This window comes from Panthera tigris, chromosome A1, assembly GCF_018350195.1.
Source record: "Panthera tigris isolate Pti1 chromosome A1, P.tigris_Pti1_mat1.1, whole genome shotgun sequence".
Taxonomy (NCBI): Eukaryota; Metazoa; Chordata; class Mammalia; order Carnivora; family Felidae; genus Panthera; species Panthera tigris.
In genome coordinates, this window is record NC_056660.1 from 195,199,293 (window position 1) to 195,316,936 (window position 117,644).

A 117,644-nucleotide genomic window follows, 5' to 3' on the forward strand; every position below is an offset into this window, starting at 1 on the left:
CTTTTTTTTTTTTTTTTTAACGTTTTATTTATTTTTGAGACAGAGAGAGACAGAGCATGAACGGGGCAGGGGCAGAGAGAGAGGGAGACACAGAATCAGAAGCAGGCTCCAGGCTCTGAGCCATCAGCCCAGAGCCCGACGCGGGGCTCGAACTCACAGACCGCGAGATCGTGACCTGAGCTGAAATTGGATGCCCAACCGACTGAGCCACTCTACAATCATGGTTCTTGAGGGGAGCACGTGAGGCAATAAACCCTGGATGGATCTTAGCACCTGCTGATGGAACACCACCTTCCTACCCAGAATCTGCCTTCAGACCCACTCCTCAAACCACAAACCCAGGGGCCTCACCGGGATCTCCCCACCCTGTGGAGGGCCCAGGCCCAGGTCACACCTCTGCCTGTGGCTCTGGCCAGAATATCCCAAGAGCCTTGGGCAGGTGGGACATTTTCCTCTTTGGAGCTTAAAGCTCTTTTTTGGCAGCTGCGTGCCTCACCCAGCAGGACAGGGTGGGTGAGGACCACCATCCCCAATTCTGAACAGAGTCAAGGCCCAGGGAGACGCGGCCACTGGCCAAAGGTCAACAGCAGAACCAAAGCCACCTGAGCCCAGCTGCTGAGGAAAAGGAGACAGAGGCTCAACATCTGGGCGGCTGCCCCCTGGCCCACTGCCGGTCTTCCCTGCCCCCATCCCAGCTCCGCAAAGGCCAGGAACATCTGGCTGCTGGCCTCATTCCAGGAGGGGTGAGTGGCGGCTGAGGGGCCTCCTTCCGCCAGGCCCTGCTGCTGTGGTGCAAGGCACATCAATCAAGGCTGCAGGGCTGGCTGGTGCTAGGAGGGAAGCCGATTCCTTCCCCACCCCCTCCCCAGACATTCCTGCGTAATGGAATCTCCTTTCCTGTCTATTTATTACCAACCCACAGAGCTCCGCCAAGCTCAGTCTGCAGATTCAAACCCCACTGGCCCTGACTTTTCCTGGGGGAAGGGGTTCCCCAGGGGCTACCTGGGAGGAGCACCAGACCCTAACCCTCACTGGTATGTCCCACCCTGTTCTTCCCGCCCTGCCCGTGAATTTGCTCAAGGGGCCAGATCTGAGCTAAGCAATTCACACATTTTATGTGTCCTGACCGGGGAGACAAGCACTTTCTCACCATCTTCATGTTAACAAATGAAAAAACTCAGGCTCAGAGAAGTTAACTCACTTGCTCAGAATGACACAGCAAGTCAAGAGTCTGCCTGATCTCCAAACCCAAGCTCATTCCTTGCTTTTCTTGCTGAAAATACTGTTCTTTCTCCATTGAATGGTCTTGGCTGCCTTGTTGAAAATCGGTTGACCACAGAGATGTGGATTTAATTCTGGACTCTCAGTTCTATTCCATTGATCTAAATGGCTAGCCCTATGCTGGTACCATATTGTCTTGCTTAGTGTTGCTCTGCAGTGAGTTTTGAAATTGGGAAATGTGAATCCTCCTGCTTTATTCTCCTTTTTCAGGATCATTCTGGCTATTCTGGATCCCTTGAAATTCCATATGAGCTCTGGAATTAGCTTATCCATCTGTGCAAAGAAGTCAGCTGGGGTTTTGACGGAGATTGTATGGACTCTGTAGATCAGTTTGGAGAGTATTGCCATCTTAGTAATATTAGTGGAATCTTCCAATTTATGAGTATCTGATATTTTTCCATTTATTTAGAGCTTCTTCAGTCTCTTCCAACAATGTTTTCTACTTTTCAGAGACAACTTTTGCACTTAATTTTGATAAATTGATTTGTATGCATTTTGTTCTTTTTGAAACGACTGTGAAAGAATTGTTTTCTTAATTTCAGTTTTGGATTGCTCGTTGCAAACGTACCGAAGCACAACAGATTCTTGCATATTGCTGTTGTATACTGCAACCTTGATGAACTCATTTATTAGGTCTAATAGTTCGTTAATGAGTTCCTTAGGGTTTTCCATGTACAGGATCATGTCACCTGTAAATAAAGATTAGTTTTACTTCCCTCTGTCCAATCCAGATCTCTTTTTAATTTTTTTTTCCCTCTTGCTTTGTAATTCTGACTACAATCTCCATTACAATGTTGAGGGAAGAAGCCAGAGCAGACACCCTTGTCTTGGTCCTTCTCTTCTTCCTGTCGTACATCTCATCTCGCCCCTTCCTTTCCCCTGCTTCCTTTTCTTCACCTTCTAACCCAAACAGTGGGTGAGGGTAGGGGCTATCAGGAGAGAATACACACACACACACACACACACACACACACACACACACAAGGTAAGTGGCAAGAATCCCATGAGAAAGAAGAAAATCAATATATTGGACAACTGAAAGCTCAAGGAGGAATACATCAGGAACCCCACTATATAACAGAGGGAATTGAAGCTCAGAAAAAAGATGAAACAACTAACATTTATTATATACCTACTATGTTCCAGATACCCAGAGTACACAGATGAATCAGACAATGAAGGCTCAAAGCTGGAATTCAACCTGAGATCAAAATTCAAGGAGACACACACTTATCTTATAATGAGGAAAAACATAAAAGGACCTATTTACTGTCACAGGAAAACCTCTTTCAGTTTCTAGAAAGTAGCAGGCTAAGAGCTGTCACAAGAGCAGCGGGATAAAGACTCTGATTCCGGTTGGGCCCCTGCTCCTTTGCTACGGCACTAGGATCTTGGGTGCACAATGAGCATCCCTGTGGCTTAGTTTACCCTTCTGTAGAATGGGGAGAATTCTGGTAGCTACTTCAGAGGGCTGTTGTGAGGATTAAAGTAGTTAATATGTGAAGTGTTTAGTAGAGGCATGTAATGAAGCTATGTGACTGGTTGCTCTTCTGTGTGTTTGACACCCACTGATACCAGCCTAGTTGTGTGGGAAGCTGGGTGGGGGGGGGGGTGGGCGATGAGGCTGCCCATGCTGGGGTCTTGGGAATGGACTTGTCCTTGGTGCTTGGATCCCTTTGAGTCATGGAAGAAACTGACATGACTTCTGTTCCATGGTGTTTGCCAAGGGCTTACTTATGTCCAGGCCCACTGCTGGGGACTTCTCAAAGATGACAATAATGGTTATTATTTTTATTGTAGCTTACTATATGTATCAATCAGGGCTCAGCCAGAGAACCACAACCAGTAGAAGGAACACACTAAGACATTTATTGCAAGCAATTGGCTTATACAATGGTAGGGGCTGGTTAGCAAGTTGGAAATCTGTATGGGATGGCTAACTTTATGTCAATTTATCTGGGCCCTGGAGTGCCTAGCTACCTGGCTAAACATTATTCTGGGAACTTCCCTGAGGATGTTTTTGAATGAGATTAACATTTGTATCCGTAGACTGAGTAAAGCAGATTCCCCTCCCTAATGCGGGTGGGTCTCATCTAAGCAGTTGAAGGTCTTGAAGAACAAAAAGGCAGACCATCCTAGATGTAAGGGAGAATTCTTTCTGCCTGAATGCCTTTGAGCTGAGACATTGGCTTCTTCCTGCCATTGGACTTGAACTGAAACATTAGCTGTCCTGGACCTCAGGCCTTGGAACTACACCATCAGCTTGCCACCACACCACATACATACATAATCAATAGAATGTGTGTATACATACACATAAATACATTCCCTTGGTTCTGTTTTTCTGGAGAACCCTACCTCATACAGCTGTCAGGCCCAGGTGGAATCTCTTCTTCAGGGACACATAGGCTCTGCTCTGAAGGTCTTCTGCCTGATTCAGTTAAGGCCCATCCAGATTATCTAGGATAATCTCCCTCACCAAACGTCAACCGGTCATGGACTACAGTTACACCTATAAGATACCTTCCCAGCAACAGCTAGGTTCGTGCCTGATTGGATAGCTGGGCATGGTAGCCTGGCCAAGCTGGCATACTAAATGGACCAACACAGCATGGGCCAAATGGGATGCCAAGCCCATGGCCACATGTCAGCTAATTGGTTTCTCTAACAGTCCCATGAGGAAGATTTTTTTTTTTAACTTTTTTTCTAGAAGAAAGTGACTGGCCCGAGGTCACACCGTGGTGAGGGAAGGAGCTGACGTTTGAACCCAGGTTGCCCCCCCACCCCGCCACATGCTGTTCACCACCCCCGGGTCCTGCATCCCTACCCCATCCTCCTCAGCCCTCACGCAGCCAGCCCCCTGTGGTAGATTCTCCCCTCTGCTTTAGAAGCAGGTGGAGGCTCACAGAGGGCCGGTGGGCGTCCCGGTCGCTCAGCCAGGAAGTGGAGAGCTGTTTCACATCCGCTCAGATTCCCCTCCTCACAACAGCCATCTTCTCGCCTCCCCTTACCTCAGCTGTCCGTCCCCAAAGGAAACCGCGGACCCTCTTTTCCTTTTTAATTTTATTGATTTATTTTTTATGTTTACTTATTTTTGAGAGAGACAGAGCGCAAGCGGGGGAGGGGCAGAGAGAGAGGGAGACACAGAATCGGAAGCAGGCTCCAGGCTCTGAGCTGTCAGCACAGAGCCCGACGTGGGGCTCGAACTCACGGACCGTGAGATCATGACCTGAGCTGAAGTCGGACGCTTACCCGACTGAGCCACCTGGGAGCCCCAAAACGCTGACCTTCTGCACCTGAACGCCCTGTGTCTCATGGACACCCTCTTCCTCCTGGCTTCAGCATTGTGCTGTGTAAGGAGGGGCAGGGCTCTTTTGGATTGGACATTGGAGGGCCTGCATGCCTTGGAGCACAGGGTGGGGCCCAGGGATGCCTGTCTCCAGGGAGCTCCTATTCTGGGGCTAGTCCCACCCTTGAGGATGTCCCAGGGCCATCCTGTGGGAGACACCCAGCCAGGACCACAGGCCCTCAAAGTATCTCTGTCACCAGCCTCAGGCTGGACAAGGCCTGAGTTGCCCAGTAGAACGTGCTTTCCTCGGGAAACCAGAGCGTCTTCTGAGACAGCAGGCCCCCGAAGGGTCCTGGCTTAGCCAAGACTGTGGTCAGTGCTGGCCATAGTCTGGCCTGCACACCCCTTCCTGTGGGGGCCTCAGTGCCAGGGAGGCGGCCCTGCGAACAATGCCCTGCTCTGTTCCTGGCGTGGGAGGGGATGGTTAGTTTAGCCGCACCTCACCCCAGCGGGGGATCCAATGCTCCCCTGCTCACCTCCACTAACTGGAGCCTTCAGGCCCCAGAGGAAACCCAGACACCCCACACTTAGCACCCTCCCAACTCCCAGACAGGCCACGACTCAGAGGTCAGGAGTTAGAGCCAAAATGCCTTTAGGGGTCCTAGGTCCCACCATCTAGGGATGGCATCTCAGCAGAGCCAGCCATGGCCACCCAAAACCCCACCCCAACCAGTGTGGCTCCATCTTTTCTCAGACCCTTTGATCAGGCCTCAGGCCTCATCTGGTGAATGAGAAGGGCTCAGAGAGGCTACGCAGCTGCCTCTGCAGCTAGGAAGCAGCAGAAATGGAACTCAGACCCAGGTCTGTGAGTCTCTAGAGCCTGTGGTCTTACTCACTGCACCAAACTGTCCTTTAGAAATCCTGAAGTGACCATGAGTCCCAGGGCGCAGGGTACCCTGCACAGACCTCAGCAGGCGGACACACACATGCACATACACACACGCACACACACACGCACACCTTCCTTAGCGCCCAACCCTGCCAAAGAGAGTCTTGGAAAGCCTCGGGGCCCGGTCCCCCACCGCTCACACGGAGGGGGCCTCTGAGCCTCCCAAGTCCCCAGTCTGGGTCCAGGAGTCAGGGTCCCCTTGGTGGCTACACAGGTGGAGGAGGAGGCCAGTCCTGCCCTGGAGCTCCCCTCAGCCCTGCAGGCCTGCAGGTCAGCTGGACCTCCTCCCCCAATCCTCCCAGGGCCCACAGGCCCCAGGCCAGGCTTGGCTTCCGGAGCTGCCGCCACCTTGGCCGGCTACACCACACGTGGTTTCAATCAACAGCCTGCGGGATGAATGGTGCCTTGTGAGAGCTCCACGGGGCTCACCTCGCACACAACAGCCAGGTGGGGCACCCTCGGGGAGGCAGGAGTGCAAGGGGACGTCAGGTGGGGGACGAGCCGGGGGTGCAGGACAGCACAGAGGGAGGAGCCAGGACCTGGTGGTCAGACGGGGTGAGGTCCCAGCCCGGCCACCCACAACTTGCCAGACATCTCTAGGCCTCGGCTCAGGTCTCCGGGTAAAGGGGAGCAACGAGCCCCATCAGGGGGTTGTGAGCGTTCAGGGAGATGATGCCCAGCACGCCGTGAGGGGCTGGCACACAGTAGGCGCTCTGTACCTGGCGTCCCACCTGTCAGGGAACCGGGAGCAGGAGGCTCACAAACTCGATTTAATGGGGAAGGGAGAGGAGGCGACTTCTTTTGTGAAGGGGGGAGGCTGCCATCAGCTGCTTCCGCCAGCCGCCTCCACACGGCCAAGGGGCCTCCCACAGGGAGCTCTAGAAGCAGGCCCCAGGTCCGTGAAGGGGGGAGATGCCGCACCCCAGCCCTGTTGGAGAGGAGAGCTTGCGGGTAGCCGGCACAAGTCATAAGTAATGTTTACTGAGTACTGAGTGGAGGCTGCCCTCCGTGCCTCCTTCTGTGGATGTTTCCATTTTACACACAATAAAACTATGACTCAGAAGGGGAAGGTGACCAGGCTACAGCCACACAGCTGGCGAGACGCAGAGCTGGGATGTGAGACCGTGCGATGGGTGGCTGGCACGGGGCACCCCCCCACCCACCACCAACGGAGATGAGAGCTCATTTTCTGAGGGTCTCTCGTGGACAGGGTGGGTGGGGGCCAGGCTTCCTGGCATCCCCGCTCAGCCTCTTTTCCCATCCACAGAGCTTCCAGTGACCCAGTCTGGGGTGTGCAACGACCCACGTCTTCTGCCCTGCCTCCCGCCCACCACCAGGCAGAGTCTGGTGCAGAGTGGAGGCCTCTGGGCATCTGAGAATAGAGAGGTGGGAGGGAGCAGGGGCAAAAAAACCTCATCATGTTTCTTTACGCTGAACCGGTATGCGGGTCCTGTCAGCACTGGGATAACAGGCAGACCCCTTACTCCATGGACAAGGCCCCGTGGACCTCACAAAAGCCTCAAGCTTCATCACCCCTCCTTCCTCACCACCCCGCCGCCTCCACTCTCCAGGCTAAGACCCTTCGGATGCTGGCAGCCCGTGGCTATCCAGCCCTCTCCTCCAGGCTTTGCCCAGGATTTCACCTGCCTGGAACCCTCTCCTGCCCGACCCTGGCTAGCCAGTCCCCCAAATCCCAGCCAACCGAGCACTCTGTGCACGAGGATGCCCGATCTGCCACACCGGGCTCCAGGGCATCCCCTCAGGTGTTTCTGGGAGCAGAGCCCTGGGTCCTTGTGGACCTCCTGTGGGATTGGCCCCAAATTCAGAATCTAATCTAGATCTGCAGGGGAAGGAAATGAATCCCCTCTGTTGGAGATGGGATGCCACCTTTTCAGACTGGTTTTCTCTTATCCTTTTCTTTTATTTATTATTTTGAGAGAGAGTCAGGGAGAGAGAGAGTACATGCGCAAGTTGGGGAGGGGCAGAGAGAGAGGGAGGGAGAGAGAGAGACTCCCAAGCAGGCTCTGCAGGGCTGAGCCCGATGCAGGGCTGGAACCCACAAACTGCGAGATCATGACCTGACTTGAGCCAAAGTCAGATGCTCAACCCACTGAGCCACCCAGGCGCCCCTCTTACTCCTTTTCTGACTCAGCTATCTATGGAGTCAAGCGGGCTGCCCTCCTGTGGAGACAAGGGGGTCATTCGCTGAGCAGTTCATCTCTAGCTCTCAGCCCTTTAGTGGTTCCCTGCGCTCCACTGAGAAACCATTTCTGGAGCACAGTTTAAAGAGCAAGACTTGCCTGCTGCTTTCTGTATAGACAGAATATCCATCTCAAATAGCACCAGCTCAGCCAGGAGCTGGGTGTACACAGCTCACCGGGTGCCCCCTGGCCACCCTGACGCCCTTGCCCTTTGGTGTGATGAGTCAGTAACTGCCGTTAGAGAAAGCAGCCTTGTAGAAATAACTATGGACAGTCTTCAAGGGTTAAGCCGCATAAATATTCAGCGTGGCTTTGTTTATGATACTAAAAATCTAACACAGTGCACATGTTCAACCATCAAATAAAGTATGGTACATTCACAAACTGAACCCCATAAGGAGGAATTTTTAATGACACCAGAAGATCGTCATAATTTATCACCAAGAGAAACAACAGCAGATTATGAAACATTAATGTGGGAAGAGGGAAACCAGCCTCTGGGCAGATATGTAAAAGCAGCGGGGGAGGGGGGGGCACCTGGGTGGCTCAGTTGGGTGAGCATCCGACTCTTGATTTCGGCTCAGGTCACAATCTCAGGGTTTGTGAGTTCGAGCTCCGCATTGGGCTCTGCACTGGCAGTGTGGAGCCTCCTTGGGATTCTCTGTCTCCCGCTCTCTCTGCCCCTCCTCCACTCGCTCACTCTCTCTCAAAAATAAGTAAGTAAACATTAAAAAAAGAAGAAGTAGGGTTGTAGGGTAGGAGTATAGACTTGGAAGCTAGAAAGCCTGGGTCCAAGGGCAGACTTGGCCACACTAGAGCCAGGAGACAATGGACAAGTCTCCAAACCTAAAAGCTAGACTTACATCATCTATCAAATAGGAAGGACTCTGGTCCTGTGACATCTCAGGCACTTAGCACAGTGAGACTAGCACAGACCAAGCATCCAATAAACATTGCAGCTTTTATGATTGTATACACCAAAATGTAGGCAGTACTTGCTGTGTGGAGTGATTTCAATTGTCTTAGGATTGGCTGATTTGTATTTTTAAAACTTTCTGAAACAAATGTGAATTCCTTGTATTAATTTCAAAAACAGAAACAAGCACGACCCACACAAGGAAGCAGCTGGTTTCCCACCAGCGTGTTGCTGAGGACGTCACTCCCGTCACTCCCGATGAGGCACCGATGAGATTTTCTGGGAGAAACTGATCTGCTTTTTGTGTCAGGTTTCCCTGAACACCCCGGCTGCCTGGAGGCTTCGAGCCACAGCGGGGTGCCTAACCTCAATGTCCAGTGAGGGGGGGGATCATTGAAATCCACTACGACCCAGTGGTACAGCGTGTGGAGGACAATGTGTGAAGGAGTCCCACCAAAGAGTTAGAAGTGTGACCCCAGCGACCAGACCGAGAGGACACATGCTTCAGATTCTGTTTACTTCCCTGGTGCTTGCAATTCTTTCAAACAATCTCGTATCACAATAAAAAATGGAAATGACATGATTGGCTACAGTAGAGAAACGTTTAATAACACGTAAAAATGTGGACAACTTGTTACGGTTAAGAAGAGGTTTGAGAAACAGAATGTCAGTGTTTTCTCATTTCTACAAAAACGACTTTACACGTCCGACAGAAGGGCAAAGTCCTGAAACGTGAACTGTGGTTTTCCCGAGTGGTGGGACACATTTTCATTTTCTCATTTGTCTGTATGTTTTCAATTTTCCACAATTGACATCTATAACTTTAGTGATTTAAAAAAAAAAAAAGGGGGGTACTTTCTTAAAAGGAAAGATTTGGCCCAAGATTTGGCCCGAATTTGTAGCCTTTGTCTTGCCTCCACTTTCTCCCCTCCCCCACAGGCCTGTTTTCTCACCTGATTTTAATTGGCGCCATCGTGCTGTCCTTTCCGTGTCCCTGAAAAAGGCCCGAAATCCTTGTGGGAGCAAGGCGAGGCAGAAGCCAGGGCCCAGGTCCAGCCCGCTGCTCCCCATCAGTGGTCCCCCGGCACCCCACGCCGCCTCCTGGAGTACTGTTCTAATTAGCGGGGACGCTAAGCAGACCCAAAGGCGGAACTATAAACACCAGAGGCAAAGACCCATAAACAGCTGGGTAACTGACTCCAGCTTGTGCAGATGGGCCTGGCCCTCCTTCACACTAACGGCTGGGTGGGGGCTGGGCTAGCCATTGAGGACGTGCCTCCGCCTCCCCTCCTTAGACCACAAGCTGCTATGAGCCAGGCAGTTAGAATATTGGTGCATCAGTCTTAGGTGAGCTTATATCCACATGGGCAGGGAGTTTGAGGACCAAGGATCTTCAAGGTCCCCTGAGCCCCATTACCTGCCCCGGGGCCTCAACTTACCTATCTGTAAAATGGGGAAGAGAGGAACTAAGAGACTAAATGGGCCTTCTTAGCTCTACCACATCATACCTAAATGTATATACTGGAACTAAATGCCTATGATATACCTAACTGTAATATAATAAAAATATATACCATGTGATAATATAAACATATGCTACAATAAAATTATCTGCACTGTAACCTAAACATCATATTATATATTATTGCATCATACGCTTCAATCTTGTATTTCTGTTTTTTTTAATGACCATCTACAGATATCTGTGATCAGAGAGTACAGAGAGGCAAGCCAGGAAGACTTCCTGTATGAAGTGAGATTTAAGGGCTATGGATTTGACAGGCAGGAAAAACAAGCCTCCAAAAAAGTCATAATGGAGGGTAAGGGAGAGTCTTGAAAGAGAAGAGATTTACGGTACTATTTGCGACATCATCTGGGGCAGGGATGGATCCATGCCTATCTCCTACCCTAGAAGCACACAGCCTGGGGCTGTAGAGAGCAGGCAGAAAATACGCTGGATGGAAATGACCAAGACTTGCTGGTTGTGAGAAATAAGCCCACCGCCCCAATCAATGGGGGGACATGGAGCCTCGGAGCACAGTGAAGCGAGGCTTTAATGAACGTTCCTTTAAGAGTGGGTGTCTGACGAAGAAGCACACTCCGCGTTACAGCAGGCAATTTATCTCCTAGCGTGCAAGTCCCTCCCCTGATTCCTCATTGGCTGAGCACTACAGAGGTTACAGCCTTACCGGAAGTGGCTTATGCCCATGTAAGGCAACAAGTAGTCTGATTGGAACAAATGAACATTCCTTGAGGTGATGCGAAGACTTCAGTTCTTTGGTGCATGCTCATTGCAAAGCCTGCAAAAAATAACCCCTCGAAATGGAGAGGGGAAGAAGAACCAGGAAATGAAGTGTCTAAGGCTTTGGGACTCCATTGTGTGTGTGTGTGTGTATGTGTGTGTGTGTGTGTGTGTGTGTGTGATCGGCTGCGGGCGGGGGTGGGGGGGGCGTTCGTACATATTTCCAATAGGTTGTAAACCTATTGGTAATCAGCACAGTTTTTATTTGGTATTTCTGAAAATGAATCATCTCACTTCTCACACCGGCCTCTGATGACACAACAGAACCCCAGGGGAACTTGGTAGAGCACAGATTCCTGGCCCCTTCCCAGAGTTCCTGAATCAGAATCTGGAGCAGCAGGGCCAGGTGTTTGAATTTCAGGAACCGCTCGGTTGATGCTGAGGCAGGAAGTGTCCCTGTCTGGCACAGGTGGATGTTTGGGAACCCACGGTCCAGAGTTCCTAGTGGCTGGGGACCGAATGTGGGGTAGAGGTAGATTCTACCCTGCTCCGTGCCTAAGCTTGCACAATAGAGCCCCGTGGGCTTCAGGCTGTGGGGCCTCACAGACCAACGACTCCAGCTGTGTGATCCTGGCAGAGCTACTTAACCTTTCTGAACCTCAGATTCCTCATCTATATAATGGGGATGATGCTAATACTTACCTCCGAGGGCTGTTGCGAGGGTTAAAAGAGGTAGTCCTTAACAAGCAGAGGGCCTGCCTGACACACTGAGAAATGCTTTGTAGTATTCACATAATTTATTGATGTTATTATTTATAATATTATTACCCCACCTCCATTAACCACCAGCCCAGCCTTCGGTGGAGACATTCCCACACTCTAGCTGTGAGAAGCTGGGGAGAGACTGCCCCTAGGTGGACACAGTCTAGACTGCACCGGATAAACCACCCACTAGAGGGTGAGTCAAACTACGAACTCCATTTCTCCCCCCTTATCTGTAAATACTTCGGCGCGAACTTCTTGAGAAAAATTACAGACTCTTAACAATAATTAAAATTAGGAAATTTAATACTGATACAATACTACTATCCAATCCACACAGTCCATGTTCACGTTTTGCCACTTGTCCCTACAGGGTCCTTTATAGCTAATTGTTTTCCTGGTCTGGGGCCCCTCCAGGGTCACCCATGACATGCGATTGCCAGGTGTCTTTAGTTTCCTTCAATTCTGAACCATTTCTCAACCTTTATCTTTCACGACCACGACATTTTTAGAGGTCAGGCCAGTTATTTTGCAAATCTTCTCTCAACAGAGATGTATCTGCTGGCTAGATCCGTGTTATGCTTTTGTCAGAAATCTCACAGGTGTTCAGCTGCCTCCGTCTCATACCGTGTCGGGTTGTCCAGGACTGCTGATGTGGGCTCTAACCCCCCCATATGTTAGCATGTGGGCGCTGGGCTCCGAGGGCCAGAGACTGTCGGCAAGTCTCACAGCTGGTCAGGATCCTCCGCTCAGGATCTTGACGGGTGTTCAGGATAGCTGTGGCAAAGCGAGAACTTCCCCCCACTGCCTGGGGCTCTGATGGGGGCCGAACGGCGAACTGCTGGGTCAAGGCCAGCTGCGTGGCCTTCATGGCATCATCCTTACAAGCCCCCTTTCTATGAGCCCATTTTCATTCCAAAAATGATACACAAATATCCTATCTTTTTATTTTTAATTTATTTATTTTGAGAGAGCAAAAGAGCGTGTGCACACGGAAAGGAAGAGAGAGGGAGAGAGAGAGAATCCCAAGCAGGCTCTGCACTGTCAACGCAGAGCCTGACGCAGGGCTTCAACTCACAACCCGTGAGATCATGGCCTGAGCCAAAGTCAGACGCTTAACTGACTGAGGCACCCAGGTGTCCCTTCTATGTTTTTAAAAAAGTGTTGAAGCCAAAGCTAAAGTTCCCTTTGAACCCTCCCCCTCTTCCCAGTGTCTTCTCCCTCCTCCAGAAGTAGCCAGTTCCCAGTTTGATGTGGGAGCTATGTATCTACAGTCCCAGGAAAAATATACACTGTAGCATTCTTTCCAAAAATGGTCACACTATAGGTCAATCTCATAGAAATTTTCCTGGCAGGACTTGAAGACGGAGCTAATTATTTTCAACTGCATCATCACCTTCCAGCCTGTGGCGATACTAGGCTACTTAGCTGATCCCCTGTGGATGGACACCTAGGTTGTTTCCAGTATTTTACGATTATGAAACACACTGCTCTATGCACATGACCCAGGGCTTCACTGAGGGAAATGCTTACTTTGGGGAGCCTAGACTGTATCAGATTCCCTGGACTCCTCCTCAATTAGGGGAGGAGAGTCTAATATGCCTTTATTCACCCAACCTATTGGAAATGCAGAATCTTGAGGGGTGCCTGGGTGGCTCCATTGGCTGAGTGTCCAACTCATGATTTCGGCTCAGGTCATGATCCCAGGGTCATGGGATCGAGCCCTGCATTGGGCTCCGTGCTGAGCATGGAGCCTGCTTAAGATTCTCTCTCTCTCCCTCTCTCTCTCTCTTTCTCTCTCTCCCTCTGCCCCTCTCCCTAACTCATGCTCTCTCTCCATATATATAAAATGAAAAAAATAAATAATAAAGAAAGAAATGCAGCATCTTGGGACCTCTGAGAGCAGCTGGGCTGGATTTTCACAATGTGTTTCAAGGAGTTTTAGGGTTCCAACATAGTATGGGGGACAGAGAGGAGGAATTAGCTGGTTAGAGTCTGGACCCTGACCCCACTCCAACCGGAGCACCCCTGCCTTTACCTGGTTTCCAATTTTCTCTTTTAAAAATTAGTATTAGCTATTTTAAAATTCAAAAACTTCTGATGCAGCCTGACCCCCTTAACTGGCACAGGGCTCCTTTCTGTAGCACACTTTCTGGAACTGCTCCCATTAGTGCGGCCTCCAGCCACAAACTGTTGGTGACACCACACGACCTGTACTGAGCTCCCAGCTGACAAACTTCAAGGGTCCCTGCAGGTGCTGCCCTCGTGCCCGGAGGCTGGCATTTTGTTATGTTCCCAGCTGTGCCCTCGTTCGCCCCTCGACAGCCATCCACGTGCCGGTGGACCTTCTCTGGCTCGCACTCAGTGGCCTGGTTCGGTGTTCCCGAATCTTCCTGTGTATCAGGGGGTTAAAACGCACTTCGCGGGGTCCCACTCCCAAAGGTTCTGAAAGAGTGGATTTTGGGGTGCCCGGGAATTTAAAGCTTCGCAGGGGGATCTGAGGGAGCAGGTCCAGAGCCCTGTGTTGTAGACGGTGGGCCGGGGCCTCTGTCAAGCTTGGCCCTCAATCAGGCTGGGAGGGCTAGACAGTCACGTGTTTTAACCACAGTTTGGTTGCTCAGACAGTGGGACTCTCCAAATTAATTAGAATCCACAGGACTCATCGATCAAAGCCAGGGTTTCCCAAAACGGGGTGCCTCAGGGTGCTGGAGGTTACAATGCAGATGGCTGGGCCCCACTCCACATCTGCCAGAGATGTGCCACTTCTCGGGAAGTGTGGCCTGGGGATCTGCATTTTAAGCCGGTTCTCCAGGAACAGCCAGTGAGCCCAACTTCCTCCATGTCCCTCAGAGACGAGGGAAACAGCATCAAAGAGTAAAATGCCTTCTCCCCCATCACCATCCACAGGGTGGCCACACTGGCTGTGGTGCAGACCCCCTGGATCTCCACCCCTCCCCTGCAGGCCTTTCAAAAAGTTCAGAGAGACAAGACAGACATGACCAGTGCATACAAATAGAACCCCACTTTATTAGCAGTTAGTTCGAGATTGTACATTAATGGAGGAAGGTTCCCACTTTTAACACAACCCAAAACGGCTGGTTCGAGAGCCCTGATCGGGTGAGCTGGGTAGCATCCCCTCTCCCCCCTCTCCCCACCCCACACAAGGGAAGGAAACCTCTGTCTGCTCCCCTAGTGTGCCCCCCACCCTCTCCAGTCAGCCCTCTCCTCTCCCCAGGAAATGACATGAATTTCATGCACAAATTACAAAAGGAGCCCTCTTGCTTATAATAAAAGCTAGCACAGTCATAGAAAACCCTCTCCTCCTTCATTCTCCTCAAGGGCCAGAGAGAGGAAGGAAAGAGGGAGGGATGAACTCATTAGGATAAAACACAGCCAGAGTCTCCCCAGGCCCTTGACGATGACCCTTCACAAAGCCCATGCCCGTCCCCTGTGGGAACTAAAAACATCTCTGGCTGTCGGAGCTGGCAAGGGCAAGCCCTGGGGGGGCAGCCAGCCCGGGGCTGCAAACCAGGCACCCGGCATTGCCTTGAGGGCAGGGGCCTGGGCCCTCCACCCTCACTTCACCTAGAGCAGACCCGCTTCCTTCTTTGACATTTGAAAACCCCTGCTTTAGCCCCATCTGCTCATGCTACAAGTGGGGAAATTGAGGCCCTGGGAGGAAAACTGTCACGCAGCTACTAAATGTACCCAGTTGGGACGAAATTTCACATCTCCTGCCTCCAGCCCAGTGCTCTTCTCCTCACACCACAGCTTGGGGGAGGCAGTTCCCCAGCTAGGCCCTTCCCTGGTGCATCCCAGGGGCCTGGCTCTGCTCCAGTGCACACAGACCATGGGCCTCTGGGAAGTAAAAACCAAGAGGCCACAAAACAGAGAAAGAGGGAGACAGAGAGAGAGAGAGAGAGAGAGAGAGAGAGATTCTATTTGGTGCCGTGTGGTCCATCGCCAGGATCAGAGCAGGTAGCACAGGGTTTTCTGAGCCAGAGGCATCTCCTTCCCAGAGGGCCCAGCCTCCTCCCCCCGGGGGGCACCCAGGGCCAGCTGCAATGGCCACCCCCTTGCCCTCCCCTGAGCTCCTGGAACCCCATCTAGCCCTTCTGCCGGTTTGGCACTTGGTACAGGTGACGGCAGAGGGGCATCTCAGGCCGGGATGAAGTTGTCGAGTCAGCACAAAAGGCAAAAATCCATACGGCCTGAATTCCCCTTGACAAGACAGGGGCTGGAGGAACATATTCTATGACACCATGAAGAAATGATCCAGCATGTGGGACTCGGACAGGACAGCAGGCCTGCTCTCCTCAGAAATAACGTCATTTAAAAAAATCAAAGTGAGCAGAGAGAGAATTTTTCAACATTTCAAGAGACTGAGCGACAACCACAGTTATAAGGTACCATATATGCACCTTGACAGGATCCTGATTCCCAAACCAGGTATGAGTTACCTGGGGGACAAGTGAATATAGACTGAACAGCGGATGTTCTTAGGAAATCACTGCGGTCTTGGGTGTGCTACAGGCCAATTATGGAGGACAACGTCCTAACTCTTAGGGGACCCAGGCGGAAGCGTTTTGGTAAAGTCTCATGATATTTGCAGCAACTTACTTTTAAACTAATTCAGAAAAAAAATGTACACGCACAGAGAGAGAGAGAGAGAGAGAGAGAGAGAGAGAGAGAGAGAAAGAGAACAAACGCGACAACGTGTTCATTTGAAATCTAGATGGAGGGTACTGGGTGTTCAAAATAAAATAATTGGCAAAACATGTTTTCACTTGCTCCTTTACCAACAAACCCATGGGGGACCCCTCCCCACTGAGACCACCAATCTCTGGGGGGTCAGCCTAGTTTTCCTCCACTGGGAACAGACCACTGCTCCCTCATCTGGGCCCCGGAGGCGCTGGCCCTCCGACGCACAGGCTTGGAAGAGGCCCATCTTGAAACTTCAGGCTCACCCTCCGAGCACAAGACGCCTGCACTACGGGCGGCTCTAGAACCCCAGGTGACTCGGGCAGCTGCAGGTGACCATGACACCTGTTCCCTCCCCCAGCAAAGTCTCGTGGAAAAGATGGCAGAATGGATGGTGGAGTCAGCTACATGACTTAAGCTATTTCTCTTTCTCCCTCTCTCTCTATTTTTTGGCCAAACACAGTGAATTATCGAACATTAAAGATGCTGCGATGCTGACCCATTTGCACCTCTCGTGTGGAGGATCTGTGTGCTCAGTAGCTGAGAGCCCCGAGAGGGATTTATCTGTCCCCCTCCCCAATATCCACAGGTCCTGGCAGTGGGTCCACAAGAAAGATTCATCAGTGGGAAAGGAAGTCGCAGTGACCAGACAGACCTAGAACATGGGGCAGGTCAAGTCCCTAGCCTCCCAGAAGGGCCTGGACAAAATGCTCCAATATTTGCTCTGCTCCCACAGGGTCCCACAGGGTCTCAAAACTGCCCGCTCCTTCCTGGAGCCAGAGGCGGAGAGAAATGGAGCTGCCTGCCCTCCAGGCCTTCTGAGCTCCCGGAGGTGGGAGCAGGCATCCAGACACAGAGGGTACATTTCAACAGGTGGGAGCTGCGAACTCTTCACAGGCCACGGAGCTCGAAGTTGGGGGACGACGCTGGGATGTGCACTACGGAAGACCCCGTCCTGCGAGTCTGGGCCGTGGCACCAGCAAGCGTTCACAGGCGTACAAGCAGGCACGCCACCCTGTCCTCAGACACTCTGTTCCTCATCCCCGGCGGGGTCGACACTGCCCGGGGTTCCCAGGCTCAAAGGCCCCGAGGAGAAGCATGATGGGAAGGCTTCTCTCGCAGGACAGCGGACCCACACGCAGCTGTTCTGCTGAGTATCCACCCAGGGAAGAACTTGAAAAGAGGGGACGGGTTCAGAGCTCAGCCAGACGCGGCCCCCCGCACACTGGTGAAAGACCTCTTAGGGAGAGCAAGGCAGGACTGCAAATGCAGATCAGGAACTGAGAAGGCTCAAAGGCACCCTGGCTGGGAAGGAGTGGTTTGTCCCCTATCCTGGAATGACCACGGGTGTGACTGAGGGAGGGACAGGAACCTGGCACAGAGTAGGGTCCCAAGGATGGGCTCAGAGGCAGTGTGGCATTGGAAGAAGAGCACTGGACCCAGAATCAGGAGCCTCAGATTCAGTTCTCAGCTCCGCGTGCACCCAGTTCTGAGACATCGGCCAAGGAGGCTGCCTCCCCTTTCTGGACCTGTTTCCATACCCGTCAAAGGACCCTTCCAGCCCCAAGATGCTAGAGTCTTCCGAACAGGACAAGGCGCTCCAGAAAGGGATTCCTGGAGGTGGGCTGGAAGCTAACCTGGCAGTGGGAGGGGCTGGGGACAGGTGCCCAGCCTTCGTCACTTCACATTGTTAAAGAAGGGGGTAGGAGCAGACCCTAACCAGAAAACAGCCCCGAGATCCCATGGTCTGGGGTGGGGGGAGGGGGGCCTGGAGACAGTTCAGTGGGTCCCAGCGGGCAGTCCGGCTCCCAGGGCAGCTCCCAACCTAGCACCATATGAGGGGGAGGGGACAGGCTGGCCTTCGGCCCCCCAGCCTCCCGCCCCAGCCCTGCTGTTGCCTTTGGCCAGAATTCCTCCAGGGTCACTGCACTTCACGAAGCCAGGTTTCCTGGAGGGAGTAGGTCTCTCCTGTTCGTCTCACCACCTCAGTTCACCCGCGGTAGCCCCAGGACAACCGCGACACTTGGGGAAGGAACAGAGACCTCTCCAAGGGACACCTCCAAACTGTCTCCTGGAGGCCCGGACATATGAAGACACACGCCCTCCTCCATCCTACCATCCCATTCTCTAGCACTGAGATGTGACACTGGGGCTTGCCACCATTTTGTATGACTGAATTAAAAATAAACCCAACCAAAAAAAATAGAATATATATATATACACATTATATATATATATATATATATATATATAACACAGTGCGACCCCAGCACCCAGGGTATAAACTCTGGCACCAAGAAAAAACAAAATATTAAAATACTTTAGCTTCTTAGTATTTGGGAGGGGGTTAAGGGGGTCTCTAGGAGCCCTTGGCCACAGGTAGCTGGGGCAAAGCCATGGACAGCAGTCTCACCCACTCTGCCCAGTGTCTGCCAGGGGCCAAGGTTGGGTGGGCGTGGGGACAGCATATGTACATTGGGACATGTATACTGGCAGACTCCTGAACCGCCTCAGTCTTTTACCACAGAAAACACCACACGTCATATCCCAGGATGAGGAACAGGGGTAGGGAGGCCTGGGTCTCTGGGTCCAAATGGCATGGCGGTGCCCCGGGGTCCTGAAGAAGGCCCCAAGGACTGGGTGGATACTGTAGGAATCAGCGATTCTTTACCCAAAAGGGAAGGTGAGATGTGAAAGTATTAACCAGAATGTGTGCGGAGGTCCGGAGTTCTCTTGAGGTGGCCACCCCCACATCCAGCCTAGTGACTCTGGGTCCCCCGCTGACCCCTCTGAAGTGCCTGGCTCAAAACAGTCAGGGAAGCATCCAGTCTCTCTCCCTGGTTTGGCAAAAGGCCCAGCTGGGCTCTTCTCCCTATTGTCTGGAGGACGGGGAAAATAGGGCAGCTAATACTGAGGGGATACCCTGCCCGGGGCAGGGAGTGATGGGATGACGGGGAGGGTGTGGTTGGTAGAACACAGTGAGGGACAGAAAAGAGTCTCACGGACTCCCTCCTACCAGGAAGTGGCCTCCCCCCAACAGGAAGTGGCCTCCCCATGGAAGGCTGTGAACGGAACGGACCCCTGGTGGCTAAGGAGGTCCTGTAGGCCACAGACCCGGCACTGGATGCTCTGAAGTGCCTGCGGACCTGCCTGGGCTCTTCTCCTGGCCCCGCCTGGGCCTCAGCTGAGTATTGCTCATAAGTGCTTGGCCAGCCCAGGCCCAGCTCCCCACTCTGCAGGTCAGTCTGGCTCAGCATGCGGCAGGCCGTCCAGGCCATCGCAAACGTTCAGTCTGGCTGAGGTGGCCGTGGCTACCTGGTGTTCTGGAGGTCCTCCCGCAGCCAGGTGGGCAGTGTCTGGCCCATCTTGTACAGCAGCTTAGAAAGCTCGATGTTGTGGTCCCGATAATAGTCCTTCAGGAAGGCGCGGGACTGGAACGGGAAGGAGAGTTCAGATCTCAGTGACGCGCTGATTCAAGAGGGATCCCTCCCCACCACTCTGTCCGCGTCCACCCATACACCTTTCATTCACAGTCTTTCTGAAAATGGTAGCTTCCAAGAGAAAACTCATAGGGCAGGGCGCCAAAATACAATTACACAAGGTAAAAGTTCTCGTGATAGGGAGAAAAGAGAGAATTAATTAAAACCAGGGCAACTGAGAGTCACAGCGTGCAACCTCTCCCCTGCATCCTTTGGACACGCCATTCTCTCCTGCAAGAATAGGGATTCCTCTATGCCCAGGTCCGGTGTCACCCCCGTCCTCACAGGCCCAACCCTAGAGCCCCTCCCCACCCTTACCCCTCCCCCCGCCCCATCAGTTTCCAGTGGCATCTCCGTGTTCTGAATTCCCACAGTACTTGTGTGCAGCTCCCCTGCTGCGTGAAGCACTTGCTGGCCTGCATCTTATTGGTCTGTGTGACTAGTCTCCCTCCTAGACTAGGAATTCCTTGAAGGCAAAGCACATGTCTGAATCATCCTCAAAGCCCACAGCACTCAGCCCTTGGCAGAAGGTAATAAATACTCACTTGACTAAGCCATTCCTGACCCACCATGTCCTAGCTTCTATTTCCTCCTTTTAAGAACACCATCCAAGGGGCGCCTGTGGGGCTCAGTCGGTTAAGCATCTGATTCTTCATTTGGGCTCAGGTTATGATCTCACGATTTGTGGGACTGAGCCCCACGTCGAGCCCTAGGCTGACAGTGCGGAGCCTGCTTGGGACGCTTTCTCTCCTCTCTCTCTGGCCCTCTCCCCGCTCTCTCTCTCAAAATAAATAAATAAGAGAACACCATCCAAGAAATGCCAAGGCCATTAAGGCGCTGAGCACATGGCTGAGCGCCTGGGTGGCTCAGTCGGTTGAGCATCCGACTTTGGCTCAGGTCGTGATCTCACAGTTCATGAGGTCAAGTCCTGCATTGGGCTCTGTGCTGACAGCTCAGAGCCTGGAGCCTGCTTTGGATTCTGTCTCCCTCTCTCTCTCTGTCCCTCCCCCACTCACACTCTGTCTCCCTCTCTAAAAACAAAGTAATAAACATTAAAAATAAAAAAAAGGTGCTGAGTGCATGGTAAAGGGAAGAGGGGATCCCCGCCAGCCAGGGACCCCCTCCAGTTACCCAGCTGCCACAGGCAGTGCATCCACTTACATCCAGGTCCATCTCTGGGTATTTCCGGCCTTTGCTTTTGCCCAGACACTTGGTTTTTCCTCCTTCGAGCAGCTGGCACCAAAATCCTTTCTTTGGATCAAACCTGTGGAGTTGGGGAAAGCCTATGGATGGGAGCTGGCCCAGCCCATCCCCCTCCCACCTTAAGGCAACGTTCACAGACCCCAGGAAGGGCAAAGCCTAGACCATGAAACCCACTACCCCAAGCACACTCTGGAACCCACAGAGAGATGTGTGGGGCTGGTGTTTGGATCCGCTGGCCTGAGTTTTGCCCTTGGGCTACACTCAACGCCCTGCCCCTTCTTCCTAGCAGAAGGCAGCTCGCATGTTCTGAGCCTTCTCTTGTCCTGGTGGAGCAGCGTGAGTCCGTCCCTTCAGCGACCCATAACAGAATCCCAGAGGATCCTGGGAAATCTTTTCTGAGCATTCTCCTACTCAGGGCTGAGCAACTTCACCCAAGAACCCAACAGGGAAAAAAAGCTTCGTGGGGGATTTTTGTTGTACTTAAGCATGCTCATCACTGAGAAGTTCTGGCTTTTGGACTAAATTTCAGAAATGGCAAAGCAAGACTGCCTTCAGGATTCGAAGTCATGCTGGGCCTTCGAAGCCTTTTGTGGGGGAGAGATGAGATCTGAAGCTGTCAAGGGGAGGGGAGGAGGCATGCTGGCATCAGAATTCAACCCCAGATCAGGAACCATTCGGAGCTTCTTGGGCATGAGAAGAGCCAGGAAACAGAATTCACATTTGGCGAGGGAGACAGCGGTTTCTGGATGGGTCACAGGGTAGGCATAAAGGAGGAAGACGATGATGGAGAGGATTTCTGAGCATCAGTACGTGCCAGGCACTGAGCTATGAGTTCCACACGCATGCTTCGTTCAATACAGTGACCCTTGGGTGGCAGGAATTATCACCTTTGTCTTCAATTTACAGATGAGGAGAGTGAGGTTTGAAGGAGCGAAGACACTTGCCCGAGGTCATACAGCTAAAGAAGCAACAGGTCTGGGATCCTAACCCAGGCATCTCTGATGCCATAGCCCTCCCTTAGCTGCTGTTCCTGTCTGCCTTAAGGTGACCTTCTTTACCTTCAACTTCCAAGAGAGTGAAAAGGAACATTCTTACCGCATGACCTTCCCAGAAAGGTAGCCAGGGAAGGTGACTTTATTCCTCCCTCTCTTGAGACCCGCCCCCCCCCACCTCCATCCAGCCGCATGAGTCATTGTCTGGGACATAGCACTAGGAGACACAACTCCCTAGCCCTGAGCTCCTGCAACACAGGCTAGCACCTACTCAATCTGGGGAGGGCATTCTCAGTGCACTTGTGCCAGGTTCTGAGTGAGTGGGATTATGACCCATCACCAATTCTTATAGTTTCCTTTTCCTGAAATTATAACTAAGTCAAAATCTAATGCTAAGAAACCCTTATGGGGAACTGGGGCTGCTTAATGGTAGTCTAACTTACTTCAGTAAAAGATTCTGAAAATGTTCAGCACAGACTGAAAAGAAAACCCCAGGGTTGGGACTGACCAGAGTAGAACATATTCATCACCTCCTTTTTTTTTTTTTTTTTTGAGTTGATACCTTTATTAATATGACCCAGGTCATATTAATATTAGCTTTTCTGCTAGACAGCTATCAGGGATATGCATGCTTCCTAACACTTGCTAACTCTAACTAATCTGTGTCTCTTCCATAATCATTCAAGCCTTTGGCTTTTTGGTCCAGGTGTCTGCTCAGAAAATCACCCTATCGAAAAGCCAAGGCAACACTCACGCCAAGGTTTTGTGGTAGTCAATAGTGTTGGTCACCCCAAGGAACTTTTGCACTGTGTCCATCACTTTGGCGGGTTCTGTTCGCAACAGTTTGCCATCCAAGACCAGAATCTGGAAGAAAGAGAAAAAAGAGAAGGATGATATGGGTGTGTGTTTACTCTAGTGGCAAATAGGTTCCCCATCTTCTGGTCAGCAGCCACAGTCACAAATTGGGGACTCTGCACTCTATAGCCTCTACCTTATCTTCCACTTCTGAATGGCAGGTGTCCCCACGCCTCAGTCTTCTACAGTCCAGCTCTCTGCCAGCTTCCCTGGACCAATGTCATCTTCTCCTAGAGATGAAGCTATCACCCAAGCACAGCTTGCCTCTCACAACCCTACCACGCACCTCTCTGCCTCTCATTCTCTTGCATAAACCCTCCAAGGGTTTCCCTAAAATGCCTGTGATCTGACCCTGCCTACCTTTCCAACCAGGCTCTCACTACGTCACCATATCCTTCCCCTCCTCCGAGGAAGGTAGCCCTACCTCAGGGCTTTCAGAGTCCCCTCAGGGACATAGAACCCATTGTAATGGGACAAGGGCTCAGGGGATTCTCACACATCAGCCTTGGGATAATAAAAATGAAACCTTGGAAGACCCCGAAGGTCTAGCTCGCCAATGAGGGCATATCTGGCCCTGAGACTGACACGAGATTTGAGGCTCTCTGCCAGCTGCCACAAGCCAGTACTGTGAGCGCCCTCCCAAGGGTCAGGGACAGGCAGCTACCTGGTTGGCGTGAAAGGCGCTGAGCCAGCGCTCAATGTGGGTGGCGTACCAGCCGGGGACCAGGCAGCGGTTCTGGAGGGCACGCAGCTTCACGGACGCGTCAGGCCCAGCCGTGATCACCTCGTGAAAGGTGTACTTCAGGGCCACTGGGTCATCATGGGCTCGCTGGTGCTGTGTGCAAGGGGAGAGGGTCAGAATGTCACATGAAGGCCACAAAGGAAGAGGCTTTCTTGGGGCGGCAGCCGTGGAGTGGCCAGAACACTCTGGACTAGAACCAGCAGCCATGGGTTCAAGTTCTGGCTCTGCCTCTCACTGCTCTTTGACTTGGGGAAGACATGGCCCTTGGAGCCCTAGCTTTCCCATCTTTGCAAGACGGGAGTTGGACTAGATCAGAGTTTCCAAATGTTGGTCTTCTGCTCACCACCTCTCGGATTTCTGCCATATCCACAAACCGCCTGCGTGTGCCAATGTCAATATACTTTTGATTTACATCGACTCATCTTTCTTATGCACATAAATCTATTTCAATATAAAACTCTCTACTGCCTCCATAAATAGACAACCAGAATCAGTTGTCACATAAAGAAGGTAATCATTCATAAAAGCAATAAAAATAAAGCAGCGTTCTCAAATGCCAGCCAGATACAAATGTCTGCTACAGGCCCTGGGCCCGAAGCTTGTGTTCTCTTTGTTGAAAACAGAGCTTAGCAGTGTGAGAAAGGACTGAAGAGACATTTACCCCAAACTGAGAATGTCTCCTTTATAGAAATCAGACGGTTTTAGGAACTGAATATGTGTGTCCCCTCCCCCGAATTCATGTGTTGAAGCTCTACCCCGTAAATGTTAGTATTTGGAGGTGGGAACTTTGGGAGGTAATTAGGGTTAGATGAGGTCATGAGAGTGGGGCCACTATGATGGGATTAGTGCCCTTATAAGAAGTCACACCAAAGAACACTCCCTCTGTCCTTTCTCTCTCTCTCTCTCTCTCTCTCTCTCTCTCTCTCTCTCCCCCTCCCTCCCTCTCTCTCCTCCCCCCGCCCCCACCTCTGCCCTGTGGGGACACAGTCAGAAGGTGGCTATCTGAAAGCAGGAAGAGCGCTCTCACCAGGGACTGAATCCGCCAGCCTCCACAACTGTAAGAAATACATTTCTGTTGTTTAAGCCCCCCAATCCATGATATTGTGTTGTGGCTGCCCGAGCAGACTAAGACAGGACTGGGAAAGAATCAAAACGGGGAAAATGCCATGTTTGAACCACCTAAAACAATGTCCTGGGCCCTCAGCATCCAGAGATCAGGAACCTGCCCACTAGGGGTAACTCTCATGAGCCCCCACACCCACACTGAGACTCATATACATCTCAGGGTGGGGAGTGAGAGAAGGGGGCCCTGTGGGACCAGAGAGCACGTAGGGTCTATACCTGCTGGCTCCGTGGACACACCAAAGCCCCAGAGAGGAAGTGGCTGGCCATTTGAAGAACCCAGACAGACAGGCTCAGAGGGTGGCAGGGAAGTTCCCAAAGTGGCCAGGCCTGAGGAAGCCATCCAGGACCAGCTGGTGGACCAGCTACCCACCCCCCATACCCTGGCACTGGATCACAATCCAAGGAAGATTGGCAGGCAGGGGAGGAAACCCTCAAAAGGCTCAGGTCTAAGCTTTCCTGTCAGCCTAGTGGAATGGTGCTCGAAAAAATTAAGTTAGGTCATTGAAGTTAAAGAAAGTTCTAGTTCTTACATAGTCAAGTAGGAGGTAGGAGTCATACCCTCTCTGGCACAGACAACAGTCCGGGTGAATTCCTTACCTGATCTGGTGTTTGCAGCTTCTGCCATGAATGGGGAGTCCTATGCCTTATCCTTCTCTGAATTCCCCCCCACCCCCTCCAGTGCCCAGTGAGGAGGCCAATTAGTATGGTCACTGCTCAGCAAACCTCCATTTCATTAGGGTGGAACCAGCCTCCACGTCTTATTGGTCAGAATCAGAGGCAGGAGCCGCGATGAAGCTGGGAGGGTGGCCAGGTCACTGCCAGCTGGGATGCATCGTGGATTTCTGCCTGTCTCCTCTACTAGGCTGGAGGCACTGTGGAGGAGGGGCTCCATTCTTACCCACCACCCTGTTCCTAGCTTGGGCCTGACACATAGTAGGTGCTTACTAAATGTTTGTTGAATGAGTGAGTGAGTAGCTGCGTGGTGGACAGAGCCCTGTGCCCCCACCCAGGGCTCCGCCCCAGCCCCAGCTCACCTGGTACCAGGAATAGGCCCGGTCTGCTGGGTTGATGAGGATGGTCAGGACCTTGGCCTTGGGCAACAGAGCGGCTGCCCGCCGGGGCGCCACTTCCGAATCAAAGTAGTTGGCGCTTTTCTCAAAGTAGAAGTCGGAGGTGGTGTTGGAGGGGATGGGGAAGAACTCCATGTACCTGCAGGAAGCCCAGACAGAAGAGCTCACAGGCAAGACTCATGAGGGGGGCATGAGAGAGTGAGGTGAGGGTCACTGGGGGTAGAACTTCGAAAAGCAAGGAGAGCGCAGTGATCCCACGGACTCGCTTCTGGTAGGGATTCTGCAAACACGGCCACTCGGCAGTCTCCCATTTTCGAATCCACTCCTTTCCAGGGGGGACCTTGGAGTCAGGAGGATATGAAGACTTACGGAAGGGATATGGCTTGTAAGGCATGGGATGGGGGTCACGTCTTTGAACCTAAACAAGATGCTCCCAGTTAAACTGACAGGGCCTTAACTCCCATTGCCTTGAGGGGGAGAGCTGGGACACCTCCAACCCCAGAAAGGGCCAGCATAGACTGGAGGAGCACCCAGAGTACAGGGTTTCTTTCCTGACCTAGAACGGCACTTTCTAGGCTGTCACTGTGGACCAGGAGACAAAGAAAGGGGGAGTGTGTCACCTCCTGCCAGCCACACCCTTCCCCGGCCTCACATAGGTCAGCCTCATGGCTTTCCAGATAAACCTCCCGTATCTCACCCAGAGTAATGTCCATGCCAGTCCTTTGGGACCAGCTCTGAGTTGAGGACATCTTGGAAAACTAAACCAACACTCCAGACCCTCCCAGGGGCATCTACTCAGGCAAAATAGATGTACAAACACAGGGGTGCCTGGGTGGCTCAGTTGGTTAAGCATCTAACTCTTGATTTGAGCTCAGGTCATGATCTTGCGGTGAGAGCCAGCCCCACATTGGGCTCTGTGCTGACAGCAGGGGGACTGCTTGGGATTCTCTCTTTCCCTCTCTCTCTGCCCTCCCCTCACCCCCGCTCGAGCACACTCTTAGTCTCTAAATAAATAAATAAATAAACAAATAAATAAATAAACATAAAAAAAAAAAAAAGAAGTACAACTTCAGGGGTTCATGGGAGCCAAAGCCCAAAGACCCACCTTAGGTGAGATTATAGGATCCCTCCTGTATCCTGTGAGACAGGGTTTCTCCAGGGAGGTCTCAGGGACGCCTTTATCAGAACCACCTGGGAGCCTGTGAGATTCCTGCACCCCACCCCATACCTACCGACAAAATCAAAATCTTGGGAATGGGGCCGAGGAATAGCTAGCTCCCTCCTATTTCTGAATTTTCTTATTTATTTCTTTTTCTTGTTTGTTTTTTTTTTTTTTTGAAAATTCCAGTTCATTAATATACAGTGTTATATTAGTCTCAGGTGTATCTCTGAATTTTCTTTATGAAACAGCATCTGTACACCCACCATTGTCTGTAACACCGAAATGGAGAAAGCTCTGAAAACAGAGCCTTCCCACCCCCCGCCGACATTTGTAGCAAAGCCATTTGGCAGCAAAACCTGACTTATTAGTAAATATTCACAGAGTTTGCTATAGACACATTAACTGATGTATGTGCTATTGGGGTGCTTGCTAATGGGGTGCCATCCCAGACCTGCTGACAGCGTTGCTGAATATATGGTGTCACACCATATTACCTCCCTAAAATCCGAAGAAAGGTGATTTCCAGTGGCTACAACGGGTTTTAGACAAGAGACAGTAGACACATTAGAGATTAGAGGTAGGCACGTAGGTAGGCAGAGAGAGAGAGATGATAGACAAAAGAAAGAGAGAAAAATACAAAAAAAAAAACCCCAAACAATGCCCATAATCTCTCTGCCCAGGTAAACCACTGATGTTAACATAATAAACAAGAGTAATGATACACATATAGGGTAAGAAAAGGCAAATAGTGGAGAAAGATACACACTGAAAGACTCAGAGTGTAAGACTCTCCCCACGTAGGCTCCACACCCCGCGGTAACCTAGGCTCCACACCCCGCGGTAACCTCGGGTGACGGGTTCTGGAGGGAAGCTGCAATTTCAACCACCACCTCTCCAGGCAACCCCCCAAGGGCTAGCAAGCCCCTCTGAAGGGCTCACAAGAACACCGCCCGGCTCCACTGTCAGAGAAACACAGTTGAGAAGGGCCAGCTCTCAGGTCAGAACACTTGGATTTTAGCCCCTGCTCTGTCCTCAACTCTTGGGACCTTGGACAAGTCCCTATCGGTCCAATGGGACGCAGGATGTTTGTCGGCAAGCAAGGGCGGGGTTGGCTCGGACTTCCAGCAGTCTCTGACCCCAGGCGATAATGTAAAGGGGCAAAGGGCTTCCTCATCAAACGTCCCAGCTGGTGACAAGGCGCCAACATCATGATCCAAGGGTCACTGAGCTTTGTCCCTGTTTACAGGAACTTTGGCTGTGGGTGAGTAAGTGCCAGCTGCTTCCTGCTGTGACCAGAGCAGACCTCCTCCTGGGTAGTCTCCGTGACTGCCTTCCCATCCAGCTCTGGAGAGAAAGGGCCACTCACCAGTCGATGCCTTTGTGATAGTTGTGGCCATTAAAAAACTGGATCTCCTCAAAGGTTTCTGAGCTGGGGTAGTTGCTGCTGAGGTCTGGGTGCATGCCCAGGAACAGGTAGAGGGCTGTGGTGCCTGCAGGGATAGAAGGCAGCTGAGACCAGGGCCCAGCCCCCAAACACAAGGAAGGAGCCTGGGATCCTAGGTTCTGAATCCAGCTCTCCGTGCCTCACTGGGAGATCCCGGGAAAGTCCCTTTCCTTCTCTGGGCTTAATTTCTTCATCTATATGATCAAAGGATTTTATGAAACCCAGGATGGCAAATACAAGGCATGCATGTGGGTATCCCAACTCCTGCATCCACTGTAGACATCAGTAATCCATCACGGCCTTCTAAACACTAAACAGGAACTTGGCCTCAGAATCCTTCCAACCCCTGTACTCCAGCAGCCATGCCCAATCCATTAGTGTCTTCCCATAATCCCAGAACTAGATGGTTTCCAGTTCTGGGCTCTATCCTCTGACACTCGGGAGGAGCGCAGAGTAAAGGGAGCTCCAGACCCTGCAATGTGTTGATGTGAAGAAGTTCTTGAAGGGCTAAGAAATTTGGCTCAAATGCCTTTTCTTCTGGGTGCCCTTCCCTCACTCATACTCTCTTGCCCACTTGACTGTACAGGACCTACTCCCTCCTTCAGAGAACTCATTCCTTTCCTGTGTGTGAGTCTATATGGTTTATACACTAGGAGGAGACATCTTGAAAGAGAAGGAGACTATAGGGTTTAGTTTAGTTAAGAGTAGAAGCTTCAGGGGTCATAGAGATAAGGATTCAAGACTTGAATCGGTCATTTCCTAAGTGAATGTGTCGGGGGAGGGGGGGTCACTTAGCTTCCCTGAGCCTCAGGTGTTTTGATCTATAACATGGGAGGGCCTATTCATGCCTCAGAGTGTGTTTGTTGGCAAAGACTTAGCAACCATACACTGCTTCTCCCTCTTGCGCCTCTGGCAGACATGACTAATTGATTCCAGTCCTCTTTGTACTGAACCGGTTTTTCCTGCCATTGCTCAAATTTGCAGAACAGCTGATCTGGGCTTCTCTGCCTAGACTCAGAGGCTCCGAGGAAGACGCAGAGAGAGCTCCCTGAGGCGGTGGTTCGGGACAGGTAGGAAAATTCCACGCCCATCCTCCACCCCCTCCCCACTTCCATACTGACAGGCAGTTCGTGTTCATCCCAACTTCACTCCCACTTCCTGGGAAAGAGGGGGAAGATGACTTGGGAGTGGACTCAGGGCACGGCGGTCCCCCAAAATCTGTGGCTGAGATAGCAGGCAGTGGGGGACACCGGCCAAGAGGAGAGAAACTTGCCTGTTTTCTGGGGGCCAATGATGAGGAGCTTTGGGAAGCGGTCACATGTCTTCTCCTTGGACCAGATGTCTTTGTGGCGTTTATCCTCACAGGGGTCCTAAAAAAACAGTGGAAGGAATGTTAGGGGGGCTCCAAACCCAATGAATGGACTCTCCTTGCACATGGATATGTGGCTGTCACAGTGCTGCCAGGTAGAGTAACTACACGTGTCCTTGTCACATCCCCAGCTCAGGACACTGAGCTGCGAGCAGGCAGGGACCACTTCCGGTTAGCCCTAGTTCAGCCCAGTGCAGGGCACGTAGCAGGAGCTCATGAGCACTTATTGAATTTAACTGGATGAGCTGTGTCTGAACCAGGGGTCAGCAAACTTTTTCTACAGAGTTTAGTAAATCTATTGGTAAGTGGTTAGTAACTATTTTAACCTTGAGTACTATCTGGTCTCTGTCACAACTACTCAACTCTGTTGCTGCAGCATGAAAGCAGCCATAGGCAGTACTTACGAGAATGGGTGTAGATGGATTTCAATAAAACTTTATTTACAAAAACAGACTTCAGGCCAGATTTGGCCCATGAGTCATGGTTTGTTGACCTCTGGTCTGAACTATGAGACCGCCATCAATTCCAGCTTAGCTTCTGTGTCTGGATTTTCACAACCCCCAGCGGCCTACGTCCCCAAGAGCTGCCCCCCCAAAACCTTCCCATCAGTCCCCTTTCCTGTGGTACAGAGCCTATGAGCATGAGAAGGGGCATAAAGGACTATCTAAGAGTCTAAGCAGGACACGGGGCACCTGCTTGCCTCATTTGATAGAGCATGTGACTCTTGATCTCAGGGTTTTGAGTTTAAGCCCCATATTGGGTGTGGAGATTACTTAAAAGTAAAATGTTAAAAAAAAAAAAAAAAAAGGGGGCACCTGGGTGGCTCAGTCGGTTAAGCAGCTGACTTCGGCTCAGGTTATGATCTCGCGGTCCGTGAGTTCAAGCCCCGGTTCGGGCTCTGTGCTGACAGCTCAGAGCCTGGAGCCTATTTCAGATTCTGTGTCTCCCTCTCTCTGACCCTCCCCTGTTCATGCTCTACCTCTCCCTGTCTCAAAAATAAATAAAACGTTTAAAAAAAAAAATTAAAAAAAAAAAACAAAAAAAAAACCTTAACTAGGTCAGGCAGTTGCTTTGACCCCCACTTGATCTACACTGTGTTCCTTTACAGTTTTGTAATGCTTTTTCAGAAGGTGTGCATGAGTGTGCATGCATGTGGGTCTGTGTGCGAGGTGTGTACACGCGTGTGCGTGAGAGCAAGCAAGTGTGCCCGTGCTGGTGAGCAAGTGTGCGCCTGAGTTGGCACTTGAGAGAGAGTACGAGGGTGTGGGGGCCAAGCCCGTGTCTGGAGTGCGTGCCTGTGAGTGGCGGGCATTCCGTCTCTGCGACAGGACACCTGGGCCAACACCCCACCCACCTGCCAGAGCGGGTCCTTCTCCTCGGAGAAGATCTGGAAGTACTTCTGTGCCAGCTGCACGGGGGGCAGCGTCTGCAGCCGGAGGTTGGTCCAGGAGTGCAGGAAGCGCACCAGGTGCTTGAAGGTGTACAGGCCCAGGCGGTCATTGCCATAGTTGGACAGGTGCGTCATGAAAATGCTGATCTGCTCCAGGGGAGGGGAGGTGGGAGGCGGGGCTGGTCAGCACCTGAGGCACCTCCACCCCACTTCTGACTCTTCCCGTCTTGCTGCGGCTCGCAGACCGAAGCTGCGACCAGTCCGAGGTGTACTGGCGCCATTAAGAAACTCGCCGTGTGACCTTGGCTGAGGCACAACCAGGTGAATCCAGGTCTGACTGACCACCAACTTCTATAACCCTGAAACGGGAAGCTGACCTACTGCGCAGTCACTGGGTGTTCTTTTATATTTTTTTGTGGAGTGTTCATGGAAAACAAGGAGTACTCAGTTACCCCGTAAAGCCGAATACAACTACCACTTAACATCTACTGAACAGTATTAAAGCACGGATGGTTATTTCCATTTTATAGGTAAGGAAAGAGAGGGCCAGAAAGTTCAGGTGAACAGTTCAAAATATATGTATCATATTTTACGTATGTATTTTACGTGTGTATTACACACATACGTAGTTTGTAAATTCATGATTGACTATGTATATTAATATACAACATTCGTGTATTTATACATACAAAGACTGGAAGGAGAACGTAGACAAAAATTCTAACACTACTGCCTCGAAGCACAAGATTATGAAAGGGAAAAAAAAAAAAAAAGACAACTCGGATTGCCTTCCCAAGGTCATGCAGCAGAGCAGGGACAGAGCCAGGGCCGCAGAGTGGGTTTCCCGACTCCTGACCCTCATACCTGCTTCCACCCCCTCCTCTCGAGGCCCAGGAAAGCCAGCCTCGGTGGCAGACACGCCATCCGGCAGCCGCTCCCCTCACCACCAGCCAAGGGCTACGGAGCACTCACAGGATTGAGGAGCACGGTGAGAAAGAGCTCGCCCCCGTTGATGATCTTGTCCAGCTCGCTGGAGCCACCAGGGTACTCATTGTAGAAGATGGTGTGCGTGAAGAGGCCGCAGGTCTGCCGCGGGAGGACCTGGGATGGGGAAGGGGAGAGCTATGGCATCTCCAGGCACGGATGGCAGAGGACCCTTCCTCAGGAGAACGGCCAGGTGTCTCCTCGTAAAAGGCAGCCTCTTGTGTGACCACACAGCCCCCACTCTTGGGGGTCTTCTCCCCCAAAGGCCACGGGCCTGTGCCATTTTACACACTTCATGCTATTCTCCGTTAACAAAATGAGCAGACCCAAAAGTAACGGAGACAGGCGAGTGAGAACGTCTGTCCAGAGAGGGTCCCCTTCCGGTCACACCTGCAACCCCCTCAAGAGCACTAGAACCTGCCTGGGAGTGCGCCCAGCCCCGCACTGGTTTCACTGCCGAGTCTCTGTCTCCTCTCATGAAACTGGACTCCAAGAGAGGAGGAAACTCGCCTGTCAGGTGGTCACCACCTCATCCCCAGAGAAAATATGAATGCCTGGTATCCAGAGGTCAGTGGATGGATGGATGGATGGATGGATGGATGGATGGATGGATAAACGGACGGACAGATGGAAGCATGAATCTGGCCTTCCCACATATGCCCCATTTGGACTGTTGACAATTCAGCTTTCCAGCGTCTAGGGCCAAAAACCCCGGAGTCATCCTTGACGCATCTCTCCCTCCCACATCTTACATCCAACCCATTAGCAGATCCTGTTGCTCTGACTTTCCAAATAAGTCCAGAATCTGATTGCATCCTGACTTTGCACCCTGGTCCGAGCCACCACTATCTCATCTGGAAGACTGCAGTGGTCCCCAAGTGTCTCCCTGCTTTCCACTTTGTCCCCTGAAGTCTCTGAAACTCACAGGGACCAGAACAATGGAAATCTTTTTAAAACAGGAGTCTGATCATAACAGCGCCCCATGCAAACCTTCCCATCTCAGAAAAAAAGCTAATGTCTATCCAATGGCCTTATGTGACCCTACACAATCGGGCCCATCACCTCTCCGACCTTATCTCCCCCTCACTTGCTCCCCTCCAGCCATACTGGCCTCCTAGTTGGTCCTCAAATACACCCAGCACAAGCCACCCCAGGGCCTTTGCACGTTTTTCTCTCCCTTGAATGCTTTTCTTCATATGGCAGCATGGCTCACTCCTAGGAGGGCCCTCCCTAGTCACTTTATTTCAATTAGCTTCTCCTCTCCTCTGGCACTCCCTATCTCTCTTCCCTGCTTGACTCTTCTCCATGGCCCCATCACCATCTGACCATACATTACCCATGTTACACACTTATGAGCACACTGTCTACCTCCTGCCACTAGAATGTCAGGTCTACAAGGGCAGGGACTTTTGTTGGCTTTGTACACTTCTGCATCCCCAGTGCCTAGAAAAGGGACAGAGACAGAAGAGTTCATGAAAAATGTTTAAATGAGCAAACGAATGAGGGGCGCCTGGGTGGCTCAGTCGGTTAAGCGTCTGACTTCAGCTCAGGTCATGATCTCGCGGTCTGTGAGTTCGAACCCCGCGTCGGGCTCTGTGCTGACAGCTCGGAGCCCGGAGCCTGCTTCAGATTCTGTGTCTCCCTCTCTCTCTGACCCTCCCCGTTCATGCTATGTCTCTCTCTGTCTCAAGAATAAACAAACATTTAAAAAAATTTTTTTAAAAAATGAGCAAACGAATGAGAGAGGCCTGTTCCCAGTCCTTACCAGAGGTCCTTTTTAAAAATGTTCATCCCCTGATCCCCTATCACAAAAGCTAAGAAGGAGCTCACGAAAGGCCAGACTGGCAGCCTACCTTCCCTGGGATCGAGAGCCTTGGCTACCAGAGGGGGCAGCAGAACCTGGCCTGAAACCCCTAACCAGCGCACCGAAGCCACGCTTCCCCAGACAACGCGTGTGCACCTGCCCCACGGGCCGCCGGGGGCCCACTCACCATGATGCCGTTGTGGATGAAGCCACGGCGGTAGCGGGCCGGCTTCAGGTGGGGGTACTCCTCCGTGCTGGTCACGCGGATACTCCACACCTGCTTCCAGGCCTCGTACAGCTGCACGTGCACAGGGTACACACCCGAGTGGTGGGGCGCCACGGCATAGCCCATGTCCGTGGGGATGCCATGCTCCTGGGGGGAGGAGGGCCAAGGCAGGGTGAGCATGGGGTTCCTTCCCCACTGGGTCTTATTTTCCCTTTCTAGAATGGGAGAGAGCAATCAGAGGCTAGAACGGCAGGGTAGTGGGTCCAAGCCTTTCAAGTACAGATGGGAAAGCTGAGGCTCAGGGAGGAAAGGGATGTGCCCAGAGTCTCAGAGTGAAGGACTGACCAAGCTGGGACCCTTAACTCTCAGCCCAGAGTTCTTGCCCTCCAGCTCCCAGGAGTGAGGAGCAAGGCCAAATGCATTTCCTGCCAGTCTTGGCCTCTGACTGGCTGGTGGGCCCAGGCTAAGCCCGTACCTGGGCCTTGTTCCCTCTTCCCTGAGCACCAGCTCCAGCTTTCCTGAGCCTTCCACTCTGGCCTGAAGAGCTTGGGCTCAGGAAACAAACAGGCCTGGGTTCAAGTCCTGATGGGACCTCCTCCTAGCTGGTATGTGGCCTCCCTGAGCATCGGTTTCTAATCTAAAAGTGAGAATATCAAGAACCACCTCTTGGGGTCTCTGTGAGGCTTCAGAAAGACAGTGGCTATAAAGATACTAATAAAATGCTGTCAGACGGAACTGTGCAAGCAGTGAGAGGCCAGCAGTCCAGACCCCCAGCCCAGCCCCTAGCCCACCCAGCTCCGCCCTGTAGGGAATCTTACTCACGACAGCGAACTTCTTGTTCAGGGCCATCTGCTCGGCCAGCACCGACTGGTTGTGGAAAAGGTGGGGCTGCATGTGACTCCACATGTGGGGGAACCACCAGAACTCCTTCACATACGACAGCAGCAAATCGTCCCCAGCGTCCTCGGCATCAGTACCTAGAGTCAGAGCACAGGCAGCTCGGCCCGGCCCACCCCCATGAGGTTCTCCAGCCCGAGCTGGTGCACGCAGATGGGCGTACGCAGTCCAAGCCCACCCAAGAGGGCTGCTTGGGAGAGTTACCTGAGCTACAGCATGGGAGCAGACAGAGCCCCAGTCCAGGGCCCTGCATTCTAGAGTGTAGACTTCACTCAGTGCATGACTTTGGCCAAGTCCTTCTCCTCTCGGCGCCCTTGGGCCCCATGTGTGCAATCCATGGTTCACAGGCAATGATCATGATGGTTTCTCCTAGCTCTGACATGCCTGCTCTGATCCTGTTTTCCTAGTGGGCCATTTGGCATTTGCCTTTTACTTAATGATCGGAGCTCTTTAAACATGTACAGGATGTCTAATCCCACCTCATGCATATTGCTACGACTACCTCTGATATGTTGAGGGCTGAGAATACGAAAAATGCATACAGACAACCCTATTTGGTTTTGGGACCCTGTTGCACACTCCCCCTGCCCCCTGCCCCCCAGAACTGTGGAGTATTAGGGTTTTTCCTAGAATTCAAGAGAGACTGTCCACATTGCTTCTGCCCAAGCAGAAGGCAGCTATAGAAAATATGTACTGCAGAAGACATCTCAGGGGTCTTTCTCTCTTGCCCAGCCCAGAAGGTCAGCGTTTGAGGAACTGGGGGAAGCCCAAAAGAAGAGGGAAGGCATGAATCAGGCAACCTACACCCTCAACCTCAACACTTAAGACTTGAAAATAAAATGCCAAAGGCCATCTTTGGGGTGGGCACAATTATAGGACATTCTCACTTTGTGTACTACATATTTCTGTAATGTTCTTAAAATTCAACCAATTACTTTTTTAAGCAGCCATAGGACAAATAATTTTAAAAGACGGAGGTAAGGGGGAGAGAAGAGGGAGAAGATGTCCCCAAAAGACTGCACAGCCTGAGGGGCAGGGAGGGATGAGTGGGGGCTATTGTATTATTGTTGCCCCCAAATGCCCTCTGCCTGGGGCTGTGACTGCTCTGTGGGCTGCTGGATGGGGGTGGGGGGCACAGGGGTCAAATGTGGCCCCAATGTGGGCATGCCAGCCACCTGCTGCACTCCAAGGACATAGATACTGAGGGCCCCTGGAAGTTGCTTGTGGGGGCAGAGCCAGGCCCACTTACCTGTGTGGAAGAATTTCCCTGAGTAGCCCAGGTTGAAGGTGAAGTTTGGGATGTGCGTGCGTAGTTCATTCTGCGTATCAAACAGGGCCTAGGACAGGCAGGGGAGGAAGGAGCAGGTGAGGGGCAAGCCAGGAGTTCTCTCTTCTTCCCCCTGATAGCCCAGAAAGATCCTGCTGTTGCAGGACCGGATGCAAAATTTGGAGGGCCCAGCAAAAAAAAAAAAATCAAAATGTGGGATTCTTGCTCCAAAATTATTTAAAATATCCAGAAGGCAATAGCAGAGCATTGACCTTGTACAGGCCCCTTCTGAGTGTGGGGTCCCACAGCCACAAAGCCAGCCCTGTGCCGGGCCACCGGGCTGCTGGCGAGAGAAGACGTGACTCTAGCCTGGCTCTGTTCTGTGTCCTTGAGAAAACTGTGTAACTGCTCCAGGCCTCAGTTTCCCCCAGTGTGAAATGGAGACAATAATATCTTCCTGATGGGGCTCTTGGGATGACTAAGTGACGTACTGCGTGTAAAACTGCTAGACGTTCTGGTAAGTAACGTAAAGTAGTGGCATCGCCGGGTCTGTGGTCACTGCCACCGTGAGCCTCCTATTTTTGCCTGTCAAACGTGGAGGATTTCTCTCAGTAAATGCAAGGCTGATGTCACAGCATCATGACTTTTCCAAAGATGTACTGTGTACCCAGCAATGCCATGTCCCCATGCATGGCACACCCCACACTTGGCAAGTCAATGAAGGGAAGCTGACGCTGGGGAACAAACACACGCTTGTACTCTGGAGTCAGGACTCCGAAGGTCCCCACCCTGCACAATGCACAAGGCTGTTAAGAAACCCACAAGTGCCTGCTGTCAGGATACTTTGCAAACTGGAAGTCCTGGCCCTTCGGGGGCCACCATTGGCATCCTCCAAGGCCATGCACTACCTGATGGATGTGCCCGCTCTTGCTGTGCGGCCTTGGGCAAGTGACTTCACCTCTCTGAGCCTTAGTGCCCTCCTCTGTAAAATGCGACTTACAATAATACCCACGTCACAGGGCTGCTATGAGGATCAGAGGAGGCAATACACAGAGAGAGCTAAGCACAGAGCTTGGCACTTGCCAAACCCTGAATAAGCAGCTGCTGTTGGTATCATTTAAATTGCACTGCACAGCCAGTACAAGTTCATGAGGCGACATTCATGTCTCTAAAAGAAAGGCTTAGTTGTAGCCTGTGCTTGGGATTAAGGGACCGGGGAGGGAGAAAACCTCTGCCTTTTCAGACTCACAAGGATGTTTAAGGCAAATGGGACCCTGGCTGGCGAAGCACTTTGCAGTCCACACTGAGCCGAGCCCACAGAAGAGGGTGTCTCTCTTAGTATTCTTCAACAGAAATAGCTCCAAACTGCTATCATCCCTCTCACTGTAAAAATGGGGAAAGTGAGAACCAAGTAGGGCCACTCAGGGCTCATGGGTGACACAGCGAGCCTGGTAGCCTGGTATCCTCAAGGGATCAACCCTGAACCAGTCCCAGGAACTCCCCTGGACAGGCAGCCAAGACTATGGTTATACCAGGAGAGAGTAGAAGGGCATCCTAAGTAGAAAACCACACGATCTACTCTGTTGGAAGTGGGTTATGGCATCGCATGAAACCTCAGAGCTGGAAGGCTCAACAGGAATCATCTTAACACTTTCTTTCAACAGGACCGCCCTTGAAGAAGTGATATCTCAGAAGCAAATGTGCAAAGCAGATCAAAGACTGCCCTGTCCCACGAGATGGGAGCCAGAAAGGCTCTGAGAGCCTGGCCTGTCTGCACATGCCCCTCCGTGAACCCCCCGGGGGTGCCAGGAAACAGCCTGACAACCTCCCATCCACCCCTCTTATCAGTTCACCACCGGGGCCCAGATGCCAGTCAGGGCTGCCCAGGTGTGCCAGTCAATTTAGGGTCAAATTGATCTTGATTCCCCAGACAGCACCAGCTCCCCAACACCATTCGCTGGGTTCTTCTCCTCTGGAGGTGTAAGGAAGAGAAGAGCGTTTGCCTCTGACCCAGGCAGGAGGACCAATGCTCCCTCGGCCTTCCCCCCAGGCCCCTGATCGACCCCAGCGGTGACTGCAGGATGACAGGGAACACAGCGCCCACATGCGGACTCATGTGGAAGGAAAGCACTCCTCTGAGCAGTGTCTTTTGCAGTCCTAACATCAAAGGGAAGTCTGGGTTTGGTGCTAATCTCGTAAAGGAGGACCGGGTCAGCAGGCAGCAGTATCTCGGTAGAATTTAATCCCCTGGTTTTGTTTTCCTTGGCTCTACTGTTGTGCTTGCCCTCTATTTATGGCAACCGGCACTGATTTCCCCATTTACACTAGGGATCGTTTCCTTTGCAAAGAACTCTGAGTAAAATAGAGAGTGGATGGAAACTGCATTTTAAAGCTAGCTTAATGGTCTTGATTTGGAGGCTTCTCTTTAGTAGTGATGCATGTGTGTAAAATTTCATGGCTTGCAAAATGCTTTTACATACAGTTTTGTTTGGTAAACACTTTTTGAAATAAACACATGCATTCCACTATTTATACAGACCTCAGTTAAACTATGCCTTGTGTATGATTCAAGCTCTAATTCTTGTTTGAAAAGTTTCATGGAAGCTCTCGTACTGACATCAACATTTCTGAGAGTGAAAAATCAGGTCTGGATTCAAAGGCAGAGAAGCAACCCTGCCCAGCTCCCAGCCCAGTGCTTCAGTGACCGGGTCTCTCCCTCCACAGGCGCATTTCTGAGTTCCACACCCCAGATGCAAAATTCCTCTCTGCCCCATGCTTCGATATAATTTTCAGGGACACTTTCGTCCAGTAAAACAATTAATAAAACCAGCTGGCCGAGGGAGGGGGATCAACAGCACTGGGGGGAGACAGAGACGGCGACATCATGCTGGGGCATCCCAAGGTCTGAAGGCGGCGAGGCCCTGCCCTACGTGTCTGGCACCCCCGGGCATACCTTCACGTCCTCCACCTTCATGCGTGTGCCCTCCTTGCCCACAAAGATGTCGTCGATGTCCACCAGGATGTAGCGGTCCAGAGGCAGGGAGAGGCGCTTGCCGGTGAGGAAGGCCACGGCGTCGACAAAGACGAGCTTGTGCAGCCAGAAGTTGAGGTTGTTGCCAAACAGCACACGCTGGATGCCGTCATGGAGGCCCAGGTCCTGGACCACGGTGGCATGCAGAGCGGCGTGCAGGCCGGCGTCCGCGCCCAGGTGCGGGATGGACTCGGAGGAGCGCGTCTTGGCCAGCAGCACAGGCTCGTAGGTGGAGTGGTTGGACTGGAACACGGTCCAGTCCTCGCCGGGCAGCACGCCCTTCTCCACCTCGCTGGGCCGTGTCACATAGAGCAGCGGGGACTTGGGGTTGATGCTGCAGTCCTTCAGGCCCAGGTTGGAGTGCAGGAACAGGGGGAAACCTTTGAGCTGCGCACTCAGCAGGCTGTTCTCGTTGGCCTGTGGGGGGGGCGGGGGGGGGGCAGGGGGAGAGAGGGGGAGCAGAGCCGTCAGATCCAGAAGCCCCAAGGGCCTGCGGGATCTCAGGCGGGGACAGATAACAGTAGCGTCAACAGTATTCTCTAACATCCATGGAGGCCTTAGCCTATCCCTGGCCCTGTGCTAACCGAGCTATGCAAACCCAGCCCCACCCATCACGATAATATACTGGCTAACACGCAGGATGTGCTCACCAAAGCCAGGAATCCAGTTCATGCACTTGGTAGGCAGGTGCTATTAATCCTCATAGTGACCCCACGACGGAGGGGTCGCTGTCGTTTGCATCTTACAGATGAGGAGACTAAGGTCCAGAGGGTCTATGTAACTTGGGCAAAATCACACAGAGAGAAGTCTAGCAGTCGAGAGCCCAGACTCTGCCACCAGACGGCCTGGCCGCGGGCAAGTTAGGTAACCTCTTTGTGCCTCCGTGTCCTCTGCTGTGAAGTGTGGCCAGCAGCGGTGAGTACCTCATGGAGTGGTCGAGGATGATTCTGGCAAAGTGCTCGGGACGGGGCCAGCAGCATCACCAATTGCTCACTCAGTCCTCATACCAGCCTCGGGAGGCTTTATTATCCCACTTCATGGGTGGGGACACTGAGGCTTCGAGGGGGTGCTGCCCTCAGTCACACAGGGGCAGGAGTTGTCACAATGACCCAGCCAGATGATCTGCCCCTGGAGCCCACACACAACTGGCCACCAGGTTCCTCTGCCTGGGGTTTCCAAACTGGCTTGTGCCACACAATCCTTCACTCAGGAGAAATCTTGGATTGCCAATGTAGACGAGACCAAAGAGGAGGCGTCTGCTGGGGGTGCAGGCGCAAAGACACTCTGCCCCATAGCGTTCCCAACCCTCCGTATGCACCTAGCACCCGAGGCCCCCCCTTCACAGGAGTCCAGCTTCTTTTCCCAGGGCCTGGTGCTGCCCAGCTGCCTGGGATCTGCAGACAGTACCCACGGCACCCCCTCTCCTCTTCCCAAGACTCACACGCCATCCCTCCCCTTTCCAGCCACCTGCTTCTGCACATGGTACAGTTCGTTCTTGTCCCTGTGCCAGTTCCATTCGGTATTCTTGGCCAGACGAACTCCTGTTCATCCTTCAAAACCCAGTGCAAATGCCCTCTTTGCACTGGCCTCCCTGGAACCAGGTTAGAGCCTCATCTGCAGCACTTTCACCTTGGCTGTTGCATTATCTGTTTAGGGTCTCTGTCTCACCAGCCTGCCCTCTCAAAGGCAGGAGCTACATTACTTCCACCTTTGGATCCCTGGTGCCCAAAACAAGGCTTAATACCCAGTGAGAGCAAACACGTGCTTGAGGAGTTAATTGGGTTTTTAAAAAGAATAAAAAGGAGGGGCGCCTGGGTGGCTCAGCTGGTTAGGTGTACAGCTCTTGATTTTGGCTCAGGTCTTGACCTCACGGTTCGTGAGTTCGAGGCCCGTGCCAGGCTCTGTGCCGACAGTGTGCAGCCTGCTTGAGATTCTCCCTCTTTCTCTGCCCCTCCGCTGCTCTCACTCTGTCTCTCTGAAAATAAACTTTAATAAACGAGTAAATAGAATAAAAAGGAACAGACAGATCCCTAGTACCTGGCACATGACAGTTTTTCAGTGTGGGTTTCATTTGTTCATTCCATAACTGTTCAGTGTGCCAGGCACTATGTTAAGTGAGGGATACAGTGAGGAAAAACAGGCATGGCTCTTCGCCCTCACGAACCTTCAGGTCAAGCAGGGAAGAGAGACAGCAACCAAAATCGCAGAAGTAAGGATAAAGCTTCAGTGTGGCACATCCTACATAGAAGTTCATAGTTCTGGAAGAGTCCGTAACTGGCCACAGTCAGCTGGCTCAAGGAAGACTTCCCAGAGAAGGGACTTTTGAACCGAGGTTTAAAGAATGAGTAACTTTGGGGCACCTGGGTGGCTCAGTCGATTAAGCGGCCGACTTTAGCTCAGGTCATGATCTCTCAGTCCGTGAGTTCGAGCCCTGCGTCGGGCTCTGTGCTGACAGCTCAGAGCCTGGAGCCTGTTTCAGATCCTGTGTCTCCCTCTCTCTGACCCTCCCCTGTTCATGCTCTGTCTCTCCCTGTCTCAAAAATAAATAAAACATTAAAAAAAAAAATTAAAAAAAAAAAAAAAGAATGAGTAAGTATCAACCAGCGGGAAAACTGGGGCTACATTCAAAGAACAGCAAGTGCAAAGGCCCTGAGGAAGGAGAGGACTCAAGGAAGAGCAAGAGGCCAGCAGGGTGATCAAGAGGGAGAGGAGGCAATGAGACAGGAAGGTTAGCTGGGGCCAGATCTGAGGACCCAGGAGGCTGGAAGCGGCAGCGGAAGCCATCAAAGACTCTATCAAAGGGTTTCGAACAGAGGGATGACAGGTTTCAATTTGCATTTTAAAAAGATCCATCTGGCTGCTGTGTGGAGAATGAGTGGGGTGGGTGGGGCAAAGCAAAGGGGCACCAAACGAGGCTAGAGAGGAAGGTAGAGCCATAGGGAAGACCACCCAGGAGCGCTGGCCAGGGGAGCACTGTACAGGGATATTCAGCTGAGGACTGAGCCCGTGCCCCAGGTGGAGCTGCCTCTCCCCTGAGGGTTTCTTTTGCTAATATCCACCATGCAGAAGTGCTTTTTTCTAATTCCCACAAAGGCTCTGCAAGGTTCTGGCCTTGAAAAATGCGATAAAGGACCTGCATTCAATTCTCCACATACCAGGAGTACCTGCCCACACCCTGTCCTGAGCCAACCTGGAGTGCTGAGACCCAACGCAGAGTCCCATCCTGATAGGCCACTCCGCCCAGCCCCAGGTCCCCAGGACCCCTGAGCCAGCACTGGCCAAACTACTTGGGCCATGTGGGAGCAAAGGCAGTGGGGCCCGGTGACATTTCAGGCGCTATCCGTCACCTGCTGTGGCCTGGGAGGCCACACTGGACCACAGGCACTGGGGGATCCCATTTCAAAGCCCCGTTCCTGAGCTGATAGCCAGGCGCTGGCAGCTCAGCCAGCTGCCCAGCTGGGAGACATCGAGGAAGCGAGAAAGCCAAGTTGCTGATCGTCCACCCCAGTGGGCAATGAAAGGAATGGAGAGCGAGCCTCGGCATCACAGGGACTGGCCCATACTGTAGGCCTCCGCCCACCAGAGGGGAACCCCTCTTGTTCCTCAGCACTGAGGACCCGCTCAGGAGACACCAAATCCTCCAGTGGAGTCATCCAGGTAGAGGGAGGAAGGGCCCTGACCTGGGAGTCAGACTCTGATGGTAACTAGCTGGATAACTTTGGGACGCCCAAGGTTCCCGAGGTACCACTTCTGCACGTCTCCGGTCCTCACATCTGTCGGTCTGTTTGCTCTGACATACTCACCTGTGGCTGGGTGGGAAGGCATGAGTGTGGTTGTCAATCTTGGCCCTGACTTACTTCGCTCTGTTACTTCAGGCAGGCATTTCACCTGCTGAGCCTGTTTCTTACCTGAAAATGAAGTGCCTCCTTCACAGGGTGGTTGTGAGAATTGCACACGGTATAGCCGGCAAAGCAATGGGGTCAGTGTGGCACATAGTAGGTGTGCGATAAAAGAGGCTGGGTAGCCCTTGTCAATCCTCTGCCGGGATGTGGTCAGCCCCAGGGCCCCTGGAGTCATGAGGTTGAGCTATGACAATGGCAGGAACCAGGGCTCCCATCCTCAAGGATCTCCTAGGAGCACAAGTCAGAGCCACAAGACAGACAAAGGTGCCCACCAGCTGTGCTTGTTGAACAAGGAGATGACAAGGCACAGCAGCTGCCACTTACTGGGTGGCAGACGGTGCCACCCGCTGTCATCTTCGACATGGCCCAGTGACGCGGGTGCCGTGATAGGTCCCGCTTTACAGACGGCTTGAATATCCTGCCTGAGGTCGCTCTGCTTAAAAGTGACAGAAAGATTTGAAGCAGGGTCTGGACTTTCCAGCTCCTACTCTTACACGGACCTGGGAATCCAGCACCAGTGGGAATTAGAAAGGGGGAGTCTCCAGACCGCGGGTCCACAAACCCTCTGGGTTTGCAAACCCAATGCAAACCCACTTGTACTGTGGAAAGAGCCAAAAGATGGAACCTGACCACCAGAGGGCTCCATTTGAGCAGAAAGTCCCAGGCCTCTACCTGAGACCAAGCAGGGGTCTTGTCTTACACAACATGGTAGGAAGAACATGAAGACTGGACTTTCCAGTGACCCCACAGTAAGAATGTGGGCGTGTCCCTGCTCCCCGGGGCCTCATGTTCACCTTCTGTGCAGCAAAGAACTGGGGTTAGACAGCATCCAAGCACTGGCACACCAACTGTGCTCACTGCCTGGTCCCCAGAGACTGTGGGAGTTCTGTGCACTGATGTAATTTCTACTACATAAATGGCATTTGGGGCCCTGGACCCATCACAGTGTGGTTAAGACTAAAGCCTCTACAGTCAGACTGCCTGGGCTCAAATCCTCGATCTGTACTTATTAGAGAGATGAGGGTAGTCACATTTCTTCACCCCTCTTTGCCTCAGTTGCCTTTTCTCTTAAATCAGGATGCTATCCACCCGCCTTAGAGGATCGTTTGATGAGTGTTATATGAGTTCATTCACATAAAGCACATGGACAGGGCATGGTTCTGGGTGAGCACTCAATAAATGTCAGCCATCGAGATGTTTTCCAGCCCTGGGGCTCTGAATCAAACTTAATGAAGTTCATGGCAGGGAATGGAAGAGTCCAGGGGAAAAGAAAAATCAGACAATGAAGGGAGCCTGAGGTTATGCCACTGTAAAGCCATAAACCAGGCCAGCGTTTCCTAGAGGCTGCTCTTTGAAATAAAGGGCTTTGTGATCAAGCCAGCTGGGGAACAAATCTCACCAGGTTGTTCTACTGCAGGACTTCTAAGGGCCTTCAATTTCTTGGCCCACAAAACCTTTTTTAGTGGCAGAGCATCCTGCTGCATTAGTGCATGAAAGGACACACCGGGGGAACCCCTCCCCTGGGTCAGGCTCCTCCCTACCCCGAGCACAGGGCCCAGTGCACATGGGTGGCCACGAGTGCCTGGGGACATATGGGCACCCGTCAGCGGCTATGGGCCATTTCTGACCCACTCCTGCTCCTCTCCCAGCTCACACCAAGCAAGAACCTGCTTCAGGACCTGTCACCTCTGTCTGGAAGGCCCTCTGCACAGAGAGCTATGTGGCTCCTTGCCTCACTTCCTTCCAGTACTTCGTCAAAGACAACCTTCTTGGCCATTCCATCCAAAACAGCATCAACTGCCCATACCCCTCACCCCCTATGCCCTTTCCTGGCTTTATTCCTTCCTGTACTTGTCACCACCTGCCACTTGTTTACTTGTTCGTTGTCTGCCACCCACCCCACCCCACTGCACTGAAATGTCAGCTCAGTGACAGCAATGAGGGACTCTGCACACTCTGATCACCATTATGTCCCCAGTGCCTAGCAAAGGATCTGGACACACAGTGAGTGCTTTGTAAAAATTTCCTGACTAAAGAGATAAATGTCCCCACGTACCTCCCTAGGGTCCCTACCACCCATCTTGAAGAGGAGAGTTCTCTAGCCAGAGCCCCTAGATCCCCCCATCCAGCTGTTCCCAACTTCCTCCTCCCCACAGACAGCTTCTCCATGGCACATTCAGCAAGGACTCTGATCCCAGCAGTCATTCTCGGTGCCCCGCAGAGCCCAGAGTGGTGCACCTGCCCACTGGGATTTCTTTCTCCTCTTTCCCCCAATGCAAAATGGCCCTGTTCCGGAGGCGCATAAAATGCCACAGCCCACCACAGGCAAGAGGAAAGAGTACAGGATCCAGAGCCCAGAGTGTCTAAGACTGCATTCAAATCCTGGCTCTTCCACTTATAGGTTACCTAGCCTCAGACACATAATCCTCCTGAGCCTCGGTTTGCCCATCTGCAAAGTGAGGACATACCCCATGCCTTGGAAGGACTGCCATGACGTTCAAAGGACCTAGTCTCTCCTACCTCACACCCATTCCCGAGGCTTCCTTTAAGCAAGTGCCTACTGTGTGCCAGGTCCCCGTGCGAGTCAGGCAATCCCCCTGCCATGTGCTCCTAATAAAAGCTAATACTTAAAAAGCATTTATTAGACACCAGGTACTATGTGCTCCAAGTGCTTTACATGTACTCACCCACTTACCCTTCGTGACCATCCTAGGAGGTAGGGGCTACCATTATACCCGTTTTACAGATAGGAAAAGTCAGACACTCAGCTATGGAGCATAGAAATGGGATTCAAACTCAGCCAGCGCTGCTAATGCTTGGGGACCCCAGCCCCTGCGTACCTTGAAGAAGCCGATGATGCCCACACCGTAGGCCACACAGTACTTGTCCAGCAGCTCCCGGTTCCAGGCGTCCAGGTTGACGTACTTGAGGATGTTCTCATAAATGATGAGGGCGAAGCGGCCGCGGCCCTTGTCGGTGAGCGTGGGCATATCACCCTTGCCCGGTGCGATCTCCGTGCGGTACTTGAAGCGGCTGGACTCCAGGATGGCCACGACCTCCTGGCCCAGCTGGGAGTAGAGGCTCTCCACAAACACCAGCACCAGTGGGTCCGTGCGGGAGGGGGCGGCCGCCTGTATGGGCTTGAGTGGCAGCAGGCGGCTGGGGGCCACAGGGGGCGGGTCCCCACAGTCAGGCTCAGGGGCGTCTGCCGAGGGCTCCAGGCCCCGCTTCCAGCCATACAGGTAGTAGGCTGAGACAAAAACGCTGAACAGGCAGAAGATGAACAGCAGGAAAAGGACAGCCTGCGGGGACACGTGCCGACACAGCCTGCGGAGGCGCGCCAGGGCGGGCATCCTGGCCCCCAGACCTCGGCCTCCGGAGGCCCCTCTGCCCCGGCCACCCCCAGGCCCCACGCAGGAGGAGAGAGCAGAGTCGTCCACTGACCAACAAATTCACAGTCACTTAGCAAGCGCAGCCCTCAGTGGGCAGCAGGAGTGGGGGATCCGGGCCCCCGGCCCTTCCTCCCAGCCAGGGGCACAGTCCGCAGGCTGGTTGCGCTCCTTCCTTCCTCCGCGCGCCTTTATGTCACCATGGCAAACCCCCACGTGGTCCTGTGCACAGCAGAAGTGCCCCCAGGGCGTCAGGGCCTCCTGGGGGGGCTGGGCAGCTGGCCGAAGGACGCAGGGCAGGCCCGGGGGTGCCACATGCCGCTCGCTCAGTGGGGCCCACGCGGCCAAGGCTGTGGAGAGGAGAGGAGAGCCAGAGGTGAGAAGGCCGAGTGTGGGCTTTGGGCGTCCGCTGACTGTGGACACACAGGACCTGACCTAGGTAGGTCCAACTCAAGTGCTGCTGCCTAACCCGGCTCTATGATTTCACACAAGCTCTCTCTCGGCCTCAGTTTTCCTCTTTGTGAAACAGGGTTGACAATAGTACCTGCCTCACAAGAGGCTCAGGGATTAGGTCCCTAATCCTAATGTGCATAATGCACATAAATCACTCAGAGCAATACCAAGCATATGGTGTCCACAAGGGCGGTTGCTATTTATTAGAATTGCACGAGCCCAACACTAGAGCTAGCAAACTCCAGATGCAGGAAGCACAGAGTGAAACAAACATGTGCAAGGCCTGGGAGCCAGAGGTGGGGTTCTGAATCATGGCTGAACACCGCATCATCACCCACACAGTGCTTCCCCACCCATTTCTCTGTCTGAATGGGCCTAGCAGCCTTATCAGGCAGCCAGAACTTGGGGTTCCTGGGTCCCCCTCAGCCCCATCCCCCGCCCAGAGCCTCCACCTGTATTAATCTCACTGCAGAGTAAATGAAGACCACACACCCACACCCGGTACACTAAGGCCCCAATTTCCTCATCCTAAACAGCAGCCCCTATACCACGGCCTTCCAGGCTCCCTTAAACATAGTGGAAGCAGCTACTGAAAGCTAGGAGGAGAGAGATGGGGATGGGACAGAGACAGAAGGTGTGAGGGTCTCAGCGGACACAGCCAGGGAGTGAATGTAAGCCTTAGACCTGCCCTAAGGGGTGAAGATCTTAAAAATCCCTCCCAGGCCCAAGACTACACGGTGCCCTGAGGGTGGGTCCAGCATACCAGAGACCAGACAACTGCACCTCTAGGAACTTATCCTAGAGGTTGTAATTTCAGAAGTGTGTAATGATTTCCCCACAAGAAGACAAATCCCAGTGCTATTTACAATAGCAAATGTCCAACAATAGGGGATTGCCCTTAGCAATTACAGTGCAAGCATTAGATAGAAGCCCAGGCAGCCACTTACAACATTTACAATATGTGGAAGAAAGACATTTACTGACGTAGAAATATAGTTACCACATATGTTGTTAAAGCAGAAAACACTTGTAAAACACTATGCATGGTCTTATTTCTGTTGAAAATTGTTATGCATAAGCCAGAAACTGGTACTAAATCCATACAAACAAACAAAAAGCCAAAATGTTAACAAGGATTATCTCTGAATGATTTTTATTTTCTTCTCTGTTTCCTAATTTTTTTTATAATAATCACTTACTATTTTTGTGAAAATAAGAAAACAAATGGTTTTATTTTTAAAAAAATTTTTAATGTTTATTTTTGAGAGAGAGACAGAGACAGAGAGACAGAGAGACAGAGCATGAGCGGGGATGGGGCAGAGAGAGAGGGAGACACAGAATCTGAAGCAGGCTCCAGGCTCTGAGCTGGCAGCACAGATCCCGAAGCAGGGCTCACACTCGCAAACCGTGAGATCATGACCTGAGTCAAAGTTGGACATTTAACCAACTGAGCCACACAGGTGCCCCAGAAAACAAATGTTTTTAAAATATGTGCTCAGGGGCGCCTGGGTGGTCGGTTGAGTGATGGACTCTTGATTTTGGCTCAGGTCATGATCCCAGGGTTGTGGAGTCGAGTGCCATGTGGGGCTGCATGCTGCTTGAGATTCTTTCTCCCTCTCCCTCTGCCCCTCCCCCCTCTCACACACTCATAAATAAATAAATAAATAAATAAATAAATAAATAAATAAAGTGATCATAAGCAAGAGGCAGGACTATGAAATGAGGACATGTCTAGGCCACCAGTGTTGCTCCCAGTTCTGCCAATCACATGCTGTGTGACCCAGAGTATACCCTAACCCCTCTCTGGGCTTCCTGCCTGTTAGAGAGGAGCTTGGGCCAGACGTTCTCTGGGGGCTCTTCCACCTCTGATATTCATTCTTTAATTCAGTCCCAGTCCCTACTATATGTCAGCACCACGGGGAACCCAAGGCAGCCAAGAAAATAGGTTCCTACAATGCAGGGGGACGAGGGTAATAGTGGGGGAAGGGTGTTTGAGAGAACTCAGGGACACCTAACGCCCCTTGAAGCAGAGGGGGAGGATCAAGGAAGGCTTCCTGGAAGAAGTGGTTCCTGAACTGACCAGAAGAACAAGTTCAGTTGACCAGGGGTAGGAATGGGGAGAAACACATGCCTCCACTTGGAGATAAGGGACTGTGCAAAGCTTTCCAGGGACTCCTTGCAATTCCAGCTGAGAGCAGGGCAAGAAGGAACAGGTCTCCTGGGCGGAGGCTGGAGGGCTGGGGTGACAGTCATATTTATTTCCAGGTTGCAACTGCGTCCCTTTTCCCACTGATAAGGGCAGCTCTCTGCCCTGTGGCCACAGCTAGCCCCACCTCTTGGCTTGGGGCCAGCACAGTGGGTGGGGAGGTACAGCTGCCTGGATGATGCCCTGCCTGCCTGCCACGCCTGGGGACACCTGCCCACTCCAGCCACCCAACCACACTTCCCCTGCAGGCCTAGGTGCTGTGGTCAATGGCCCTTGGTCTATTGCGTTAACAGACTTTCAGCGTACATGTTAACGATGCAAGCAACAGTCTCAGGCATCTAGGGGTCAAAGACCCCTGTAGGAATCTGACAACATTTTCCCATAAAAAATATGCATAGCTGCTGAAAAATCTTGTAACAGTTTCAAGGAGTCCAGACCCCATGTCCCCAAACCTGTCCCTGGACCTGAAGTCCTATGTTAAGAAAGCCTCATGGTTACACGCAGACTGGAGCTTCATTCACACCCAAGCTCAGTCGCCCAGCAGCTGTGTGATCTCAGGCAAGTTATTTAGCTTCTCCGTGCCCCCACTTTCCTAATCTGTAAAACAGCAAAGTTTAACACGCTCTCATGGTTGTGAAAATTACAGAAATCGATACACTGAAAGCACAGAGACCACGCCTGGCACACGGCACTGAATAAGGGTCAGCCGCTCTTACCAATCACTCCAGTTGCTTCCTCAATGTAGGCACAGTGTGGGTATAACTGAGCCCACAAAGCCTGAACAAGCCAGCTCCAATGCTCTCTCTCCAGTCTCTGACAGCCAGTCCTCGGAATCCCAAACCCCCATTTTCAGAGGCCCTGGCTTTTCCCTCGAGCCAGATGGATGAGCAGGGGCCAGATGGTCAGAGGCCAGGAGGCCAGAGAGAAGGCATGGCAAAGCCCAGGCCCAGGAGAGGGCAAAGAGAGAAAGAGAGGGGGCCAACCAGCCCCTGTCCCCAGAGAGGCCAAATACTCTGGGGTGGGGGTGGGCAGAGGGCTAGATGCTTCATGAGCCAAGTGCCAGCCACCACCATACTGGCGAGAGGGGCCTCCAGCACTGTCCCCCACTGCAACCTTCTCAAAGGCCTGGCACCAGCCATTCAAAACCTTCCACACCCACCTGCATTCCAGAGCCCCTGTGGCTCAAGGGATGGAGAACTAGGGGGCTTCTAATCCCCTTGGAGCCACCAAGTCCTTCAGGACAGCTGGGGGCTGAGGCCTCAATGCTCCCCCTGCTGCCCAGGGCCTGCTTGGGTCTTGCGGACATCACCAGCAGTTTTCCTAAACTCCAGCCTCGCCCAACCAGTCACCAATCTTGGTCATGCATCTAGGCCTTTGCTAATGAAGTTCCCATTGCTGGAATGCCTCCCCCTCCCCCTTGGGACACTTACTCATCCTTCAAGACCCCGGTTCCAATGTCATCACTTCTCTTAAGTCATCCCTATCCACCACCCCCTTTCCTGCTCCCAAGCCCCATTCCTCAGACTTTCACGGGCCCCATCCCCCTCCATAGTGCCGTACAGGAAAACCAGGACCCTCGGGCCAAGACAGGATGCAAATGTGCATTCTTTGGCTTGCACAGCTTTTTACTTAAATTTGAGATCAGTTATCAACATTTTAACATCACGAGACTTCACATAAAAGTTAGGACTTCTAACTTCTCTTTAAAAAGAACATGTCCAGGGGCACCTAGATGGCTCAGTCAGTTAAGTGTCCAACTTCGGCTCAGACAGGTCAGAGCCTGGAACCTGCTTCGGATTCTGTCTCCCTCCCTCTCTGCCCCTCTCCCACCTGTTCTCTCTCTCTCTCTCTCTCTCTCTCTCTCTCTCTCTCTCAAAAGTAAATAAATAAACTTAAAAAAAAAAGGGGGGGCATGTTCAGGGGACCTGGGTGGCTGTCATTAAGCATCTGACTTCCGCTCAGGTCATGATCTCATGGTTGGTGAGTTCAAGTCCCACATCAGGTGAGCACGAGCTCTGCTTTGGGTGAGTCCTGCTTCTGTCTGTCTGTCTCTCTCTCCCTGCATCTCTCTCTCTTTGCCCCTCCAGGGATTCTCTCTGCCCCTCGCTCACTTGCACCCTCTATAAATGAATGAATGAATGAATGAATACTTAAATAATAAAAATAAAAAGAGCACGTTTGGCTGACACTGGGCACGTACCCCCAGAGGCCACCATCAGCTGAGGTATGCATTCTCCAGTTAACACAGTCCCATAGTCGACCTCCTTCCTTCATTTGGCTTCCTGCCCAGTCCCTGGGTGCACCTGAGTGTGAGGTCCATGCAGAGGAGACTCCAGGTATTTCTATACACAACTCTGCACCCTGTAGGCTCCAGAACCCGGGGCAGGAGCAGGACTGACTGACCTCTGCAGGGGCAGAGGCCCTTCCTGACACCCGGCGCATAGGCCCTCCACAAATACTAATTTCATTCCTTCTCCTTCCCCACATGCCTGGGTGCCCCAAAGGGCAGGGAAGCCCCCACCACTCTCCCCAGGCCTAGGTTCTAATTGAATACTCAAGATATGAATGACTCATAATGACCTGTTATTACTCCTAATGTACAGATAAGGAGACTGAGGCTTCAAAGTGAAATGACTTGCCGCAGTCACATAGGAAACCACTAAATCTTGACTCAAATGGGTTTCCTCCCTAACTTCAAAAATTTGGCCTTTCATTCCTCCATGAAACCCAGGGGCTTCTATAATAAAAATAATAACAACAATGATACCATTATAATTATCGCCGTTGTTATTTTCACTGCTACCACATTTCAAACGTTTACCACAAGCCTGGCTGGTACTGTGTTTAGCACTTTTACATGCCATATCTCATTTAAGCCTTAAACTACTGTCATTATTTACATTTACAGTTGAGGGAAATGAGGCTCAGAGAGGTTAAGTCACTTGCTCAAAATCACACAGCTAGTCCGTGGCAGAGCTGAAATTTGAAGCCAGACCCCAGGAGACAGAGGTGGCTCCAGAGCCTGCAGGGACATGTTAGCTGGGATGGGGAGAGCAGGTGGGGGCCTCGGCCACTGAGGCCTCTAGCTCTTAGCCAGGCTCCCACTGTGCTCTCTCAGCCCCAGACCCAGCTCTCCCTGCCAAGGTGCTGGGGATAATGAATGAGATGCTCTGGTTGTCATGGAGATACCATGGCAACGCTGCACTTTCGGGAAATACCACGGTAACTGTGGCCACTGCTCTGGAGTTGAAAGTCACTCCCTACCCCACCCACCCCCCCTTACTCCAAAATGCTCTGGTTCCCCCACAATCCTGTGTCGGACCTGGAGAGAAAGGAGGCAAAGGCCAAGGGCCTTCCAGAAACCAAGGTGTTTAGAATCAGGACTGGGGAGAGGGTCCGTCTCTGCCCTGGATGGGCAGGTCAACACCAGGAGTAGGACCAAGAACTCTCGGAGGCTGAGCGTCCTGTGCCTTTCATGGTGAAGCACACCTAATGACCCAGCCCTCACGTTTACCTGGCGCCTACTGTGTGCAGCAGACCTCCTGTGAAGGGCGGCACATGTCATTCTGTGAGGTGGCCATGCACCAGCTGCTAGCATTACAGTTAAGGGCTTAGACTAGAGCCAGCCTGCCTGAGCTTGAATCTTGCGTCCATTATTTACTAGCCTTGTGATCTTTGAGCAAATCCCTCAACCTCTCTGAGTCTTGGTTTCCCCAAGTGTAAAACAGGCTTTATATATTCGCAGGGCTGCTGCCCAGACTAAAAGAGATGACGTGTGCAAAACAGCGCAGGGCCCGGCACATGGCGATACAGGCTGGTAAAATGATTAGCCATTTAACAGATTTGGAAACTGAGGCTCAGGAAGCAACTGGCCCAGGGCCACCTACCAAATTCACAGTGGATCCAGAAGGAGAAGAAACGGCGTCAGGTTTGGGAGGACATTGGAAGTGGGGCACAGCAGATGGCCCATCCCCTGTCCCCTCGTTGTACTTACAGAGCACCACTAGGCACCGAGAATGGCCCTGGGCACTGGGAAGTAGGCTTTACCAAACCCCAAGGTTTTAGGTTTCTGGTGTGAAGCTGCTGCAGGGTAAAATGCAGGAAGGTCCCTGCAGCCCCGGGTGCTCACCTAGCCCAGCTTTTATTTCCCGCCTGGGTCATTCCTGACACCCTCCCCAGATGCCCCATACTCCTATGCATATAGACGCACGGGCAAACTCACACGGTGCCGACACGTTCAAATGGTGTCGTCACAGCCATCTGGGCCACAGGCACAAGTACGGGGTGGGGAGCTGAAGGAGGTGCAGGAAGAGCCCCGCAAACAGCCTCAGAAGTATATGAATGGGCACCCGGGCCTGGGGGAGGAGGGCTGGCTGCAGGCCTGGGCAGTGGCAGCCCCACAGGCAATCCCAGGGCCACTCCCCACAGCTGACCCAGCCCCTCCCGGCCTGTCCCACCCCCAGCACAATCACACCCACCACCCACCACCCGGCCACACCCCGAAGCCGCCCAGCTCCACCAGCCACCCGGCCTCAGCCTGCCCCACCCACCACGCACAGTGCAGCACAGAAAATCCTCCACATTTGCTTCCCAGCTGTGCAGGAGTTTCTCCAGCCCAATTACACCCCTGGGAGGCCGAACCAGAAGCAAATCCCTTCCTCTGCTGGAATTCGCTGCACACCCCATCCCCCACAGGCCCGCAGTGCCGCCTGGCCGAGGGCCCAGCCGCTGCCCATCAGTCACCCCAGAGTCCGGAGTCCGGGGCCGCCACCAAGGGACTGTCGGCAGTCTGGCTCAGAGCCTCGGGGCTGCAGTGTGGAGTCCACCCCGCGGTGAGCACATGGGGACACTGAGATCCCGAGAGAGAGAGAGAGAGAGAGAGAGAGCGAGCAAAGGATCCCCTGCCCCCACGCCCACCTACCTTGACCCATTTTCTTGTCCACTAAAAGCCTGCCCATCCTCCTCCAAGACCAGCTGTGGCTTTCAAAGTCCTAGATGAGCTCTCCTGCTCTGTGTCCCATCATGCAGCGCTGGATGCGTGCCGCCAGATGCCAGGGCCTCTCGGGACTGGAACACTGGTCCCCCAACCTCACCAAAAGCTCTCCAAAGCAGACGTGGTCTCCTACCCACAGTAGGTGCTCAAGACAGATGTGCCCTTGCCAATTACCTTCCCCTTTGGGGATCCGAGCCAAATGCATCAATGCTAGGAACTCATTTATTGGACACAACATGCCGGTATGACATGCTCATTTAACCCTTACCGCAGCACTGTGACCTACCTTCCCCTCATTTTACAGATGAGGACAGTGAGGCCCAGAGGGGGCGTGCGACTTGCCCCAGCCCACGGAGCTAACGAGTGGGTGACAAGGATCTCGCACAGGCCACCAGCTCCAGAGCCTGTGATCCTCAGCTGTCAGCAACACGGGTCCCCTGTGTTCGCCCGGGACGGCTACCACACTCTACCGCTCTGGACATCCTATTCTCTGGTCCCTTTGAATGGTGCTCTGTCTGTCTTTGTTTTCATCCATTTTATGCGTGTTTTAACATCAAAAGCAGCCTCTCACGATCTGTCTTGGAGGAAGACCCACAAATCAGCCATCAATCAACAAGCAAACAAAGCATTCCCTGCTGGTTCACTCCCAGGTTCCTAACCTGGGATTTGTTCTGGGTTCCCCAGCAGGGAATGCTCAACAAAAAAACCTCAGGAACTTAGACCCTACTTGTTGAGAAGCTGTCTTTCCTCCAACAGGCCCGGAGTTGAGAGTTTACCTATGCACTAGCTCTGAAGAAAGGGTTTCGCAAGCAAACAAACAAGACAGCCTGTGGGGAGGGGCGGAGTCAGGAACAAGACAGGTCAGGACCAGCTGCCCCCCAGTCCCACCAAAGCTCCTAACAGACCAAGACGGGGAGGCCCATCACAGGGCATGCTCTTCACTAGCCCATGAAGCTTCCCCAAATAGGGCTCTCTCCACCCAACCCCCAAATCCATCGATGACAGAGTCGAATCCATTCCTATTTTTCTTAGGCTCAGATCATAGGCATTCAAAAGGAATGGAATGATAGTTCCCTGCAAATCTCATAACCTCCCTGCCGGACGGCAGCCAGCACTGGCTGAGCTCCTGATAACTCACCAGCCCCACAGTGGGTCAGTGCTGAGAGCCTGCTCTGATCTGTCACACCCAATCCTCACACCCAGAGAGGTGGGGTCACTGATATATGCACTTTACAGATGACGAAACCTAGGCTCAGAGAGGGTAAGCAACCGACTGAAAGTCACCCAGCTAGGCAGAGGCAGAGCTTAGGATGACCCTGGGCCAGTCCTCCAAGGTGGGCTATTTGTAACCCATAGACAGTCCTTATGCTCAGCATTCCACACCATTCTTGAGTGAGGTCTGTGGCCTAGAGAGGTTTCCTGCCGATGACCCATCCCAGCTACCTAAACACAGGCTGACCCAATTTCTTCAGGAATGGGAAAGTCTTTACTGGCAGAGTAGGACACCACAGGTTCCCAGAAAGGCAAGACCTCAGCCAGAGGGTCCTCACCTTCCCCTGCCCCAGGGGCCTCGGTCACCTCTGACAAGCAGGTGTCCATGTTAGAAAGGGGGCCGCCTCCATGGCCCAGGCAGCAGCCTCAAGTGAAGGAAGAAGAGACGAAGGAGTGAGGGTAAGAAGAAGTAGGACATCTCAACTTCGAGGGCCAACTCGAAGGAAAATGGTGACCAGCATGCCTCACGGGTCTGTGGCACACCAGGTACTACCATGACCCCATTTATTTGTCATTTTTTCCCAGTGACGTAGAAACAAGTTTATCATGCCCTGAACCTCCCCACCCCCATCTGCCACCCCTGCAGAGGAGCCAGGCAAGGCTGGTCAGTCCCAGCCCCTGTCCTTCCACAGGTCCACCCCAGGTCACCAGATGCCCCCCGAGAGATTCCATAAAGCAGCTGTACTGCTAGGCGGTGGGGAGCGCTCCATCTCATGGGTACAGAAGCCAAAACCCATGTGGGCCTGGGGTCCACATCAGCATCCCAGCCCTGCCACTCGCTCCCTAGGTGCCCCTGGGCAAGACCCTTCCCTTCTCCTCACCTCTGTTTCCTCCACTAGACAACGAGGGGTGTGCACTAGATCGGAAGTTTGTGACCTCCTGGGTTACAGAACCCTTCCAGAATCTATGAAAGCTGTTAGAGGGCTCTCCCCAGACAGATACTGCATTCCAAACAAATGCAGGGTGGCTGTGACCACTCCCCCATCCCCCCCCCCCCAAACACACACCAAATAAGAACAGGGGAACTGCCCAGGAGTCCTGGCTTTGACATGTTGTGGCTTTCACAAGTGTAGACAAGACTGAGGCCATGAATGTGACCTCTCAGCGCCCTGGGACCTCGCCATTCCTGCTCCCCCCAATGGCCCTGCAGTAATCTTTAACTCTTGGACCTGTTGGCTTCCATGGGTTCACAGGATCACAGAACTATCAAGAGAAACAGCCCTTCCTTCCTACCCCTCGGCCACTACCTCCTTCTCCTCCGACAGGAATCTGCCAGGTCAGCCCCGAGCCATCTCTCTGGGGCTGCCCCAGGGGCTGAGACACTTCAGGAACCTGCTCCTGGTCCTAAATGCAGATAGGATCCAGGGCCAGGCTTGGGGCCAGGCTGTCCCACTCCCTGCTCACCCGGGCCCCTCCTGCATGGCTGTGAACGTGCCCACACTACTGGTGCACACACATCCAGACACACCTGGGAGGACTGGACAGAAGGGAGGGGCCTAGGGGCTGTGGTCAGAGGGTAAGGGAAGGCCGGGGAGAGAATGATAAGACCCACCAGACCTCCAGGCAGCAGCGCTGGGCTCGGCTTCCCTTCACTGCGTCCTCTTAATGGCTGCACGCTCCTCACTTGACGAGGCCGCACCTAATCCCAGAGCTAGGACAAATGGCATTACTCTCAGCCAGTCCCCTCCCTGGGAGGGAGGGAGGGAAAGAGGGAGGGAGTGGTGGCTCTAGGGCATCCTGAGCCACCAACCATGTTCCGGAAGCCTCCAGGCCCCTCACCACCAGGTTCCTTGCCAGAGGCCACCGGCCCCTCCCTCCTGGACCTCAGGAAGAGGATGTCCTGCTTGCTTCTGCCCCACACTCAGGGGCCCCACAACAGGCAGAGGCCCCAGCCTAGAGGCGCCTTCCATGGAGGAGGAGAAAGCACGTCCCTGGCCCTCATGCTGATGAGCCCTCCAGACACTCTCATGAAAGGTGCAACCGGCAGTGGAGGAACCCGCGCTGGCCGCAAGGAAATCTGCTCTATGGCTACAGCTCCACCTGACTTCCTATGTGAAGCAAGAGCCTTCCCCCTCCAGACCTGCTTCCCCACCTGTCCTGAAAAGAACAGGAAGTAGGCCCGATATGATGATATGATATCCGCTCAGCTATCTGGGCCCGCTGGTGGTGACACTGGCTTCTGGGCCCTGCCCCCATCCCGACTCAGCTGCGGGGTCCTTCCCACTGTCCGCCCAGCAGAGGAGGAAGAAGGGTAACTGCCAGAGTGTGGAAGGTGTAGAATCCAGACCAGTGTGTTGAGGTGTTAGGTGAAAGGGCCTTAGGTAGGCCAGAGAGGAGAAGCAACATGGCCACGGTCACACAGGCAGCTGGAAAAGGGCCAGGCTAGCCTGGCTTTACTCTTTAGCAGTAAACACGTAGGACTGTCCACATGCAGGAGTATCTGCCTTTTTAGAGGACGTCAAGGAGAGCACAAGGCAACTTGCTAATGGCAGAATTCCAGGCCCTGAGAGTCAGGGTAGGGAAAAAAAAGATGGAGTTTTTGTATGCGTGGGCCCAGGGACAGAGACTGGGCTAATTGTCCAAGTTCCCTCATGTCACGTCATAAGGGTGGCCCAGGACCACCTTCCGGGGCCTGGATAAATCCTAAGAACTCCTGCAGGGATTAGCGGCCTTGGCTACCTCTTAACAGCCACCTGAGGACTAGCTGACAGGCCCACTGGTGGTGATGGGGCCACTGGCCCAGATGGATGTCCCAAGACTAGGCTGCCCACAAGACAGGAAAGCCTTAGGGAGACTGAAAAAGTCCCAGGCCCTGTGGCCAGCGCAGAGGGAAGCCAGATGCGCTGGGAGAAACAAAGAGGAAGGGTAAGCTTCGAGTCACTTAGAGCCACGGAAGCTCCCTAATCTCCTGGAGGCCTGGTGGGCACAGCACGGGCCTGCTGAGACCCAGGAGGCTTTCCTCAAGGCACGCATGAAAGTGGCCTCATCTCTCTAGATGTGCTGGGGCTTGTCGCCACGACGGGGGCCCGCCACCAACACGCATTGAGTGTGAGGGCCTCAACATGCTTACATGGAGGCACAGCTGGCAGGGGAAGGGGTAGGAGGTGGTGGGAGGCAGGGAGGAGGGCCTCACTTTCTCTGGAACACAGAAACTAGAGAGCATAGAGTGAAAAGTATCCGGTGACCTACTTACGGCAGATTCCTTTTAAAGGGGCCCGAGGGGCCTCTGTGAGACTCTTAGAAGGTGCCTCACAGGTGTCCCTGCACTCCCAAGGCTGGTGGCTCAGTTCCTGGGGTCAGGAGACTGGAGTTCTAGTCCCAGACCTGGCTGTGGGGAGGCAAGTGAGGCAGCAGACACAAACGGTAAGGAGGCGCCCACTCTCAGATGTTGCTGTGTGCACTTGCCCGATGCTGAGAGGGAGCACCATCTCCCAGTAGCACCCGAGAGTGAGGGGCTCCTTAAAGTTCACCCGAGGCCCAGCCCTCCTCTAACCCGCCAGTGACCTCGGCCAAGCACCTGCTCTTCTCCAGGACCAGCTTTGGTCACCGGCAAAGCGAGCAGTGCCAGATGACTCCAAAGGCCCTGCTGTTTCCAAGCTGGGCGTCTCTGACCTACAGCTCATCCCCAGAAATGGGCACAATGGTTCCCTCTCCCATCAGTCCTCAAACTCCAGGCAGAAAACACATTATACCACCATCCTATATAACCACGCATGGCGCCCTTTGCCGAATGCTTGGCCTCCACTTCATCAGGGCTTCATCTTACAAGTATGGAAGCTGAGGCTCGTGGAAGTTAAGCAACTTGCTAAGGCCCCCAGTTGGGAAGTGCTTAGCTGAGATTCGAACCAGTGTCTGGCTATAATCCTACATTCCATGGCATTAGCCACAGATAACCCAAAATCCACCAGGGCCTGGAAGATGCCACTGGGTCTTTGCACCTCCCACACCTTCGAGTGTGCAGTGGTGAGGCTGATGTGAAAGGCAGGCTGGTGGAGGCCGGGAGCAGGCAGGCAGGCATGGGAAGCCCGTGTGGGCGCTGAGCATTTGCAGACTGACCAGACTGCAGCCAAGCCAGTTGTCCACCCCTGTGGCTACAACGTCCTCATCGCCATCAGCACACCGCAGCCACTGCCGTGCCATTTTTAAATCATTACACAGATGCACAGCTTTTTCACAGACATTGCTTTAGCATCACATGACAGCCTTACAAGAACATAGCAGGGATTTCTTCCACCCTTCTCGAATGAGGAAAGTGGGGTTCCCAGAGGAGGAGTGATGTCCCCAAATGCACACAGTGAGGCAGTATTTGAGAGTGAACTCGGAGCGCCCATCTTCTGCCTCCCAGTCCAAAGCTTTGTTGACTCCTCCGCGCCCTCGACCTTCAGTTCAGTCAGCGTTTATAACAATGACCATTTTTGAGAGCTCAGCCCTCACAGGTATAATATCCTTCACACATGATCTCATTTAACCCCCCCCCCCACCATTAATTAAGTACTACTACTGTTTGCCTTTCACAGAGACACTGAGGCTCTGAAATTGTGGCTATCTTGCCCCAGGTCACCATGCTAGGAAGGGAGAGCTGGCTCAGAACCTCTGTGCTGCGCTGCTCAGTCTGGGACCGGAAGGGAGACCAGACACGCTCAAGCAGCACGTGTGCCTGGCAGGTTAGGCAAGAGTATGATAATAGGAAGACAAACAAAGCTCTCAGAGAGCCCACAAGACAGAGGCTGTTACAAACATCCGGGCAGGAGGCCAGGAGTCTAAGCAAAGGACATGGGAACAAAGGGAGGTGACAGATAGTAGGGCGGTGGCCTTGTGAGACCTTGGTCAAGTGCCTTGCTCTCTCTGGATCTCAATTTACCCAGCTATTAAGAGAAGTCCCTGGAATATCTCCAGAGCCCCCTCCATCTCTAAAAATGCTTGGACCCTGGGAAAACAAGCAATGCCTAATGACAGCCTGGCTGTGAGCCCTGGGGGCTCCGAAATGTCCTTTGCCATCCTGGCATGGCTCAACTGAGGAGAAACAGGCTTGCGAAAGCCCAGGGCTCAGCCGGCATGCCTGGGCACCAGTGAAGTGTGGGTCTTGAGGGGGCCACATTCCTCCGCCCGTCGTCAACCTCTCCACGGCTCCAGTGCAGCAAGCACCACCCAGCCTGGACCGAGACCAGGAACCGAGGCCACAGTCAAGTGCCCAGTGGAATGCTACTCCGGGCCTGCCCCGCCCCCCCCCCCCAGCCCTGTCCAGAGCCCTACATGTAACTCAAGTCCCCTCAATGTCACCCACCCCTCAAAGCCCCACATTTACATTCCCTAAGGTCAGTCACTGGCATGTACAGCCCAAGAGGCCTGTAGGAGAACTTAAGGAAAAGAATCACTCCATCCCTGAGGGACCTGTGCAAGGCAGAGGCTGCTCATGCCAGGTCAGTGAAGACCCCCATCTGAGGAAGGCAGGAGAACCCAGTAGGGCCAGCCCCCAGTTCTCACTCTGGCGGGTAGAAGGGGTCAGGGACTTACCAAGAGGACTCAGGCCAAGTCCCCACACTCGCAGCTGCTCTCACATCACATGTGCAACACACTCCTACTTAGTAACCTGCCATGGCTCCCACTGCCCCCAGGCAAAACCCCTTCCCCTGACCCACCGCACAGGTCACTGCTACTAACAGCCTGAGTTAACAGAGAATGGGATGTGCCAGGGCCTTTGCTACGTGTTTTGTGCAAATTTTCTCATTTAACTCTCACTGCAACTCGGACACAGGTACCATGGTTGGCCCATTTTCACAGATGAGAAAATTAAGGCTCAGAGAGGTTATGTTCCTGGCCCAGAGTCTCACAGCGAAGCAGCAGGGCAAAGATGCACACCCATACCTGGACTCCGAAGCCCAGGTTCTTAACCACCGTGCTATGCGGCCGCCTCGAGCGTAACCTTCCACCCTCAGAACCCTGGGGCAAGCTCACCACTTCTGTGTACAAGAGGGGAAACCAAGGCCCAGAGTGATAGCTCTCTCTATTGGTAGCAGAGCCAAGACAAGGCCTGAGGCCTCCAGGGCTCACCTCCAGCCTGCCCCCTCCGCCCCCCCACCCCCCCGACCAAAGAGCCATGCCAGGTAGAAAGGCTGGGACCACCATGACAGCGAGCCATCGGAATCTGCCTTTTTCCTCCGAAGGGAAAAGCAGTAGGAGGCTGTCAAAGAGAGAAAAGAACATGAAGGGCCCAGGAAACATTTGTTCTTAGAGAACAGAGTCTCAGAGTTCGGGAGGGCAGCCCTCACACCCACACAGGAATTGCCCCTTCAGCAGCAGGAATACAAGGCCCAGGACCAATCTCTACTCACGTGCCCTCCACTCCAGCCAATGCTCCGGTATAACGCATCTGACCTGAAATCTCCATTTCTCTCCCCAAACCTGCTCGTCATGCAGCCTTCCCTGTCTCAGTAAATGACAACGCTGTCCTTCCAGTGCTGCAGGCCAGAATCCTTGCTGTGGGCACCCGCTTCTTCTCACATCCCACACCCAATCCATCAGCTTATCCAGTGAAATTGAGCCAGAATCCGACCTCTGGCTCCCTCCCACACAGTGGTCACACTGAGCCCTCCTTCATCTGAGTGCCTACGGGGGCTTTCCACCCTGCCGTCACTTCTCGGGTGGTAGTCCACTCAGTCCTTCCCAAATGTGTGCTGGAACAAGGGCGGCCTCTGCCCCCCCTCAGCAGCTTCACCTTTACTCACACTAAACAGCAAAGTCCTCTCGAGTCTGCCCTCCCTCCGGTCCCATCCCCGACAAGGGTGACTCTTCTTTCTGTCCCAGCCACACCAGCCTCCTGGCTGTCCCTCAGATACACCCCCACACCCTCCTGCCTCAAAGCCTTTGCGGTGCTGTTTCCTCTGCCTGAAATGCTCTTCCCCAGACAGCCCGTGGCTCCCGCCGCCTCCCTCGTGGAGCCTGCCGGCCCTCTTACCAGAGGCTTTCCACCACTGCCCAACACAGGAGGGCCATTTGCTCAAGTCACTCTTTCTACCCCCAACCAAGCTTTATTTTTCTTCCAGGCACCTCTTGCCACCTGAAAAACAGCCAGTATTGAACTGGTATTCGCTGCTTTGTTGATCTTGCCCCACCGCTAGAATGTCAGCCCCAAGTCCAAAACAGGGACATGGTCTGTTTTGCCCACCGCTGTGTCCCAGGGCAAGGAAAAGCACCCAAACAAGGCAAATGCTTGACAAAAAAAGCATTTTTTTGAACACATCTTTTGGTTTCTGCAGCTCCTGGAGACGCTTGGAGGCTGTGTCGCTTGGAGGCTGATCACCTGTGCCAGCTGAAACCCCGAGGGTTGTCACATGAACAGTTCCTGGCCAAATCCCCAACCTGTCCTGGGACAACTGACTGCTTGCACCAGAACAGGACTTTTCCTGGCCCCTGTCTGAAGCCTTTACCACCCTTTTGGCCACTGCAGGAGAACTTCTGGGTCTGACAGCTGGCTCCACAGGGCGGCTCCAGCCACTGGCAGGAGCAGAGACTGGGCTGCGGCTGCCAGCTCTCCCAGCCCCCCAGTGCTGCCGGGTCCCGGGTCCAGCATCTGACAAAGGTTGCCCCACGCTCCCAGCAAAAGGAGGCGGAGGAGGCCGGCCCGGTGCCACGCCTGCCCTTTTCCTGTTGGAGCACTGAGGGCCATCAGAAGGAAGCTTTGTCTCCAGAATAAAGAGCATGAAGCCCAGTGCCAGGGAGAGACGGGCACCAAGGGGGCTGGCCCATCAGACAGTTTAAGGAAAAACAAAACAAAAAAAATGGGATGGAGAATGTTTGAAGGCTAATTTGCACACCCCACCGGTCTCATGCCTCCAGGGTGGCTGTGACGGTGTAACTTCACTTTTCCAGGCCCTAGCCTGGAGGTCAACACAGACAATCAGATGATTGTCCCAGCTGGGTCAACTGGCACTGACCCTGCACAGAGGGAGGTGGGGACAGAGGAGTGTAGTCTTACCTGAGAGTCAGATGACCTGAATCTAGGCCTGACTTTCCATGCACTTGTGTGTGACCCGTCTGTACCTCAGTTTACCCATCTGTAAACGGCTTGTCCAGGCCTGCACTTTGAAGCCTCAGGTTGCCTGCCATTGGATCACACAGTGCGGCACCTCTCAGCCTGTGGCCAGGTCACTGGGCCACACAGGCTAGACTCCAACTTCGCTGGGCTCAGGTCCTCTCTATGGGGCCTGATACCCAGGCCATAGCGCCTGCCCACTCTGACAGGCTTATAGCCTCCCTCCTCCCATGATGACCTGACAAATGTGAAACCTCTCTGGGCCTGGCCCAGTGACAGGTGGCCTCACCCCACCCAGACACTGGCACCTGCACTGATCCCCTCTGTCATCCTCTCCAAGGATGGCTCACAAGGCCCCTTCGGCCACAACCACAGAAAGGAACCTACACAGAGGGCAAAAGAGAAGCCCAGAGAGAGAAAAGGGCATATTGATGTCACACAGCCGACTGCCACCCACGGGTCCTCCCTAGCAGCCCTGGGCTTCGTGAGTTAAGACAGGGTCCTCAAAACCTGTCTACAGAGCCCCATGTCTGAACCTTCCGGGGAGGGGGTGCTATACCGTAGACTGAAGGAACCAAAGATGGGGGACAGAAATCTGCGTGTAGTTTTTACAAGCTTCCCAGCTTTTTCTTACACCCAGAACAACTGCAACCTCTCAGCCAAGACCTCTTTCAGGAGGAGCACAGCTTAGCTGGCCTCAAGGGATGTGCAGGATTTCAGCGGAAAGAGTGAAATAAACCTTGGACAGACATCTGGACAGAGGAGTCAACGGATAAAGCACGTATTCTAGGAGCAGAGTAAAGCAGAGAAAGGCTCAAAAGAGGGGAAGCCCATTCCAGTAAACACCTGAGCTGATGCCCCCCTTTCTCTCTGTACCCCCAGAACGCAGAAGTCTGGACAGGTGCCATCTGAGGGCTGCTGACCCCGGCCTCTCTCTCTCCCCAAACTCCTCCAAACCCCCTGGGAGAGTGAAACATGGGACTGTCACAGGTCAGATGCTCCTCTCTGTGGTTATACGGCAGCATAGGGACGACACCTTCAGTGACTGTGTACCCGCAGCTTAAGAAGCTGCCTGGGTCAGTGGCTAAGCAGTCACAGCTTATCTGGGAGGAGGAGGATTCGAGGGCCACAGGGCAGGCTGATCCAGAGGCCTCTATTAAATGGAACCTTTGCAGCCAGCGGCGGGGAGCAGCACTGCCACACCTTCATTCATAAAGGAGATATTTAATTTGCTCCTGCTGTGCACACAGCCCTAAGCCTGAGCACCATGCTTTGAGCAGAGATGAGCCAGCCCCCTACCCTCCACCATTCTTCTTTTTTTTTAATGTTTTATTTTATTTTTGAGAGACAAGAGAGAGATGGAGCATGAGTGGGGGAGGAGCGGAGAGAGAGGGAGACATAGAATCTGAAGCAGGCTCCAGGCTCGGAGCTGTCAGCTCAGAACCCGACGCGGGGCTGGAACCCACAAACTGAGATCATAACCTGAGCCAAAGTCAGACACCTAACCGACTGAGCCACCCAGGCGCCCCCCTCCATCATTCTTAAAGAGCTCACAAAGCAGACGAGGAACAACACTATATAACACAAGAAAGAAAGTAGTTCATGACTCCAGGATAGGGTTACAAACTCAAATACCTGGAGGGCCAGAAAAAACAGGTAAGTGTGTGTTAAGAATGCAGGCTCAGGGGGTGGGAGGGAGGGGAGGGTGGGTGATGGGCACTGAGGAGGGCACCTGTTGGGATGAGCACTGGGTGTTGTATGGGAACTAATTTGACAATAAATTTCATATTAAAAAAAAAAACAATAAATAAATAAATAAATAAATATAAATAAATAAAAGAACGTAGGCTCAAGGTCTTCCAATCTTCCAATTTGTGAAGTAAAGCCAGAAATAGGGATTTTTAGGTGAAATCTCCTCTTGGCAATTAGCTCAATTTTTGGCATGGGTTAAGTAGGATGTGCCCATGGGGCAGATGTGGCCTGCCAGTTTGTGGCCTCTGTTTTCCTGAAAGGGACACAGAACGTGCCATGGAGCTCAGCGGAAGCCAACTCCCCTGCAGCTGAGGTCCCCGGAAGGCTTCCTGGGAGAGAACTGGTGTGGGCTGCCAGATGGTGGGGCTTCACTCCTGGGAGGGAATCCTGGGGAGGGGTACGCACACCCACTGGAACCACAGGGGCCATGGGTCAAAGGCCCCCTAGCCTATGGCCTGTCTTTCCTCTTAAAGAAGAGTCCTTGTCTCCGTCCCCAAAGCAGGCACAGAGGCATCAGCTCTGAACATCCCCAGGAGGTAGGAGGGGCCACCTTCCCAGCAAACCTCCTGATTACATCACTTGGCGGCAGGATAGCACAGGTTAATTTCATCCCTGGAGCTTGAGGAACAGATCAACTAATGCAACAGCTCCATCAGAGGTAGAGACAATGGAGGACAAAACGAGGTTAAGAATCGTGTCCTGCCTGGCCAGGCCTGGCTGGTTACATAAGCCTGCCTCAGGACAAAGCCACGTTCAAGGCACCAGGGAGGGCCTGGGCTAGAGAGGCCCAGAAATACAGAGAGGGTTCTCCCTCCCTCCCTGTCTACCCCTACTCTCCAACCTTGCCTTGCAGAGCCTGGAAAGCCCAACACAGAGTACAGAGCTAAAGGTGGAGACTAATACCCCAAGATAAGGCACTTAAGAGGACTACAGAGCTGGAACTAATAATAATAGCAAACTTTTACTGAGTAATGACTTTGTATCAGGCACTGGGATAAGTCCTTTCATGGATTCTCTTATTTAAAAGTCAGTAACACCATGAGATGACAATTATTACTCCCATTTCACAGATTGGGAAACTGAAGCACAGACACAGCAACCTATCCAAGGTCACGGGCCTTCTAACTGAAGGGTGTGGCTTAGACCCCAATACTGGCCTCTGAGACCACGCTCTGCACCACCTGCTGCCACCAGGCTACTTTCTGCTAGAACACTGGAACCACCCTGCCCCTTCAGCAACTCCTCGCAGCAGGCAGTACACGCATGTGGGCCCCTGTCCTCCTGTCAGCACTTGGCGGGGAGGCGGGGTGGGGGGGGCGGGGAGTCGAGTCCTCTGAAAACCTGATGAAACCTACAGACTCTCTCTGCAGGAAAAAATGCATAGAAATCCCCACGAAATGTTGTGCGTGATTTCAGGGGCACGCAGACTCCTGCACTGGTGACAATGGATGAGTCAAGATCATAGGATACGTAGGATCAAGAGATAGGAGGTGGCAGAGAAAGAGGATTCCCCCGAGCCCTTTGGGATGCCTCATATCTATAAACACAGGGCCCAAACTCACAGCTGCTTAAGTTCATAGGCGTGGGCACGAACCAGGGCTCAGGGTCTAGTCATCCCTTCGGGGCTAGGAGAACAGGATAAATCACGACGTACAATAGCCCTTGCCTTTGCACCCACTGGGTGTGAGTCACAGCTCCCAGCTGCTGGGCAGACGGGGAACAGCTGGGCCCCGGCATCTGGACGGGGGTGGCATCACCAAGCACACCATCCCAGCCTCCCACCCACCGCACAACTCAACATCCAGGGAGCCCACCTCACTACAGACCAGCCCTGGCCTTGCCCTACCTCCAGAGCTTTGAGTGTTTCCCAGGGGGACCCCTCCATGGCCCCTGCCCAGCTCCCATGCCAGCCACGGCCCTGGGAGGAGTGGGTCAAGACAACAGCCCCTTGCAAGGCCCCAGAAGACCCAGGCTCCAGTGCCAAGTCTCCCGCTGTCTCACTGCGTGACCTCAGGTAGGCTCATCCTGCCTCTCAGAGCCTCAGTTCCACCAATTGTCAAATGTGGAGACCACCCTATCAAGTCCTTCCCAGCTCAAAGCCGAGTGTATAAACAGTGGCATCTGACAAACTGTGCCGCCCTGGGACCCTGCTTTCAGGAAGTTACATAAACATCCTTCAGAGAAACAAAAGTCCAACCTAAAGACGACTTTTTTTTAAAAAGGATATCAAGAAGCCCTTTTTATAGTCCAACTTCCCCCATCCTACTTCCATTGTTCCAAATATCCTCTCAGGACCTAGAAAATACACTGGGTTTCCGTCTGGGGTTTGGGCTTCTGAGTGTTCTTCCCTCGGAGGCGGCCCCGCCTCTCCTTGGCAGCTTTCTCCCCAGGACACTCCCGTCTCGGCCCCCAGCACTGCCCTGGGCTACCCCGAGGGCTATGGCTACCCAGCCGGCCAAAGATGGGGTGGGGTGCAGGGGCAGTTTTCGGGAAACAAAGCCTTCCCTGGTCAGAACAGAGACAGCGCCGGGTTCGGGTCCCCATCATGACGCCATGTGTGGCCCTGTGTGGGCAAGTCCCTGTTGCTTGGTTCACCACTGAGAAACGAAGGGGTTCCCGCTGTGTCAGGAAAGCCCTCCAGTTCCTCAGCAGTACCTTGGTGACACTGAGGCAGAAAAGGACAGCACTGGACAGTGGGCTCTGATCTTGACCCCCACCCCTACCCCTCCTCCTAGAACCAGAAGAGGGTTCTTTTCTTTCTCTGATTTTATCTCCTGTCCTAGCTGTGGGACCTTGAACTCAGCACTGAGTGAGTCTCTGTGTACCTCAAATGGCCGTCCATAAGACAGAAAGAATGACAGTGTCCAGTGGAGGCCCCAACATGGAGGCTTCAGCCCCAATCATCCCAACACAATCCCATCACCCCCGCCAAAACCTAATTCACTCATTTGATATATGATATATTTTTGCATCTTTAAAAAACCAGTCCAAGTGGGGTCTGCTACATAAACATTCCAAGACAATCTCCCACTTCCCTTCTTCCAAAGAGATCGTGTTTCCAAGCACCTCTATAGAATTCTACAGAATTCCTAGATCTATCACCTTATGGCTGTATGGCCTCAGTATTTTCATCTATAAAACGGGGACAATAATAGTGCCTACTTTATAGGATTATGCTGAGTAAGCAGATAAGGTCTCAAAAATTGTTGAGTGAAAATGATATGATCATCTTCATTAAAATTATTGACATAGTTGGGGTGCCTGGGTGGCTCAGTCAGTTGAGTATCTGACACTTGGTTTCAGCTCAGGTCATGATCCCAGGGTCATGAGATCGAGCCCTGTGCCAGGCTTCTTGGGATTCTCTCCCCCCACCCCCTGCGCCTCTCCCCCACTCACATGCACTCTCTCAATAAAATAAAAATAAATAAAAATAAAAATATTGAGATGCTTAAAACCACTGGACTGGTGACAGCTAAGGTCCCTTAACCCTCTCAAGCCACATCTGACCACTGTGATCACACACACACATGCGCAAACACACACGCACACCCTTCTCTGGAGCAGGATCCACACTCTCTGCCTGGCCCCAGCCCCAGAACACAGCTGGTTTGTTCCTGGAACCCACCCTTGCCTTCCACAAAGTCTCCCACCCTTCAAGTCCCCTCATCCTGCCTTCCTTAAGTGGCCCCAGCACTGTCCCCTATAATTGTCTTGGGGTTCCACTGAACCTTGTTATTGTGTCACAAGAGTGTCTCCTGGAGATGTGACGAGATGATGGATCCTTGACGACAGGGTAGAGAAAAACTGGGCTTTTCTCTGGGTCTTCAACATTTGCTGGGTGTCTGAATATGCTGAGAGCCCAAGGAGGGAAGTGTGTTGTTGTTTTTTTAATTATCTAACCAAGTGTTTCTTTTCTTTTCTTTTCGTTTATTTTTGAAAGAGACAGAGCATGAGCAGGAGAGGGGCAAAGAGAGGGAGACACAGAATCTGAAACAGGCTCCAGGCTCTGGGCTGTCAGCCCAGAGCCTGATGCAGGGCTCGAACCCATGAACCATGAGATCATGACCTGAGCTGAAGTTGGTCACTCAACCGACTGAGCCACCCAGGCGCCCCTCTAACCAAGTTTTTCTTCAATTTTAGCATGCACCTACATTACTTGGACGCTTCTTTTTTTTTTTTTTTTTAATGTTTATTTTTTGAGGCAAAGAGAGACAGACAGAGAGTGAGCAGAGGAGGGGCAGAGAGAGAGAGGGAGACACAGAATCTAAAGCAAGCTCCAGGCTCCAAGCTGTTATGACAGCACAGAGTCCGACGTGGGGCTTGAACCCATAGACCGTGAGATCATGACCTGAGCCGAAGTCGGACGCTCAACCAACTGAGCCACCCAGGTGCCCCATTACTTGGAGGCTTCTTAAAACAGACTGCTGGACCCCTCCTTCCCCCCTCATCCCAGTTTCTGATTCAGTAGGTCTGGGGTGGGGTCAGATGATTTGCATTTTTAGCGACTTCCCAGGTAATGCCCAGGTAATGCTACTAGTCCAGAAGCCAACCCCGAGAACCACTGACTCAACCTGCAGGTGAATAAGGAAGAGCCTCCATGAGCATGTGACATTAACCCTCCTGTAAAAGCATGAGCAGGAGCTGCCATGGTCTAAGAAGAGGAGGAAGGGAATCTGGACAGACAGTGATGCATAAGTGAAGGCCCTGTGATGACGACATTCATTTCTCCTCACCTGGCCTCTGCCTGGACAGGTAGTGTAGACCAGAGGTGGCTGCCACTGAACAATGATTACGGCAGACCTCCGCCGACCGCCACCCCAGACCTGCCCAGACAGGCCGATCCATGGCCGGCCCGAGGGGTGATGAGAATCCACACCCTGCCTCGTTCAGCCAGACCTCGGGTGCGAACGAGGCCAGAGTCTCCACCACATCTCAACCATGTGAGCCCTGGGATTCTGCCCCACACCTCCCCACACAACCCCTTCCGTCTTGGCTAGCTCTGAGCATGCTTACGTTTCCTCATTTCCGGTGCCTTACAGAGTAAGTCTGCTCTGTCTGGCCAGAGCAGCCCCTTAGAAACCAGCAGCCCGTAATGGTAATCCCTTGAGCCTGAACTGCCGCCCCCCCCCGCCCCCCACGCCGCAAAGGCTGACCCTTCCACTTCGCTAAGCCTTAGTGGCCACACCTGCTACCAGGAGGGGTGACACAAGTGTCTATTTCCTCCTGCTCTGGGGAGGATGGAATGAGCTCCCTGTTCAATAGCAACATCACCAGCTACAACAATAATCATAACTCACATGGACTCAGCTTATAGTTAAGCATCTTTCCTGCATTATCTTTCGAAATGCTGTGAGATGGGGACCGTTACTATCCCCTTTGAATGGAGGAAGGCACTGAAGAGCTTCCCAAGGTGCCACAAGTAGGAAATGATCCAGCAAGGCCATCTGGGTCCAGAGCCTAGCTCCCAGCCTCTGCCCTGCCTGTGTTCTAGTGACCTGCCCCAAGATCTACACCAGGCCACCTCTCCCTGACATCATCCCGTCCCCCTTCCCAGGGCACAGGGAGGCTCGGTGGGAGGCCTCTGGAGGTGCGAGCCCACAGTGTGCACAGTCTAGGGCATGGTGCCCTCCTCTCAAGGACAGCCACAGGACCTACCAGCCAGGCCAACTTATCTGGCATAAGTTTTAGATACCATTCAACATGGCCACTAGGGAGGACACGGGCCCTTACGGAACTTGAGCACCTTAACCTTGATGGAAAGGACAAAAGAGGAAAAACAGGTGTAACAGAAGAAATCCTGTCCGGCCTCCTGGATAAGACTGGCGGCTCCCACACCCCGTGCAAATTGCCCAGTCTCTCTGGGCCTCAGTTTCCTCTTCCAAATAAACATTCCCAGGCTATGAGACAGAATGTTCAGGAACTCAAACCCTAAGGATTCTTCCTTCCATCTCGGAAAAGACAGACCACCCCCTAGGTATAAACAATATTAATACCCATTGTTATCTTTGAAGAGCTACTTACTGGGCTCTTACTCTGGGTGAGGCACTGATCTGTTCAACTCTCCTAGCAAAACAGGACTATTACTATCCTCATTGGTTAAAGCCTAGAGGGATTTAAGATTTAGGTAATTTTCTCTAGATCCCACAGCTAATGATGACAGAGCTGGGACTTGAACCCATGACTTTTTTTTAATTTTTATTTTTTTTTAATTTTTTTTTTTTTAACGTTTATTTATTTTTGAGACAGAGAGAGACAGAGCATGAACAGGGGAGGAGCAGAGAGAGACGGAGACACAGAATCCGAACGAGGCTCCAGGCTCTGAGCTGTCAGCACAGAGCCCGACGCGGGGCTCGAACTCACAGACTGCGAGATCGTGACCTGAGCCGAAGTCGGACGCTTAACCGACTGAGCCACCCAGGCGCCCCCTTGAACCCATGACTTTTGACTCCACTCTGCAATGCTCCCCCCTGGTGAAATGGGCCACACACAGCCCCTGCCTCCAAACCCTGGAGCCTAGAAGAAATGAGACATGTCCCTAAGAAACCAGAATTCAAAGCCAGGTGTGTGAAGGGCCCCATGACAGGGCCATATAGTAGGCTCTTCCCATGCAAAAGTAGGGAGCAGGCAATGTCCAATGGCATCAGGAATGACTGTAGGGAAGTGGTAACACCGGAGCTGGGCCTCAGTGGGGGACTATTGGGGGGTGAGGGCAAGTGACTGGGGTTCAGCATCCTCGCCATGAGCAGAGACGGGTAGGTTCTGCTGAGGCTTGTGGGGGAATGGGAGATGGGGCACTGGTCACATAGCGGGCTACCTCCCATACCTTACCCTCCAAATAAGCAAATGCTCATTTACAATGCATATGTTTAACATTAGATTAATCCAGTCTGAATCAAGAAACAAGACTGGTAGAAATAAAAAGGGCTAGGAGGCAGCTTAATGTAAACTCTCCTCCATCTAGGGAAGAGATTTGGTCCCCTCTGTGACTCCTTTGGTGGCAGACTATCTCTACCCCGGAGGCCATACAGTTTCAGACATTCACATCCACACCTTCTATCAAGCTCCAAACCTCCGAGTTGAAGCTGATGGGCAGAACTTTGTACCAGCCCCCACAGGCAGGAGAAAGCGCCTCTACTGGTGACCTTTCAAGACCAGGAGACCCTGCATTAACCATTGCTGAAGGGCAGGCGGGGGACAGCCCTGCCTCCACCCCTCCCGCTCCTCACTTTCAAACCCACTGGCCCTTCCCTTCAACTCCTACTGGTTCAGACTGATTCATGATTCAGCTTTCTTTCCACACATTTGAGGAAAGAGAGACTGAACCCATTTCACAGACGGGGAAATAGAAGCCTAAGGTTCCAGCCCTCTGAAACCACAGTCCCGGCTGCTCTGGCAGCTGGTCCAGACATCCCGAGGGGCCCCTGGAAGGTCAGCTGTGCTGAGTGTGTTCCACAGGGTAAGGACTCTCCCAGGCAGAGCACTGCAGGCCAGGCCAGCATGGGGAACTTCCCAAGAAGCACAGGAAGGGGCAGCTCTGAAGAGCTATGAGAAAAACAGGGGGTGGAAATGGGCCGAGCACTACCCCAACTGCTGAGATTCTCAGAAGAAAAGGGAACTGAAAGAGGTCACCCAGGTCTGACCCTCCCAGCACACGCCTTCGGCATCCTTTCCCTCTCTCCAGGGTCACTGTTTACCTTTAGCAATGGAGACCTCGCCTCTCCTGAGGCATCGTATTCCCGTTAGCCTCCTGTCACTCTTGCTGCTGTCTCTGCCCTCAGGAGGCACGGGACAAGACTATGCCCTCTGCCCACAGAGAGCCCTGCCAGGGGTTGGAAGCAGTGACGCTGTCACTTAAGGGTCCTTCCCCAAACCTCAGGTCACCTGTGATGAGCCTGAGCCCCAAAGCAGCTACAAAGTCCTTCAGCCTCCTCCTCCTCCTTTCCTCAGTCCCACCGCCTGAGTCAGACTCTGCTCAGCTCTCTGCTGGACCCCAACTCGTATCATCTCTGAGCTGGTCTCAACACAACCAGTCTCACCACCATCTTTGGCCAAATGACCTCTGAGAGGAACAGCACACTGGGGCAAAAGCAGTTCTGGCCTGTGTTCCAATACCGCTCTGTAAGTGACTCAAGGCCTCTGAGCCTCCATTTCCCCATCTGGAAATGGGGCAGGGGTGGGGATTACCGGCGGCAGCAGCTACTCTGCAGGGGTATTGTGAGATTTCAGTGGAGCGTCTGTAAGGAGCCTGGCACGAGACACGGCAACAGGCATCGACTCAACGAGCTGCTTACCACCCTCTGTCCTCTCCACCGGCTACAGAATAAAATCCAAACTCCTGAGCAGGATGCTGCAAAGTCCCCAGAACCCAATCTTGCCTTCCACTGCCCCCCTTCCCACAGCCTGCATCCTCACAAACACTTCCTCTCCCAGGAAGCCCTGCCGACGTTAACAACCAGTAGAGCTTTTCCCCTCTACTGACCTTCCAAAGCCCATCTATCACTGACCACGTCCTGCCTCTCCACCATCACGGAGCCTCGTCTTCCCTCCCCCATCAGACCAGCAGCCTCTCCACTCAGAAACAAGCAGCACCTCACCCTCACCCCATTTCGTTTCCCCATCACCCCACCCCGCAGACAGTTTCCATACATATTTAACAAATTACCCTAATGTTCCATTTCATGTAAAGTATGTCCAAGTCCTCCAAACAGTCCAGATATTTCAAGCCATACCCAAACCAAATTCCAAGCCAGCAGAAGTCTGCCCAGTCTCTAGGGACTTGCAGGCCTGGCTTTGGTCCCAAAGTATGGAAGACGGACGGGTCGAGCAGGCCCAAAGCCCAGAGCAGAGAGAGCTCGGAGCTGCTGAGACCAGAGCCCGTTTCTACGTGTCACAGATGCAGTTTCTCAGTTGGCTCCTGGGCCAACCCTCAGCCTATGATTTCACACTCGACCACATCCTCAACTTGTGAATTAAAACTGTTTCTTGCATGCCCCTTATTGACAGGAGGTTCACTATCCATTTTTTCTTGCTTGCTGGCTCCTTCCCTCACCTGTTGATTCTCCCAGAGGCCTCTCTTTCTGCTCTGATCACGAGGACAAGGACAGTCTGGCCTCATGCCAAAGGGTCACCCCCATCCCTCAGGGCTCCTTTCACCCACCCAGCCCCTCCACTCATCGCCCCGCATTTCTGAGTCCCCTCAAAGTCCAGCTAGTAGTGGAATTTCCACTCTTGTTCCTAGAGGCTGACAGTGGTCTGTCAGCCCAGGAAGGCCCCCTGTTCGTGGAGCCTACCAAAAACCTACAGACCCTGCAAATCCCAGACGCAGTGCTGGCACAGCCCTCGGAGCATCTAGGACAGTAATGTGCACGCAAACTTTCATTTCCCAAGAACCTTCATTCTCTACCCCACTCCATTGTTTTAAGATGTCATTTATTAACTAGAAATTTGTTTTCCATGTTTAAAGAAATTACTCAAGGCCCCCAATAAGAGCCTGATCAGCAGTCATGAGATGGTTCCCTCACCAAAAGACTGGGCCAGCACAGAGCACTGAAACCGGCGGAAGTCTGGGTCCATGCATATTCACTCAGAGTATTTACTGAGGGTCTACACTGTGCCCCAGGTTCAGAAACCCAGTACACACAAGCATTTTCCATTAGGATTCTGTAATCCTGACCGTGGCTCAAAGTCCACCTCCTATTACTGTCCTCGGGGACCTTTGGGGCTGCAGCACCTAGGGCAGGCCATTAGTTTAGCAATAAGGACCCTGCTGATGAGTCACACAAGTGGACACCTGTGATATAAATCCTTTGGCCTTCTCTCTCATCGCCCCCAAGGGCTCGGCTTCTTGGCCCTACCTCTGTCCCCTGCTGATCTAAAAGTGACCTGGTCTGAATGGAGATGAAAGGTTCTGCCTTCTCCTGGGTGCCGGGGACAGGCCTGTTGACAAAGCCACCAGCTGTCCCTAGCTGGAGCCAGGGAGACCAGCTCCTCCTGCACCACCCTCACTGGGAGAGCATTCCTGCCACGGACCCAGCCAGCAACAGAAGTCGGACCACCATAGAGGTCCGGGCCCAGGCTCCACTGGACTTCCCTCCTGGTCCAGCTGCCCACAGTAACAAGAGCCAGGGCACAAGACCTCAACCTGCACCAGTACCAGGCAGAAGGAGCAGCACCTGGGGGTGAGGGTGATGGGGAGAGGGGACAAGTGTCCTCATAATTTCAACTGAAAATGACACCATGAGCTCAGTCACAGCAGGACTTTATAGAGACCTGTAGATGAGACTCAGGCTAGGGGAGGAGAGTCAAATCCAAGTTCCATCACTTCTCACCTGCACAGACTTTACCATCCTGTGCCTCAGTTTCCCCCTCGGTGAAATGTGGTTCATAGTAAAGCGGGAGAACTGAAGAAAATAATATATATAAAACAGCCCAGGGCGCCTGGGTGGTTCAGTTGGTTAAGCGTCTCACTTCGGCTTCAGGTCATGATCTCCCTGTTCGAGGGTTCGAGCCCCACATCAGGCTCTGTGCTGACAGCTCAGACCCTGGAGCCTGCTTGGGATTCTGTGTCTCCCTCTCTGCACCTCCCCTGCTTGTACTCTGTCTCTCTCTCAAAAATAAGTAAACATTAAAAAACAAAGCAAAACAATTAGCCCAGTGCCTGGCACATAGTAAACATGCAATAAATACTTGTTGAATATAAACATGCCACAGTTTACTGAGGTACCACAGATTTTCATCTCATCCTTATTCTAGAATATACTATATTTTTCCCATTTTACAGGTGAGGAAACTGAGGTGAGGGAAAGGTAAGGAACCAGCCCAAGGTCACAGAGCTGGGAAGTGACAGACATCCAGGTCAGTCTGCACCTCAAGACCAGGGGCAGGACTGCCTGAGGCCATTCTGAATGATTGGGGGGGGGGGAGTACAGCGCTGGGGCTAGACAGGGGTAGACAGGGGTGGGGTCCTGAATCCCCTGGGCCTGGCATGGCTCCTGGCTGACCTCTGTGCTCAATCCAGTTAAGAGCCAGGAGGCCAGTCCCCAGATTCCCATCCTGGCCCAGTGCCCCCTCCTCACCCCGTCCCAGGGTGTTAAAGAGCAGCGTTCAAAGCGGAGGCTCCACGCTCCGAGAACCAGAGAGAGGAAGAGAGTTAGAGACCAGGCCGCTCTCGCAGCCCCGAGAAAACCGGTCCGGCCGCCTCACCCTGCCCCAAGCGGGGACCCGGCCTCTAACCCCCTCCCTCGCCAGACAAAAGTTTCCCCTGTTCGGGAGTAGGGGAGGGGGAGGGGGCATTCCTCGTGAGTGACATTATCCGTGACCTACAGCTGCCGCGCTGCCCTCGCCCGCACCCCGGCCTGCCCCCAGCCCCAGCGCGGCCCCCCACCCCTTTGTCCTCCCACCCCCGTGCGCGGGGCCCGGCAGACTCGGCTCGCCCGCCCGGCGCCCGCCCGCACTAAACTTGCGCCGGCGGCCGCTTGGGCCCCGCGCGGCCTGCACGCCCGGCTCGGGCCCCGCCGGCCCGGCGACAGGGGACTGGCTGGCCCCGGCCCTCCCAGCCTCTTACCTGCCACGGCTGGGGCGCCCCCCGGGGGGAGGAGGCGCTCCCGGCGAGCCGCGGGACGCCTGGGTTTCCCCCCCGGCCGTGCGGGCGCCGCCGGGCTCTGGCCCCGGCCGGGGTTAACCCCTCGCCGGCCGCCTCCCGCCGCTCCCACCCCCGCTCCACGCCGCAGCCGCCGCCACCGCCCGCTCCGCCTCCCGCCCGCTGTCCCCCTCCCCCTCCCCCGCCCGGTGCCCAGCCCCCAGTCCCGGCCCCCGGCACCGCGCTGGGGCAGCTCGCAGTCCCCACCCCCCACCAACCCCCACCACCCCCCCGCCCCGCGGTCCCGCGGCGGGGAGGTGGGGGTCTCCCCGAGAGCTGGAAGTTGGGGCGCGCTGCCCCCGCACCCCGCAGGCCGGCGGCGCACAGAGGGGCGAGCCCGCGCGCCCAGGGCCCCCAGCCCGTCTCCCCTTCCCCTCGCCGGCCGCGGCGCCTACCTCCCCGAATCGCGGCCGTGGGAGCGGGGTTCGATCCCGTGATGGAGCGTGGGTGCCGGCCCGAGATCGGCTCCGGAGGCCCCGGCGGCCGGCGGGCGTGCGGCGAGCGCCCCGGGGCGGGGGCCGGGGCGGGACCGGGAGCTGCTATCGGGGCTGGATTTCTCGGCTTCCACCCGGATTCTCCCTCGGCTCTCCCGGCCGATTCGGTGCTGCTCGGCGACCACGTGACGCGGGCTGCCTTTGACCCCTGTCTCCGAGCGGGTAGGGGGCGGGGGCCGGAGGGGGTGTCAGATGCGGGACCCACGAGGGCCCCGGGCGGCTGCCGGGCGTCCTGGAGGCGGTGACCCCGGGGAAACAAAGCCCGGGGGAAGCCCACAAGTTATTCGGGGTCAAAGAGGGAACAGCGCTGGGGGTCGGAGAGGCTTCAGAGAAAACTAGGGAGACAAAGACCCGCGCCCGCCGCGCCTCCGGGGGCCCTGGGAGCGCCCTGGCCGGGCCCGAGGGGGCCTCCGGGCTCTGCCGCCGCTGAGCTTATGACAACTGCCCAGGGCCTCCCCGGACGGCTCCCCGACAACCAGGTCTCTGCCGGAGTGACCCCTCCTGGGCAGGCCTTCCCCACCCCACCCCACCCCACCTTTGCCCTGACTCTTGAAAACCCCTTTATTTCCTTTATCGTGATTATCTGGTTCATTTACTGGTCTCATTGTTTACTAGAATGTCATCTCCCCCAACAAGTTGTTCCCAGCTGAATCCCTAGCGCCCAGCACGTAACAGGCAGCTGAAGAGGTGGATGACCTTGTGCAGATTTCTTCTCCCACTGAGCCTCGGGTTCCCATCCCCAGTGTCATTTCAACCATCTCAAGGACCCTGCAAGTTAGGCCAGACTACGGTGGCCTTCCTCATGAAACAGATGGGGACAATGAGGCCCAGAGACATGAGATGATTTCTCTGAGGCTCATAGAGAGCTGAATGGAGGCTGCTCAGATCTGACTGACTAGGTAGGGGCTTTTTGGCGTCCATGAACCATCCAGAACCAGGAGGGATGCGGCGGAGGGGGAGGGGTGAATTCGATTACTGAGCCTTGAGGAGCTTGCTAATGATGTATGTAACTAGGCCCCTCCCCTGGCGGTCCTGACTCTGTGGACCTGGGGTGGGGCTGGGGCAAATTTGGAAAACAGTAGATTGGTAGTTTCTTAAGAACCTTCTGAGGCTCAAGATTAACTGTAGGAACAAAGCTCAAAAAGCATACGAGCAGGGGGGCCTGGGTGGCTCAGTTGGTTGAGCATCCACGCTTGATTTCCACTCAGGTCGTGATCTCATGGTTGTGAGATCAAACCCCACGTCCAGCTCACTGTGAGCTCGAACCTGCTTCGGATTCTCTCTCTCCGTCTCTCTCTCTCTGCCCCTCCCCTGCTTGTTCTCTCTCTCTCTCAAAATAAATAAATAAACTAAAAAAAAAAAAAAAAATATATATATATATATGAGCAAACAGAGCAGAGCCAAGAGGGGTAGAAAAGCCAAACTTGACATGTGAGAGTAGGATAGACTCACCCCCACCCCAATCCCCCTAAAAACTAACTTTGTGCTGGGGGGAAGAGGTTTTCAGCCAGCCCATGCATGTTTCACAGGGGAAAGATGCTAAGCCCCACAAGGTGCTGGGGGATGGGACTGGGTTCCTGACTCCAAGCTGTGCCCAAGTGACAGCTTTGGACAGAGTATCATCAGACAGGAAGGAGCCTAATCGTGGTGGTCACAGGCCCAAATTGCAGGCCCCATTCAAAGATGGGCTTGTGACTTCTTAGTGCATACTCCAGCCCTGCCACTCGTTTGTCCAGGTAAGTCAGCATCTACCAGCAAATTATCCTTTATCGTCTATGTTCCTGTGGTCAATGATCTAAAAGTCCTCGAATATGCTCTGAGTCTTAGGCAGGTTAAATAAGCCCCCCTAGAATCTTACTCATGCTAATCTCTGCTTTAGAAGGCCACTTCCAGGGCACCTGGTTCAGCATCTGACTTTGGCTGAGGTCACGATCTCATGGGTTGTGAGTTCAAGCCCCGCATCGAGCTCTGTGTGCTAACAGCTTGGAGCCTAGAGCCTGTTTTGGATTCTGTGTCTCCCTCTCTCTCGGCCTCCCATCCCCCACCCCCCACCCTGTCCCGTCATGCTCTCTCTCTCTCCCTCCAAAATAAATAAACATTAAAAAATTTTTTTTCAATGTTTATTTCTTTTTGGGAGAGGGTGAGAGACAGAGCATGAGTGGGGGAGGGGCATGGAGAGAGGGAGACACAGAATCCAAACCAGGCTCCAGGCTCTGAGCTGTCAGCACAGAATGCGACGCAGGGCCTGACCTCAGGAACCGTGAGATCGTGACCTAAGCCGAAGGCAGACGCTTAACTGACTGTGCCACCCAGGTGCCCCAAATATTAAAAAACAATGTTAGAAGACGATTTCCACCCACCTGAGGTCCTGTGAACATCTTCACTGTGCCAGGCACTGAGCTCCTGTACCGGTAAGGGAGAAGCAGGGGTGAAAGACACATGGGTCTGCAGTCAAGTGGACGAGCATGTTCGGAGACAATCTGCATGTCCCTCCTGTGTCCAGGAGGGATTGACTGCTAGGGAGGACCAGGGCAAGGGCTATGGCCCATAGTAAGAGGGGAATAGAATGAGGGAGCTTTGGGGAGAGGCAGCCTGGGAGCAGGAGCAGGATGAACGGGTAGGATTGGGGCGGGCAGAGGGACACATTCAGCACGAGGAACAACCCGTGCAAAGGCCACATACACCGTGCTCAGGAAAAGCTGAGTGTTGCCTGGGTGGGAGGCAGGGGGCAGGAGGAGAAGGCGGAGGAAGCAGGAAGGAAGAAATGAGCAAGAAAACTGGAGAGGTGGGTTAGGAGCAAATGACAGGTGACCTCTTGGGGGAAGCTCCACGGATCAGACATTATCTTGAGGACCTGGTGGAGAAGACGGCTGTAAGCAGGTGGAAGAGGTGATAAGAGCCATGCTGTGGGAGGGTTGAGGGGAAGGGCGGCCAGTCAGGTCACAAAATCATCCTCCTGACCAAGCTGATGGAGATCTGGCATCTCATCATTGGAGCTGCAGGTCCAAAGCATTTGGGGGGCAGCAGTGAGCTGGGGTAACTCCCCATCATGGGTAGCTACCTCTTCCGACGCTTCCCAAGTCTTCAGAGTTGCTGTTCACCAAGCTGGCCCCAAGGCCCTCCAACTCATTGTCACCCAGAAAGCCTCCCAGGAGGCAAGGCCCAGGGCCCACCCAGGAGATTTGCCTCCATGGGACTGGGTGAAGCTGAGGACCTGCGTTTCCAACCACACCCCAGGAAGTCCTGAGGAAGGCAGTCCAGATGCCCTCCTCCTCCATCCCCTCAGGACCCACCCACACCTCCCAGAGCTTTGGGGACTTTCTTTGTGCTGACAATTCCCCCAGACCCAAGACCCCCTCCTCCGCCCCAGGTGGCCTCTCCTCCGCCCACTTGACATATCCCTGGGCTGTCCGAAGGTCACCTTTATCCAACTCCGCAAGTCAGAGCCTGGACTCATCATCTTCCACCCAGATCTTCTTCTCCTCCTCCTCCTCTTCCTCCTCTTCCTCCTCCTGTGTCCCCAGTTCACATGTCTAGTCCAGAAATCTGACACCAGCCCCTTGTCCCCATACCCCCTTCACGAGCAAGTCCCATTGGCTCTGCCTCCAGATTTGTTTTTAACCTAACAACCCCATTTCTTCTTCTGCACCACTGCCACCCTAGTCCAAGCAGCTCTTTTGTCCCTACCGTGGTCCATGTTCACAGCCTGTTAATTGCTCTCTCTCTCCCTCCCTCCCTCCCTCCCTCCCTCCCTCCCTCCCACTTTGCTCCCTCTGATGCAACCTCATCGTGCTCGGTTCTTCCTTGAAATTACCAATGGCTTCCCATGGATCTTAGGATAAATTCCCTGCCTTGAGGTCCAGCCTCACCTCTTATCCTAAATAAGCAATGTCCCACCTTCCCCTTTACCTAAGTCCTTGATAACAGTGCGGACTCAGCCAGACTGCCTGGGTTTGAATGCTGGCCTTTCCACTTATAAGCTATGTCACCTTGGTCCTATTTGTCAACCTTTCTGTGCTCAGTTCCCTCACCTCTAAAATGGGGACAACAGGGGCGCCTGGGTGGCTCAGTCGGTTGAGCGTCCGACTTCGGCCCAGGTCATGATCTCGCGGTCCGTGGGTTCGAGCCCCGCGTCGGGCTTTGTGCTGACAGCTCCGAGCCCGGAGCCTGTTTCGGATTCTGTGTCTCCCTCTCTCTGACTCTTCCCCGTTCATGCTCTGTCTCTCTCTGTTTCAAAAATAAATAAACATTAAAAAAAATAATAAAATAAAATAAAATAAAATAAAATAAAATGGGGACAACAATAGCATTGTGCTTTACCGGGCTGTTGTGAGTATTAAGTGAGTTAATTACGTAAAGCCCTCAGGGTGGTGTCTATCACAGGGTGGACATTATTTAAATGTTAAGTATTAATTAGGATACTTTAAGTCTCAGGCTAAATTCCATCTCTTGCGGGGCTTTCCCTTGACCCCTAATCCAGACCAGGCTTGCGGGTCTACATGTCTCACCCCCTCTTCATCACCCTTGTAGTTACTTGTCCTCTGCCCATCTCTCCCCCTAGAGAGTGAGCTCTGTGTGGGCAGGCCCTTGTTGGTCTCACGCCCTTCAGAGCCCCACCACCCTGCACAGTGGCAGACGTGGGGTAGGCAACCCGCACAGAGTCACTAACCAAACAGATGAGCTGAAATTCAGTAGACGCAGGACCAAATAGAGAGACTGTCTACCTATGAAAAGTTCATCAACAGCACTTTATTCATTTATTTATTTGACATTTTTAGTACCTCTCCTATAGTCTTCCTCATGCCATCCTTATGGGGGAGGACAGGAGAGGAGGGACACAGAGACAAGCAAGACAGATATGGCCCCTGCCCCTGAGGAATGCATAGTCCACGGCAGAGAGGACGAGTACATGCCTCGGAAGATACAACGCAGGGTAACCATGTGGTTACACTGGCCTGTAACAATCTTGTTTTGCGGCAGGTCTTTGGAACAATGAAAGTGAAAAGTAACTGAAAGCAGACACAGTTGCCAGAATCCCCAGTTCCTAGCAAGGTTGTCTTTAGAGCATTCAGGCTCTAAATGTCCTAAGGGCATTCAGGCCACCTCCTCTTTTTCTGTCTGGAGACCTCCTATTCAGTCTTCAAGGCCCCTTAAGCAACACCTCCTCCGGGAAGTCATCTTGCCTCTGCCAAGGCTCTTTAAGGGCCCCAGTCATGGCTCTAGTGAGTTTTCTCGGACTACAGGGGGATTTGTCAAGGACAATCCCAATTTCATGTCATTTGCTTCTTTAAAAAAATACAAGGTGATTCAATGAATGTGTAACTACATGTGATTTCATGTTTGGACTTCAGGGGAGGCAGAAAATAGCCTCTGTCAGGCCACGTGACCTGATTTGTGGTTTGGAGAATACAGTCACCGTAATTACAACACTGACCACATGGTGTAACAGTTTCCTCTCTCTCTCTCTCTCTCTCTCTCTCACACACACACACACACGCACACACACACACGCATGCACACATGCACGCACTTGCACACGCGCCACACACACATACATTGAGTGCTTCCTGGCAGATCTTGATATCTCTCAAACAAATAAAGGAAAAAAATCTGTGAAATGGGCAGATTATCCATGCTTCAGATGGACAATGGATATAGAATGTTCTGGGAACCAACCAAAGACTGTCTGTCTGAGATGGGATATAGGAGCAATTAACAGCAATTAATTAATTACTTGCCCTGGTGCGTGCCGCCCACTTTCTGTTTGTTACTCCGCAACCCAGACAGCATGAAGCTCAGAGAGGCGAAGCACCTTCCCCGAGGTCGCCCAGACAGGAGTAGCTGAGGAGAGTTCAAATCCAGGTCCATCCAACTAAAGGACTGTGTTCTTGCCACTCTTCACCCCACCTGGTGCTGAGGGGCCATGAGCCCCCACACTGTCCAAGCCCACCTAGGTTCTGTGCTCCCTTCCCTCACTGCCGGGGTGGGGCTTTCTTACTCCTCCCTGTTGTACACCCACTTTCACTGATGCTGCAACTGGTTTCCAAAGCAGTTCCATCTCTGGGGCCAGTTTCCTGTTTTGGGCAGAGACTGAAGATCCATATCGCCCCTTCTCCAGACTGTCCCTCACTCTCAGGATCCGCCGCTGGCCGCTGGCTCACCCAGCACAGTCCCTTTCCAGGGCAGCACTTCTCCTTTGTTTTGGAAAGCATTTTCTCATTCTGGTAACCGAGTGCTGGGCACCACATAGCAGTCCTGAGAGGTAGACACAGTGGAGATTTTTCACTCCCCTTTTGCAGATGAGAAAGTGGAGATGTGGCTAACCTGTAGGAGGTCCCCATGGCTGGCAGAGGAGCGGAGCTGAGGCTAAACGTGGTCTTTGGGCCACCTGCCTGCTTTCTTCTTGTTGACCCTGTGGACCCATAGAACAGCTAGAATGGGAAAGGAGGGAAAGGAGGGTGAACATCTTCACAATGCAGAAGAGGTAAAGGGTTCTGCAAACAAATGTAAATCGTTTAATTTCTTTTTTTTCTGTGTTCATTGTGATGCACCAATTACAACCTGGTGAAAGAAAAAACGCGCGCGTGCACACACACACACACACACACACACACACACAGGTGGTCTCTAAATGATGTTACTGCAAGAGCTCAAAGTCGCCTGAGGGCAGGGCAGGGTCCAGGGTTGAGTTGAAGCCTGGCAAGCGGAGTGGAAGGCTCAGCCGTCAGGGTGGCAGGTGCCAAGGGCCTGGAGGGACTGTTCTTTCCCAAACCTCTTGGCTGCAGCTGCCGGCTGCCGGTCAGAGGTACTCTGCCTGGCCTTGCCCCTTCCCCCAGGCTATTTCTCATCCATTCCTCCACTGTCTGGCCTCCTCATTCTTCAGTCCTCTTCACTTGATCCCCTGGAGCTAAATACTTTTAACATCACTCAATCAAAAGATTACACTAATCAGGGGCGCCTGGGTGGCTCCAGTCGGTTAAGCGGCTGACTTTGGCTTAGGTCATGATCTCACGGTTCAGGAGTTCAAGCCCCGTGTCAGGCTCTGTGCTGACACCTGGGAGCCTGGATCCTGCTTTGGATTCTGAGTCTTCCTCCCTCTCTCTGTCCCTCCCCCGCTCATGCTCTCTCACACACACCCACACACCGACACCCACACACCGACACCCACACACCGACACACACACACACACACACAAATAAACATTTTTTTTTCAACGTTTTTTATTTATTTTTGGGACAGAGAGAGACAGAGCATGACCGGGGGAGGGTCAGAGAGAGAGGGAGACACAGAATCGGAAACAGGCTCCAGGCTCCGAGCCATCAGCCCAGAGCCTGACGCGGGGCTCGAACTCACGGACCGTGAGATCGTGACCTGGCTGAAGTCGGACGCTTAACCGACTGCGCCATCCAGGCTCCCCCAAATAAACGTTTTTTAAAAAAGATTACACTAATCAAAGTTGGGGGGGGCATTTCTCTATAAGATTTCCAACAATTATCCTAGTTCATTCTCATCACCCCCCACCCTGGGGGTGGGGTTAAGCATTATAATGCCCATTCTTTAGCTAAAGAAACTGAGACTCAGGGCCCCAGTAGAAGTCCACCCCCCTGCCCCACACATACCCCCCACATAAGGCTGGGAGGGATGGTCTAGGTCTAGGTCACCTGGTCTGGAGGCTGCTGTCCCGTTTTCCTTGGTCCCCACCATTTCATACACATGCCCAGTCCACTTCGTCATTCGCATTATGGGCCCCCTTGGCATCTTAGTTTATTTCCTGAACTAGTCCTAATCTGCCTCCTTCCAGAAATGGAGAAACTGAGGCCCAGGGAGGAGCAGAGCCCTGCCCCCATCGCCTCTGATGTAGCACAGCCCGGACAACCTGGGAGGGCCCTGCCAGGCAGCCGTCTCCGGTGCCCCACTACACACGGAGCAGAAGCTGAGGAAGTGGCACTAACTAGCCAGGCAAGGATGCCTGTGTTGACATCATTCCTGGGCCCTTGCGGATGCGCCAGCACGGGGAGCGGGGCAGAGCTGACCTGGTGGGAAGCTGGCTCTGTGACGGGCATGATGGTCTGGGGCTATCTGCTCCAACAGGCACGGAAGTTTTATCATTCCGAGGCCCCTCTTCACAGGGACCTGCCTGGGCTGGGTCTGTCCTGAGATGGTGCGGGGCTGGGGGAGGGAAGAGTGAGGGACTCTTGGAACTCTTTGGAGTTCCCTCTCTCTCTAGCATACACTCCCATCCCCAGAGGCTAACCCACAGGTTGCCCTCAGCCAGCTGCCCCACCCTCACAGCCCTCCCGCCACTGACCCCTCTACTCCAGGCAGCCTGGGCCCCTCAGGACCTGAGCACAAACATCCTTTCTGCCCAGGATTCCCTCACCTCCACTTCTTCACAACTCTAATTCCCCACCCCTTCCTTCAAGTCCCACCTCCTGCAGGAAGCCTTCCCTGACTGACCTCTGGTCTTCCGCCTCTGAATTGCTGGGGCCCTCTGAGTCATTGCCACTTAGTCCTGCCTTGGAATTCCTGATTCGGTTGGGGAAAAGGCCTCTTCCTTCTTCCTCTCAGAGTCTCACTTTTCAAGCAGATCTGGGGCACTCTAAATGGATCCCCTGATTCCTGTGCCACACCACGTCCCAGTACCCATGGTCACCCACCCCCCATCTTCCTGGAGCTGAAAACAGGGCAGAGTCGAGACCATGAGGTACAGGCCAGTTATCCAGATGGACAGACAGGATAATCTACAAATTAGAGGCTGGAAGGACTCCCCACCGACACCTCTGTAATTGGGACCCCAGGAACAGTTCTGAGGGATGGGGAAGCAGAGAGGGTCATCTGGACCTGAAGGTCCCTGCTTGGGGGGGGTCCTTGAAGCCCATCTTTAGGAACAGTTGTCAAAGTAGTCCCTGCAGCCTATAGGCCAACAGCCTGGGAAGGGGAGGGATAGGACCCAGAGTCCTTACCTTTCATGGGGAGGAGGATACAGACTTGTCTGGAAGGCCCTGGAATGTGCTCTGGGAACCAATCTCAAAGGTCGAAAAAGCTGCAGGGGGTAGATCCCACCCAACATGGAGAAACTAATCATTCGAGGAGCCCAGCAGCCTTGGCCCCAGGGTGCTTTCTGCCAGGTGATGGGAAGGGGTGGGCAGAAACTCATCAGCACTGGTCAGGGTTGAATAGAAGGGTCCCTACTCTGGGTGGGAGAAAGACCAGGAGTCTTCTCAGATTCTTCTAGGCTCTGAGAGTTAGTGTCTAAGATTCAAATAAGCGATGTAAAGATCTGGAAATCTGGTTCTAGAATTCTATCACTTTAAGGTTCTGAAATGCCACAATTTCATGAGTCTGAGATTTTTTTTAAAAAAAATTTTAATTTTTTTTTTTTTGAGAGACAGAGACAGAGACAGAGCGTGAGCAGGGGAGAGGCAGGGAGAGAGGGAGACACACAATCTGAAGCAGACTCCAGGCTCTGAGCTGTCAGCACAGAGCCTGACATGGGGCTCAAACCCACCAACCGGGAGATCATGACCTGAGCCAAAGTCAGACGTTTAACTTACTGAGCCACCCAGGCACCCCTCATGAATCTGAGATTTTTCAATATTATGATTCTTAGGTTCTGGAACAGTTCTGTCCATTAGAAATATAATGCGAGCCACAAATCAAATTTAAAATTTTCTAGTAGCCACATTTTAAAAAATACAAAGAAACAAGTGAACTTAATTTTAGTAATACATCATATGAACTCAATACACCCAAACCATTTGCATTTTGACATGCAATTATATAAAGAAACTATTATTGAGATGTTTTAAATTCTTTTGTACTAAATCCCAAATCCACGGGTACTTCACATTTACAAGCACATCTCAATTCCGACTGGCCATATTTCAAGTGCTCACTAGCCACACGTGGCCAGTGGCTACAGTGTTGGACAGCAGTTTAGAGATCTAAAATCTCTGCCTCGTTTTTCTACAACTCTAGGATGTGGTGCCTCAGAGATTCTAGAATTCGGCAGCATATTCTGGTTCTATAATGTTATAATGGTGATTCCACCAGATTAAAACGCTTCCCTGAGTCTACCCCAAGTCTGTTTCTGGATTAAGGCTCCCGCCCCACCCCGATGTCATTTGTGTGGAAAGAAATCCAGGCCCCTGCAGAGTCCCAGGGGGGTGGAGGGCAAGGAGCCCTCCCCTCAGCTGCCCCCTCCATCTGGCCCAGCCAGTGGAAGAGGGGTGGGCGTGCCCATGTGCCCAGGGTGCTGGCCTGCCTGTGTGGAGCTGCCGCACCAGCCATCCCTCCAGCTCATCATCTCTCCATCCATGCGCACGAGCCTGGAAGTGAGACTCCTGCCTTTGAATCTTCCTGGGGAGGGGGCATGCCCCTGCCTCCCTCCCTTGGTTTCTGTCCACCCCAGAGAGAGCATCTGGGGACTGCTGCCGCAGACGGAGCTGGGAAGTGTGGTTAAAACCCCAGATGGGGTCCGCCGAGGGTGGAACTGGTCTCCATTTGCTGGAGCCTGAAGCCTGGAGCCCCGGAGGAGGGCAGAAGTCAGAAACCTGCCATCTGGAGCTGGAAGACCGGGGAGGGCTCTCTGAGGTCATGTGATGTATCCCTTGAGTTGTGCAGATGAAGAAACTGAGGCTGGAGAGCAGAAAGGGTTTCCCAATCGAGGCATAAGTGTTGTGTTCTGCCAGAAGGATGCCTTCTGGTTAACCACAGGGTCCCTCTTCCTACTCCCAAATTTCCCCTCCTGTCTCTGCCTGTGGGGAAAGCGAAAGCACAAACCCAGCATGGCGAGACATCGGGAAAGCTGCGGGAAGGCCCCACAGGTGTTTCCTCCAGGTGAATGGCTTCTTGGCTCATGCCAGGCTCAGAGACCCCCGGACTCCAACCTTGCCCCCAGGCTCTCAGGTCCTTCAGAGGGTCTGGGGAATGGGGACTTAGGTACAGGCGGGAGTCTGGGCAAGGCAGAAGCTGGAGCTGGACAGTGAGGGGCTTGGTCAACATCGATCTGCCCCCACTCTGCCCTCCACTTCAAAGTGGTTGTGCAGCCACGGTCCCACTTTATCCTCCCGAGAGTGAAAGAGGAAAGGTGGACAGGACTTGCCAATAGCACATAAACTCCCAGCCCAAATGCCATGCAGAGAGCCTCCTGCTGGAGCTTTGCGACTATTCCGTTTTCTACAGGTGGGGAAACTGAGGCCCCTTTAAAGAGCCGCTGTGACCTGTCTCAGATAACAGAGCCAGAGGGAGTCCCTGGGGGAATGATTGGTTCCACACGCATCCCGGGAGCCTCCCACCTTGCTCCACTCCCAAGCACCCAGACGCTCTGCAGCTGAAGAGACAAACATCAGGAGTCACCCGCAGCCACATTTTCCATGGGCTGCTTTCCAGTCTGGGTTTCCCCTCTGAGGAAAGCCCCAAGGTTGTTCTGCATGGTCAGGAGAACCAGAGAGGAAATGACAAAGATCCTGCTACAGAGGGCAACAGAACACAGCCCAACCTTTGGCCTCTAGGGATGTGGCTGTGCCGAAGTGGGGGCAGGGGCCAGGTGTTGAGGGGAAGGGCAGCAGGAAGGTACACCTGGAATCTAGATTTGGAAAAGCACAAATTTTGGAGGCAGGCGGACCTGAGTTTGAGTCCCAGCGCTGCCACTGAGTTGCTGCGTGCTTTTGTGTCTGTGACTTCACCCAGACTCCCTCTGCTGTTAGTGGCTAATGCCCATCTCCGGGGTAGTGGGAATCTGCCCAGAGTCAGTGCTGAATAAATGTGAGTTCTCGCTCAAATGCCCTTCCAGGAACCAAGCAGTCCTGGGGTCCCCCATCTGCCACCCTTTGCTGCCATAAATATGCTCCATAAATACTTACTGAGTAAATGAATGAATGAATGATTATTGTCAACCAAAACTATAGCAAAATATAGAGGAGGGCTAGTCTATCAGGACATCTGACAGACCGTCACAGCTTGCTGAGTGGCCTCGTCTTTTAAGGAATATAATAACAGCAAATGTTGTGAAAGCACTCACTGTGTGTCAGGCTTTGCTAAGAACCTTAGAGTGTTTAGTTTTCCCAGAGGCACTCAGAAGGAGTAATGTGTTCTAGATGAGGAAACTGAGGCACAGAGAGGCTAAATAGTCCTGAGGTCACATTGTTGGTTGTGGCCGTTCCTAGGCATGGATCCAGAGCTCACAGTCTTCACTCAGGGATGACAGAGGGCCCTTTCGCTGTCTCTTCCAGGTTCCCCTGGCCAGATCTCCTCTAGGGGGAAGGGGCTCCCCTTTCCAGGCTGGTGCTGCTGCTGCTTAGGGATCCCCATGAGTTTTGGAGGCACCTGGCAGTCAGCTGCTGGGAGTGTCCGTGAGAGAGAAGTGGGGGTCTTTCCACGCCAACCCGGTCCCCTGGGGCCCTTGGTCAGAGACTACTTCTCATAGCTTTCTGGCTGCTTGCTGACCCGGGGGAGGCAGGAAGCAAGGCCACCAGGGATTTGGGCTCCGACTCCTTTGTCCTCCCTCAGCTCATCCTCTCCCTCCCCTGCTGCAGTTTCTGGACCTTCCTCTTCCTTGCCCAAAAGCAGACCTTGAACTTGAGGTTCGCTCTCAGGGCAGACTTTCCAGCAAGGGCGCAAAATAACTCAGGGCTGGAATCCAGGAACTAGGTTCAATGCACTGCAATAACCCAAGGGTCCTTTTCTCTCCAGGTGGGCAGATTTGTAGCAAACCTTCCCCCAAATGGTCAGGAGTGTGCCAACAGCTCATGTGCACACATATCAGTTTACAGAGAAGCTCCAGTGATCATGTGGTTTCATCCAGACCGCCCCGGTTAGAAATGTGTTAGATTGCTATCACTCCAATTTAAGAGAAGAGGAAACCGAGGCCCAGGAGGGTTAAATGCTGGTTCATGATTATGCAGACATTTAGAGGCAGAAGCAGAAGCGAATGTTTACCCAAGGCTCCAGAGATTGTATGATAATGATAACTATTGTTGCAAATATTTACCAAGCTCTGGCTCGGCCAGGAGTTCTTCTCTTACCTCATTTAATCCCCTCAACAAATTTAAGTGGTGACCCCCATTTTGGAGATGCAGAAACTGAGGCTCAGAGGAGCAAATCACCTACTCAAAGTTCAGTTATTTACATCCACTAGACAGAGTCAGATTAGAACTCAAGTCTGTCTGGCTCCAAAGTCTCAAATCATACAGGCGAGACAGACCTACCTCCGCCTGGGGTGAAGGAGTCCCCCTGTTTCCCAAAGTGGGGCCTGGGATGAGCCTGGCCTCACTCCCTGCATGGTGCTGCTTCAGGCCTGGTACACACAGGTTCTGGAAGCCCCTCAAGCAACAAGCCCTGGGAAATGTAGCAGGGGCCGCAGGACTTTGGGGCATGTTGGTTGGGGCCACATCTTCATGTGAGCCCTCCACACATAACAGCAGCCCCTGGTCCAAGCTAACGTGGCCTGAATGTGACAGCCTCACTGATCAGCTCACACATGTGTGCACATGGCTTCCTTCCTTCCCTCCTTCCCTTCTTCCTTCCTTCCTCCCTTCCCTCCCTCCTTCTTTCCTTCCTTCACCAAACACCAGCCCAGTGGCCCTCGTATTTTTACACAGACATTCACTTCTTTTGCCGACCTTCCCAGCCAAGAATAGGTACATAATTTGTGGAGTCCAGTACAAAATAAAGATGCAGAACCCCTTGTTCAAAAATTAAGAATTTCAGGGGCGCCTGGGTGGCTCAGTCAGTTAAGCGTCCGACTTCGGCTCAGGTCATGATCTCATGGTCCGTGAGTTCGAGCCCCGCGTCAGGCTCTGTGCTGACAGCTCAGAGCCTGGAGCCTGTTTCAGATTCTGTGTCTCCCTCTCTCTCTGCCCCTCCCCTGTTCACGCTCTGTCTCTCTCTGTCTCAAAAATAAATAAACGTTAAAAAAAAAATTAAAAAAAAAATTAAGAATTTCAGGGAGCGCCTGGGTGGCTCAGTCGGCTGAGTATCTGACTCTTGATTTGGGCTCAGGTCATGATCTCATGGTTCATGAGTTCGAGCCCTGCTTGGGGCTCCACGCTGATAGTGTGGAGCCTGCTTGGGATTCTCTCTCTCTCCCTAGCTCTCGGCCCGTTCCCCACCCCGACTACCCCCTCCCCCCACTCTCTATCAAAATATAAATAAACTTAAATAAAGTTTACCGGTGTCTTTTTAAAAAATTAAGAATTTCAAGACAGTGAGAGCAGAGCACCCTAGTAGGTGTGGGGCTGGTGTGCATGCACGGGGTGGGGGAGGGCACAGCCATGCATCAGCTCATCTTGCCCCTTCTCCATCTAGCTCTCCCCTCCTGTCACAGGGCCCCCTTACCCTCCTTTCTCATCCTCCAACATTCTAAGCTTTTTCCCACCTCAGGGCTTTTGTAAAGGCTGTCCTCCCTGCAGACCATTTTCCCATCATTCAGGTCTCCACCCAAACGCCACCTCCTCGGGGAGGCCTCCCTGGTCCCCCAGTCTAAAGTGGTCCCCCACATGACTCTGTATCATAGCTGCTAATTATCCCTACTTAGTGTGCACCTCAGTCTGTGACCCCACGTGTACTTCCCAGTTTGCTGTTTATTATCCGGCCTCCCCGCTTGGATGTTGGTTCCAAGGGCAGGGCCCGAGTCTGTCTTGCTCAGCATTGAATCCCTGGGGCCCAACCCAATGCTTGGCACCCAGTAGGTGTTCAATGACCATTTGTAAAACAGTGAATGAATGAATGACTGAATGGACATAAACACCCTAATACACACCCACACCCACATGTTTTCCTGCCCTCCTTCTGCAACCCAGACAAGGGGTGCTCCCCCAATATCCTGGTGCCCCAGACATCCCAACACAAGGATCTGCTGAGACCCAGAACCATCTGCAGGATGCTGAGGCCTCAAAACAAGGACACACAGAAGTGGCAAGGCATGAGAGGGGGAAGGAGGAAAAGAGGAAGGGAGAGATGGAGACAGAGGAAGGAGAGAAGAGGTAGACAAAGAGGGGAGAACAAGTTAAACTTGGTGATAATCCCGTGTCTTCTCTTTATTAGTGAAACTAAAAATTACTATTAATACCTGGCCCCTCCCTGGCCCTTTCATCCAGGCTGGTGGGGAAGTTTTGAAGATGAAAGTCAAGGTGGAGGGGGGGCACCTCTCGGATGCAGTTTCAAGGACTTCACAACCATTAATTAAGCTTGGCGGCCCCCTCCAATTACCCCTCTCCCCCCCCCCCCCACCATGCGGTACCACCTGATTCAATGTCTTTCCAGGTGGGAAGCTAGCTGAACAGCCCCGCAGTTGGGGAGGAGGAACTGTCAGCAGAGAGCCAGTCATGAGGGAGGTGCCAGAAAGAGGAACCTCACACCAGGTGGCACTGAAACTCAGGAACCCTGCCCCCAGCTAGAATTACAGCGCGTCCCTGGGGCTGGCCTCCCCGCCCCCACCAGGGGTCTTGTCTCTGGGGCCTACCAGATGGCAGTGGGGGAAGTGCCACTGAGAAGGAGAATCTAACCAGACAAAGAGACAGAGTCAGCATCTCCAGCTTGTCCCCAGAGCCCCAGGGCCACCCAGGCTCGGTCTCTGACACCCTCAGAGGCCGTTTCATTCTTCCACCTCCCTCAAAGAGGCCTCCCCTTTCCAGCAGCCAGGCTCCCCTGCCCACCTGCAGTGATGGGGCCCTTGCTACCTTCCATCGTTGAGCCACCTGGACTGTGGGCTCTGTGACCTCCCCCAATCCCTTGATATGAGTACAGTCTAGAGGCTCCTCAAGTTACACCAGCAGCCCCGGCCTGTCCAGTGAGCCTCCACTGCCTGCCCTCTCTGTCTACTGGGATGTCCCACAGGTAACTCCAAAAGTGACAGGGCCAGGGTGAGCTTTTTTTTTTTTTTTTTTTTGAAGTTCATTTATTTTGAGAGAGAGAGAGAGAGAGACAGAGACAGCATGAATGGGGGAAGGGGGGGGGAGAGAGAGAGAGAGAGAGACAGAGAGAGAGAGAGAGAGAGAGAATCTCAAGCAGGCCCCACACTATCAGCGTGGAGCCCCAAGCAGGGCTCTAACTCATGAACCATCAGATCATGACCTGAGCTGAAATCAAGACTCCAGTGCTTAACTGACGGAGCCACTGAGCTGCCCTCGGGGTGAGCTTTGAAATACACAAATCGGAACGTGCAATGCCCTGCTTATAGCTCCTCACTGCCTTCCCAAGGCACCCTCCTTACCCGGGCTCACCAGGCTCCTGGATTCCTGGATGATCTTACTTCTTTCCCCCTCTTCACTTGCCCCCTCCTCCATGCAATCCCTCACGCTCTTTTCTGCCTTGGCAGCTCTTGGACTAGCTATTTCCTCTAGCTGTGCCTTCTTACCCTTCAGGTCTCTTCCTCAGAGTCCGGTCCCCACCCCCTTCAAGAGAAGGAGCCCACCCCTGTGGCCTTGTTGGGTCTGCCTGTTTCCTTCACAGCACTTACGAAAATCCGTAACAATAAAGTTGTCAGCCAGTTTATTCGTATGTCGTCTGGCCGTCTCCCCTGCTGGATTGTGCCTTCCGGTCTATGCTATATCCATTGCCTTATTGTTCACCAATGCCTAGCACAGTGCCTGGCACATAGCAGCACTCAAGGAGTGTGCTGAATGGATAAATGGCCCAGAATCCATATCCTGGTATCACCAACCCATTGGGCTTTGCTCTCCCCTTCAGACTGACCCAGAGCAGGTCCTTTGAAAGCCAGTCCTGCAGCGTGGCAAGGTGCAGAGGCTGAGATCCAGATCTGGGGGGCCTGGTGGTAACCTCTATCCGCTTACTCCATTCTGAACCAGCCCAGTGACCTTGGGCACATCCCTGACCTTCTCTAGCCTCGGCTTCCCACTCTAGACTCTGAGGACAAAAATCCGAGCTCCTGGTGGTATGCTGAGCACGAAGGGAGAATGTATGCCAAGGCCACATCACAACCATGTCCCAGGTGGATGTCCTGACTGAAGTGCAGATTTACACACACAGACTCACACTCCCCAATCAACTTCTGGGCTCAGAAACTGCAGAGCCCTTCCCTAACACAACAGCATCCCCCATCCTTCCTCCCAGTGTGGAGATCAAGCGCCACCTAGTGGGAAACCTAGGAGGGAGCTGGTACTCAGCCCCTCTGTTTCACTCAGGGTGGGGGCAGCAGCTCCCTGGGACCTCCCCCACCCCAACCTTGATCTCCTTCCCTGGGCAGCGCTGGGCCTAGGAGCAAACACAAGGGCTGCCCATCCAGGCATTTAGCCTCTCAGCCCCCAGCCTTGGAGCTCACTTCCTACCATGCCCTCCACTCCAGCCACACGGGACTTCACAGAACTTCACAAATGATCCTGAGTGATCCATGTTCTCTACGGACTCAAGACCTTCCCACGGACTAACTTCTCAGCCTGGAAATTCTCCCCAACCCTCTTCTCCCTGTCCTGGCTGATCCCTACTCCCACTCTGGGCATCTACTTGAGTGGCACCTGCCCAGAGGCCCCTGACCAAGCTGAACCTGCCCTCTGTAGCCCCCATGGACACCCCACGTGCCCTGCTCCACATACTCCATGATTTTTGCCTGTATTCCTCCTTCAACAAAGACCTTGACAGAAGCTCTGTAATGCTTCCTTCCGCATGGTAAGTGCTGAGAGGGTCCAGCACCCATGCACTCAGACTGAGGGTGAGTCCTGTGAGCATCAGAAGCAGGCAGGTCACAGCCGATGGAGGATGGAAACTGAGAGTTTCCAGGAAGGACACAGGTACTGCTTTGGGCTGGGCCCCACCTCCAAGGCCTGGTGCTCACTGGGCTAGGAGGCTGTGGGTCTGTGGTGAACTATCTCTTCCTGTCTGGGCCACAGCTTCTTATTCCCACCCTTCCCTTGCTCCTTTTTGCAAAACTAGCCTCCCAGGGGAGCAGAGGATGGAATCCATGAGGAAATTAAAGTATGAACAGTTGCTAAGCATAGGAAGTATGGGGCATTCCAGGCTGGGCTGGAACGCCCAGCAAAGGGCTGGGTTTGGGTTTCTCAGGCCAATGCCCTGCTCTTCATTTACCTACTCAACAGATATTTAGAAAACACCTGGATCTGAGATTTAAAATAGCTGGGTTCTTTGGAGTGCCTGGAGCGCTTTGGAGCGACTCAGCCGTTTGAACGTCCAACTCTTGATTTCAGCTCAGGTCATGATCCCAGGGTTGTGAGATCGAGCCCCGTGGCATGCTTTGGGCTGAATGCTGAGCATGGGGCCTGCTTGGGATTCTCTCTCTCTCTCTCTCTCTCTCTCTCTCTCTCTCTCTCTCTTGCTTTGCCCCTCTCTCAGGTTCGTGCATGCTCTCTCTTTCTAATAAAAATAAATAAAATATCCAGGCTCTGGAGTCCTGTTGTGTGGGCTCAGGTTCCCACACCACCACTGATGGCTCTTGATCGCTTGCTTGTTTCCTTCGTTGTAAAATGAGGGGAACAAAACATTTCTACCTCACAGGGTGATTGAAAGGATTCAATGGGATTATACATGCACCTCGCTTAGTAGAGGGTCTGGCATGCTGTAAATCATTAATGTAGGTGCTGTCATTGCTGTTGCTGTCCAACAAGCAGCTGCAATGTTCAGTCACTAGTCTCTGGGGCCTTTATCTGCCCACCCCACACCCAGGGCCTCCCTTGTCTCTGCTCTCTGGTCCCTGTGGGGCCCTGGCAGCCCCTCCTCAGTCCCCCCCATCCCCAACTTCGATTCCCTTTCAGCTCCTCAAAGCCTTCTGCTCCCTTCAGGAATTCCAGACCATCAGCAATGAGATTTCTCCTTCCAGTTTCTTCTCTGGATATTCCCGTCTCGTCCTAGGAAACCTGGCCCTCCCCTGAAGACACTGCATTTCCCTGCAGGCTCCCCAGTGGCCTCCCTGCTATAGAAGTGAGAGAAGGGGGTAGGAACCGCAGGATGTGAGCATGCTGTTCTCCTACTCCTTATTTCCAGGCCATTCCCCTTCCCTCCTCCCTAAAGGATGCCAGTTTTGAATCTTGTCACCGCACACGTGTAGCCAGGGAGCATTACTCCCTCAGTGCAGACATCTACCAACCCCTGGGGCACATCCTGCCATCCTCAAGGACTTCTTTACTCTGGACTCAGTTTCATTCTCAATCAGGCTATCTCTGTTTTAGCTCTTGGTCATCTCAGTTTTCACACAGAGGATGCTGCCATCACCCTGGATCCACTCACTCCAAGGAGCTCCTTCCCCGGCCCATCTGGACCACTCACTCCCATGGTCTTACCACTGCCCGCAACTCCTCTTTGAACCAACATCTCAGTCTCATGCCCCTGGGCCCCTGATCGCCAGCCCAAAGTATCGGCCGGTAACTGACTTCAGCTGTCCCTGGCCCCATTGGGACCTCTGACCTGTTGCCCCCACAGCCTTTAGGGTGTTCCTTAGCCCCTTGACATTCTCATGGCCCCAGTCATCCAGCTTCAATGTCATGCTCAGTCATGGTCACTGTTCTGTGCACTCACCCTCCTTCTCCCGCTGGTCTCTCAAGTTCTCGTTTAGTCCAAATGCACTGTTTATTCCATGCCTGCATCCATGGAACGTGGCTGGAAAAAGGCACCAACCACCAACCTCAAGGGGACCCTTAATGCTGCCTGGGAATCATCCTCTACTGCCCTGGACCTCGGTGATCGTTTCAAGTCTTCTATCACCTCCAACCTTCCATATCGCTCTGCCCACCCCCAGCCTCATGCCCCTCCCCCAATGAGACTGTTCTCAAGCTCCCACCCCCCACACGTGCTCTGCTCCCTGCAGCACCTTCCTTCTGCCTCATTTGCACAGATGCACTACCCGTGCTCCTACCCAAAGCCAATTAATCCCCGCGGGCACTAAAGCCCATCAGATCTCACATGCTCAAGGACGCAGCTCCTTCCTCAAATTTTCACCCCCAGCAGTGTACAAATATCTGTTGTGGGTGCAACCTTAAAAAAGAAAACCCAAAAGAACCTCTTGATCCCGTTTCCTCATTCTCTCATCCTCTGCCTTTTGCACGCGTTACCTTCATTTCTTCCTTACATCTACTCCATTCGCACGTTCCCCTGATACACGTGCATGCTGAAACTGCTCTTGTGGAGGTGCCCAGTGCCCTCTGTGTTGTGGCTTCTATGCACATTCTCGGCCTCACCGAGGTAGATACCTCTCGGCTGCCCACTCCCTTCTCCTTGATTCCCTTTCTTCGCTTGGCTTCTCAGACACGCCCTCCCTCTCGGTTTTCCTCCCATCTTCCTGTTCCCTGCTTCTTTTTCCTTGGCTGTCTCTTTCTCTTATCCCCATGCTCTGATGCCCAGTCCCTGAACTCCCCTTCTCTATCTGCACTCAGCCCCTCGGTGGTCATCAACAGTCTCATGATTTCAAATACCATCCAGATGCTGAAGACGCCGCTCTTCAATTCCAGACCCATCCATCCCCAAAACTTCCTTGGCATCTCCACTTGGATGTGCACTAAACACCTCAGACTCAGGCCTAAGGTTGAATGTCTCATCTTCCCCTAAAAACCAACTCCTCCCTCGGCCTTCCCCATCCTAGGCGATGACCACTCCATCCTTCCAGTTTCTTCTGCCATAAATGTTGGAATCATTTTTAAAAATTTTTTTGCAATGTTTATTTATTTTTGAGAGGCAGAGACAGAGTGTGAGTGGGGGAGGGGCAGAGAGAGAGGGAGACACAGAATCTGAAACAGGCTCCAGGTTCTGAGCTGTCAGCACAGAGCCCGATGTGGGGCTTGAACTCACGAACCGTGAGATCATGATCTGAGCCGAGGTCGGACACTTAACCAACTGAGCCACCCAGGCGCCCCAGAATCATTTTTGATAATTCTCTTTCTCTTATGTCTCCTGTCTAACCTATCAAGAAATCCTGTTGGATCTACTTCAGAAATATAATGGAATTTTAATCACTTCTTTCTGCCCCCATGGACACCACCTGGGTCTCAGCTACCAGTATCTTTCCCCTCTAGACTGGAACCCTTCCTTCTATGTTACCTCTCACCCCCACCCCTACACCGACCGAGAGTCTATTCTCCACAGAGCATCCTCATTGGTCCTATTAAAACCTAAGTCAGGGGGCACCCGGCTGGTTCAGTCAGTTAAGTGTCTGACTCTTGATTTTGGCTCAGGTCACGATCTCACGGTTTGTGGGATCGAGCCCCACATCAGGCTCCATGCTGACACCATGGAGCCTGCTTGGGATTCTCTCTCCCTCTCTCTCTGCCCCTCCCCCTCCTTGTGTTGTCTCTCTCTCTAAATAAATAAACTTAAAAAAAATAAGTCAGATTCTGTCCCTCCTCTGCTCAAAACCCTCTGATGGCTCCTTACAGGATAAAAACCAAAGTCCTTGCAATGACCTGAAGGCCTATATGATGTGCCCATACCATCCATTACCTCCCATCACTGCATCTCATCACTGCACTGTGGCTACACTGGCCTTACTGTTCCTGGACTATGCCATGGGCGCTTCACCTGCGGCCTTTGCATATGCTGTTCCCTCTGCCTGCTGCAATCTTCCCCTAGATACTGGCAACACTTGCTCCTTTTCCTGCCTCCCCCATCTGCTCAAATCTCTCAACAAGACTACCTTGCCCTCTCGATTTGAATCTGCTATGTGCCCCACCCCTTTCGTGAGAACCCCCCACCCCTGCAATATCCTTTACCTTACTCAACTTTTTCTTCTTTCCGTAGTAACTGATCACCTTGTAACATAATAGAGAATTTATTTAGATATTATGCCTGCCCTTGCTGCCAGAATATAAACCCCAAGAAGGTAGGGATCGTTGTCTGCTTTGGTCACAAATGTACTCCAAGCATCTAGAACAGTGCAAGACACATACTAAGAGCCCAATAAGTCTTTTTTTTTTAATTTTTTTAATATTTATTTATTTTGGGGGCGCCTGGGTGGCTCAGTCGGTTAAGCATACAGCTTTGGCTCAGGTCATGATCTCACGGTTTGTGGGTTCGAGCCCCGCATCGGGCTCTGTGCTGACAGCTTAGAGCCTGGAGCCTGCTTCGAATTCTGTGTCTCCCTCTCTCTGCTCCTCCCCTGCTCATGCTCTGTCTCTCTCTCTCTCCTTCAAAAAATAAAAATAAAAACATTTAAAAAAATGTTTATTTATTTTTGAGAGACAAAGCATGAGCAGGGAGGGGCAGAGAGAGAGAGGGAGACACAGAATCCCTCCTAGCAGGCTCTAGGCTCCGAGCTGTCAACACAAAGCCTGACACGGGGCTTGAACTCATAAACCGTGAGATCATGACTTGAGCCGAAGTCGGGCGCTCAACTGACTGAGCCACCCAGGCACCCCTTTAAGTCTTTCTTAGCTTAAATGTCAGTATTATTATATCTCAGAGGTTGGCACAGAGCAAGTACCCAGTGAAGACATATGCTTCAATATACATTTTTAAATACCGTTATTATCCCATTTTACAGATGAGAAAACTAAAGCCAAGAAAGGTTACAATTTTTGCCCACAACTAACAACTCTTTGTAGAAACAATACATATGTTGATTAAATAATCAAAGTGGAGTTTGAAAGCAGTGGCTTTGATGATTTGATATGAAGATAAGACTTCCCTGTAAAAGAAATAGGTTCTTCTTTTTAAAAAAACCAAATATTTGTTTTGTGTTATTTTTTAAAAGTAAGCTCTATGCCCAAATGGGGCTTGAAGTCATGAACCTGAGATCAAAAGTCACATGCTCTACCAACGGAGCCAGCCAGGTGCCCCTAAAAAAAAATAAGTTGTGAAGTAACTGTATGGACTGCCTTCAGCCGTAAGATTAAGCCATTCTCCCTTCATGATGTTTCCCTCACCAAGGTCTGTTTAGTACAACTCTTATCCAAAGCAAGAGCTCACTCCACAATTCTCCAGTCTCCGCTATCAAACCTCTTCTATTGAGGAATTTACTACTTGAGAATAAAAAGCCTTCCCTTTTCAGGACTATCAACAGACAAGTCACAGAAAATATGCAAATGCTCAAAACAATCCATGAAGAGACATCTCACTGTACTAACCATGGAAGAAATACAATACTAAGAGACATAGTTTCTCAGTTAAGCAGAAGTGGAAATTGACATGAACTTTCTGGAGGGCAATTTAGCAACATGTATCAAAATTTCAAATATATATTCCTTTTGACTTCTGGCAATCTACCCTGAGGAAAGAAAGGCACAAGTATGTTCTTGACAGTTTTGTTTACATTTACAAATTTTGTCCCCACCGACAGAGAACTGGTTAAATAATGGTTTGGCTATACAAAGGAATATCAGGTAGTAGTTAAAAATGATACAATACAGCTATGGAACACCTGGGTGGTTCAGCCAGTTGGGCGTCCAACTTTGGCTCATGTCGTGATCTCACAGTTTGTGAGTTTGAGTCCAACATCTGGCTCTGTGCTGATAGCTCAGAGCCTGGAGCCTGCTTTGGATTCTGTGTCTCCCTTTCTCTTTGCCCCTCCTCTGCTTGCACTCTGTCTCTCTCTCTCTCTCCCTCAAAAATAAACATTAAATAAAATTTAAAACAAAATAGGGGCACCTGAGTGGCTCAGTCAGTTAAGCGTCCAACTTCAGCTCAGGTCATGATCTCACGGTTTGTGAGTTCGAGCCCCGTGATGTGTTCTGTGCTGACAGCTCAGAGCCTGGAGCCTGCTTTGGATTCTGTGTCTCCCTCTCTCTCTGCCCCTCCCCGACTTGTGCTCTCTCTCTCTCTCCCTCTCTCTCAAAAATAAATAAATGTAAAAAAAAATTTTTCTTAATTAAAAAAGATACAGCTATTCCTGTTGCTTGCAAGGAAGAGGATAGGGTTGCCGGGGCAGAGATGAGAGGAAATCTTTTTTTTTTTTTTTTTGCACACTTTTTCATATCTGTTTATAGTCTCTTTATTCTTGTGAATGCACTTAATATTCAAAATAACAAATACAATTTTAAGTATTTGTAAAAAAAAATGTTGTAGTTGTCTACTATAGTTGTGGGAAGATGTCCACAATGTTGAGGGAAAAAAAGTTTACCAAATGGCATACAGAATATGATTTCATTTACCTAAGACTGTGTGTTTTATGATAAAAATATAGATATAGACAGTTATTTCTGGAATTATGCTCCAATTCAATAATGATAATTTGATAATGGTGGTATCGCTAGAAGAAAGAATTTAGACCAGCATTCTTCGCAGAGCTAGAACAAATAATCCTAAAATTTGTTTGGAACCAGAAAAGACCCAGAATAGCCAAAGCAATCTTGAAAAAGAAAACCAAACCAGGAGGCATCACAACCCCAGACTTTAAGCTATACTACAAAACTGTAATCATCAAGACAGTATGGTACTGGCACAAGAACAGACACTCAGATCAATGGAACAGAATAGAGAACCCAGAAATGGACCCACAAACGTATGGCCAACTAATCTTTGACCAAGCAGGAAAGAATATCCAATGGAATAAAGACAGTCTCTTCCGCAAGTGGTGCTGGGAAAACTGGACAGCGACATGCAGAATAATGAACCTGGACCACTTTCTTACACCATACACAAAAATAAACTCAAAATGGATGAAAGACCTAAATGTAAGACAGGAAGCCATCAAAATCCTCGAGAAGAAAGCAGGCAAAAACCTCTTTGATCTTGGCCGCAGCAACCTCCTACTCAAAACGTCTCCGGAGGCAAGGGAAACAAAAGCAAAAATGAACTACTGGGACCTCATCAAAATAAAAAGCTTCCGCACAGCGAAGGAAACAATCAGCAAAACTAAAAGGCAACTGACAGAATGGGAGAAGGTATTTGCAAATGACATATCAGATAAAGGGTTAGTATCCAAAATCTATAAAGAACTTATCAAACTCAACACCCAAAAGATAAATAATCCGGTGAACAAATGGGCAAAAGACATGAATAGACACTTCTCCAAAGAAGACAGCCAGATGGCCAACCAACACTTGAAAAAATGCTCAACATCACTCGTCATCAGGGAAATACAAAGCAAAACAACGAGATACCACCTTACACCTGTCAGAATGGCTCACATTAACAACTTAGGCAACGACAGATGTTGGCGAGGATGAGGAGAAAGAGGATCTATTTTGCATTGTTGGTGGGAATGCAAGCTGGTGCAGCCACTCTGGAAAACAGTATGGAGGTTCCTCAAAAAACTAAAAAGAGAACTACCCTACGACCCAGCAATTGCACTATGAGGCATTTATCCAAGGGATACAGGTGTGCTGTTTCGAAGGGACACATGCACCCCCATGTTTATAGCAGCACTCGCAACAAATAGCCAAAGTATGGAAAGAGCTCAAATGTCCCTCGATGGATGAATGGATAAAGAAAATGTGGTATATATATATATACACACACAATGGAGTGTTACTCGGCAATCAAAAAGAATGAAATCTTGCCATTTGCAACTATGTGGATGGAACTGGAGGTTATGATGCTAAGTGAAATTAGTCAGAGAAAGACAAAAATCATATGACTTCACTCATATGAGGACTTTAAGAGACAAAACAGATGAACATAAGGGAAAGGAAACAAAAATAATATAAAAACAGAAGAGACTCATAAATATGGAGAACAAACTAAGGGTTACTGGAGGGGTTGGAGTGGGGATGGGCTAAATGGTAAGGGGCACTAAGGAATCTACTCCTGAAATCATTGTTGCACCATATGCTAACTAACTTGGATGTAAATTTAAAAAAAACAAAAAATAAAACAAGTTAATAAAATAAAATAAAATAATATGGTAAATCTATACATGGAATACTACTAAGCAATTAAAAATGAATGAATCGGGGCACCTGGGTGGCTCAGTCGGTTAGGCAGCCGACTTCAGCTCAGGTCACGATCTCGCAGTCCGTCAGTTCGAACCCCGCGTCGGGCTCTGTGCTGACAGCTCAGAGCCTGGAGCCTGTTTCGGATTCTGTGTCTCCCTCTTTCTGACCCTCCCCCGTTCATGCTCTGTCTCTGTCTCAAAAATAAATAAATGTTAAAAAAAAATTTAAAAAAAAAAGTAAAAATGAATGAACCCATTGATATATGTAACAACATGGATGTGTCTCAACAGAATTATGCTAGGTAAAAAAAAAAAATCTCAGAAGGTCACATACTTGTGATTCCATTTATATAACTTTCTTGAAATAATAAAATTCTGGAGCTGAAAAATAGATCATTGGTTTCCAGAGATTAGGGGTGGTGGTAGAGATGGAGGGGCAGAGGGGTGGTGGTAGAGATGGAGGGGACTCTGAAAAGGCAGCACAAGAAGGTTTTGTGGTAATGGAACAGTTCTGTGTGGTAATTGTGATGGTAGCTACACAGGTGTACGTGTGTGATACAATTATATAGCACTCTATGCATACATTGCAATTGCTTGTTTCCTGTGATTGTGTTTGATAGTTACGCAAGATGTTACCACTACAGGAAACTGGATGAAGAGTACATGGGAACTCTCCCTACGTGTTTTTTGTGATTTCCTGTGAATCTGCAATTATTTCAAAATCAAAAGTTAAAAACTATATAGCAACATCCTATAGCATAATGCCAAAAGCAAAATAAAGGTGATATATATACATGTGGGTATGTATATGTATTACATACATACGTATTTAAAGTTGTAAACAGTGTTTGTCTTCGGATGGATACTTGTTTTTCTTTTTACATTCAAGTGACTTCCAAATGAACATGCATTAATTTAAAAAAAAAAGAAGGAAGAATTTAGAAATGATTTTTACTTTTTTCTATACTCTTTATCATGTGGATTGTTTATGAGCACAGATTTTTTTAGCCATTGGGAAAAAACATTGCAAGGTTATTCTCATTTCTTTAAAAAAAAAAATGAAGTGCCTCCTGGGTGTTGTATGGAAACCAATTTGACAATAAATTTCATATTAAAAAAAAAAAGGAAGTGCCTCTTCTGTACGTATTTGCATGGATCATGTTTGGAAAGGACGTACACCAAGGTGTTAATTGTGGTGGGTAAGACTGTCACTGGTTTTTTCTCTTTTGTCTTCCTTGTACTCTCCTTTGAGAATGTTTATATGTTTCTCTTTTATAGGTATTCTGTAATTAATTGCTTTTGTAAAGGGGAAACTTTTTTAAAAAGGAGGTCTTTGCTAAACTGAGTTAAAGCTGTTCAGTGGCACCAACTCTAGTGAAGAAAGGGCTATACGTTACCCTGTATAATCGCTAATTTTGTTCAAAAATTTCATATATATGCAATATATGTAGTCTATTACATGGGCCACACACACACACACACACACACACGACCTATTTCTTTGCCCTTCCCCATATCTCCATCTATACACCTCCCAACCCTTCAAGGTCCTTCACTATTAGAGGGATACATGGAAGTAGGTATCAAACATACAGTCTTTGAAGTCAGAAATCCAAATCAGCCACAAATGTGTAATCTTGGTTAACATCCTTTATCCGTAAAAGAGAAATAAAAAGTTATCTATTTGATAATTTTGTGAGGATTAAATGAAGCAATGCATATAAATCGCTCAGCCCAAGCTAGTATATAATAAATATTGAATAATTTATCCTTATTTTGTTCAGGACACAGCCAGCCGTCCAGTCAGTGATGAAAGCAGGCAGTTGTTGTTATTGCCCTCCGCGCCACGAGAGGCGCTGCCGCCTCCGGGCCGACTAGGCCCGGGATCAGGATGGAAGAAGTCCGTCTAGGTGCGGCCGCCACGATCTTCGCACAAGGGCCCGCCTCGCTCAGGAGATGTAGCTGCTTCGTGCAGTCTCAGAGGCAGACCCGCTCGCAGCGACACCCTTCCCCTTGCCTCCTTTAGCGCTCTTTTAAGTAAACCGCCTTTCCCGAGGGCGAGTCTTCAACTCCTTGGAAACGGGCCACCGGCTTCGCTCCGTGACCTCAGACGTACACTTCCGGGAACGCGAACGTGACCCGTCGCCCCGCCCTCTCTCGCCCTCTCTTTCCGGTGGCGGAGTCTAGCGAAGACGCGCAGGTAGGAGGCTTCAGTGGGTTTAATCCAGTGGCATCCTGAGGCAGGGGGACCCCTCGGGGTTCGGGGCGCTGGGCTGGGGTGTTTCCGCGGAAGCCGAGTCAGGTGCCAGGCGAGAGGGGCGCGGCCGGCCGACCCCAGACTCAGGTTCGCGCCTGGTCTCGGAAGCGGCCGTCTTGTCTCAAGGAGGAGCTTGCGAAGGGGAGGGGGTTGAGTGTGGGTACAGCCCTGAAGGCCCTCGCTCCGCGCTGCCACCACCGTTCTGTTTAAGGGGCCGCACAGCATGTTTGGGAAGGACCCGGGACCCTAGTCCGATGTGGCTTCTCTCTACTCCGCCAGCTTCTTGAGCGGTCGCAGGCCGGGCTCGTAATCTGTAGTTTGTTTCCTTGTTTAGGAAGTAGGATTAACTGTCGTCCGGATTCCGTGGGGGTTGTGGGGATTCAGGGACAGAATCCGAAAAAACGGCCTTGCGTTGGGTGCTCCCTGAACCCGGTTGATGGCTAGGTCTGGCACGTTGCAAGTACTGGGCGCGCCTTACAAAGTCAGACGTTAAAGGTAGAGAAGGATGTAAGTCAGTGTTGGTTGAGCACCTTCCATGCGTTTATATATTCTGCGAGGACCCGTCTCATCACCACCTCAGGGCGGCATTTGTGGGGTGGCCACTTGAGGAATTCGTATTCATGCTTCCTGATGAATCTGATCTGCTGAAGTTCTGATCTGCTGGTCTTTCTGGGCTTCTCCAGGCAGAACTTAAAACTTTTCCTGTGAGCACCCTTGGCCCCTTCCTTAAAATTCTTAACTCCATTGGATGTAATTTGGGCGTAGGAACAGTTACTTTGTACATCTAAGGCCTACACGTGTGCTTACTGTGGTCACTCCCCAGACCTTGTATAAGGAAGGCCCTGGGGAGATCCAGGAATGCAAGAGACATGGACTTTCTCAGGTCTGGAATGGTCCTTCATGGAATAAAAGCATCTTGGCACAGGGTAGAAAATGCTGGACTGGGAGTCGGGGCACTGATTTTTAAGTCTGGTTTTACCACTGTCTTTACGAACCAAGGCAAGGCCAAATTTGTCTTCATCCGAAAGGGTGCAGCCTAAGTCATCTGAGCCCTTCTGATTTCTAGTGTCTTCTGGAAGTGTTAGGGAATTGTTCGGATTGAGTGTCAGGAGGTGCTTTGGGCGGAAAGTAGTCCTCTCTTAGCCTTCCACTTATCCATACTTGCTTTTCCTCCTTTGATGGAATAATTGCACTTCCATTACATGCTATGTCAGATTAGAGTTACTTGATTTCGCTAACACTGAGTCTTTGGGATGGGGCTTTTCCATTAGCCTTCCAAAAGGATATGTTTTATTGCCTTTAATGCTCGATTCTAGTAAAAGTTTTAGAATTTGGTTCTGAGCACTTGGGTGGCTCAGCTGCTTAAGCGTCCAACTTCGGCTCAGGTCATTGATCTCGTGTTCGTGAGTTTGAGCCCCACGTCTGGCTCTGTACTGACAGCTTGGAGGGGGGAGCCTGCTTCAGATTCTGTGTGTGTCCCGTCCCCCCCTTCTCTGCCCCTCCTGTACTCATGCTTTGTCTCTGTCTCTTAAAAATAAGCATTTAGAAATGTTTAAAACATTAAAATTTTTTTAAAAAGCATTTGGTTTTAATCAGTAGTGGAAGGATAGCAGGAGATGAATTGTCAGAGGATGGGAGATAGCCCTTGAACTGGCTTTTTGGAGGGATCTGGCACAGGATATAGTAGGAGATGAAACTAGGGAACTATGTGGGTGAGGGACCCTTGAATTCTAAGTGTAGGAGTTAGTGCAGAGTTCAGGCAGCAGGTGTCTTCCGTAAAGGGTCTTCAGCTGTCACCAATTCATGGGTAGGTCATTGGTCTTGGCCTTCTACTAATCTTTTTGAATGCAGTCTTTAAAGTCTTTGAGCCTAACCAGTAAATGATACTTGGGGTCCAGGAGACCAGAAGCCCTCCTGGTATTGGAAGTGTTGTGGAGTGTAGACTAGGAATCCCTTAACCTGGTTCTCATCACTGCTCTGCAACTGACTTGTTGTGTCACTAAACAAATCTTTAAAAATTTCTCGGGATATATATTGTGGGCTTTAAGGCCCAGGAAGAATTGATTACCCAGGTTTGCAGAGCTGTCAGTTGAACTTGGAGGTCTCTAGGGATCTAAGCCAGTGTTTTTCGTGGTTTTGAGGCCGACTTGGTAAAAATTGGAGGGATACTTGTGGTCTTGCTGCTAGAACTCTGGGCTGCTTAGCAAGTGCTATGATCTGTGCTTTAAGTAAATTCAGGGGAAAGGTTATCTCAAGGTACTTTGCTTCTTTAGCCACCAGTTGAACTCTCCTAAGTGCAGAGAGAAGTGAGTTTAGGCAGAGATGGGATTGCACAGATTCCCAGGGTGCAGGGAAAGAGACACAGAGGAGCAAAACTTGGAGATTTCCTTTAATAGCCAGGAAAAGGTTGTGGAAACCTCTTGTCCATTGCTAACTTCGGGATTTTTTTTTTTACTTCCTTTCAGAAATGGCACCTCGAAAGGGGAAAGAAAAGAAAGAAGAACAGGTCATCAGCCTTGGACCTCAGGTAGCTGAAGGAGAAAATGTGTTTGGCGTGTGCCACATCTTTGCATCCTTCAATGACACTTTTGTCCATGTCACCGATCTTTCTGGCAAGTGAGTACCTGGGTGAAGAGGTACAGACCAAACTGGCAAGGGTCTGGGGGAAGAAATTCTCCTGGAATCCGGTGGCAGTTTAAGGGGTTCTCTTGAAAGAATTAAAAAGTTAGATAAGGAAACGTGTTTGTTTGTTTAGTCACAAATACTGTGATTTCCCAGGCATTTGAGTTACAAGAAAGACGTTCCGTGCCCTTGTGTCCTTAAAGTGTGGTGATCCGTGAATCCTCAATCTGTTGGTACTTAGCAGGAGCAGTGGTGGACTGGAAGTCAGCTCTACGTACAGGTTCTGGCCACCATTAGCAAAAGTCACTCAAATTCTAAGATTTGGTTTTCTCATATACGGCGAGGTTAACGTCTACGTCATGGAGCAATTGAGAGGATTAAATGTAAAAGTAAATTTATATTGTTAATACGGCGTCCCATTCATTTGGGTCTTTGAACCCCATCAAGGCAGAACCCATGGCCATCTTGTTAGAAAGGATGCATATTCGAGTTGACCTTCATCTTCTGCCATACCCGAACTGTGGCACTCATTAGGATGTGCTCAGTACTTAGAATCCTTGTTGCGTGAGCGGAATGACCGTGAGCTTTTGTTCTAGGGAAACCATCTGCCGTGTGACTGGTGGGATGAAGGTGAAGGCTGACCGAGATGAGTCCTCACCCTATGCTGCCATGTTGGCTGCCCAGGATGTAGCCCAGAGGTGCAAGGAGCTGGGCATCACCGCTCTCCACATCAAACTCCGGGCCACAGGAGGAAATAGGTACGTGAGTCGGGGGCCGGGAGGTGAGGTCTCTGGGCATGGATGCCAAAGCACCTGGATTTGAGGCTTGGTTTTTCTCTTGTGACTTTGCACAAGACATGTTAAGTGTGTTCATATTTAGTAGTTGGTTGCTGCACCACCGCTTCTGCTCCCTCCTCCCCAACTTTGTTTGTTGAGCACTCACTGCATACCGGGTATTGTGTGTGGGGTACTAGAAAAGAATGATGGAAAAGAGTAGCCGTCACCTCTCGTCTCCTGTATAGAGGCACCTAGGCTGGTAGGAGAGTCTGACTTTAAACAACCTAAGCAGGGGCGCCTGTGCTTCCCATTTGTGGCAAGTGCTAGGAAGTAAAGGTGTGGTGTCAGGAATGGGACTTAGTGACAAGGTGTAATTTCAACTAAGACCTAAATGTGCCAGGAAGTCCAGTGAAAGAAGGACAGGGAGAAAGTATTCAGCGAGATACAGCTGCAGTGGAAAAGTCTCGAGTGGGAATGGACTTGGCACATCTGTGGGAAGAGTGTTGTGAATTGTGATCAGAGAGCTAGGCAGGAGCAAGTTCCTGCTGGGTCTTAAAGAAGCAGTAAAGAGCTGGACTTCAGCCAAAGGTGGGGGGAGCAAAAGAACTTTTTAATAGTAATGACCGGATGAGATTGGGCATTTTTAAAGTTTATTTATTTTGAGAGACAGCAAGAGTACTAGCCAGGGAGGGACAGAGAACATCCCAGGGAGGCTCTGTGGTGTTAGCACCCCACGAACCATGAGATCATGACCTAAGCCAAAATCAGGAGTTGGGCACTTAACCAACTGAGCCACCCAGGTGCCCTGAGATTGGACTTTCCTTTTTTTTTTTTTTTTTTTTTCCCCTTCTCTGAGAGAGACAGAGCGTGGTGAGGGAGGGGCAGAGAGAGAGGGAGACAGAGAATCTGAAACAGGCTCTGGGCTCTGAGCTGTCAGCACAGAGCTCGAAGCAGGGTGCGAATTCACGGACCGTGAGATCATGACCTGAGCTGAAGTTGTACGTTTAAAACAACAAAGCCACCCAGGCACCCCAAGATCGGACATTTTTAAAGATGACTGCTGTGTTGGGACATCTGACTGGCTCCATCAGTAGAGCATGCAACTCTTAATCTCAGGGTCATGAGTTCAAGCCCCACATTGGGCATAGTGCTTGTGTCAAAACAAAACAAAAACAATGGCTGCTGTGTGGACAGCAGACCAGATGAAGTGGTCCACTGAAAAGATGTTAGGGTCTTGGTTTGGGGCGGGTGGAGCAGTTGGAAATGAACAGATCACCAAAAAAGAATTATAGCCTGTGGCAAAAAGGGACAGTGCTTTAAATGGGCTGCAGGCAGGGCAGAGCACAAACTATGACCCAGGGGTCAGAAAGTACGCAACAAAAATCATAAGTGGCCCACTAAACCTTCAGTATTTATTGTTTGGGGGTGCCTGGATGGTTCAGTTGATAAGTGTCCATCTCTGATTTCAGCTCAAGTCTTTTTAAAATTTTTTTTTTAATGTTTTATTTATTTTTGAGACAGAGAGACAGAGCATGAACAGGGGAGGGTCAGAGAGAGGGAGACACAGAATCTGAAACAGGCTCCAGGCTCTGAGCTGTCAGCACAGAGCCCGACGCGGGGCTTGAACTCACGGAGCGCGAGATCATGACCTGAGCCGAAGTCGGCCACTTAACCGACTGAGCCACCCAGGCGCCCTGATTTCAGCTCAAGTCTTGATCTCAGGTTCATTGAGTTCCACGTTGGGCTTTCCACTGTTTGGCCCTTTAAGGAAAGTTGCCAAGTCCTTAGCTAGAGGGTTGTGGGATCTCAGAAAGAACCCCTAATGAGTTGGACAAAGCTTTTCTTAACATAGATTCTCATTTCCTAGAACCAAGACCCCTGGACCTGGGGCCCAGTCAGCCCTCAGAGCCCTTGCCCGCTCAGGAATGAAGATTGGGCGGATTGGTAAGTGTCCCCCCTCTAACTAGTGTTTGAATTTACTTTGAAGTATTAATCCCAGAAAGCTTGTGATGTACCCGGTGGATACAGTGCTTGGTCTGGGTACTGTTGGCAATTAGGGTTGTTAATGGGGGCTGCAAGAGGCACCATGTGACAGAATTTCTCCCTGAACACCCCATCACCTGTTGTAAATGTCGACCTTCTCTTTTACATTGGGACAGCGCAGTTTGATTTCTTAACCCCTGTGCCGCACACTGCCTGGTGTATAGAGTTTGGGACAGTGGCTGGTGGAACTGTTAGGAGATGAATTGTCTATCCTTTATAGTGTCTCTTAAGGGAGTTGGCATTGTGTGTAGTCTGTCTCCTGAATTGTAGGACCATCTGTATCCTTGGTCCTTGCCTACTAAGTATTAAGAGTACACTAGTCATTGTGACCATGAAAACTGAATGCAGGGAGTGGCAACTCCTGCGGTGGAGAATCACAGCAAATCCCCTATATCTGTAGTGCCTGCCCTCCTCACGCCTGTGATCTCCTGATCCTTTCTAGCTCCTGAGAAGGTGTTAGCCTTTTCCTGTTTCTGTGCACATGGTCGCATCATGTACTGATCCCTCGATCTGGTGGTCCAACCTTTTCCTCTTAAGGTTTTATTTTTTTCAGCATATTTTCAACCTTTTACTGACTGGAAAGAAGATAGTGTTAGGTTGCCCTGTTTAGTAGGAGAATCTTTTCACTAGAGAGTCAGTGGGCTGGATGTCAGAAACGTGATTTCTCGCCTGCTTCTGACCTCGTATGTAAGTTGTATGCCTTTTCTGAGCCTCAGTTTTCCCTTCAGAAAAATGAGTTCAGACTACATCGGAAAATTTGAGGAAGCAGCAGATGGGGCAGTCCGCATCCGTGTGTTATGTATGGAGGGTTTATGTGGGGAGCAGCAGGATCCACTGTTGGTGTGTGAGGCCACTGGTCTAGGGAGGCCCGGGCTCCTTCCCATCCATCTCTAGGCAATGATATTTTCTCTTCCTCCCCACAGAGGATGTCACCCCCATCCCCTCCGATAGCACCCGCAGGAAGGGGGGTCGCCGTGGTCGCCGTCTGTGAACAGGATTCCTCAAATTAATGTTTTCTGTTAATAAATTGCCTTTGTGTAAGCTGTTTCGACTCCAGTCTTCTCTCCTTCATGTAGAGGCCACCCTTCAGGGATACTTGGTTCTCTCCTCCTGGCTACATTTGACCAGGGCATAAGACTTCTTGGGATCACAGGTGCAGGATAAAGCAGGAGGCCTTTAACAGGTATATTACTGCAGAGGATACGGATGACTTGCCAGACAGGAACACAGAAGATACTGGTTAGGCCCCTGACACTTGACAGGACGAGCCTGTGTTCGGTGAAGTGACTTCCTGGGAGGAGGAGCCTAAGGAGAGGTGAGGTACCTGTGTGCACTTGGGTGTTTTCCACTCTGCTGGTTGTGGCATCGTTGCCTCCATCATCTAAAGCAGACCAAGACCTTAGAGACCTTGTTTTGAAAAGGAGATGTTGGTTCCAAAAATGGACCAATTCTTAAAGAGCCAGGGCAGAGTGGAAACCGTTGAGCCGAGTGTAGTCTGAGCAGAAGAGGAGCCTTCCAGACTTGAGCCATATATAAACATACGTGGGTGTCTGCTCGCCCCCCACACCTTCTGTGCAAAATTGGTAGTGCACTCTGCTGCGTCTTGCTTTTTCTCACTTGGCAGATCTTGGAGATTGTTCCACATCAGTACATAAAGTACATAGAGAGATTCGGTCACCCCACAAATACACACCAAGCCCTATTTTCATCAGTGATTAAAAAAGTTTTTGCTCTCCGGAAGCTTGCATCCACCTCCGAGGACCCAGTGGTACCAGATGGTACAGAGTGTTCTGCAAGAGATTAGCATAGGGCCCTGTGATGGTAACTGCTCCACTGTTGGGTGGCTAATTAAGCTAGAGAGAAGAAAATGTTACTAAGAACATTATAAGGAAGAGAGAAGACAGTTCTATGCGTATTTATTGAAAAAATCCACGTGAATTGTCCACGCAGTTCAAACCTATGCTGTTGAATGGTCAACAATACTGTAGATGCAAGATGATGAGAGCTCTTGAACTCTGATACTCTTAAGAAACCCGTAACCCAATTAGAGGACATTCTGCAGAATGCCAGTGCTTGGGTCAAAAGTGATGAAAAACAAGGATAGAAGACCAAAGGAGATTAGAGAGACCTAACTAATGCACCATTGGATCCTGAACCGGAAAGGACGTTAGCGTGAAAACTGGTAAAATACGAGTAAGGCCTGAAGTTCAATTAATTCTTAATTTTGACAAATATTTTGTGGTAATGTAAGATGTTAACATTAGGGGAAAAACTGGATGAGTGGTATGTAGAAAAGTCATACGATCCTTGCAACTTTCTGGTAAATCTAAAATTATTCCAAAGTTAAAAATGTTAGGGGGGAAAAACGGTACTTCCTTACTGGCAGCCTGATTGCTAAGGCAGGATGTGTACAGACCCTCAAGAAGTGAACATGCCTGGACGAAAATACCTAGTTCTCAGCTTCAGACTAACTTTAGGCAAATTACTTAACCGCTTGACCATTTAGTGAAACTTCCTGTGATAATGGCTGCCTCTCAGGGTATCATAAGAATTAAGCAAGATTAAAGTGTTTAGCACAGTGCCTGGCTCTGAAGAAGCTACCACTATTCTTAAGCTTGTTCAGTTCTTATGCCAAGGAGCCTGAATGACAGCTGGCTGGAATCCTGGTGGAAAAATGCTGGCGGTTGCTAGAGCATTCTTTTTATTTCCTGTGATGGGACTTTGCAACTTGTACTGTTGTTTCCTGGTAACCAGAGATGCAGTCAGCCAGGTCTTTGAAAGCTGTTCCTCTCAGGGTTTTGTTTGCAAGGAGAGCCAGTTTGCACAGCTTAGGTTGAAACAGCAGTCTGTCGGTCACAGACATGCAAGGCAGGACTGGAGGAGCTGTTGCCCGCCTGAGACCACGAACCACGGGAGCCCAGCCTTGGCAGGTGAGCCTGATGTCGTGGGCTGCAGCTGCAGCCCCAGCCAGGCCCTGAGAAATGGTCCCTCCTGCCGTCCTGGCTCCTTTCTCTGACCTGAGCTCTTGTAAGTCTACTAAACAAGCCTCCATGCCTAGTCCTAGACCACATGCTTTGTTACCTGGTCCTGCCCATACTTGATGCTCTCACTCTGCCCGAGCCAAACCTAGTCCTTTTGCTTTTCCAATTCTCTATGCCTTCGGTCTTCTGCCCACATCCCCTCCCAGCTTGGCTTCTTCAGCATCTACTCTCCCCCATGTCACCTCACTGTCTTCTCATCTGTTAGAATCTGTTCTTCATCCCTCTCTCAGAGTTACTTTCCTGGTTGCCCCTCGAGGCGCTTCTCTATTGAATTCCCACTGCACCCCCCACTTCCCATGTGCCACCACCGTCCCCCTGCATTCTAGCCTATTTTCCCCACTAATGTGTGAGCTCTGAGAAGGTAAAGTGGGTCTTGTCCAGTGCCTCCCACCTAGCCCTCAGCCCCAGCTTTTGGATAAGTACAAGCTCCATAATGGCTTGTCGAATGAATCACTGAATAGGTGAATGGGCTTTCCCCTACTGTAGACTAGATAGATGCTGCAAACTAGATAGTTTAAAAAAACATTTCTATTTCTAGATCCTTGATAAAACAAACATGCATTCCTGGACTTCAAAGAGATAAAGGAGCACCTGGGTGGCTCAGTGGGTTAAGTGGCCAACTCTCCATGTCAACTCGACTTGGATCTCAGGGTCATGAGCTCAAGCCCTGTGTTGGGCTCCACACTGGGTGTGGAACCTACTTAAAATAATTTTTAAAAATTTTAAAGAAATCCCCAGGGGCATTCAAGAAACGAAAGAAAAGTTCATCAAGTTGAAATGGATTGGGGAATGGCTGTCAGCAAAGAAAGTTGGGGTAGCTCTTAAGGCAAATGCCAAGTCAGTGCCAGGAAGTTAAGGTTAGGCTCGGCCCCACGGTGAGGGAGCTGAGCTTGACCTTCACAATAAGCCAGAAATCCTCAGATTTCTGGGCTAGTAAGTCCTAAGTAGGACTGTGTCAGGGCTCTTGATAGAAAGCAAAAGCTCCTCTGGACAGAAGCACAATTGAAGCCCAGTGGTTTCTCACAGATTAGGTTCAACCAAATATGACTCCTGCTCCCTCCACTCCCAAAAAAGATACCAACACATGAAAATAAGTACCCCAAACAGAAACAAAAGATTTATATACCCCCAAAGAGTTCATATTAAAATTATCAAAACGTAAAACTACCTAACAGGGCACTTAGGTGGTTGGTTCAGTTGGTTGTGCATTCCGACTCTTGATTTCGGCTCAGGTCATAATCCTGGGGTGGTGGGATTGATCCTCCCATCAGGCTCTGCACTGATTGTGGAGTCTGTTTAAGATTATCTCCCTCTGCCCCTCTCCCCAGCTCACACTGTCTCTCTGAAATAAAAAAATAACTACAGGGGCGCTTGGGTGGCTCAGTCGGTTGAGCATCCGACTTTGGCTCAGGTCATGATCTCAAGCCTCGTGGCTTCGAGCCCTGTGTCGGGCTCTGTGCCGACAGCCTGGAGCCTGTTTCTGATTCTGTGTCTCCCTCTCTTTCTGCCCCTGACCCACTCGCATTCTGTCTCTGTCTCTCTCAAAAATAAACAAACATTAAAATATATTAAAAAAAATAAAATAACTACATATGAAATGCTTAAAGAAATAATGGAATAAAAAAGTAGGCAAGATATAATCAGATGTCTTCAAAAAGGAACCAAAGAAAAATACATACAGTTATTGAAATTAAATACTCAGTGGATGGGTTCAATGGCAGATTAGAGCCAACAGAAGAAAGAATTTCTGAACTACAAAATAAACCTGAAGAAATACAAAAGTCCAATGAGACTGGAACTCCCAATTCCTGCTTGGCTTCCTTCACATTCTGCTTGAGGTAAAGCACTAGACTTCCACTTCATCTTCATGGACCTGGGTGATGATGTGGCTCCCTGTCATCCATGAGGTTACTGTCAAGGTCATTTTTAATCTCTTAATGCCGGATCAGGAAAACCCTTCCTAAGGGGGGAAGCCATTGACCTTAGGTGGTTCAAAGAGAAGATGTATAGGGGACTTAAAATAAGTAAATTCTCCCTTGGGGAAGAGGGAGCAAGCAGTCTTGTTCCGTGTAGTCCCACGGTGGTAGGAATTACAGAGAGGTAGACTTGAGTTATCAAAGAGTTTTCTAAAAGAGCTGCTCAAAGAGGGGATAAAATTTTCATGAGATAAGGGATCCCCCATCATTGGAGGCATACAAGTATAAACCAGACTCCCAAAGCTGGTTACATCAGAATCTCTTAGTATGGCAGAAACCATTGTTCACCAAAATGCTTTTTCTTCCTTTTCTATTGTAAATAGGACTCTCAGTTTTTAGCCGGATATATGGTTTATCAGAATAAAGACTCCTCAGGTGGTTAGGTGTGGTCCATCTGACTAAGTTGTGGCCAATAGGATATAAGTAGAATGTATATGCAGTTTGCAGGAAGTCTTTTTTTTTTTTTTTTTTAAATAACTATAGTCACCTACCTTCTATCCCCAGGACTTATTATAAATATAGGATGTGTTTTGAAGGGGAAATGGCATATCCTTCTAACCTTTCCTCTAGATAATTGCTTTCAGATGTCTGCTGGAACTTGTCACCTCATCAGGTAGGCTCTCCCTGACCCTCACAGATCAATTAGTGTTCCCCACCTAACCCCCGCCCCCGGCCATTATTCTCAAGATATTTAGCCATTTATTTGCCATATTCATATCACTTAACCCCACCTGATATATAATCTACGTGTCCAAGTCTAGTGGTTCTCAACCTTGAGCATGTGTCAGATTCACAATCAGTAGGTCTGGGATGGAGGCCTGAAGATTTGCATTTCTAACAAGTTTTCAGGTGCTGCTGCTCTCAGTGGTCTAAAGGGCACACTGAGAGCCATGGGCTTGTCTTTTTAGGTTCACTGCTATATCCCAGTACCAGGAACAGTGCATAAGTGGTGGTGCTTTGTAGGTATTTGTTGACTCAAATTTAATAACTTTGAGGTAAGCGCTATTATTACCCACATTTTACGTATGGGGAAACCAAGGATCAGAGATAAGTGGCTTTTGCAGGGCCTCATAGCTAGGAGGAGTAGAGTTGGGATTTAATCCTTCACTTGTCTGTAATCACATAGTGCCCTTAATCACTACACTTTCATACCCCTGGCAAGCTGGGGCTCTGTGCAGTCAGACTGGAAGGAGGTTGGAGGAGGGTCCTTCCTGTTCTAGCTTCTGCAGAGGACAGGGAAGTAGATGGCAGCTGAGTCCTGCTCCTGAGGGAGCCTAGCTGCCGCCCTGGCTTGTGACGCTCATCTATGGGTGACCACCAGGTGGCAGCATTATCCTGACCTGAAGCCGCTTGCTGGGATGGGTAAGGTATCTGGGTTCTGATTTGAGTTCTGCTATCATTAATTCTCTGGCCCTAGGCATATCCCATGGGCCTCTGGGTAGGCCTCAGTTCCCCCATCATTAGAGAGAGAAGATTGGCCTACTTAATCTCCAAAGAGCCTTTGCAGCTCAAATACCATCTATAAGAGACAGATACATCCACTAAAATTCGAATACCTCAAAACCACTTATACTGTTCCCCCCTGCCACACTGGAAAACAAAAAAAAAATACAACCACCCCCACCATCGCCCACCCGAAATGACAGAA

The 117,644-nt window shown here is 51.7% G+C and overlaps 2 protein-coding genes across 5 annotated transcripts; one reads left to right on the forward strand and one right to left on the reverse strand.

Moving 5' to 3' along the window:
* Window positions 1–14,647: 14,647 nt before the first annotated feature.
* On the reverse strand, window positions 14,648–77,613 carry NDST1 (N-deacetylase and N-sulfotransferase 1). Of its 4 annotated transcripts, none has more exons than XM_042994260.1 (15): window positions 77,414–77,613; window positions 46,124–47,022; window positions 39,304–39,798; window positions 36,333–36,420; window positions 35,009–35,163; window positions 34,148–34,333; window positions 32,145–32,273; window positions 31,137–31,319; window positions 29,687–29,783; window positions 28,336–28,459; window positions 25,772–25,946; window positions 23,535–23,705; window positions 22,770–22,879; window positions 20,982–21,084; window positions 14,648–19,772 (listed from the first exon to the last, which is right to left on the reverse strand). In XM_042994260.1, exons 2-15 carry the CDS (start codon window positions 46,634–46,636, stop codon window positions 19,653–19,655), a joined length of 2,649 nt encoding a protein of 882 aa, XP_042850194.1. In that variant the 5' UTR covers window positions 46,637–47,022; window positions 77,414–77,613; the 3' UTR covers window positions 14,648–19,652. The 4 variants fall into 4 exon arrangements, with proteins under 4 accessions (XP_042850194.1, XP_042850203.1, XP_042850199.1 ...); XM_042994269.1 differs by lacking the exon at window positions 77,414–77,613 and adding an exon at window positions 76,944–77,055; XM_042994265.1 differs by lacking the exon at window positions 77,414–77,613 and adding an exon at window positions 57,154–57,697.
* Window positions 77,614–105,373: 27,760 nt separating this feature from the next.
* RPS14 (ribosomal protein S14) lies at window positions 105,374–112,024 on the forward strand. The gene is made up of 5 exons (XM_007093393.3): window positions 105,374–105,481; window positions 108,004–108,154; window positions 108,757–108,918; window positions 110,804–110,880; window positions 111,903–112,024. Exons 2-5 carry the CDS (start codon window positions 108,006–108,008, stop codon window positions 111,968–111,970), a joined length of 456 nt encoding a protein of 151 aa, XP_007093455.1. The 5' UTR covers window positions 105,374–105,481; window positions 108,004–108,005; the 3' UTR covers window positions 111,971–112,024.
* Window positions 112,025–117,644: the final 5,620 nt, after the last annotated feature.

What these genes read in the sequence shown, in the direction of transcription:
- NDST1 (XM_042994260.1), bottom strand. Translation starts at nt 46,636, where the DNA reads ATGCCCGCCCTGGCGCGCCTCCGCAGGCTGTGTCGGCACGTGTCCCCG. An exon ending in GCGCCTTTCACGCCAACCAG is followed by an intron (nt 22,880 to 23,534) that starts GTAGCTGCCTGT and finishes TCTTTCTTCCAG; the next exon opens with ATTCTGGTCTTGGATGGCAA. An exon ending in GACTACCACAAAACCTTGGC is followed by an intron (nt 21,085 to 22,769) that starts GTGAGTGTTGCC and finishes CCAACTCCACAG; the next exon opens with GTTTGATCCAAAGAAAGGAT.
- RPS14 (XM_007093393.3), top strand. Translation starts at nt 108,006, where the DNA reads ATGGCACCTCGAAAGGGGAAAGAAAAGAAAGAAGAACAGGTCATCAGC. An exon ending in CGGGCCACAGGAGGAAATAG is followed by an intron (nt 108,919 to 110,803) that starts GTACGTGAGTCG and finishes CTCATTTCCTAG; the next exon opens with AACCAAGACCCCTGGACCTG. An exon ending in AATGAAGATTGGGCGGATTG is followed by an intron (nt 110,881 to 111,902) that starts GTAAGTGTCCCC and finishes TCCTCCCCACAG; the next exon opens with AGGATGTCACCCCCATCCCC.